Source organism: Bos mutus, chromosome 8, assembly GCF_027580195.1.
Source record: "Bos mutus isolate GX-2022 chromosome 8, NWIPB_WYAK_1.1, whole genome shotgun sequence".
NCBI classification, from domain to species: domain Eukaryota; kingdom Metazoa; phylum Chordata; class Mammalia; order Artiodactyla; family Bovidae; genus Bos; species Bos mutus.
The window spans coordinates 94,470,689-94,577,605 of NC_091624.1; the positions used below are offsets into that span (position 1 = coordinate 94,470,689).

The following is a 106,917-nucleotide window of genomic DNA, read 5'->3' on the forward strand; positions in this document are numbered from 1 at the left end:
TTGGGAAGATCCCCTGGAGAAGGAAAAGGCGATATTTACTCTAGAACTATTGCCTGGAAAATCCCATGGACAGAGGAGCCTTGTAGGCTACAGTCTATAGGGTCGCAAAGAGTCGGACACGACTGAGCGACTTCACTTTCACTTTACGCAAAGAGCGGAATGGAGAGCTTTTCTTGTATCTTACATCTTTTCAATTGCCTTCCACTCAAAATAAGCCTTTTACCAATGTGGCATACTTTGGGATGGCAAATTCTACTTCCCTTTACTGCTGCTAAGTCGCTTCAGTCGTGTCCGACTCTGTGTCCCAGGCTCCCCCGTCCCTGGGATTCTCCAGGCGAGAACACTGGAGTGGGTTGCCATTTCCTTCTCCAATGCGTGAAAGTGAAAAGTGAAGGTGAAGTCGCTCAGTCGTGTCCGACTCTTCGCGACCCCATGCACTGCAGCCCACCAGGCTCCTCTGTCCATGGGATTTTCCAGGCAAGAGTACTGGAGTGGGGTGCCATTGCCTTCTCCGACTTCCCTTTTCTGCAGTGACCCTAAAGACAACAAATGACTACTACAAATATGTTGATCTCAAGTGGAGTAATTACACGAAAATGTTTTACAAACTTCGAGAACTCAGTCACAGAACAGTATTTCATTTTGTATTGCACTGATTTAACCTACTTGAAAGCAGGCTGCTGCTGCTGCTGCTAAGTCGCTTCAGTCGTGTCCGACTCTGTGCGACCCCATAGACGGCAGCCCACCAGGCTCCCCCGTCCCTGGGATTCTCCAGGCAAGAACACTGGAGTGGGTTGCCATTTCCTTCTCCTTGAAAGCAGGCATACAACAGTAAACTGGACATAAAGAATATATGCAAGATGGAAACAATGTGAAAATGTTAAAAGTTTTTATATATATATTTATTTACACACACACACATATATATATACAGCTCCCATCACATTTAAGCTGACTATAGGAAAACTGGAAAAAAAAACTTAAAAGTTCCCTTTATTAGAGAAGTAGGATTTGAGATGACGTAGTCTCATTTTTAATTAAAAACATTGATATTAAAATAATTCTTTTAAGCCAATTCGCTGTAAATTCAGTCCTCACAGAATCACTCTGAAAGGAAGCCTAAAGGTATAAAGCCTTCAATGAAGTGAGAACATATGCTTCCAGAATCGCATCGGGACTTAATGCTGTATTTAATGTGTTGTGTTCCTTCCTTCTAATGAAAAGAAAACTACCGCTAATTAGAAGTAAAAAGACTACCACGAATGCTGCCTACCACGGAACAACTTGAAATAATTCTCATTAAAAAGTTTGACGTACTACAAGTGACGTTACACAGCGATATAATAAAACTCGCTGGAGTGAGTTCACCTCAGGTACACAATCAGAGAGATTATTCTGATTATAAAGAAAACGAGTTTCCAAATAAAACATTCATTCCTAGCCAAAATGCCGTTTCCTGTCTCTTCCAGAAAAGCTCTGAGGTATCGAGGGTACGAGTAGTCCAGTCGTCAAATATCGCGAGAACATTTCACTCTCGCTTCTCTCAGCTGAGGCCGAGGATTGGCCAATCAGATGGAGGTACCCCGCCCCCTGTTGCCGGGCGACGGAAAGGCTCGCGGCTACCAGAGATTAGGCTTTGAGGGCCTAGGAAAGGTGCACGTAGGTGAACCTGGCTTTTCCTGTTAGGGAGCGGGTTCGCGGGGCGACCGGTGGGCTACGCGGTGGTGGAGGGCTCGCAAGAAGTTCGAGTGCCCCTGGGTGGTGCGACCGCGCTCCTTTCGCACCCCTCAGCGCCGGCTGAGGTGAGAAATCCCCGGTCCCAACTTTCTCCTTGCCTCCCTTACTGGTTATCTTAGCTTGGGCGATGCTGATGCACTTCAAACAAAATAAACCCGGCTCTTAGGAGTTCTCCAGCCCGACGCCGAGCTAAGGAAGGCCCATTTTTAGTCCTGCAGAACATGAGAAGAGATTTTCTCACACAGTCCCCTAAGCAGACCTGCCAGGGGACCAGAGGGAACGACCCGAGCGCCTCAGAAAATTAACTGTGGGCTGAATTTTGCTCGAAGTAATAATAGCTGTCTGTCTGTTGGTCATAGCACAAGGGACTTAGCAACTTTCCGCTTCTTCAAATATATTAAAACGGTTGGTTTGGGGAGGATAATGATTGTGATAATAATTAGGAGCCAGGTATTTCAGTATCTGAAATCGTCACAAAGACTGCAAGCTGGAGCTCTCGCCATGCTATAGTAAGAAAACACGCCCTGAGGGTGTACGGCTGGTAACTGTCGGAGCTCCGTTAGTTTCCCTAATCTTTCTGGAACCTCTCTAGTTGTGTGAATAACCCCTTAGATTATGCGAATATTTGAAAGACTAACCCCGAAATTAGTGGCATGTTTGTTACTAGTGCTTCTCCCTTGTATTTTACCCCATGGAACTGATCAAATGTTAACTAAAAATTTTCCCCCGCTGTAATAAAACAGTGGCAAAGAAAATCAGGTGGAATTCTATGTATTGTCCATTTTCTTAAAGTTTTCAGGAAAGCTAGAGTAACCCCAACTATTTTTCCTGAATAAAGGAAGGTTTATTGTCTTAACTTTCTCTGAGAGGAAACCGTTTTTTTCCCCCTTGCCACTGCCTTAGTTCCAACACCAGGGATGGAACTGGCGGCCCCTGTAGTGGAAACACAGAGAGTTAACCACTGGACTGCCAGGGAAGTCCCTGGGAGAAACTGTCTGGACTATAGACCTTGTCTGCCTTTGAAAAAGTCATTTTATAAAACTTACTTTTCCATTTGAAATAATAGTAATAATTCTGTTACTTTGTCCGAAGAGTTCAAAATGGCCAGAAAATAGAACCACGGAGCTAGTTGGAATGGGAAGATTCTAAGTCTGCTGTGAACATATTAAATGTAAAGTAATAATGGGATATCTGAATAGAAATCCACCTTCCCCCCCCAATAGTTGAAAGCTCAGAATTGATGTCCAGTTTTAAGGACAGAACTGGAGATACTGATTTATCAGTCATCAGCCTAGTTAGAGTTATATGAAAACAAAATATTACAGAGAGGAGAGAAACAATTCCAGGATTGATCATGAATAATGCCAAGGAAACCCAGAGAAGAAGTACTGGGCAGGGGCTATAGAAATTGAGAAGCCGTTTTGGTTCAAGAAGTGATTTATTTTCTTTTTGATAATTTAGTAAATGTTTGTAGCTGGTTTTTTTAGCTGGCAATGCCTTCATGTGGGAGGAAATTCAGAAGGTACAAAATAAAACAAAGGTTTTGCCTGGCACTGAGATTAATGCTGGGGATATAAAGATGAATAAGATCCAGCTCTTGCCTTCAAGGTGGAAAAGTATTTAAGCAGATTGGTGTGATAGGTCCTGGGATAGATATGTATACTGATGCGTAGTAGCAGTTCAGACAGACCTGTAAATTCAAATAGAAGAAGGTAGGGTGGTTATGAACTGGTGGTTGATGGATTCCTAGGGAGAATAACAGGCAAGATGTGTGTTATGCAAGGGACTAGTCAGGAGGCCAATATAATAATCGACTTGAGTCCATGAGGCTCTAAACAGTATAATAGCAATGGAGAGGAAGTTATATTTTAAACATTTAGAAATAAAAGTAGGATTATGTGATTAACCATGGGAAATGAGGGAGAGGGGGAAATCAAGGACTAAATTTCTGGCTTGTGTGATTAGGAGGTACACCAGGAGGAAGAGTAAATTCAGGAGAGATGACAGTGAGTTTACATTTTCATTTATTTTGAAATGTTGACACTATATTGAAGTGAAAATGGCAAGTAATTATTTGGATATAAACACCTCAGAGGGAGTGTGAGGAGTCAGGACTGGAGATTCAGTATTGTGAGTCATCAGCTTATTAATTGCTCAAACCCTGAGTATAGATGAGGTGGATCAATGAGAGGGTAGAGAGGAAAAAGAAAAATAGACTGGTTCATATCTTGAGAAATACTACAATAGAGGCAGGTAGAATAAAATGAAGGAGACTGAAAGAGGAGAAACAGAAGAGGGGAGTATCACAGAGATGGTTGCAATATTTTAGAATTTGCCTGTGTAGAAAAAGAATATATAGGACAGAATTAAAGGTGGTTTCAGAATCAAGAAATTAGTTTTTAGGGTTAGGAAAGAATGGAACATGACACCAGACTCAAAGAAAGGAGAAAGTTTAAAGACATAGTCAATCAGTTCAGTTGCTCAAAGAGCCCGACTCTTTGTGATCCCATGGACTGCAGCACGCCAGTTTCCCCTGTCCATCACCAACTCTTGGAGCTTGCTCAAACTCAAGTCCATTGAGTCGGTGATGCCATCCAACCATCTCTTCCTCTGTTGTCCCCTTCTCAGGAGCTGGATAATGCTCCGAAGGAGCTTGGAGCAGGGGTTAGGGAGAAGGAGTTTGGCAAGGAGAGGGAAGCTAATGTCCCAGAGGTGTGGGATTAAGAGGATAAATCAGAATAGAGAATGATCTTGAATGAGAGAAGTCATGGCTATTGAGATTGGAAGGCAGCACTGATATAGGTAAGTTGATTTGCTCCAAATATGATGGATTTCACATCTTAATTTTCTTAATTACGAAATTGAGTTATCTGCTGAAAGAGGCAGGAGTAGAAAAGTTGTTAAGAATTGGAATCATCAAGGACAGTAGCTTATCAAGGATAAATAAAATAATTTCAGAGATATGAAGATCCATCTAAACTTGGTGACTATGACTTTGCAGTTCTCCATTATATACAGCTGTGAGATTTCCATCAGCGGTGTTCAGCAGTCCAGGTTGAATGTAGAGAATAGTTTCTGATTTGTGAAATGGGTTGAAGAAGTGTTCAAGGATGCAAATTAGTTGATGGTGCTCATGAAACAGTAATTTAATGTTGAGAAGGAAAGGAATTCTTGAAAATGACCATCATGGTCACTAATGTCTTCTTCAATGGGGATTTCTATGGACATTTCAGTGTTCATCTTACTTGAATTCCCAGAAGAAAATGTCATGGCTGACCATTCTTGCCTTCTCTTGGCATCTCTGACACACTCCTGGCTTTTCTGTTAGCTTTCTGAGTCTTTGTTTTCCGTCTCTTATACAAGCTTTCCCTCTTCTGTGCAACCTGTATATATTTACATTCCTCAGGCCAGAGTCTTGGGTACTCTTTTTCTCCATATTCTTTCTCTAGTTCAGAATCTTTAAAACTTTTGAACATTACCCATAATAGGACATATATCTTACGTTATAGACCCGTGTACACATATGTGTAAATTTACACAAATATAACAGAAACAAATATTTAATGAAACAGTACCCTTTCTATGTGCAGTGAAACCTCTTACATCTTCTGTTCTATTTCATATTTAACCCATATTGGTCATAACCCTCTAAATTGTTTTTATAAGATACTAATAGATTATGACCATAATTTTAAAATGCTATTTTAAATAGTCAAAATTTTAAATGATATTTTATTCTGCTGAATACAAGAGAGGGCTGATAAACTAGGAGAGAATGAATGAAGGCAATAGTTTAAGGGGAGGTGTTCAGTTCAGTCGCTCAGTCGTGTCTGACTCTTTGCGACCCCATGAACTGCAGCACGCCAGGCCTCCCTGTCCATTACCAACTGCTGGAGTCTAACCAAACCCATGTCCATTGAGTCGGTGATGCCACCCAACCATCTCATCCTCTGTCGTCCCCTTCTCTTCCTGCCCTCATCTTTCCCAGCATCAGGGTCTTTTGTGAGAATAAAGGTGAGAAAAAGGTAGAAGGAGAGGAAATTAAGGCCAGAGAATAAAGTATTTCATTAAGGTATTTGAGATGAAGCAATTCCAGATGATGATAAGCTCCAGCTCTGGCCGTGGCCAGGAATTAGAATTGAAATGGTTGCTGAAATTTGGGTCATGGAACTGTGAAGCAAGAATGTTACATATTGAATCCAATATCCATATGGAAATCATCCAGGTTGTTGGTGGTACTTGAATGGAGAAACTGAATAAGATATACAAGACTTTAGTAAATATGGGGGAGAGATTAGGTGGCTCCTATATAAAAGCAACCAGGAAAGATCCAAGGCAATGTAGTTGCATTACTTGGTCCTCAACGGAAGAGAATCCTGTTGTTTATTACTTTTTTTAAACTTTGAAGGATGATGTTTGCCAATTACACTGTGGAGCAAGGAGAGTGCCATGTATTCATTCTTTGCCTTGGACAAGAAACTAAGATAGCCTTCACTACCAAAAGTTTTTTCAGAAGACAGGATCCTATTAAGTTGACGAGTACAAGGAAGTATTTATAACAGGGTTGAGAATGTAAGGGAATTTACTATAGACTAGAAAGCACAGATAAAAATAGTCAGAGAAGAAAGATACTGGTTTTGCAAGGAGAGAGAAAACTTAACTAGAGTATGAGTGAGAGCCCAGGAGAGAAAGGTAAGTAGAGGGACTTGCAGTTTGATAAGATGATAGGGAAATGAGGAGGGCATGTTATAATAAATGATTCCATGGTTCTGAATGGAACAGTTCTGTCAAAACTGAACAAAATTAAAGCAGGCTTAACCTTGTACATAGTGGTACCTACAATAGCAATTTGCAAGAAAAGTCACAGTGGATTAAATGTTTGAAAGGATATGTGGTTCACTCCTGTCTTGCTATAGGAGGTATCAAAGGAGAATTAAATTATTCTTGTTTCCAGTGGTTAAACTGAGCAAATAATGGCCAGTAATCACAAACCTTCAGCAGTTCGCCCTGTTTCTCGAGGTGGGATTGGATTGACAGGAAGGCCTCCTTCTGGAATACGACCCCCATCAGGAAATATTCGAGTGGCAACTGGTGTAAGTTTAAAACAAATTGTTGAACTATTATTTGTATATCCTGGTAGAATTTGAAAAGCCTGTCTATAATAAATAGAGATTCTTTGTTTTTCTTTATGCTATAAGCATACTATTATATGTCTGGTGTTTTTTTTTTTAAACATCTAGAAGTATAAAGAGCTTCCCTGGTAGCTCAGTTGGTAAAGAATCTGCCTGCAATGCAGAAGACCCTGGTTCGATTCCTGGGTTGGGAAGATCCACTGGAGAAGGGATAGGCTACCCCCTCCAGTATTCTTGGGATTCCCTGGTAGATCAGCTGGTAAAGAACCCACCTGCAATATGGGAGACCTGGGTTCAACCCCTGGGTTGGGAAGATCCCCTGGAGAAGGGAAAGACTACCCACTCCAGTATTCTGGCCTGGAGAATACCATAGACTGTATAGTCCATGGTGTTGTAAAGAGTTAGACACGATTGTATCAATGTTAAGAGACGATGCGTACTCATACTCATACTCATACTGAAATTTATTTTAAAGCTACACCAATTTAGGGGCATACCGTATTGGTGCCAAAACCAAGTGAAATGGAATAGACCAGAAATGGAATTAGGCAAGTAAGAATTTAATTAGTGAAGAAGGTTGCATTTCAAATTAGTAGGAAAGCATGGAATATTCGGTACTGCTGAATAATTGGTAAACCATTTGTTTTAATAAACCAGTTTCCTCCCTCACACAGAATCCTAGATATTTTCAAAATTTTATACTAAAAAATGAAATTTAAATGTATTAGCAGAAAATGTAGACAAGTATATTGTATAAACTCACGATCTCCCGAAGTTTGCTCAAGTTCATGTCCATTGACTGGTGATACCATCCAGCTACCTCCTCTTCTCCCTCTGCCCTCACTCTTACTCAGCATCAGACATTTTTCAATTAGTTGGTCTTTCACATCAGATGACCAAAATATTGGAGCTTCAGCTTCACCATTAGTCCTGTTGTTAAATAAGGACAAATATATGGACATTTTGTTCCTTTACAGATTGGAAGTGGTATAAATATGTCTAACACATAGGATACATTTTAAAGAAAAATATTACTTATCATTAATTTTAGATATTTTATTTACTATTTTAAACATTTTAAAATGTAAGGAAAATTTTACATATTATATAGAATATTAGTTTTATTTTTGATATTCTTTTTATAGTGTTAATATTAAAGGCACAGTATTTCTCTATTTTATTGAAACTGAATCTTGTCATTTAGATGCCACCTGGAACAGCAAGACCAGGCTCTCGTGGTGGTCCCATAGGGACAGGAGGAGTTCTGTCTTCTCAAATCAAAGTTGCTGATCGTCCTGTAACACAGCAAGGTTTGAGTGGGATGAAAACTGGTATGAAAGGTAACTATTTTAAGAAGATGAACATATTTTGTATAAGAAGTATTATAGTATATCAGTGCTACGTCACTTCAGTCATGTCTGACTCTGCAACCACATGGACTGTAGCCCGCCAGGTTCTTCTGTCCATGGGATTTTCCAGGCAAGAGTACTGGAGTGGCTTGCCCTTCCCTTCTCCAGGGAATCTTCCTGACCCTAGATGTTAGAGATGGAACCCTCATTTCTTAACATCCTGTGTTGGCAGACAGGTTCTTTACCACTAGCGCCACCTGGGAGCTATTACAGTGTATTGCTAAATCAGAATTACGCAGTGAAAGAGGCTGTTTTACTCAGTTCTTACTCCTTGATTCAACAATTTTGAGGGTTAAGTAAGAGAATGAATGTGAGAATTCATTGTGAACTAGGGAGTTATATACATGTATTAGCTATTTTAGTCATTTTTCTGGTGAACTTTCCTATAACTTAAAAATGGAAGTATAGTTGATTTACAGTATTATGTTAGTTTCAGGTGTACAGAACAGTGATTCAGTTATATATACATATACATGTATATATTTCTTTTCAAATTATTTTCCCTTTTGGTTATTATAAAATATTGAGTATAGTTTTCTATGCTATAGAGTAAGTAGGTCCTTATTGGTACTATAATTTCTTTGAAGAAATTTGAAATAATTTGAAGGAAAACTCAGAAATGAAAATTAGATTTCTAGTACTATATAGAAATATTCTAAAATAGTTTTTCTTGGTTTCCATATCAAATGACTATGGTAGGTATTTGTATATTTATGAGAAGTGAGACCAGAAGTGTTACTTTTGGTAATAATTTTTATTCCATTATGATGCTTAAGTAAGGAAGTGGGGCTAACATATAGATTTTATACTACATCTCTCCTTATGTCTCTATGTGTTTAGAAATGCATAATAATAATAACACTATATGTTTTGATTCAAAAAGTTGTCTATTATATATATATATAAATCAAAACATAGGGAACTGTTTCATATTGAGTTTTTAAATTTTCTGTATATGTTCAAATTACTTATCAGGGATGAACATACTAGTACAAAATTAATTATAAGATGATATACCGACTTCTATAATATAATATATCCTACCTTTCAGCAAATTTAATTTTCTTACTTATGATACAACTTATTTCACTAAATATTGAAAACCAGTCGGTTATTGGACTTCCCTAGTGGTTCAGTAGTTAAGACTCTGCACTTCTGATGCAGGGGCCACAGTATTTGATCCCTGGTTGAATAGGATCCCATGTGCCATGCAGGGTGGCCAAAGGATGAAAAAAAATCAGTTGTTTAGAAATGCTTGCTTAATAATTATCAATGCTGTGGAGGAAAATGACTCAAAATTTTGTAGTTATTTAGTCTTTAAAACTGTATTCACAGAATCGTTTATGTGTTTACTATTTCTTATTTAAAAACCTTAAGGGCAGAAACCTTAAGGGTGCAATTCTAAGAGAACTCATCAAATTTTATTACTGTATTAATTTCTCCTTTAAAACAGAACCAGTATTTTTAATTATTTAATAATTAAATATTATTTAATTATTTAAGATTAAATAAGATTCTTATTTAAAAAGAACCAGTATTGTTTAAATAATAACCGGTATTATTTAATATTTAATACTTAAGTATTAAGTATTATTTCGGAGAAGGCAATGGCACCCCACTCCAGTACTCTTGCCTGGAAAATCCCATGGACGGAGGAGCCTGGTAGGCTGTGGTCCATGGGGTCACGAAGAGTCAGACACTTACTGAGCAACTTCACTTTCACTTTTCACTTTCCTGCATTGAGAAGGAAATGGCAACCCACTCCAGTGTTCTTGCCTGGAGAATCCCAGGGATGGCAGAGCCTGGTGGGCTGCCATCTACGGGGTCGCACAGAGTTGGACATGACTGAAGCGACTTAGCAGCAGCAGCAGCAAATATTATTTAATAATTTAAGTATTATTTAAGAAAAGAGTCATTTTCTACAAATATAGTTCAAAACCTTATATGAAAAGTTCTGTTACCAGCATGTACCACTATCTGCTGTGACTTTTGCTGTTACCTGTTCCAGTGCCTCATTTCCCATTCTAGTGAGACATTCTCTCCCTCTTTTCAGCATGGATTTCAGTCAATATTTCCTAGGCTTTTCTCTCATGCCATGCAGGGCACTTCACCTCTCTCAAGGTTTGGGACATTTAACCTATGAATGCTTTTTTAGTCCTACTGAAATGAAATGTAAGATTGTGTTCCTAAAAAGTCTCTGACAAATTATATAAAATCATAATCTCTTGCCTACATTGAGAAATTTATAGTCTAAACCTATGCTGTCCATTGTGATAGCCAATAGCTATTTGTATTTTAATATAAATTATTTGTATTTTTACAAACACGAATATTTGTGATTATTTAAATTAATTAAAATTAGTTAAAATAAAAGTATTTTACCAGTTCAGTTGCTTAGTTGTGTCTGACTCTTTGCGACCCCATGAACCGCAGCACGCCAGGCCTCCCTGTCCATCACCAACTCCCAGAGTTCACCGAAACCCATGTCCGTTGTGTCGGTGATGCCATCCAACCATCTCATCCTCTCTTGTCCCCTTCTCATCCTGCCCTAAATCTTTCCCAGCATCAGGGTCTTTTCAAATGAGTCAGCTGTCTGCATCGAGTGGTCTAAGTATTGGAGTTTCAGCTTCAATATCAGTCCCTCCAATGAACACCCAGGACTGATCTCCTTTAGGATGGACTAGTTGGATCTCCTTGCAGTCTAAGGGACTCTCAAGAGTCTTCTCCAACACCGCAGTACAAAAGCATCAATTCTTCGGCACTCAGCTTTCTTTATAGTCCAACTCTCATATCCATACAAGACTACTGGAAAAATCATAGCTTTCACCAGATGGACGTTTGTTGACAAAGTAATGTCTCTGCTTTTTAATATGCTGTCTAGGTTGGTCATAACTTTCCTTCCAAGGAGCAAGCGTCTTTGAATTTCATGGCTGAAATCACCATCCACAGTGATTTTGGAGCCCAAAAAAAGAAAGTCAGCCACTGTTTCCACTGTTACCCCATCTATTTGCTCTGAAGTGATGGGACCAGATGCCATGATCTTAGTTTTCTGAATGTTGAGTTTTAAGCCAACTTTTTCATTCTCTTCTTTCACTTTCATCAAGAGGCTCTTTAGTTCTTCACTTTCTGCCATAAGGGTGGTGTCATCTGCATATCTGAGGTTATTGATATTTCTCCCGGCAATCTTGATTCCAGCTTGTGCTTCATCCAGTCCAGCATTTCTCATGATGTACTCTGCATATAAGTTAAATAAGCAGGGTGACAATATACAGCCTTGACCTACTCCTTTTCCCGATTTGGAACCAGTCTGTTGTTCCACGTCCAGTTCTAACTGTTGCTTCCTGACCTGTATACAGATTTCTGAAGAGGCAGGTCAGGTGGTCTGGTATTCCCATCTCTTTCAGAATTTTCCAGAGTTTATTGTGATTCACCCAGTCAAAGGCTTTGGCATAGTCAATAAAGCAGAAATAGAGGTTTTTCTGGAACTCTCTTGCTTTTTCCATGATCCAGCGGACGTTGGCAATTTGATCTCTGGTTCCTCTGCCTTCTCTAAAACCAGCTTGAACATCTGGAAGTTCACGGTTCACATATTGCTGAAACTGGGCTTGGAGAATTTTGAGCATTACTTTACTAGCGTGTGAGATGAGTGCAATTGTGCGGTAATTCTTTGGCATTGCCTTTCTTTGGGATTGGAATGAAAACTGACCTTTTCCAGTCCCATGGCCACTGCTGAGTTTTCCAAATTTGCTGACATATTGAGTGCAGCACTTTCACAGCATCATCTTTTAGAATTTGAAATAGCTCAACTGGAATTCCATCTTCTCCACTAGCTTTGTTCATAGTGCTTCCTAAGGCCCACCTGACTTCACATTCCAGGATGTCCAGCTCTAGGTGAGTGTGAGTGATCACACCTTCATGATTATCTGGGTCATGAAGATCTTTTTTGTCCAGTTCTGTGTATTCTTGCCACCTCTTCTTAGGTCCATACCGTTTCTGTCCCTTATTAAGCCCATCTTTGCATGAAATGTTCCCTTGGTATCTCTCATTTTCTTGAAGAGATCTCTAATCTTTCCTATTCTATTGTTTTCCTCTATTTCTTTGCATTGATTGCTGAGGAAGGCTTTCTTATTTCTTCTTGCTATTCTTTGGAACTCTGCATTCAGATGCTTATATCTTTCCTTTTCTCTTTGCTTCTCTTCTTTTCACATACCACCAGCCATGTTTCACATGGTCAGTATTCCCATGTAGCTACTTTATTGGACAATGCTGCTATAGAATATTTCCATCGTTGCACAACATTCTCTTGGTTAGTCCTGTTCTAGACCCCGTTAGTCCCAGTTTCCATTCAGTCACCCTAACCAGTAGAGTCCAGTGTTTTTGTTGGTTGTTTTTGAATCCACTCTAACAGCCCAACGTCTAGTCCCATCTTTGTCATCTTAATTCAGGCTTCCATTACGTCATGATGCTAAGATATTAGTTCTCTTTTCTATTTCATTGCTTCTTTCAGATTTTTAGACTTACTGGGACGTTTGTAAGAGCTATTAGAAAATTACTGAGTGTAATTCTGATTGTGCTTTGGATTTGCTAATGTGGTGACATTTTCAAACTGAACACTAATACCTAAAAATTTTTTTTAGGTCCCCAGAGGCAAATTTTAGACAAATCTTACTATCTTGGACTTCTTCGGTATGTTATATACTTTTTTTTTTTCCTATGAATGATCGTGAAGTTTTAACTATAGTACTTACTGAGATAATTAGATATGTTAATTCTTAAGATTATTTTGTATTTTGACATAATTTATGGTTAATTTGGCTCTAAATAGATGTCGTCACAAATGGTGGTGGTATAGTTAGGCTGAGATTTTAAATTTTATGTATTAGAATGGATGTGAGCTATATATTTCCAGTTCACTGTTTTTCATCTAATGAGAAGAATATTTTATGCTTCTTTCACTAAGTATTCTGAAATTATTCATAGATATGTGTGTGAATGATAAAATGTATATGCATGTCTGCTAAATTGCTTTAGTCATGTGCGACTCTGCAATCCCTTGGACTGTATGTAGCCCACCAGGCTCCTCTGTCCGTGGGACTCTCCTGGTGAGAATACTGGAGTGGGTTGCCATTTCCTTCTCCATAAAATACATATACTTATTTATAATAATTACTGCAGAGTTTTACATAAGTATATATTTAGTCAGTTGCTATAACTGTGGCCTATTTAATTCATAAGTTTGTTATATATCTCTTAAGTATGCAGCTCTAAATTAAGAACTCTTTTCTCTCTCTACCTACTTTTTTCTCTGCTCAGATGCCCTGCTAGCCTATCTCCATTTTTCCATTTTACTGTATTTTCTGGTTGGTTCATCCTCTGTGTCTTCTTTCCCTCTTACTTGCATTCTATTTAATGCATCCTTCTATTGTATCCTGAAATCTCTGTTTTCTTTCTTTTAGTCCTTCTTAATTCTTTTGCTGTTCAGTTACTTGAATCCTTTTGATCCTCAAATTCCTAGAAGTTAGTAAGAGAAGGGAAGGTTTTCTCCCATCTGTCCTCAAAGCTGATGTCAGTAAGAATGAGAGTGAGGCCATCGGTTTTGATATCTAGTCACTTTTTAATCAAAAGAAGGAAAGGTGATAGAGCCATTTCTCACCATCACATTGCCTCTCTTCTCCAAGATTTGTGCTTCTGTACTGAAAATTACAATTACCTACTTATGTCAAGTGAGTGAAGAACAGTGGTTCTCAACTGGCAGTGATTTTGCCCCCTCAAGGAATATTTGGCAATTTTTAGACTCATTTTTTGTTGTCATAACTGGATTTGGGTGATGTGTCGTTGGCATCCACGCCAGAGAGACGGTTAAGCATCTTACAGTGCACAGACAGTATTGTTTTAAGTATTATTCAAAGACCTAAAATGTCCATAGTGCTGCTCTTGAAAAACTCTATTCTAGAGGGTAGCAAGAACTGTGAGAGTGACAGGCATTTACTTCTGTCTATAGATTGTGCCAGTTTGTCCAGGTTCCCATTCTAATACTGTTTCATCTTTTTTAATGAGTAGAGAACTTTTATCAATTTCTCAGTTGGAGTATACCACTGTAATCAAATAAGCTGCTTAAATTGTTTTTCTTTTTGTAGTGAAATTTCACAAAACCATTTATATTGTTACACATTTATGAAAAATTTATTTTGTTTAACTAGAGAGACTGTTTTCTGAATTGGAAGCATTACTAATTTCTTTATTTCTTTCCATTAGAAGTAAAATAAGTGAACTCACAACAGAAATCAATAAACTTCAGAAAGAAATAGAAATGTACAATCAAGAGAATTCAGTGTATTTGTCATATGAAAAGAGGTGAGTAATTTTGCAGTTAAAGTATGCAAGGTATATTTTTATTATGAGTAACATTTGATATAATATGTTTCAGAATTTTAGTACTAAATTTGTAGTTAAACATAATATTCATAATGCTCATCTGCCTATTTATGTATTTATGAATGTATTTTATATTTACAGAGCTGAGACTTTAGCTGTTGAAATAAAAGAGTTTCAAGGACAACTAGCAGACTACAACATGGTATTTGGTCTTTTCTGAGAGAATTTCTTTTGAATATTTTCATTGCTTTTTACCACTTTAGAAAATGCTATAACATGTTAATGTTAAATACCAAATAATGCATGAATACATACATAGTGAGAAAGATTGAAACCATAGCAAGTGTAAGGATTAAAGTATATATTTGCTTTCTCCCTACTTTCCCTCCCAAGAAATATTTTGCCTTTACAGATTAATAGGTATTCTTCCAGCCTTTAAAAGAAAAACACTTAAAAATATAGAACATGCATACTTTTTTTCCCTAACAATTTTAAAATAATATTTTTTGGAGTATATAAAATGTATTGAGTACTAGCAATGTCACTGCTTTAAAAATACTTTTATCTTTCTACAGAGTGTTGTCATCATGATGTTTTAAAAATTTACTTAGTACCAAACTTGCCTTTATCCTTCCATTTCATTCAAAATACAGTGTTTGTCTTCTGTCACAATAAGGCATCTAATATAATCACAGTTTTGCTTCCTAATGTGGACTTCCAGAAGAAGCTTCCTAGTGTGGATTTCCAGAAGAAATGATCTTGTTTTCAGTGTTGATTACTGGCTCAGTCTTTGGAGTAGTCTTGGCCCCATGAAAATTTCTAATGTTTCAGAATTTTCTTTCTTCCTGCTCTGTGGGTACTTTAGGCAGCAGTGGTCTCTGAACTTACTGAAAACTTGTATCTCGCTTCTCCAATTTAAAAAGAGTGATATACAAAGTAAGAAACATGGCTCCATAATGATTAGGTACATTATAATAAACCTACTTGATGTTGTTATATTGTACTGATAAACAGAATTTCTGACTATATTAATAGTATATTTTCACACTATAATCCATACTGTTCTGTGCAACTTTTTTAGTAAATAATCTTCTAAATATGAGAAAAATAATTTTTTATAAAATACAAAAAGACAGATGAAAGGGATTTTTAGTTACATGAGAATAAATTATGCAAGTTACTTAATATAAAAATATTAATAGTATGTAAAATATGCTGTTTGTAGGTTTTTCTCTAATACAGAGAAAGCACTTAGTTAGCCAGTTATCTAACACAGAGTAAGGTGTCAGTAAATATTAGATCTTATTAGCATTATTATCCAAAAAGTTAAGGTCATGGCATCTGGTCCCATCACTTCATGGGAAATAGATGGAGAAGCAATGGAAATAGTGACAGACTTTATTTTTGGGGGCTCCAAAATCACTGCAGATGGTGACTGCAGCCATGAAATTAAAAGACACCTGCTCCTTGGAAGAAAAGCTATGACCAACCTAGACAGTGTATTAAAAAGCAGAGACATAACCTTGCCGACAAAGGTCCTTGTAGTCAAAGCTGTGGTTTTTCCAGTAGTCTTGTATGGATGTGAGAGTTGGAGCATAAAGAAGGTGGAGCACTGAAGAACTGATGCTTTTGAACTGTGGTGTTGGAGAAGACTCTTGAGAGTCCCTTGGATAGCAAGGAGATGAAACCAGTCAATTCTAAAGGAAATGAACTCTGAATATTCATTGGAAGGACTGATGCTAAAGCTGAAGCTCCAATACTTGGGCCAGCTGATGCAAAGACTGACTCATTGGAAAAGACCCTGATGCTGGGATAGATTGAAGGCAGGAGGAGAAAGGGATGACAGGATGAGATGGTTGCATGGCATCACCGACTCAATATACCTGAGGTGGAGCAAACTGTGGAAGATGGTAAATGCCAGGGAATCCTGGCATTCTGCAGTCCATGGTGTTGCAAAGAGTCAGACACAACTGAACAATAACAATAACAAGAGCACTTATCCATATCACAATTGAAAATGTTATATATAGTAATATATATTACATTAGGAAAGTTTAGTCTCTTAGAGTCAATTACATCCAGGTAGTTTGCTTTTAGTAGCCTTCCTGTTCAAATTCTGCTTGGACAACTTGCTAAATTTTCGTATCTGCAAAATGTAGATAATAATATCTACTTCATAGTGTACTTGTGATAATTAAGTGAAACAATACATATAATAAGCTCAAAACAAGGTTTGGCACAAGGTAAGTAGATAAATATATTTGCTGTTGCTGTCGCTGCCTAACTTTTTTTTTGCCTGACTTTTTGAAGTAGGCTTCTGTTTGAAGTGTTCTGTTTGTGCCTTGCCCTGTAGATTTTTTTTTCAATTTAATTTTTTATAATTTTTAAAAGATTAAATCATTTAACATTTTCAGTGGTGTAAATTTGTAAATCCATTAACATTTCTTCCCCCTGGGGAAAAAAAGGAGAAAGATCTTCCCCCAAATTTTGTCTTCTCAACATCCTTCTTTATAAGCTTAGACATCTCTTCAGAGAAGGCAAAGCTCTTTGAGGTGCTGTCTGCAGGAAAAATAGTTCTTTACTGCTTACTTTTCCTTCCTAAAAATGTAGTTTGTTGATTGCCCTAATGCATAGAATGTGCTTATTTAAGTAGCTCAATATTTGTTTTGTCTTGGAAGTAGTAATACTTAAATAACTATTTGTAAGATTGAATACCTGTATTATGGATTATAGAATTTATGAAGACTAATAGAATTTTCTTTTTGCACTTTTGTTTTTAGTTGGCAGATAAACTTAATACCAATACTGAAATGGAAGAAGTAATGAATGATTACAACATGGTAAGAAAATTTATAAGCAGTTGATCTACATAGCCTCTAAAATAAAGCATTTATATCTGGAAGTAACTTGATAAAACCTTATGTACCATGAAGATAGGTATTACTCTGATCCTAAATACTACTGTTATATTTGAGTTCCCTTAGTTGCTCTTTTAAAATTTCTTCCTGTTGGTTGACTCTCTCAAGTGGATGCTGTAGTGTCTTTCTACAAGGCTGTGTTCGAACTGGTCTCTCATTCAGTATTAGTTAGGGAGTCCCATCCATATATCCTTGTATATAAATTAGTTTGCAATCCTTCTGGTTTAATATTTGTGCACATGGAGCTGAGTACTCAGTGAAGAGTTGTATTAGAAAAGGAGAAAATGAATAATGGCCATATGATGCCAGACATAACAGTACTTTTGATTACTAAATGAGAAATTGTATTCAGTGTTCTTAATGAGTATTTGGTAGAAAATAATAAAATTATAATAGCTAGCTTAATTGATTATAAATATTTGGAAGAAAATAAAATTTATATAGTTTATTGTTTATTTATACAAAGACTATAAAAGTATAGGATTTATGAAATGACTCTTCTAAATTTTGGGGCTTCCCTGGTAGCTCAGCTGGTAAAGAACCCGCCGGCGATGTGGGAGAACTGGGTTCGATCCCTGGGTTGGGAAGATCCCCTGGAGGAGGGCATGGCAATCCACTCCAGTATTCTTCCCTGGCGAGTCCCCATGGACAGAGTAGCCTGGTGGGCTACAGTCCATGGGATCGCAGAGTTGGACACGACTGAGCAAATAAGTACAAAAGCAATAATAATGTAGTGAAGTTCTTAACTTCTTAACTTTAAAACACAGGAGAATTCTCAATTTAAAAACTGTATTTTTAATGCCAAATATAAACAGTGAAAACTTTGTGTTCTTATAGTTATGAGAAAGAAAGTGAAAGTGAAGTCGCTCAGTTGTGTCCGACTCTTTGCCACCCCATAGACTGTAGCCTACTAGGCTCCTCTGTCCATGGGGTTTTCCAGGCAATAGTACTGGAGTGGACTGCCATTTCCTTCTCCAGGGGGTCTTCCCAACCCAGGGCTTGAACCTGGGTCTCCTGCATTGTAGACAGACACTTTATCCAAAGTCTAGACTGACTATGCGCAGGTTGAGTCAAATAGGAGTACTCAGGTAAAATCCTGAATGATTTAAGAATAAAACTTGTGTTGGGTCTAGATTTGACATATTATACTAATCAACTATTGAACACATAATGAAATCTTGAAATTCTGTTTACATAAGTAAAGTTTACATTAGATTACTTAACAGGTCAGTAAACAATGAATATTTTTGGTGTGAGATTATAATGCCTGTGAAAAAGAGTGTTTCTTTGTATTTGGTGTTGGTAGTGGTTTGTTAAATAAAGCATATGCATTTTTTAAAACTTTGCCTGTGGCATTAGGATTATTTTTATAATCTCTAATTGATTTCATAATCAGAATGAGCTTTAAAGAGATAGTTTGGCTTAATGGTAATTTTTTATCACTAACTTTTCAGTTAACTCTTTTTTCAGCTTAAAGCTCAAAATGATCGAGAAACACAAAGTATGGATATTATATTCACCGAAAGACAAGCGTGAGTACAATCCATTTAGAAATCAAACAGATTTATAAGTGACCTGTATAGGTAGTTTAGCTTCTGAACCATTTATTTCTTTATAGTTTTGTTCATTGTTTTTCCCTGTTGCATTTTTAAATTTTAAAATGTTGAATATTTGCAATACAGACTACATTGTTAATGTATCTGTTGTCTTCATTTAGATAAAATTTCTACCTCTCTGAGTTTTAAATCTAAGGTGGATAAGAACATCTCTACCATTTGCAATTTTAACTTGAACTTCTTAACTAATTCAAATTATGAGATTTAAGCCCCAGTCTAATGAAATGCACTTTATTATTCCATGGGCTATTTATATTATTTTATTATTCACTTACTAATTGATAATTGTTATATTAGTAATCTACTTTATAGATGTAGGTTGTATGTGCATCTTTATAACCTGGTTAAAGACCAAATACCAGGTAACTTTTGTTTTTAAATCTTTTTTTTCAATAATTTTATTTATTTTTGGCTGTCCTGAGTCTTTGTTGCTGTGTGGACATTTGTCCAGTTGCAGCAAATGAGGGGTGCTCCCTAGTTGTGCTTCTCATGTGGTGGCTTCTCTTATTGGGGAACACAGGCTCTATGGCATGCAGGCTTCAGTAGTCGTGGCACTTGGGCTCAGTAATTGTTGCTCTTAGGTTCTAGAGCACAGGCTCAATAGTTGTGGTGCGTGGGCTTATTTGCTCTATGGCATGTGGGATCTTCGCAAATCAGAGATTGAACCCAGGTCTCCTGCATTGGCAGGCAGATTCTTTACTACTGAGCCACCCAGGAAGCTCCCAAGTAACTTTGACTTTGATGATAAGGTAAATGTGGCAGTGACAGTAATGCCTACAAAGATAGTGGAAGTTATAGTGACCTTAGTCCATTTGGGCCACTGTAACAAAATATCATAGACTTGGTAACTTATAAACAACAGGAATGTACTGCTCAGGGTTCTGAAGGCTGGGATGTCCAAGATCAAGGCAGCAGTATAGTCCTGTTATGGTGAAGGCCCTCTTACTGGTTCATACCTTCTTGTGATATCATCACATGGTAGACAGAGCTAGGAAGCTCTTTGGAATCTCTTATAAGGGGTACTTACTAATCCCATTCATGAGGACTATACCCTCATGACCTAATCACCTCCCAACCTTTACACCATTACCTTTGGTTCAACATATGAATCTTGGAGGGACACAAATATCCAGACATTATCAGTAGTTAACATAATTATTCTTTATTGACTTTTTGACTTTAAGTATTGTCTAAAGCAGCGCAAACAGAAGATGAGCTATTTTGTACAAACACTGTACACATTTTGTTCCATAAACTTATCAATATTAATTTCCTTGAGAGCAAGGATAATAATTAACCCAAATAACCAAAATTCTATAACATCAAAAATACTGTCATATTACCTCCGCATGTACAGTAAATACTTGATGAAAAATAGGATGTTAAAATATAAGGATGAATTATTTGAAAGGTAAAGGAAGGTAATTTTCTTTTCATTAAAAACAAAGAAATCTCTTTCCCCTATCATTTGCTGCTCCTATAAAGTGCTATCTTAAATTACAAATATACTGGAAGTCTCTTCCCTTTTATAAAGAAAATCCCATATTCGTGGTAACCAGACACATACTTGAAAACTTTCTTTTTGTTGCTCTGGTTTTAGACCAGTTAACAAATATTCATGATTTACTACATATAAAATACTTTCTTAGGTATCTAAAAAATAAGATATAATAAACTATAACCCACTGAGAACCTTATATAGTTTAGAACATTTCAGTTCAGTTCAGTCACTCAGTCATGTCCAACTCTTTGCAACCCCATGGAGTGCAGCACACTGGACCTCCCTGTCTATCACCAACTCCCGGAGCTTGCTCAAACTCATGTCCATCAAGTCGGTGATGCCATCCAACCCTCTCATGCTCTGTCGTCTCCTTCTCCTCCTGCCTTTAATCTTTCCCAGCATCAGGGTCTTTTCCAGTGAGTCAGTTCTTCACATCAGGTGGCCAAAGTATTGAAGCTTCAACTCCAAGAAAGCATTAGAGCATTTAGTCCTCATTTATTTTTTCATTTATCTACAAACCTATGTAATGCACCTGTCAGATTTGTAAATGTTATATGTATGTGTTTTATAGATATTTTATCCAAAAAGATAACTCACAGATTATAAATTTAATGATGATGTAGGTTTCTATGTCTATTTGGTTCATTGATTAAGGAAAATGTTCTTAAAATATGGTACTTTGTCCTGAAAATGTTAGCAGTTTCAAAACTTAATATCTATTGTAACTAAGGCTGAGTGAGATAGGGTCCCCTGACCCTTTAAGAGGAATTTTAAATTAAAGACAAATTATTTTTGTAAAGTTTATTTTTATATGTACCAGGAGGATAGATTTATTTCATGTGTTCAATCAGATGGCCAACATTTTAATAATGCAAGAATTTACCTTATGTTATCCTATACATTTAAAGGGAGCAGGAAATGCCATACTTTGAGAAAGCAGGTATAAAAAAACCTATGTTTTCTTTCTCTTCTCTTTTAGTACCACCATTTACTGTGGCATGAGACCATATGTTTTATTATGGAACACCTACTTATGAAGTGGTTATAGTATATAGACTCAATATGTTACTATGGTATCTGGCTTTAATTCAGTTTCACACACCTACTTGACCTGATTTTCTTCCATTTCTAATGTCTATACTTTTCTGGTTTGGTATTAGCCAAAATCATTTATCCCTTAAAAATATACATAATTATAATTTTAAACCCATTTATTTTTCTTTGTTTAATCAGTTATCTATTGAATACCCAATATTTAATTATGAGTCTTTTGAATATAAGAGATTTGATGTAGTCTTTGATATTTTTCATAGTTATATTTCATTTTTACTATATTTATAAAATATGAACATTTGCCTCTTTAATTAGGAAATGATATTTGGTAAAATGATAGGTTAGTAGAAAAAAATGCCTTATGTTTATATAGTTATCTCACTCTTATAATTGAGATTTAAAATTATAACATTTATATAATTTATGTTATCTATTAGGAAATACTACACATAAAGCATTTGTATCCTTTATTGAAAACATGTTCCTATAAATACAAGCAAATATGCATTATAAATGATTCAGTTATTTTATTTCACAGAGTGTATCATCCTAAACAATTTTTATTTTCCTCAGTACACATTTGAACTGAATTTACTATTTATATAACCTTAAAAATGACTGTTAGAAAATAATGTACATCTACATTATTTTTAGTCTCTTTTTTCTAAGGAACTATCAGTTATACACAGTTTAGAAACTTTACGTTACAGAGAAATTTGAACATACACAAAAATAAAATAACATACTCCTAAGCACCCATCTCCATCAACTTTTATCCAGCCCTGCTCCATGTACACCACTGGATGCTGTTCTCTTGTATAATGAAGAAACTCTAAAACACCATATTATTTAATCCGTAAATATATTTGTGTTTTAGAAATTTTTTTCTAATATATATAGATAAATAGTGTATATTAAATTGTTCCACATATGAAAAGTAAAAATGATGGATTTTTTTTTACAGTTTTTAGTGCCACTATTTACATTAACTTGTTAAAATTATAATTATAGCCAATTGATGATAAAGAATTAGCAAATAATTCACTTTAGACTTTTCTTGTAATAGTTTCAAAGCCAGTGTTCTTTGGACCATTATTGTGCTATGACCTGTTAGTAGCCATGCATCAAAGAAAAGGTTTTGTTGTCAAGAAATTTGGCAAATTCTTAATACTATGCTCTTGAAGAGTAGAAAGCAGTTTAGCTTAGTAAAGTCTTGGGTAGCAAAGTCCTTTCTTACCATAAGTCCTATAGTAAAGAAGCTTGTTTGACTTTGTTTAAACCCTGTATTTTCTCGTAATTCTATAATAGTTTCCACCTGCAATGCGGGAGACCTGGGATCAATCCCTGGGTTGGGAAGATCCCCTGGAGAAGGAACATCTACCCAGTCCGGTATTTTGGCCTGGAGAATTCCTTGGACAGCATAGTCCATGGGTTGCAAAGGGTTGGACACAACTGAGCGACTTTCACTTTGACCATGTATCTTTTAATCCTCCATCCTGTAAATCCTGTAATGTCTCTCCGGAAGTTAATGTTCTAGAAAACAAGTTTGGAAACATGGCTGGCTCTGCCTACAGCATCCCAAAGAACTAACCATAGGCTAACTGAAGATTCCTTAGCTCCAGAACAGAATCATTTGAATAAAAATGTCCCCCAAAGGAGCAGAATAGGTATTTTTTAAAACAAGATGCATAGATAATTTCCACTTTGGAAGTTACTATATTATTCAGTTGTGACATTAATTTTGATGACAGTCTTTCTTCATAACTGAAATCGAGAGATTGTGCCTGACGTTATGCCTGTGCTTTAAATTGCTGCTAAATTTTCAGAAATTTGTTGTGCCAATTCAGGAAGCATTTAAAAAGATTTAAAAAGCATTTTCCAATTTCATGAATTCATTCTATGGGCATAAAATCAATCTTAGTGTGTTGTCAGTTTAAACTATCTCTGTTTTTCACTTCAACTCATGATAAAATTCCAAAAGTTTTATTTCTTTACTGATTCCAATCAGTAAAACTTTAATAGGTGTTACATCAAATATCTGGCTAATACGAAAATCTGTTCACTTTAATTAAAGAATAATGTAGATTTGTTTCCTACTATTATTTTGGGTCTCATATATACTGCTGAGAATAGTAATGCTAGTATTTTAACTGTTAGGTATCAAGGAGTGGCAGTTACTGTATTTGGACCTACTTGCACAAAGCCAATGAGAAGAGTGTAATTTTATGATATTTATGTGTTGCAATTAATATGATGGTCTACTGGCCATAGTTCAGTATATCATTGATCAAAATTTCCATGCGTAAAATGTGAGTGAGCTGGTAACATTTTTTTAAAAATCAAATATTGAAAGAAATTAATTTTCTTCACGTGATTCGTGAGTATCTATATATTTGTCTTCAATAAACCCATCATCATCTACCACAAATGAATGTAGTTGATCAAATATTACTGTAGTTTCTTCAGAGTTTGTGTCTGGTATCTGTGAAGGAGAACTTGGATTTCCAGTAAAACTATCTTCATAGGTTTCTGCTTCATGCTCTTCCAGACGATGATGATTATAACTAAGCAGAAAATTATACCATACTGGACATTTGATAGCAATTGAAATGAGTAGTGAAGTCATCACTACAGCGACAACAACACCGACAAGAAAAGCCCAGCTTTTTCCATGAGATTCATGTTCTTAAATGGAATAACGAGAAAGAAAGGGTAGGAGAGGAATTTTGTTAAATTGACAAAAATAAAATAATCATAATTACATGTCCTAATAACTCCCCAATATTGGTATTAGAAATAAATATCCATAATCTATAAGCAAAAGTTACTAAAAGTGCAGTAAATAAAGATATTTCATATTGTGGTGCAAGAATACCTTTTTTCAAAATAACTACCTATCTTTGCATTGTTTATCCATTCGCTCAGAAACATTATTGATTTATACCTGTTAAGTATTGTGACTTAACTAGTTAATACCAAGGCTCAGAGAAGTAAAATAATTTGCATAATGGCATTTGACTAATAACTAGCAGAGCCTACTTAAGAAACCCAATATTTTGTTAATCATTTCTTGAGTGGAGGAATTGTTCTTTTACACTGTTTCAAGAAATTTAAAATGCAGAAAAATGAGAACTATCTCAGTTTATTTAGTATGCTATCCTCAGCAATATTAATATTCAAAACAAATTACCTGAATTTCTTGTCAAGTTGTTCAGAGAGTTATTAAATGTTGAATTGCTAATGGACTGAAAAGGAATGTGAAGGTCTTCAGTTATAGATGAAGGAAATTTTGAGTAGCATTCAGCCTTGTAAGGTACTGTTTTGATATTGTAGCACTTCAGGATATCTGGATAGCTACACATGGTGATGCTCTCATTTTCTAGTAAAATAGAAAAAAATAAGATTTATTATGGAAAATAAGATTATTATGGTTAATAAATTATTATGGTTAACAACATCTTATAATTTTTTATCTGGAACTTTTTTGACATATCTATCTGTGATTAAAGGTGTAAGAAAGAAGCTAATTATATTTGTCTAGCAACAAAATGTGGAGAAGGCAATGGCCACCCACTTCAGTACTCTTGCCTGGAAAATCCCATGGACAGAGGAGCCTGGTAGGCTGCAGTCCATCGGGTCCCGAAGAGTCAGACAACTGAGCGACTTCACTTTCACTTTTCACTTTCATTTTTCACTTTCATACATTGTAGAAGGAAATGGCAACCCACTCCAGTGTTCTTGCCTAGAGAATCCCAGGGACGGGGGAGCCTGGTGGGCTGCCGTCTATGGGGTCACACAGAGTTGGACATGACTGAAGTGACTTAGCAGCAGCGGCAGCAGCAGCAACAACAAAATGAAGAAAGATGCCTATTTCTGTTTATTAAGTTATTTTATAAATACAGTTTAAGTTTAGTTCTTGTGTATTGTTCAGTTTGTCTGTGTTAGTAAAGATGTTATGATTTAGATTGTGGTAAACATCTGGACCATGGTATATAGTTTAGAAAATAGGGTACCTACTTCCACCTACTCTCTGACAGGATATCCTTAGAAAAGAAGTACTTTTAAAAATGACAATAGTTAGGACATGGAAACAACCTAGATGTCCATTGGCAGATGAATGGATAAAGAAATTGTGAGATATATATCTATATATATAGATATATAGATATATATAATGGAATATTACTCAGCCATAAAAAGGAATGCATTTGAGTCAGTTCTAGTGAGGTGGATGAACCTAGAGCTTATTATACAGAGTGAAGTAAGTCAGAAAGAGGAAAATAAATTTCGCATATTAACGCATATATACAGAATGTAGAAAAATGGTATTTTCAGGGTAGGAATAGAGACGTAGACATAGAGAACAGACTTTAGACATAGCAGGGGAAGGAGAGTGTGGGACAAATCGAGAGAGTGGCACTGACATATATTCACCACCATGTGTAAAATAGATAGCCAGTGGGAAGCTGCTGTATGGGCACAGGGAGCTCAACCTGGTGCTCTGTGACAGCCTAGAGGGGTGGAATGGAATGGGGGTAGGGGGAGGTTCAGGAGGGAGGGGACGTATGTGTATTTGTGGATGATTCACCCTGTTGTATGGCAGAAGCCAACACAATATTGTAAAGCAATTATCCTCCAATTAAAAATAAATTTTTAAAAAACAGTAAAAGAAAATAAGTCTTATGTGTTGAAAGTGCAAACAGTATACAGAGTGACAGTTTCATCTTACATATGTAGAACATTCAAGCTTCTTCTCTTATTTCTTTTTTTCTCGAGAGGCAGAGGGAGAGCTTGTATTCAGCAACTACTTTTCAGTGTTTTCTCCTGTTTCCATTAAACAGGAATAGTTTCCTTTGCTTTAAGACATGAAATGAGAAACACTTCTAGGGTGGCACAAGCCAAAATCAATCATTTTGGTTTTGACTAATTTAAATTATAAATGCTTACCTAGTGTCACATTCGATGTCTTCAACCAGTTTTGCAAATTCAGTAGACTACAGGAACAGTTCCATGGATTTCCATACAAAATTATGAATTCCAGATGAAACAGTTGTGGTACATCAAAATAGCTTATCAAATTGCCGTGCAAATTCAATAGTATCAGGTTTTTAAGAGGCAAAAATGTTTTAGGATTCAGTTGAACTATTTTGTTTTGGCAGAGATATAACTTTTTCAGTTTATGTAATCCTGTAAAGGCACTCTGTTGAATTGTGTGGATGGAATTTCTACAGATATTTAAAATTTCTAGATTGGACAGATTACTGAAACTATTATTAAATAGGTTAGTGACTTTGTTCTCAACCAAATAGAGCTCACTGAGTAAAAAATATGTCTGTAGAACTCTTGTGTCTGTAATATTTAGAGTAATTTGATTATAACTGAGGTCAAGTATAGTAACATTTTTACTGATATTTGCTGGAATCAAAGAATAATTCTTTGCAGTAGAATTACATTTGACTTCCTAAAAAAGAGAAAATTTGAAATGCATTAATAAGGAAAAATATTGACAAAATTTCCCAAATTTTCATATCTAGGCATTTAGACATAGGAAGGAAATTCTTTTAGGAAAAAAGTTTACTATCTAATCCTTTGATGTTAAAATATGTAAAAAGGTAAAGCAAATACTCCTTTTTAAAATTGGGATGGAGTGTTGAAGATTAAGGAAATTTTGAAGTCATACAGGTATCTTCCAACAGTTAGTAAATAATTATTATTGAAAGAATATTGATATATTACCATTTATATATGTGGAAATAAATGGTAAATAATTCTGTTAATTTATTTAGTATTTTAGTATGCAAGATGGATGTTTATAATGAGAAAATAATGTAAAAATATGTAATTTTAAAAAATCAGAGCTACCAACATTATATCTAAGATTATTAAATAATTAAAAAACAACATTTGGTATCTAACTCTATAGGGTTAACAGCTCAAACTTTGGTGTTTTAAAGGAAAATATCTTGTAATAGAAATTGAGCCATGTGTTAAAGTCAGCCGACAAGAAGTGTGTCGCCTATGTGGATATAGATCCAAAGAAATAGTTCTTGTTTCAACTGTTTTTGCAGTTGAAATGTCCCCTAATAGTAATAATCATAATCATAATGTAACAACAATAATTTCCCTCATAAATATGTTTTTTACAAAAGTTTTCTACATTTTAAAGTGTTTTTATGTCTTAACTAATCTCTGATCTTATAGTGAAATTTTATGTATTTCTTGCTTTTAAAGAACTTAGTTTTTTATAAAAAGAAGACTGCTTTTGTCCACTTACAATCTGGCTCAGAGATCACATGTTTTGAATATACCCTACTAACTAAAGAGTTCATTTTGATAGTTTGATTTTTTTTGGTTATATTGCCTTCAATATTTTACTGTTTAAATTTACCCAAAATATACCTTTGAAAATATTTTCACTGCTTTAATTGTAAAAACTTACTGTTTTAGAAGTCTGGCTTTTGTCTGATAATAATAGCATGGAGAGCAGCCAAAACAAGATTGTGATGCTCATGGTTTTCATACTGCTAACCTGATAGAAAAGAGAGTGTTTACATCTTGTTAGGAGACTAGAACATTAGTCTTTTGAGGACATTTTGATTTCCTTTTTACTCCTTTTAAGTCTTTTTTTCTTAAAATATGTAAAATAGGAAACAAGGAAAGATCCCTTCACCCTCCCTGCACTCTGATCTTAGAAACTGAAATGCTCCTGGGGAGAATGAAAGAGTAATTTTCAGGATATCTTTTTAGTTCCTAGATCTATTGAAAGGAACTTTAAAACAATTGAGGTGGTTGTGCATTTTAAAATTTTTATATATATATGCACAAAAGAAAGTCTAGAAGGATATATATACTTATGTATGTATATATTAATACATCTTTAAATATATACTCATATTGCTACTTCTTCACTTTTCGACTTTAGGCATTATCTATTGATATTATCCTTTGACTTAACATTTTGGAAGATGAGAGTCCTCAGCTTGCTTTCCAATAGCTCACTACTTTCATCTTCAGTGCATCAAATATATATCTACTGTCTCTTCACTTTCCTTATCTTCAATGCATCAAATATATATCCAGTGTCTCTTCACTGTCCAAACATAGTCAATTGTCATTTTGGTTGGACGACGGAAGCGACTTAGCAGCAGCAGCAGCAGTTTATGTAACTCAGTTTATACTTCAAGAATGTATAAAACTGTCAAAGACTGAGCCCTGTTAACAGGATTATTATTCTGTTCCTGCATACTTTTTTATCTAGTTACTTGTGTTTGTTTTCTTTTCCTGTGCTTAGGGTTTTTTCACCCTTTAATTTATACACAAACACTCTTAGCAAATCTCTCAATAGTTTACGTATATTAGATATTTTAATCTATTTCATTTGCTTGAAAAAGTCTCTCCTAGATCCTGCTGCCATGCTCTGATATGGATAAGCTGATCATTAGGCTCTCTATGGAATTATTGACCTCCACTCTCCTTCCATCCTCATTGTAGAGATTCTCTTTTGCCCTTGTTACTGGATTCCTGTTTTCTAGAATGCCTTGTTTTGGATTACTGCCATGGAGTTTCCTTCCTGAAAAGGTCCTTAAGAGGAAATACTTTTTAGACCTTGAAAGATATTTTGGCTAGAAATTTTAAGTAGGATTTCTTAGAATTCTAAGTAGGAAATGATTTTCCCTCAAATGGTTGATGGCATTGCCCCGTTGTCTTCGGATTTCTAGTACAGTCATCCCTTGGTATCTGCAGGGGATTGGTTTCTAGAAGCCCCTGCAGATACCAAATCTGTAGATGTTCGAGTTCCTTATATAAAATGGTGTAATGTAATGAATATACATTACAAAGGGCCTGATTTTGTATTCACAGGTTTTACTTCTGTGGATTCAACCAACCATGACTGTCTTACTGTTAAGAAATGAGATGCTATGCCATTCTAATTCTTTATCCTTTTACGTAACTTGCCAGTTCTTAACCCCAAAGCTTTTTTTCTGAAGTATGTTGCTGAACAATATTATAGAAGTTAGAGGTATATTGTATAGTGATTCAGAATTTTTAAAGACTATACTGCATTGATAGTTATTATTAAAATATTGGCTGTATTCTCTGTGCTGTACAATATAGCGTTAATGTGGCTATTCTGAAATTTCATGATCCTTTGTGAGAGTCTATTTTGTGAAAGTCTATGTAATAGGTACTTGGTGGGTGGTTTCAATCGGAAAACAGTGGGAATCTTTCTGAATTATTTCATTGATGATATTGATAATTTTACCTCCCTTTCTAGAACTCCTTTAATTCTAAAAGGAATTGGATCTCCTTGTATGATTTTCTAATCTTTTATGTGTACTTGTCTGCATTTCATCTCTGTGTGTTTTTGCTCTGCTTTCTGAAACTTTATCTTCAAACTCTTCTATTAAAGTTTACTTTTTCCTGTTATCTTCTTAATTCTCAGAGCTATTTTTAATTCTCTGAAAATTTCTTTTGTAGTATTCTGGCATATGAATATATTTTCTTATTTCTTCTTGTTGTATCCCTTGTTTGTTTGTTTTTTTTTTCCCTTGAAAAGCCTTTGTGTCTTCAGGTCACGTTTTCCAGTTTCTTTTAATAAGTATCCTTTATATTAGAGGATTTCTTTTAAACTTCCCATATCTGTTAATATTTGGTTTCAGTTCAGTTCAGTAACTCAGTCGTGTCTGACTCTTTGTGACCCATGAATTGCAGCATGCCAGGCCTCCCTGTCCATCACCAACTCCCAGAGTTCACACAGACTCACGTCCATCAAGTCGGTGATGCCATCCAGCCATCTCATCCTCTGTCATCCCCTTTTCCTCCTGCCCCTGATCCCTCCCAGCATCAGTCTTTTCCAATGAGTCAACTCTTCTCATGAGGTGGCCAAAGTATTGGAGTTTCAGCTTTAGCATCAGTCCTTTCAAAGAACACCCAGGACTGATCTCCTTTAGGATGGACTGGCTGGATCTCCTTGCAGTCCAAGGGACTCTCAAGAGTCTTCTCCAACACCACAATTCAAAAGCATCAATTCTTCGGCACTCAGCTTTCTTCACAGTCCAACTTTCACATCCATACACGACCACTGGAAAAACCATAGCCTTGACTAGACGGACCTTTGTTAGCAAAGTAATGTCTCTGCTTTTGAATATGCTATCTAGGTTGGTCATAACTTTCCTTCCAAGGAGTAAGCGTCTTTGAATTTCATGGCTGCAGTCACCATCTGCAGTGATTTTGGAGCCCAGAAAAATAAAGTCTGACACTGTTTCCCCATCTATTTCCCATGAAGTGGTGGGACCGGATGCCATGATCTTCGTTTTCTGAATGTTGAGCTTTAAGCCAACTTTTCCACTTTCCTCTTTCACTTTCATCAAGAAGCTTTTTAGTTCCTCTTCACTTTCTGCCATAAGGGTGATGTCATCTTCATATCTGAGGTTATTGATATTTCTCCTGGCAATCTTGATTCCAGCTTGTGCTTCTTCCAGCCCAGCGTTTCTCATGATGTACTCTGCATATAACTTCAATAAGCAGGTGACAATATACAGCCTTGATGTACTCCTTTTCCTATTTGGAACCAGTCTGTTGTTCCATGTCCAGTTCTAACTGTTGCTTCCTGACCTGCATATAGGTTTCTCAAGAGGCAGGTCAGGTAGTCTGGTATTCCCATCTCTTTCAGAATTTTCCACAATTTATTGTGATCCACACAGTCAAAGGCTTTGGCATAGTCAATAAAGCAGAAATAGAGGTTTCTGTGGAACTCTCTTGCTTTTTCTATGATCCAGTGGATGTTGGCAATTTGATCTCTGGTTCCTCTGCCTAATACTTGGTTTAGGACTTACATTATACGAATGGAAAATGAAAAAACTGATTGGAAACTGCATTTGTGTGGTTTTTTTTTTTTTTTTTAATATTTTCTTGATGTATGGACCATTTTAAAAGTCTTATTGGATTTGTTACAGTATTGCTCCTGTTTTATGTTTTGGTTCTTTGGCCCCCTGACCAGGGATTGAACAGTGTGCCCCCTGGAGAATTCCCAGCTCTTACACAACTTTAGACTTTACTATACAGTGACCTTAATAGGCTTTTTCTTGGGGAATCCCTAACGTCATTATCTTTAGATTGTTCCTTTTGGGCTGCTTAGATTCTTCAAAATGACTTTTCTGATCTACTGCCTGAAAAGGTGACACAAAGTGGCCAGCATTCTGAGAGGTGACTGGTGAAAAAGTTGGGTTTAGCTCAGTAATTAGTATTTAATGTTATTTTCCCCGCTTTTGACATAATATCCCTGCAGTCACTTGTGCCCAGATTCCATTAGTTTTATTCTCCACAGAGTAAAAAAAAAAACACCTCATTTTTCTGCTTAGGTAGGAGGGGAACTTTACCTGACTGGGCAGTGTCCGGGAGAAAGACTTTGAGCTGTTTCAGCCTCTCCTTTTCTACTTCCAGAATACCTGGTGCTGCCAATCTCTGAGCCGTCTAGGGGTTCTGCAGTATAAAACAAGTAGCTTCTCAGCTTTCCCCACTGCTGGCTTCAGAAAATTTTGGTTTCCTAGTTGGTTTCCACTTAACTTTTAGCTTTCTAGTTTCTAGATTTTATTTCTGTTTCCTCTTCTATTCATTTTGTCATTATAAGTTTCTGTACTTCATATTACCTTTTATTTTCATTTTATTAGGTTTTTGAACAGGAGTTAATGTTAGTGGGTACATTCAACATGCCCTAACTAGAAATTGTCATTTATTTCAGTAATTCTTCTCACTAAATACTTTCCATTTAGTCATTTTATTCATGACCTTAATGTTTCTTATTTTTATCTGTTTTCTTAAAATCAGTGTTAGAAGCTGCTGCATAAAGCAACTATACGCCAATAAAAATTAATTTTAAAATTATCTATTAGTTAATTTGAAAAAGAAACTGCTGCAAATGAGCTGTTTGAAAGGATATGAATATGTTATGTTATTATCATCCTTAGTGATTTTTAAAAATTTAGTCTTTTGAACCTTCTTATAGCACTTACTATAATTAGTTGCTTATGATTTTTTAGGGCAGTTTATTCCTTCAGAACAGGGAGTAAGAAACTACTCAGTTAACAAGATTCATTTCAAGTTACTAAAGTGTGTTGCCGTGTTAGCAATGAGGAATTTATTGTTATGTCAATACTGGTCTATTCTAATTAACTTCCTCATTGCCTTCAGTTTGATGATCTGTTTATGTTTATTCCCTTTCCAATTTCTTTCTTTCCACGGCTAAGTTAAAATTGTAAGGGAAAGCCACTGTTCTCCTAGATTTTGCAATTTGAATGTAGATCATAATAGCATCCCTTTTAGAGCCAGAAATGATTTCAAGCTATCACTTATGCCAGACCACTGCCCACAAAAGGGGATTCCTGAATCATGTATAAAAGGTTAAGTGCCCATGTTTAGCGATCTCTTGGAGTAAGTGTGCAACCTCCAATGGTTGTTTTGGTATTTCTCAATGGTGTAGTGAAATTCTTAGTGATGTTTTTGTAGGATGCCCATGTGAGTAATATAGAGGTAAGGGAGAAGTTCCGGGTTCTTTTTTTTAAGAGATAAATAGGATAATGATGAATAAAGGAAGCAGATAATCTATAAAGAAAAGGGTTGACATGAAATAGAAGCAGCTAGAAGAGGTAATGGAGGTCAGGTAGGATTGTGAGACTGTGGAAATGGAGACTGAGGATTGTCATGTATTTATTATGTTTATCAGCTACTTTATACTATCATGCTAAAGTGGATAAAATCATAAGGGTTAGAAAAGGAATCTTTTACCATGTTTCATCTCACCTCTTTCCGAGCCAAACCTAGACATTTTGATTAGACTGTAAGGTGCTAATTAAAATCACCAAGTGAACCATTTCTCATTTACTCTTAATTTGCAAGCACCACTATAATGATGCATATTATTAAGTGTGTCAGATTAACTTGGCTCTGAATTTTAATTTATTTGACACTGAACTCCATTTACGTAAGTTCTCCTTTCCAGGGGGTTATTCACATAGCAAGGTGATATTTTGCAAAGTTGTGAGCACTGGTTAAACATCATGAGTCCTGTATTCAATTACCCATATCTTGTCTGTTTACAAGCTTAAGCAATTCTTTATGTAATAAAAAATCCCATAAAACACAAAAAAAAAAAAAAAGGAATCTTTTTAAATTTATATTTGATAAATTTTAGAGTTAGAAAAGACATATACTCAGAGCTTAAGGTAGATTTTGTTCAAGAAAACAGTCAACAAATCTAAAGCATTAGTAGGTCTAAAGCTATGAAATGCATTGATTGAGCCACACGGGCCATGGGGCTTTTCTTTTATTTGTACATCTTTTGAGAGGGAAAAGACTGATAAAGGGAGTTGGTGTTGACTGTCACAACACTACACAGACAAATCCTTAGACAGAAACATTTGCCAACAAATCCTTAAACAGACACAGTGGCTATCTTGAAGAAATCAAATTGATGAAATAAATAGCTGATAGCAGAAATTATTCTTGAGTCAGTTTACCCTGTTTAAAAAGTTGATTTAAAAGGAAACAGTTATTATTGCCTTTTTCTCCCTTTAAATTTTTTTCTCAATTTGAAATTTATTTTGAAATGATATTTTGGTTTGAGTTAAGTGATTAAAAAATAGAGAACAAATGGAATATCAGGTTTTTAAAAAATTGTTTTACAAGATTAAATATTCTTTTATATAGCCTATTCCCTAATTATAGGAAAAGAGACTTACACAAAAGGAAATGGTAGATATTGAGAAAGAAACAATGTTCTTCTTAGCACAGTTTCAGGTGTGAATTTCTGAGTTTTTGGTCATGTACTTTATATGGCTGTTATATACTGTGAAATAAAAAGATACCACTGTTATTTTGGCTTGGTTAAATAAAGTGTGTATACTGTAATACAGTTTTTCCATTAAATATTTTAGATATTTATACCAGAGTTCAATGTATTTATAGTAAGGTATTAAGAACTTTTCTCTTATAATTTCATAGAACTAACTTTCTTTTTATTTTTTTCAAATTTAAAAAGTTTTATAATGGAAAATTTCAAGGAAAAAACCTCTCAGGAAAAGAATCATCACCCAGTTTTAACAATTATCACCTATAATCCAGTCTTTTTTCATGTTACAAATTTGTTTTTAGGTTAATGTCACTTCCGATTGCTCTGTGATTAATATATTTCAAAATTAAAAGATCTTATAAGCTTGATTGGCTAAATGAAATCTTCCTCCCCCCAAATTACTTTGCTTTACGTTATTACTCTATTTGGAAAAGGTGTTTTGGCCATGTCCAGGTTTGTATTTCTAAGATAGCTGTCATGAAAACACAATTATATTTTCTGCTCTTTCATCACTTATTAAAGACAAAGATTTTTATATAGACTTAAGTGTAAATATGATTTTAAAAAATTCAACAACAATCACCAAACCTATAAATATATAGGATCTTACCTTTCCTTTTTTCTTTTGTCTCTGGGACTGGTGTGTAAGGAATCTGCTGTCTTTCTTCTACACCATTAAAAAAAAAAGCTATGTCATGTGATTTGTTTCACTTTGTCTTAACCTTTGTACTCACTGAACAGGTGAAAAAAAAACAAACTAGACTTCCTTAGCAAAAGATTGACTCGAAGAATAATTTCTTAAAGTCATCTTTGACTTTTTTAGTATAACAAGTAAGGTGGCTTTAGCTTAATCTTTGTGTTTCTTAATTTCTCTTAAGAAATTTAAATATTAACAAATTTACCTTGTCCGTTAAAGTATGTAATATTAAAAATGCATAATTTGAAAGATGCATTGCTAAAGTGATTTAAATGTTAGTCCTAAAGGTATTTTATATTTTGAAAGACTCAAGTTGAAAAGATCCCACTAAGTTTTGTATTCCGGTGAGTTTCACCTTTGTTGTTTACTCATTTTATAACACCATCATTGGTGGTTTTACTGCCAAGTTATAACAGGAGCAGACTGCTCAAAGCATCAGAAGACCCGCCCCTTGGCCATCGTGTGGCCCTCAAAGAATCAGTTACCTTCCTTGTGCTTCCTTGTGTAACTTCTGTGTAAAATGGAATACTTTTCCATTTTACATCTAATTGTAGTAGATAGATCAGGTAAAAACATAGTTAAAATTCATTGTTGGTAATAAATAATCATGGGGTTCAGAATGAGTTAGTTCTAACAGATTTAACTCAGTATCCCTAATGTGTGAAACAAAGAGATTGAAGTAGATGTTGTTTTATGTTTGAAATATCTATGAGTGCATATAACCATGTAAATTGTAGCAGCAGCAGACACATTTATTATGCTATAGTAATTGAGGTTCAAAGTGAAGACTTTACTTCTGTTTAACAACGAGACAAAAATAAATAGAAATTCCTTGGTGGGTTTAATTTTCTTCATCTGTTACTGTTTTGGGAACTTCATTTAATACCAGTTAACTTTTGATTCCTTTTATCTGAAGCACATAGAGTTTCCAAGAAAACAACTCTCTGAATATGGTTTGCCACATTTTCCATATTTATGGAGCAATACTTTGGGAAAAATAACAATTCTGATTCAACCCTTTGCTTAAATTCGTAACCTTTTTGAGCTGCAAAAGTACTTAGTAGTTCTTATATTCCTGTACAGTTTTTTAATGTTAAAAAGTTAGGTACACTTTAAAAGAAAATAGCCTATTACAGTAGAAAAATAGAAAATTGCTGATTGGTAACCTTCTTATGAAAATTAAATTGTCCCAATTGGCATAAAATCTCTGGGAATCTATCAGTACCCAAACGTCTAAGCCCTTTATGGGCCTTTGATTTATTAATGATATAATTTCTAATTTGTAACCATTTTAAACAGTTTTAAAAAGAGATGTCATCATTTGGTTTGTTCTTTTCTTTTGAAAATAGAAAAAAAAATAAATAGAAATTGCAGGTTGTCTGTTTCGTTATATTTATCTTTTATTTGGTTATTATGAGATTCTGTCTATAGGAAAATTTCTGAGTTTAGATTATTTTATTATGGTAGTAGGGTATGAGAGTGTAAAGTGTGTGGAGGATAGATATTTGGATCTGTGAGACTTACCTAGTGATTGTGAAAACTGTTAAAGTTGGTATCTGTATTTGAAAGAGATTGAATAGAATAATTATATTTTAAACTTAAAGTAGAAATTTGTGATATTGAAACAGAATTTAATTTTCAAGCAAGATTCAAGATTCAAATTCAAAATTTCTTTTTATATGTAATCTTGAAGTATTTAGATGATAACTATCATCCTACCTCTATTTTTTTCAGAATTTTTCTCTACCCTTTGTATAATTGATCTTGCATAGGTAGTAAGTGCACATCACTGGTACTTTTTGTGATTATTTGATAAAGATGGTTATTGTTTGTAATTAATATCATACTGCTGCTGCTGCTGCTGAGTCGCTTCAGTCGTGTCCGACTCTGTGCGACCCCTGAGACGGCAGCCCACCAGACTCCCTGTCCCTGGGATTCTCCAGGCAAGAACACTGGAGTGGGTACTACTTATATAATTAGACTTGTAATGTTCCTATTATATTCTCAAGGAAATTAGCTAATTATTTTACAGTGCTAAAGAACAGTTGATAATTTAGAAATATCAATTTTAATTAAAGCAGTAAAGAAGTTAAAGAAAATATATTAATTTAAAGCTATGAACTTTAAAATCAGATTGGACTGTTGATTTTCTTACTCTGCAGTGTAATCAGAGCTGTGTTACTTTAAATGATTTGGTAAACCGTACAAGATTTCCAAGATATCAAAGAATTCTATAGCAAAAAGATACTTGAAAACCACTGTTTTAAAATTTAACTTTCTTGTTAATCTTGAGGATATGATAAGAAGTACAAATGCATTCTGATCTATATAAGACTTTAAGGATTTTCTGTGATAAACTTTGTATTTTCTTACAAGAAAGTAAAGTGGAGAATAAGAAAATAGAAGGATTTGGGGATGAGAAGAGATGGATGCTAAAAAAGTCTGTGTTGATGGGGCAAATTTCTGTGTTCAGGTAGCTCAGTGATAAAGAGTCTGCCTGTAGTACAGGGGAGACGGGTTCAATCCTTGGGTTGAGAAGATCCCCTGAGGAAGAAAATGGCAATCCTGGTATTCTTGTCTGGGAAATCCCTTGGACAGAGGAGTCTGTCAGGCTGCAGTCCATGGCATTGCAGAAGAGTCAGACACAACTATGCAACTGAACACCAGCATAAGGAGTTATCACAAACTGCGGTTGAATAACTTATAAGTATCCTATGTACTTGAGACTGAGTAAAGTTAATTGATTTTCTCTTCATTATAGTAAGAGGAATATTGCATACTTTTGATTTCAGGAAGGAAAAACAAATTAGAAGTGTAGAAGAAGAAATTGAACAGGAAAAACAAGCAGCAGAGGGTATTATCAAAAATATGTCTCCTGAAAAACAAGTCAAGTATATAGAAATGAAAACCACAAATGAGAAATTATTACAGGTAATACTAGCTACTACTCTATGCTGGACTACAGCAATCTTACTACTAAAAATATGTTCTGAAAGTGGGCAGGATTGGCATCCCCTGAGAGCTTGACTAGACCTACTGATCAGAGTCTTCATTTTAACAAGATGATTCATACAAACCTTTAAATTTTGAAAAAACTCATCTAGAAAACTTTTTTTTCTTATGTTGTACAGTGACGTAACTTTTACTATATTATTCAGTTCTGTGCATCATTCATTTTTGCAGGTCATAAAGATATCAATACATGAAGCGCTTGTTTTTTAATGAGCTTTTAATGAAAACATTAAAAGGCCATATACAACAGAGCCATATGGATATTTACTTTCTTTCCTTTTCTTTCTTCCTAATAAACACCTTTTACTTGCTGTGTCCTCAGTTTGAACAGCTGTTGTCCCCTAATATGGTAAGCAATTTGAATGACTGCTGAGGGGTTATTGAGACTGCTCTCAGCATTCAGTCATAATGGTGACTCAGGTTTGCAAGGTATTATTGCCCTTTCATGCCCAGATTTTCTTTAAGCAAGCAATTAAAAGAGAATTAGTCCCCACAAATATCAATGAATGTAGTTTTAGTTTCTCAGATAATTCTTTATTGACAATTTAATATAATTTTTTATTTCAGAAACAATTTATGAAACATGATAAAACATTGATGAAAGAGTGTTATAAAAATGCTGAAATACTATCAAAATATAGCTAATATTGCACAGGGGTTTTTGAATGGGTCTAGTTGGCCCTTGAACAACTTGGATGTTAGGAACAGCAACCCCTGTGCAGTTTAAAACCTGTGTATAACTTACAGTTTGCCCTCAGTGTCTGAGGTTTCGCATCCACAGATTCAACCACCTTTGGACTGAGTAGTACATATTTCTTGAAAAAAAATCTGTATGTCATTGCACCCATGCAGTTCAAACCTGTTATGTTCAAGAGTCAATGGTAAACAGTTGAAGGGTCTTATCCCTAAGAGTGTGTTATGTAAATTGCTATAGGTCTTAGCCTGAAGAGAAAATGGTCAAAAAATATGGAAACATGGTTAAAAAGTCAAATAAAAATTATAGCTTTAAACAGTAACATCATTAATTTAAAGTCTTCTGATATTTGATATTCTCCAAACACAGTGATGATTCACTGAAAAGTTCTGGCTCCCTTTTAACAATTCATGAAGTATTTAAAAGGTAGATCATGGTAAGATTTTTAATAATGATGAAATAAATTGGCAAAATAGAAATAATGTTAATAAATTCTAGTCAAATTATAAGATATGGGTTGAAAATGTTTACAAAAGTTACTTCAACACATATATTTGAAATGTTGATAAATAAATTATTCTTATGTAATTTGCATATATATTTGCTTTTTTCCCTTCTTCTTAGGAATTAGATACACTTCAGCAACAGCTAGATTCACTGAATATGAAAAAAGAGAGCTTGGAATCTGTAAGTATAAAAAATAGTAAAAAAATAGATTCAGTGGGCATGGAAGCCCACTCCAGTGTTTTTGCCTGGAGAACCCATGGACAGAGGAGGCTGGCAGGCTGCAGTCCAAAGGGTCTCAAAAAGTCGGGACGTGACTGAAGCGACTTGGCACATCATGGCAGATTCAGTTATTGAGTACCTACCTGTACAAAAATCAGGGTGCCTGCTGAGGCACACAAAATCTAATGGTAATTTTAAAACATGTGAACAAGAGACTAAAAACAAATGAAAAAGGGGAGGTCAGTTCGTTAAAGATGTAAAAGCTCGCATTTGCTTTATTATTTATGTAAAGCATTTTGAGGGCTTCCCTGGTGGCTCAGAGGTTAAAGCGTCTGCCTGGAATGCAGGAGACCTGGGTTTGATCCCTGGGTCGGGAAGATTCCCCCGGAGAAGGAAATGGCAACCTACTCCAGTACTCTTGCCTGGAGAATCCCATGGATGGAGGAGCCTGGTAGGCTACAGTCCATGGGGTCGCAAAGAGTCAGACACGACTGAGCGAAAAGCATTTTAAAATTCACAAAACATATTTGTTATAAAATATTAAATAAGATGAATGTAAAGATCCCTGTTTCTTTTCTCTCTTTCTAGACAGTTGCTCTTACATTTGCTGAGTGCTTATTATGTGCTTTTTTGAGCTCTTCATATGTGTCACCAGCATTGTTATTTTACCTTCACAACAGTCCTCTAATCCTATCTTTGTTTTACTGTTGACAAAAACCTCAAGTCGAATGTACAGTGGATATACTGTCTGCAGCTTTTGTTTTTTTTTAATATAACGTTCTCTCTCAAATGTCTGTTCATGTCAACTCTTAAGATATCTCCCTCATTATTTGAAATTACTGCACTATACTACATTGCATGATTATATATAGCACAGCCTTGTAGATGACTAGGCTTTTCATAGTTTTTTTTAAGATTATGAAACAATGTTGTAGTAAAAATATACATTTTTGCTGAGTTACTATGAGTGTATCTTAAGATAAATTTCCCACATTGGGTAAAAAGTTACAAACTTCTAAAATGTTGTGACATTGCCAAATTGCCTTCCGAAAAGCTTGTTTCATTTTATACTCCTAATCCCAATGTATGAAAGTGTGCATTTCCCCATATATTCATTAATAGCATGCATTATCAATCCATCGTTTGCCTCCTTTGTCAAAAATAAGGTATCCATAAGTGCATGGGTTTATTTCTGGGCTCTCTTGTTCCATTGGTCTATGTTTCTGTTTTTGTGCCAGTATCATACTGTCTTGATGACTGTAGGTTTGTAGTATAATCTGAAGTCAGGAAGGTTGATTCCTCCAGCTCCATTCTTCTTTCTCAAGACTGCTTTGGCCATTTGGGGTTGTGTTTCCATATGAAATGTGAAATTTTTTGTTCTAGTTCTGTAAAGATGCCATTGGTAATTTGATAGGGATTGCATTGAATCTGTAGACTGCATTTGGTAGTATAGTCATTTTCACAATATTGATTCTTCCTACCCAGGAACATGGAATATCTCTCCACCTGTTTATGTTGTCTTTGATTTCTTTCACCAGTGTCTTATAATTTTCTATATACAGTTATATAGGTTTATTCCTAGATATTTTATATGTTTTTGTTGCAGTAATGAATTCCTTAATTTTTATTTCTGATTTTTCATTGTTAGTATACAGGAATGCAAGTGATTTCTGTGTATTGATTTTGTATCCTGTGACTTTGCTAAATTCACTGGTTAGCTCTAGTAATTTTCTGATAGTATCTTTAGGGTTTTCTATGTATAGTATAATGTCATCTGCAAAAAGGGAGAGCTTTACTTCTTTCTGATCTGGATTCCTTGTATTTCTTTTTTGAAATAAATTTTTTATGTCACTCTTTTTGGCATTAGTACATATATGCCTAAAACTACATGAATGTAAAGAAATGTTACAATATTCTCAAATGAAGAAAAGGTAAATCCCAACTCTGTTTAACCTTAGCTGGATTCCTTTGTGAATTTTTTGGTAGGAGGGTGGACTTGTTCTTTAAAACAACATTATGTCAAATATCAGTCAACAAATATTTAATATCTGCTGTATGCTCACTACTGTGCTAAGTATTATTGATTCAGTTCACAGGTGTGTGAAAAAAATCAGGTGAAGGATCAACATGAGCTTGAGTCTTCAGGAATGGTTTTATCAAGATGAAATTTGAACATGTCTATAAGTGGTTAAGTAAAATGGAAGGGGAAGATACTGTGAAGAGGGATATCTCAAAATGTCTGCATTTTTTTCTGTTGATGTTTTATTATCATGACTTTTCACCTGAAGCTAATATATTGTTGGTACAAAAGTAATTGTGGCTTTGAATTGTTGAAATTTGCCATTTGATATTGGAGAAGGAAATTGGCAACCCACTCCAGTGTTCTTTCCTGGAGAATCCCAGGGACTGGGGAGCCTGGTGGGCTGCCGTCTTACGGGGTTGCACAGAGTCAGACACGACTGACGTGACTTAGCAGCAGCAGCAGCCATTTGATATTGTAATACATTCTTAAATAAATATGGTTCTGTTATACATCATTTTAATGCATATTTCTCACTTCATGTTTTCTTGCTAGTGACTTATTACTTGCTATTTATTTATATTTATTTTAGAATATAGAAATGATGTTAGACAAAAAGCAAATTGGAGCAATTTTTTTTATTTGAGGATTTTTTTTTATTCGACTTCAAAATGGGTCATAAAGCAGCAGACACAACTCACAACATGAGCACTGCATTTGGCCCAGGAATTGCTAACAGACATACAGCGCAGTGGTGATTCAAGAAGTTTTGCAAAGAAGATGAGAGCCTTGAAGATGAGGAGTGCAGTGGCCAGCCATCGGAAATTGACAAAAACCAATTGAGATCTATCATCATAGCTGATCCTCTTACATCTACACAAGAAATTGCCTAAGAACTCAGCATCAACCATTCTACAGTCATTCAGCATTTGAAGCAAATTGGAAAGGTGAAAAAGCTCGATAGATGGGTGCCTTGTGAACTGACCGAAAAGCAAAAAAATCATCATCCTGAAGTGTTGTCTTCTCTTATTCTATGGAACAACAATGAACTATGTCTCAATTGGATTGTGACATGCAATGAAAAGTGAGTTTTATGTGACAACTGGTGACAACCAGTTCAGTGATGGGACTGAGAAGAAGCTTCAAAGCACTTCCCCAAACCAAACTTATACCATAAAAAGGTCTTAGTCACTGTTTGGTGGTCTGCAGCCCATCTGATCCTCTACAGCTTTCTGAATCCAGAAAGAATTCAACAGAAATGGCCCAATTCTTTGCCACGATAATGCCCGACCCCATGTTACACAAGCAATGCTTCAAAAGTTGAAAAATTTGGGTTATGTAGTTTTGCGTCATGCACCATATTCACCTGACCTTTCACCAACCAATTACCAGTTCTTCAAGCATTTCAACAACTTTTTGCAGGGAAGTGCTTCCACAACCAGCAGGAGGCAGAAAATGCTTTCCAAGAGCTAGTCGAATCCTGAAGCACGGATTTTTATGCTACAGGAATAAACAAACATTTCTTGTTAGCAAAAATGTGTTGTTGCTATTTTCATTAATAAAGATGTGTTTGAGCTTAGTTATAATGATTTAAAATTCATGGTCCAAAACCACAGTTACTTTTGTACCAACCTAATACTTACACTGTGTATATAACCCTTTGCCTGTGGACTTTCAGACATTTCCTCTTGTTCACTTTTTCCCTTTTATATTATTTTTTCTCTTTGGCTTTCAAAAAGGAGGAGCTCTTCCCTCTTAAAAATCTTATTAATGCTGTGGGCCTGCTTTCAGATATCAGCATTAACTTTTATTTTTGTTAACTTAGAAAAATTCTTTAGATCTCAGATAATCAATTTTCACATCTGTAAAACAGAATTAATGGTACTGTCTTACAGAGTTGCTTTGAGTGTTAAAAGAATATGAAGTATAAAGTCTATACTTTATATATAAGTATATATACTTATAAAGTATATATGTATAAGGTATATAAAGAATTTGAAGTATAGTGCCTGGCAGAGAATACATGCTCAATAAATAGTAGCTTCAAATGTCATTTTCATCATTATAATCACCACTAACACCCCTAGCTCTTTTTATTTTCTTTTGAAATTATGCTATCCCTTATTTTCTCTTTGTGAACAGTAGAACAGTGGGGAATACATGGTAATTTTACTACTCATTTCTACTAGTTTCCTAGTGCTGCTGTAATAAAGTTTTACAAACTGAGTGACATAAAACAACAGAGGAAATATTCTAATACTTCTGGAGGCTAAAGGTCTTAAAGTATCAGCAGAGACTTGTTTCCTCTGGAACACTAGGTAGAATCCTTCCTTGCCTATTCTTAGCTTCTGGTACTGGCTGTCAGTCCTTGGTATTTGCTCCTTAACTTGTATCTGTATCACTCTGTTCGCCGGTGTCATCAAATGGCATTCTCATGTATCTCTGTGTGTGTGTGTGTATGTATGTATCTCTGTTTTTATCCTCATGTATCTCTGTTTTTATCTTTTCCAATAAAGACAGTAGTTATACTGGATTAAGATTCACCTTAATGAGCTCAAGATATCAGAACTTAATTAAATCTGCACAGACTGCATTTCAAATTAGGTCACGTTCACAGGTGCTGGAGATTAGGACTTCAACGTATATTTTGGGGGGATATAATTCAACCCATAACATTGTAGGAAAACATATATATGATCTATTTAGGGGAAAATATCTTCCTTCTAGAGATCAGTTCTTTGGCCTTTGGATTAGGTTTTGTGGTTCAAGTTATACATAGATCATTTTGTTTTCTTTATTATCTTCCCTCTGGTAGAGATGTCTGTATCTTTGTTTAGGTCTTATATTTAGAAACTAAAATAAACTAAAGCTACCACCTTCTTGTGAATCTTAGACTGAATCGCTTACAAACGTATATAGGGATTTATTTTTATTCTTCAGTGTTTAGAATTTGTAGCGTTCTTGAGTATTATAGATATTTGATATCTCTATTTAAAAAAGCTCGTAGTTTAAATTTGTCCTTAGTTATAAACTGGAAACTATTTGAATAGTTTTTGATAAAACTAAAATTATTTTTTTAATTCTCTTTAGGAAATCGCACACTCCCAGGTAAAACAGGAGGCTGTATTGTTACATGAAAAACTTTATGAGTTGGAGTCCCATCGAGATCAGATGATTGCAGAAGACAAAAATATGGGATCTCCAATGGAAGAAAGAGAGAGATTACTCAAGCAGGTAGAAAAAACAAACATACTTATTTTAAAATGTCAGGATTTGGTAAATGTATACATTTGTTTTATTTAAGGCATATGCATTGAACAGAAAGCCAATAAGCTTATTTAAAAAACAAAAGGGTGAAAAGCAAACTCCACCTAAATTAATATGAACTGCTTGACCAAGAAAATCCAGATAAAAGTCATTTCTCACATAAAAACTTTTTATTTTTTTTACTTAAATTCTAATTTTGTATGGTCTTCATGCATATTTGATCATTTTTTAATGTTTTGGTTCCTTACAAGAAAAACTCTTCTTATTGGTCAGTAAATAATTAGACAATCTTACAGAAAATGTATTCCATTATTTGCTTTAGGCCTCATATTTGGAAAGTTAAGTGCCCCAAGGCTGATGACTTTGTGTGGTTATTTCTATCAGTGCCTGGATGAAAGTGAATGGATTTAAAATGTCCTGTGAGATCACAGTATGTCAGCATGTTGTATCACATCTGTTCAGTAGTTTTCTCACTGCGCCAAGGCTGGCTTTAATTTAGCCTATTATTTATCCTGAGACACCCTAAAACACCCTAAACATACAGCCCTTAGGAGCCTATATATTTGGGAAACAGCTCTAGTGAATAACCTGTAAATGGGACTCCTTTGTGGTCTTAGATTGAATCCAATGGGTTTGTAAGAACAGTAAGGATCACCTCAAGCTTCCCAGGTGGCATTAGTGGAAAAGAACTGGCCTGCCAGTGTAGGAGACACAAGAGGCGCAGGTTCAATCCCTGGGTTGGGAAGATTCCCTGGAAGAAGGCATGGCAACCCTCTCCATATTCTTGCTTGGAGAATCCCATGGACAGGGGAGCTTGGTGGGCTAAGTACATAGGGTCACAAAGAGTCAGACTCAAATGAAGCAACTTAGCACACACAGGAGCTATTTAGGTATTAGAATCATTCCATAAAGGTATTATAATCTAGAATCTCTGAAACTCCTTGGAAAGAGATCATTGAAGGGGACTAAAGAGTGATCCTGGGATAGAATTGCTAAATAAAATATAGAAGATTAAGTTAAATTTGAATTTCAGATAAGCAATGAATAATCTTTCAGAATAAATATATACATAAAGATGATAGATCAGATCAGATTAGTCGCTCAGTCGTGTCCGACTCTTTGCGACCCCATGAATCGCAGCACGCCAGGCCTCCCTGTCCATCACCAACTCCCAGAGTTCACTCAGACTCATGTCCATCGAGTCAGTGATGCCATCCAGCCATGTCATCCTCTGTCGTCCCCTTCTCCTCTTGCCCCCAATCCCTCCCAGCATCAGAGTCTTTTCCAATGAGTCAACTCTTCGCATGAGGTGGCCAAAGTACTGGAGTTTCAGCTTTAGCATCATTCCTTCCAAAGAAATCCCAGGGCTGATCTCCTTCAGAATGGACTGGTTGGATCTCCTTGCAGTCCAAGGGACTCTCCAGAGTCTTCTCCAACACCACAGTTCAAAAGCATCAATTCTTCAGCGCTCAGCCTTCTTCACAGTCCGACTCTCACATCCGTACATGACCACAGGAAAAACCATAGCCTTGACTAGACGAACCTTTGTTGGCAAAGTAATGTCTCTGCTTTTGAATATGCTGTCTAGGTTGGCTGTAACTTTCCTTCCAAGGAGTAAGCGTCTTTTAATTTCATGGCTGCAGTCACCATCTGTAGTGATTTTGGAGCCCAGAAAAATAAAGTATGACACTGTTTCCACTGTTTCCCCATCTATTTCCCATGAAGTGGTGGGACCGGATGCCATGATCTTCATTTTCTGAATGTTGAGCTTTAAGCCAACTTTTTCACTCTCCTCTTTCACTTTCATCAAGAGGCTTTTGAGTTCCTCTTCACTTTCTGCCGTAAGGGTGGTGTCATCAGCATATGTGAGGTTATTGATATTTCTCCCGGCAATCTGGATTCCAGCCTGTGTTTCTTCCAGTCCAGCGTTTCTCATGATGTACTCTGCGTATAAGTTAAATAAACAGGGTGACAATATACAGCCTTGACATACCACAAAAGTTACTCATTGTTTTTCTGAAATTGAAATGTAATGGGGATTGCTAAATCTGGCAACTCTACTTTGTGTGTAGGTTGGGAGTAGGTAATAGGGGGAGCAGGGGTAGGGAGACAGTCTCAAACATCCTAGATATTTATTTAAACTGATTCGGTCCTGAAAATGTGTTAATCTCATTGTGCTTTGTTGGATATATCAGTCACCACTCTTTCTTTGAGGAGGAAAGAAAAATCTGTGACTAGTTCCCCAGTGATGTTCCTTTTAACTTAAAAGGTTGAATTTTAAGAAATAAGTTAAAAGAAAGAGACTAGATTTGACATTTTAGTACATGCCTTTAGAAGGAAAATCTCTTTAAGATGGCCTAACAATGAACAGTTCTTTAAATTCTGTTTTCTCTTTGTACATTTATAGGTTAAAGAAGATAATCAGGAAATAGCCAGCATGGAGCGACAGTAAGTACATTTATATTAGGACATTTTACATTCATTTCTCATCTTTTAAATTGTGTAAGTGTATAAGAGATGCATATTGTTAGTCCTTTTTTTCAGTGGTTCATAGTGACAATGCAGCTTTCAGTTTTATTTATAGCTTTAAATAATTCTTTGAATGTTTAGTTAGGAGCCATTATGTAGTATAATTACTTTTTTAAAACAGCCTTATTGTGATGTAATACATACTATACAATTCACATATTTAAAGTGTACAACTTAGAGGTTTTTAGTATATTCACAGAATTGTGTAACCACCACCTCAGTCAATTTTCAAACACTTCAGTCACCCCACTAACAACCCATATCCCATCACATCTCTCATCCCCAATTCCCAGCCCTAGGCAACCACTCTGCTTTATGTCTCTATAGGTTAGCCTGTTCTGGACATTTCATATAAATGAAAGCATACAATGTATAGTCCTATGTGGCTGGATTCTTACACTTAGCATAATGTTTCCCTTATGGTTGGGGACACTGAGTGTACCAGTGCAAGTGCATGGGACCTTTTGAAGGAGGTCACCATTATCTTCATTACCTCCACCATAGTTTGGCCTCAGGTCAAATAACATGGAGGAAACACAGCCCCGCCCTTCAACAGAAAATTGGATTAACGATTTACTGAACATGGCCCCACCATCAGAATAAGACCCAGTTTCCCCCTCAGTCTCTCCCATAAGCTTCCATAAACTTCTTATCCTTCTCCATCAGAGGGCAGAAAACCACAATCACAGAAAACTATCCAATCTGAACACCACACCCTTGTCTAACTTAATGAAACTATGAGCCATGCCATGTAGGGCCACCTAGAATGGATGGGTCATGGTGGAGAGTTCTGACAAAATGTGGTCCACTGGAGAAGGGAATGGCAAACCCTTCAGTGAACCTTGAGAACCTCATGAATAGTATGAAAAGGCAAAAAGATAAGACACTGAAAGATGAACCCCCCCAGGTTGGTAGGTGCCCAGTATGCTACTAGAGATCAGTGGAGAAATAACTCCAGAAAGAATGGAGAGATGGAGACAAAGCAAAAACAACACCCAGTTGTGGATGTAAAGTGATGGAGGTAAAGTCTGATGCCATAAAGAGCAATATTGCATAAGAACCTAGAATGTTAGGTCCATGAATCAAGGCAAATTGGAAGTGGTCAAATAGGAGATGGCAAGAGTGAACATCGACATTTTAGGAATCAGCGAACTAAAATGGACTGAAATGGGTGAATTTGACTCAGATGACCATTATATGTACTACTGTGGGCAAGAATTTCTTAGAAGAAATGGAGTAGCCATCATAGTCAACAAAAGAGTTTGAAATGTAGTACTTGGATGTAATCTCAAAAACGACAGAATAATCTCTGTTCGTTTCCAAGGCAAACCATTCGGTATCACAGTAATCCAAGTCTATGCCCTGACCAATATTGCTGAAGAAGCTGAAGTTGAATGGTTATGAAGACCTACAAGACCTTCTAGCACTCACACCCAAAAAAGATGTCCTTTTCATTATAGGGGACTGGAATGCAAAAGTAGGCAGTCAGGAAATACCTTGAGTAACAGGCAGATTTCGGCTTGGAGTACACAGTGAAGCAGGGCAAAGGCTAATAGAATTTTGCCAAGAGAATGCACTGGTCATAGCAAATACCCTCCTCCAACAGAAGGGAAGACTCTACACATGGACGTCACCAGATGGTCAATACCGAAATCAGATTGATTATATTCTTTGCAGCCAAAGATAGAGAAGCTCTATGCAGTCAGCAAAAACAAGAGGAGTTGACTGTGGCTCAGAGCATGAACTCTTTAAGCCAAATTCAGACTTAAATTGAAGAAAGTAGGGAAAACCACTAGACCATTCAGGTATGACCTAAATCAAATCCCTTATGATTATACAGTGGCAGTGACAAATAGATTCAAGGTATTAGATCTGATAGACAGAATGCCTGAAGAACTATGGATGGAGGTTCTTGACGTTGTACAGCAGGCAGTGATCAAGACCATCCCCAAGAAAAAGAAATGGAAAAAGGCAAAATGGTTGTCTGAGGAGGCCTTACAAATAGCTATGAAAAGAAGAGAAGCGAAAGGCAAAGGAGAAAAGATATACCCATTTGAATGCAGACTTCCAAAGAATTGCAAGGAGAGATAAGAAAGCCTTCCTCAATGATCAGTGCAAAGAAATAGAGGAAAACAATAGAATGGGAAAGACTAGAGATCTCTTCAAGAAAATTAGAGATACCAAGGGAACATTTCATGCAAAGATGGGCACAATAAAGGACAGAAATGGTATGGACCTAACATAAGCAGAAGATATTAAGAAGAGGTGGCAAGAATACACAGAAGAACTATACAAGAAAGATCTTCATGACCCAGATAATCATGATGGTGTGATCACTCATCTAGAGCCAGACATCCTGGAATGCCAAGTCAAGTGGGTCTTAGGAAGCATCACTAAGAACAAAGCTAGTGGAGGTGATGGAATTCCAGTTGAGCTGTTTTCAAATCCTAAAAGATGAAGCTGTGAAAGTGCTGCACTCAATATGTCAGCAAATTTGGAAAACTCAGCAGTGGCCACAGGACTGGAAAAGGTCGGTTTTCCTTCCAATCCCAAAGAAAGGCAATGCCAAAGAATGCTCAAAGTACCACACAGTTGCCCTCATCTCACACGCTAGCAAAGTAATGCTCAAAATTCTCCAAGCCAGGCTTCAACAGTATGTGAACCATGAACTTCCAGATGTTCAAGCTTGTTTTCAAAAAGGCAGAGAGGAACCAGAGACCAAGTGGCCAACATTTGTTGGATTGTGGAAAAAGCAAGAGAGTTCCAGAAAAACATCTATTTCAGTTTTACTGACAATGTCAAAGCCTTTGATTGTGTGGATCACAATAAACTGTGGAAAATTCTTCAAGAGGTGAGAATGCCAGACCACCTGACCTGCCTCCTGAGAAATCTGTATTCAGGACAAGAGGCAACAGTTAGAACTGGACGTGGAACAACAGACTGGTTCCAAATCAGGAAAGGAGTACATCAAGGCTGTATATTGTCAGCCTGCTTATTTAACTTATATGCAGAATACATCATGAGAAATGTTGGGCTTGATGAAGCATAAGCTGGAATCAAGATTGCCGGGAGAAATATCAATAACCTCAGATATGCAGATGACACCACCCTTAGAGCCTCATGAGGAAAGTGAAATAGGAGAGTGAAAAAGTTGGCTTAAAGCTCATCATTCAGAAACTAAGATCATGGCATCTGGTCCCACGGCAAATAGATGGAGAAACAGTAGAAACAGTGACAGACTTTATTTTTTGGGCTCCAAAATCACTGCAGATGGTGACTGCAGCCATGAAATTAAAAGACAGTTATGACCAACCTAGAAAGGAAGAAAAAGAAAGACAGTGACGTCACTCTGTAGTGTCCGACTCTGCAACCCCGTGGACTGTAGCCTACCAGGCTCCTCCGTCCATGGATTCTCCAGGCAAGAATACTGGAGTGGGTTGCCATTTCCTTCTCCAGGGGATCTTCCCAACCCAGGGATCGAACTCACGTCTCCCACACTGCAGGCAGATGCTTTACCTTCTGAGCCACCAAGAGAGCCCTATGACCAATCTAGACAGCATATAAAAAGCAGAGACATTACTTTGCTAACAAAGGTCAGTCTAGTCAAAGCTATGGTTTTTCCAGTAGTCATGTATGGATGTGAGAGTTGGATTATAAAGAAAGCTGAGCAGCAAAGAATTGTTGCTTTTGAACAGTGGTGTTGGAGAAGACTCTTGAGAGTCCCTTGGACAGCAAGGAGATCCAACCAGTCCATCTTAAAGGAAATCAGTCTGGAATATTCATTGGAAGGACTGAAACTGAAGCTGAAACTCCCAGTACTTTGGCCACCTTATGTGAAGAACTGACTCATTTGAAAAGACCCTGATACTGAGAAAGATTGAGGGTGGGAAGAGAAGGGATTGACAGCGGATGAGATGGGTTGGATGGCATCACCGACTCAATGGACATGAGTTTGGGTAAACTCTGGGAGTTGGTGATGGACAGGGAGGCCTGGTGTGCTGTAGTCCATGGGGTCACAAAGAATCAGACATGACTGAGTGACTGGACTGAACTGAATGTTTCCAAGGTTCATCTATGTTGTAGCATGTATCAGTATTTCATTTCTTTTTATTGCCAAATAATATCCCATTGCATGGATAGACCGTATTTATTTATCCATTCATTAATTGATAGACATTTGGATTGTTTCTGTTTTTTGGCTATAATGGATTATGCTGGTATGAAGATTCATGTACAAATTTTTGTGTGGACATATATTTTTGCTTCTCTTGTATATTTACCAAGACTGGAATTTACCTGGGAGTGCTGATTCACACAATAACTCTATATTTAACTTTTTTGAGGAGGTTCCAGACTATTTTCCAATGCTGCTAAACCATTTTACATTTTCACCAGCAGTGACTAAGTATTCCAGTTTCTCCATGACTTTATCAACACTTGTTAATTACCTTTTTTTTTATTATAACCATTATAGTGTGTGTGAAGTGGTATCTCATTGATTTGCATTTTCCTGATGACTAATGAATGATGTTGAACCTTTTTTCATGCACTTATTCGTCATATGTATATATTCTTTGGAAAAATACTGTTCACATTCTTTGCCCATTTTTTTCCATTCAGTTTTATAAATTTTATTCGTGTTTTGGCTGTGTTGGGTCTTCCTTACAGTGCATGGGCTCTTTGTTGCTATATGCTGGCTTTCTCTAGTTGTGGAGAGGGAGCCAGTCTCTAGGTGCAGCGCGTGGGCTTCTCCTTACAGTGACTTCTCTTGCTGTGGAGCACAGTCTCTAGGGTGTGGAAGCTCGGTAGTTGTGGCTCATGGACTTAGTTGCCCCATGGCGTGTGGGATCTTAGTTCCCAGACTGGGGATTGAACCCATGTCCCCAGCACTGGCAGGTAAATTCTTAACCACTGGGCCACCAGGGAAGTCCTCCCAATTTTAAATTGAATTATTAATTTATTTTTGACTGTGCCACGCAGGATCTTAGTTCCCTGACCAAGGATTGAACTGGAGTCCCTTCCATTGAAAGTGCAGAGTCTTAACCACTGGACTGTCAAAGAAGTCCATTTATTGTCTTATTACTGAATTGTAAGAGTTCTTTATATATGCTAAATAGATTCTCTCATTAGGTAAATGACTTGCAAAATTTTTCTTCCATTATGTGGGTATTCTTTTTACTTTATGGTGTTCGTTGAAACACAGAAATTTTAAATTTTGATGATATCTGGTTTGTTTTCTTCTGTTGCTTGTGCTTTTGGTGTCAAGAAACCAGTGCCTAATTCAAGTTCACAAAGACTTATGCTTATGTTTTACTTTTATTTAACTGTTTTATAGTGCAGTTCTTATGTTTAGATCTGTGATCCATTAACTTATGTGAATGGTATGAGGTAGGAGTCCAATTGTATTCTTTTCCTTGTGCATTTCCAGCTGTCCCAGTACCATTTGTTGAAATATTCTTTCAACAAATGTTGTTTGATGTTCTTCCTCTGTTAAACTGTTTTGGTACCTTTGTCAAAAATCAGTGTATATAGATACAGTCCTTTTTCTAGACTCAAAACAATTCTATTCCATGGCTATATGTGTCTTTTCTTATTCCAGTACCATACTGTCTTGATTACTATTTGTTGTTATTATTCAGTCACTAATCATGTCCAACTCTTTACAACCCCATGGGCTGTAGTATGCCAGGCTCCCTGTCCTTCATTATCTCCTGGAATTTGCTCAAATTCATGTCCATTGAGTCGGGGATACTATATAACCATCTCATCCTCTGCTTCCTTTTTTCTCCTTATGCCTTCAATCTTTCTCAGCATCAGGGCCTTTTCCAGTGAGTCTGCTCTTCACATCAGGTGGCCAGAGTATTGGAGTTTCAGGTTCAGCATAATTTCTCCCAAAGAATATTCAGGATTGATTTCCCTTAGGGTTGACTGGTTGAATCTCCTTGCAGTCCGAGGGACTCCCAAGAGTCTTCTCTAGCACCAAATTCAAAAACATCAGTTCTTTGGTGCTCAACCTTTTTACCTTTTTTATGGTCCATGGTCCAACTCACATTTGTACTACTGGAAAAATCATAGCTTTGATTATATGAACCTTTGTCAGCGAAGTGACATCTCTGCTTTTTAATGTGCTGTCTAGGTTTGTCACAGCTTTCCTTCCAAGGAGTAAGCGTCTTTAAATTCTATGGCTGCAGTCACTGTCTGCAGTGATTTTGGAGCCCAGGGAAAGAAAATCTGACATTGCTTCCATTTTTTCCCCTTCTATTTGTCATAAAGTGATGGGAGCAGATGCTATGATCTTGGTTTTTTTCTAATGATTACTATAATTTTGTAATAAGTACAACTGCTTTTGTGAAAATTTTAACCCATATAATCTGGTCTCAATGGTAAATTTTCTGTTATTTTCCAACTTTTAAGACAAACTTTCTAACTTAGTTTAGCTAAAGATTTTTTTATTTTCTTAGTATGACAAGTAAAGTTCAAAAGAACTTTGGGGAAGTGTCTGCTGTTGAAGTCAGGCAAGCTGACATTCTCGGAATACACTTGTACTTTAAAGATGAATCACGAAAAAATATTTTTCTCTCAAAATTTATAGTTCTATTCTCAGAATAAAGCATATTTTTATCAATATTATTTCTGCAGATTAGAAAAGATTAAAGATTTTGTAACATCATCACTAAATGTTTTTATTGAATAGCAAAATCATCTGTCATAGATAAATAATATTTTCAACAGGTTAACAGATATAAAAGAAAAAATAAATCAATTTAATGAAGAAATTAGACAACTTGACATGGATTTAGAAGAACACCAAGGTAATTTTTTAATATTTTTATGATATATAATAATAGACTAAAAAATAGATACATAGCAATATTTATATAGTACTAGGGTCTCAGGGACTCTTTGCCTGGGGTTTATTATTTAATTCTTTGTGATATCACTAAGTTTAATTGCTAAAATACTAAACTACTACAATACTAAATATAGTTAGTATTGAATTAAAGCCAACTAAAAGCTGTATGTAACTTAAAATGGTTGTATAGAAAAGGGAACTCTCTAACACTGTTGGTGGGAATGCAAACTAGTACAGCCACTATGGAGAACAGTGTGGAGATGCCTTAAAAAACTGGAAATAGAACTGCCTTATGATCCAGCAATCCCACTGCTGGGCATATACACTGAGGAAACCAGAAGGGAAAGAGACATGTGTACCCCAATGTTCATTGCAGCACTGTTTATAATAGCCAGGATATGGAAGCAACCTAGATGCCCATCAGCAGATGAATGGATAAGAAAGCAGTGGTACATATACACAATGGAGTATTACTCAGCCATTAAAAAGAATACATTTGAATCAGTTCTAGTGATGGATGAAACTGGAACCTATTATACAGAGTGAAGTAAGCCAGAAAGAAAAACACCAGTACAGTATACTAACGCATATATATGGAATTTAGAAAGATGGTAACAATAACCCTGTGTACGAGACAGCAAAAGAGACACTGATGTATAGATCAGTCTTATGGACTCTGTGGGAGAGGGAGAGGGTGGGGAGATTTGGGAGAATGGCATTGAAACATGTATAATATCATGTATGAAACGAGTCGCCAGTCCAGGTTTGATGCACGATACTGGATGCTTGGGGCTGGTGCACTGGGACGACCCAGAGGGAGGGTATGGGGAGGGAGGAGGGAGGAGGGTTCAGGATGGGGAACACAGGTATACCTGTGGCGGATTCATTTCGATATTTGGCAAAACTAATACAATATTGTAAAGTTTAAAAATAAAATAAAATTAAAAAAAAAAGAAAAACATAAAAAAAAGAAAAAAAAATAAGAATTTATTTTGTTTTGCCAAGAAGTTCTTTTTTAATCAAGTAAAATGGGTTAAAGTTGCTCACAGATTTCTAAGTTATACTTCTTTTCATGGGCAATGTGGTAGAGTTGCAGAGGAGTGAGGATCAAGTCATAAATGTCACAAAAGGTCAGGAAGTTATTCCCCAGAGGGCCCAGTAATGAGGTAGCAAATATTGATTATCGAGTTCTCTGTCACCTTCCCCTAGCAGTGGCATTTGAAGAGCCAAGGAAGAACCAGAGCTCTGGGGGTGGAAACGCTGTGGTGTGGATGTGGGAGCTGCAGTGTGTGTGTGTTTGGGGGAGACTTTGGGCGTTACAGATTTCTAACCAGCTTCTCTCTAATAAAGGGGGAATGTGGGTTACTATGGCACTTTAATCACATATTAACTGCAAACCAGTTAGTATGTTAATTGGATTATCAACACTTGACTATATATTCTTAAAGTTAGGTATGGTATTGTAAATAATATACCTAGTATAGCAGAACAGATTAAGAAGAAGTGGCAAAAATACACAGAACAACTATACAAAAAGGTCTTAATGACCTGGATAAACATGATGATGTGGTCACTCACCTAGAACCAGACATCCTGGAGTGTGAAGTCAAGTGGGCCTTCAAAAGCATTACTATTAAAGTTACTGGAAGTGATGGAATTCCAGTTGAGCTATTTAAAATCCTAAAAGATGTTACTGTTAAAGTGAAAGTGAAAGTCGCTCAGTCATGTCTGACTCTTTGCAACCCCATGGACTACACAGTCCATGGACTTCTTCAGGCCAGAATACTGGAGTGGGTAGCCTTTCCCTTCTCCAGGGGATCTTCCCAACCCAGGGATCGAACCCAGGTCTCCCGCACTGCAGGCGGATTCTTTACCAGCTGAGCCATAAGGGAAGCCCGTTACTGTTAAAATGTTGCACTAAATATGTCAGCAAATTTGGAAAACTCAGAAGTGGCCACAGGACTGGAAAAGGTCAGTTTTCATTCCAGTCCCAAAGAAGGGCAGTGCCAAAGAATGTTAAACTATACAATTAAGCGTACAGTTAGGGCTTCCCTGATAACTCAGTTGGTAAAGAATCCTCTTGCAGTGCAGGAGACCCCAGTTGGATTCCTGGGGTCGGGAAGATCCACTGGAGAAGGGATAGGCTACCCACTCCAGTATTCTTGGGCTTCCCTTGTGTCTCAGCCAGTAAAGAATCCGCCTGCATTGTGGGAGACCTGGGTTTGATCCCTGGGGTTGAAAAGATCCCCTGGAGAAGGGAAAGGCTGCCCACTCCAGATTTCTGGTCCGGAGAATTCCATGGGCTGTATATGTATAGTCCATGGAGTCGCAAAAAGTCAGACACGATTGAGTGACTTCACTTTGACTTTCACATTTTGTGCTCATTTCACGTGCTAGCAAGGTTATGCTCAAACCTTCAAGGTAGACTTCAGTAGTACATGAACTGAGCCTCCAGATGTACAAGCTGGGTTTAGAAAAAGCAGAGGAACCAGAGATCAAATGGCCAACATTGTTTGGATCATAGAAAAAGGGAGGGAATTCCAGAAAAGCATCTACTTCTGCTTTATTGACTATGCTAAAGCCTTTGACACTGTGGATCACAACAAATTGTGGAAAATTCTTCTTTTGCAAAGAGCAGAAAAAATCTTGATGCTGAGAAAGTAAGAGGAGAAAGAGGGGATGCAAGGATGCTCCTTCATCCTTTGGAGGAGCAAAACATGAGACGGTTAGATAGCATCACTGACTCAGTGGACATGAATCTGAGCAAACTCCTCCTCCTGCCATGCTGCAGTTCATGGAGTCTCAGAGTCGGACAGGACTTAGCGACTTTACAACAACAATAATGGCTGAAGAAACGTAGCAGGGGAAAAGGGTGTACTTTTGCTAAATTTTTTATTTCAATTTTAATGCAGTCTGTTAGTTTTATTTGTACTTCTTCTTGACTTATGAGTAATAGTGTTAGCTACTATTGATTACTTATCTGGACTGGTTAGTTTGTGATCTTTACAGAAACCCTTTGAAGCCTCGTTAACCTCTTTTATACTTGTTGAAGCTCAGAGAAGTTACTCATATTTTCACAACTAATAACAGGTAGAGTCTAGATATAAACCAAGTTCTCTTTGACCCCAAAGTCTTAGTTTTATTGCCCAAACCTGATCTTGGCTTTCTGATATGAAGTGCTATATTTGTGAAATGAAAATATTCTTTTGAAATGCTTACAGTCCTACTTACATGTGGCTACATGGCTTCCCTGGTGGCTCAAAGGTGAAAGCGTGTGCCTGCAGTGTGGGAGACCCGGGTCCTATCCCTGGATTGGGAAGATCCCCTGGAGAAGGCAATGGCAACCCACTCCAGTATTCTTGCCTGGAGAATCCCATGGATGGAGGAGCCTGGTAGGTTACAGTCCACAGGGTCGCAAAGAGTCAGACACGACTGAGTGACTTCACTTTCATTTTCTCATGTCAATGGGATCTCTAAAAACAGACAAACTTTAAGCCCTGATTATTAGGAAAGTAAACTTATCTAAGCTTTCATTTTCTCATTTGCAAAATAAATATAATGGTCCTACCTCACTAAGATTTATGAATATTAAATGGTACACATGGTAAGGTAGGTTCATTAAGGTCATGTTATTTTCTTTATTAAATTATTTTATTGCTTTTAATTTATATAGATCTAGTATTGCAGATTTCTGAGAAATCTGAAAATGTTCTTGATTTCAGATACTTTATAGGATACATTTTAAATAATATTCCACATTCTAAATTTAAATTTATTAATTGCTAGTTCTAAAAGTTCCTCTGTTCTTCTTCAGGGGATCTTCCCAACCCACAGATTGAACCAGGTCTCCTGCATTGCAGGCAGACTCTTATACCATCTGAACCACCAGGGAATCCCAGTTCTAAAATAAATAGAATGCTTTAAATTGTAGCTTCCTTTCTCCTTTTCGTTTTCGAACATTCTTTTTCAAAAATTCTTTGTCCTTTCTTCCCGTGCTATGGCTTGCACTATCCAGTTCACCAACCAGGGATCGAACCTGTCCCCCTTGCGGTGGAAGCACAGAGCCCTAACCACTGGACCACCAGGGAATTCCCTGTCCTTTTTGATTAATGTAGAAAGATGCAATCTATAATAGTTACGAAAAAAAAGTAGCAAAAAAGTATATATACATATGCTTTTTAATTTTGTACACACATACACACACATGTCTGGGTGTGTGCTCATTTGCTCAGTCATGTCCAACTCTTTGCAACCTCGCGGACTATAGTCAGCCAGGCTTCTTTTTCCATGGAATTTTCCAGGCAAGAATCCTGGAATTGGTTGCCATTTCCTACTATAGGAAATCTTCCTGACCCAGGGATGAAACCTGTGTTTCTGGTGTCTCCTAAATTGGCAGGTGGACTCTTTACCACTGTGCCACCTGGGAAGCCCATATTTATATATGTAAATATAAGAATATATGTGATATATAAGTATTATGTGTTCATATATATCTCTCAATGGATTAGTTTTCTGTTCTTCTACTACCCTATGATCATCCTGAATATTGTGAACAGCATAGGGATTTTTCTTAGTTAAGGATCTCATTATTTCTTGCCTGAACTACTGCACTAGTCTACTAACTGGTCTCCCCACCTCCATTCTTGCTCCCTCTCAGATTCATCCACCACAGTATGCCGACTGACTTATGTGAAATGCGATTTTCTGTCATTCTCCTACTTAACAGTGGTTCTCAATGACCTACAAGATAAAATTTAAGAATCTTTGTATGGCATTCTAGTTCTTCCATAATCTGGCCTGTTCATCGTCAATCTCTTTTTCTATCCCTCGTTATCTCTATGCTTACATTCTAATAATAACAGTAATCTATTATACCAGTGGTACCTCACACCTCACCCCCTTTACCATATATCAAAGGATTGTTTCACGTTCAATCCTTTGTTCCTATTATTTATTCCCTTATCTTGAATGTTCTTTTCCCTGTTATTTATCTCCCTAACTTCTCATCTTTTAAGATCTAGCTCACGTATCCTTTCATGTCCAACATAATTAACCCTGACTTTCCTCCCTGACCTATTTCTGGGCTGGGCTAAGGGAATGACCCCCTCTGTTATCAGAGCAGATGGCTGGCATAAATGCATTGACCACAAGACTACCACTTTCTACTTAGATGTTTGTCTTTCTCTTAGGCTGTGTGTCCTCCAGGACAGGGACTGTGTCTTGTTTCCTCTTTCATCAACATAGTGCCTGGGAAAATAAGCATTCAATAAATCTTTATGGAATGAATCAAACAGGCCTTATTTTATTTAAATATTTTAAAATGATTATTAATTTTTGGCCACACCTTGCAGCTTGTAGGATTTTACTTGCCCAACCAAGGATTGAACCCCAGCCTGCCACAGTGAGAGCACAGAGTCCTAACCACTGGACCATGAGGGAATTTCCAGTCCTGTATTTTAGAAGGGAAAGATCTGTAGAGTCAATTAAAGGTGATAATTGGCCTCTAATCACTTCTTTGGGCCCTGCAGTTCTCTTTTAAGAAGTTAATCTTTTTTTCCTTCTGCGCTGGGTCTTCGTTACTGTGTGTGGGCTCTCTGTAATTGCAGCAAGTGGGGGCCACTCTCTCGTTGTGGCATGGGCCTTCTCATTGCAGTGGCTTTTCTTTTTGTGGGGTGTGAGCTCTGGGCCACTCTCTCATTGTGGCATGGGCCTTCTCATTGCGGTGGCTTTTCTTTTTGTGGGGTGTGGCTCTGGGTACGAGAGTTTATGTAGTTGTGATGCACAGGCTCAGTTGCTCTGCAGCATATGGCATCTTCCCAGATCAGGGATCGAACCTATGTCCCCTGCTTTGGCAGGTAGATTTTTAACCACTGGACCACCAGGGAAGTCTGGCCCTCTAGTTTTTAAGATATACAAATATACTCATATGCAGAGAGAGCTTGATGAATTAGCAACAGTTTTATTACCTTCTAGAGGATTCCTACCTTCGCAGTATATGATTTTCAATAAAGAGGTGGATTCTTTATTTTTCCAATAAAGAGGTGGATTCTATGTGTGCATTCTCAGGAGTCCCTTGACTTAAGATTGTGGATAATCTGCTTCTTAAAATGTGGAGGATTATCAGGTTGACTCTCTGGTCCATACTTATCTCTACCCCTGGCTTCATTCCTTCTGACCCATTTTATTAATTTCTTAGATGTTACCTGGTTTCTTCCATGTATGGCATCTGTATATAATCCAGCTTGGCTACCTTTTGCCTTGTAGGGGTTCTGGTTAAGATAGGATTTAAACCATAAATGTGTTTGTTCATGTCTGACCTTGTTAGTACTCCTCCAACCTTTTGATTTTCAAATAAACTTTTAAAAGTTTTGCATAATTTATTCTAAATTTAAAGGCATCTTTTGATATTGGTTTAGGTATAGTTACATTCTCTGCTAGGTATTAATGGTGGTACTGTAATCCAACAGCTTCATTAAATTCATCATATTTAGGCATTTTTTAAGTCCTTAAAGTTATAATTTGCTAAAAGTTACATTGCCAGACTGTTTGAGACCCTATGGACTGTAGCCCACCAGGCTCCTCTGTCCATGGGATTTTCCAGGCAAGTATACTGGAGTGGGTTGCCATGCCCTCCTCCAGGGGATCTTTATTATTATTGTTTCCTTTCCTATATTCCTCATTGCCAGGAGTTTGACCTTTAAAAATTCTTTTTACTGTCATTTTAGAGGAGTTTGGGGGTGGGGTGGGGCGAGGTGCACACTCAACCTTTATAGAAAAATTACAAGTTATAAATTTATCCAGAATTTCTGAAGAGTTTAATCATCTTGAATGTTCTTCATTTTACTGGTTTGTGGGTGTGTATGTTTTGCCTCAAATGACCATTCTCATGTGTTTTCATTAACTGTGCAATTATCAACCAGCATCTATAAGGATACCTACCCCTTCCTGCTTTTTAAAATTTTTCCTTAAACTAGTTCAAGTTATTTTAAAGACTCCAAATAACTTATTTTTTAACTGTATACTTTTTAAATACAAATCTGGTATATACTATCATAGGGAAAATTCAAGCAGTACCAAAGTGTATAAAGTAAAAAGGCATCTCCTTTCTCCTCATACTCATCCTTCATTGCTTTTCTCCTCATACTTGTACTTCAGAGGTAATCATTGTTTACAGCATAGCCTTTTAGACTTTTTTCTATACATAGCACACATATATATAATTGTATATATATATATATTTTATATATGTGTATATTTAATTAAGTGATACACTATAAAGTTCTTCTGAGCTTGAGGTTTTTAACTTTGTACTTACAAAAACTATTAGCTGTGGTCATGTTGATATGGTTTTTAAGTAACATTAGCTATATCCACATTGACGTTTGTTGTTGTTTAGTTGCTAAGTCATGTTCAGCTGTTTGCAACCCCGTGGTCTATGGCCCACCAGGCTCCTCTGTCCCTGGGATTTTCCAAGCAGAAGTACTAGAATGGGTTGTCATTTCCTTCTTCAGGCGATCTTCCCAACTCAGGGATTTAACCCAGGTCTCCTGCACTGGCCGGAGGATTCTTTACCACTGAGCCTCCAAGGAAGCCTCTACATTGATTGACATTAGGTTGTTTCTAATTTTTCACTACCAAGAATAATGCTGCAGTAAATAACCTTGAAAATTTCCCCTTGATACATACATGTTTGTTAATTTGTTTATTTCTGTAGACTAAATTTCTAGAAGTGAAATTTTGAATAGAATGTTATTTATGTATACAATTTTTATTATTTTTTAAAATTTCTTTCCAGAAAAGGTTGTACCATTTTATACAACTACAGTTCAGTTCAGTTCAGTCGCTCAGTCATGTCCGACTCTTTGTGACCCCGTGAATCGCAGCACGCCAGGCCTCCCTATCCATCACCAACTCCCGGAGTTCACTCAGACTCATGTCCATAGAGTCAGTGTGTAAAAGTGTTTCCTCACCAGTGCTAGTTATTAGTTTTTGTCAGTCAAGATAATACAGAGTTCTCTGACAATTCAGTGTTCTCCAAGGCCTGAATCTGTGTTACTATGATGATCCACAAGGTGGGGCTAATTTTCTGGACATCTACATACTCAGACTGGGCTTAAGGAACGCAGTTTACAAAGTACAGTCACATATCTCCCCAAGAAGGATTTTTGGACATCATCACTAACTATAAATTATTCCTTCAATTTGAGAGTATGGTATTTTCCCAGAGATTGATGAAACAAACTATCATGTGGTTATTAATAGAATATATCACAGACATCTAAATATCTAACAGCTCTAATGTGATAAATATATGTCATAATAAAAGGCTATAGGATCATAAGATTACTGTCTTAAGTTTCAAATGAATTCATTTCAGTTTATTCCATGATTTATATACTGCTTTCAAGAACAGTAAAAAAGACAACCATTAAATGTTTAGTGAGTGCCAAAAAAAAGAATAGTAAAAACATAGAATACAACCCTTTGGTTTGTCTGTAGGTTACTTCTTCCTACTCATAGTTCCACGGCCCAGGTTAGAAGCTTTTATTCTCTGATTTTGTCAGATAAAATAGAATTTATGAAGACAGAATAGTTTTGTTTTAGAGCACAGGTTCTACAACCAGAATGCCAGGATTCAAATCTGGGCTGTTCTGTTTTACTGGCTGATCTTAGCCATGCTACTTGACCTTTCTGTACCTTTGTTTCTTCGTCTTTAAAGGGAGATAATAATAGTACCTACCTTCCTCTTAGGGTTACTGTGAGGATTAAATGAACAGTTGTGTGAGTGTGTATGTGTATGACTCAGAATAGCATGCAGTTTTAAAATTGTGCATAAATGTTAGTTATTGGTTGTTAGTATTAATGCTATTCATTTATAAACTGAAACTTGAATAACTGTCATGGAGATTTTCTCAAAACATATTTGGAAAGAATTTTCCCCTTAGTATTTTCTCTGGAACATACAGGATAACATCTTCAGCTTACCATCTGGTATCTGAGATTTCAAATGACATCTTTATGCTGCTATTCTTTAGTTTCTCAATAAACATTCAGTGAAGAATGAGTCATTTCTTGGTGTTCAATTTGGAGACTGGTTAAACTATTCATTAGTATAGTGGTGTTATCTTCAGACCAGGCACATTAGCATCATCTGAAACTTGTTAGAAATGAAACTTCTTGGATTCTACCCCAAACCTACTGAACATGAAACCTTGAGAATACAGTTTAGCAGTTTGTTTCAACAAACCCTCCTGATGATTCTGATGCATGCTAAGGTTTGATAACCACTGCTTTAGGAAATAATTAAGAACTTAACATTGTATTTAGTATACATGCCAAGGATTACTCATTAGACCATATGATTTTGTTGACATTACTCTGTTGAAGAAACTTTTTAAAATGGTACTTTCTCTTTTCTTTAGAAAAGGTGAGACTTTAGGCAATAATTTAACTTTTACATATTTAGAGGATTTTTATTGTATATATTTTAAATGCCTCTAGTAGATAGAATTACCAGACTTGTCTGCATAGCTGTAAAGAAACTTTCTTGGCAAAATTTAAAACATTTTGTAGAGAATGTATGATTGATAAATTGGGTGAAGCTTGAAAGTGAAAGAAGAGAGTGAAAAAGTTGGCTTAAAGTTCAGTACTCAGAAAACTAAGATCATGGCATCCAGTCCCATCACTTGATGGCAAATAGATGGAGAAACAGTGGAAACAGTGACAGACTTTATTTTTTGGGGGCTCCAAAATCACTGCAGATGGTGACTGCATCCATGAAATTAAAAAAGACGCTTACTCCTTGGAAGGAAAGTTATGACCAACCCAGACAGCATGTTAAAAAGCAGAGACGTTACTTTGTCAACAAAGGTCTGTCTAGACAAGGCTATGGTTTTTTCCAGTAGTCATGTATGGATGTGAGAGTTGGACTATAAAAAAAAGCTGAGTACTGAAGAATTGATGCTTTTGAACTGTGGTGTTGGAGAAGACTCTTGAGAGTCCCTTGGACTGCAAGGAGATCCAGCCAGTCCATCCTAAAGGAAATCAGTCCTGCCTGAATGTTCATTGGAAAGACAGATGCTGAACCTGAAACTCAGTACTTTGGCCACCTGATGTGAAAAGCTGACTCATTTGAAAAGACCCTAATGCTGGGAAAGATGGAAGGTGGGAGTAGAAGGGACGAAAGAGGATGAGATGGTTGGATGGCATCACCGAATCAATGGACATGAGTTTGAGTAAACTCCGGGAGTTGGTGATGGAGAGGGAGGACTGGCGTGCTGCAGTCCATGGGGTCGCAAAGAGTTGACACGACTGAGTGACTGAACTGAACTGAACTGAAGCCAAAAGTTAGTTGAGAACATTAAACTTATATGTACTCATTTTAACCTACCAGTTTAGTAGTATTTGATATATTAGTTTCTTACTACTATAGTGATACACAAAAAGGTAAGAGATGATATAAAAAGTTGAAATTTAATAGGACTACAAAACTAATTAAAATTGAAGTAGGAGTTGGGGAGAAGGAAGTGCTATAGCTTACTAAAATATGTGAAAATGTTAAAGGGGATTTAGATAACAGCTCAATGTGAATTCATGTGATATAGCCTCCAGAACAGCTGGAATCCTAATCCTTTTGCATTAACAAAAGATGAATATGTAGACTATGAGAAGTGATAGTCTGTTTGGAATCCTGTTTTTGGCATCATACTTTAAAAGGAATAAAGGATTGGAATTCACTAAGAGTACAATGAACAGATGTTAAGGGGGCTGAAACCATGCCAAATAAGGAACACTTGATGGTACTGAATATCAATAGTACTGGGAGGTTTACCTTGCCTCAGAAGGATCCCAAGTGCTAGAAAGGAAAAAGTCCTTCCAGCAAAAGTCCTTCGGGGTTAATTTTTGCCCCTCGGCATTAATTTTATTTGCTCTCTGCTGCTTTTTCTCCTCTAAAATCAGTAAGTCTGCTGACTTGGGGGCCTTGTGGCCAGGGAGTCACTAGCACGTACCTTGTACACTGGAGAGAAGATTGGGGAGCTACGTATTCTGGAAAATGGTGATCAGATCACATCAAATACTCAGAGTTTGAAAGTAGCTGTGAAATAACCCTCATTTTATGAGCGTTTCCTTTCCATCTCCTTGGTCTCTTCATTAGACCCTTTTGCTGGCCTGCTTTTTTTACACCTCCAGTGTGACAGCCAATTAGCTTCCCTCGTCTATGATCTTGTTGTCTTCTATAATAAGAAACCTAAGGGCAGATACCTTTTTCCTGAGGTAAAACAAGCCCTGTGTTTTACCCTACTTTAGGATGACCCATGTCTATACATTGCCTCTCATGGAACGCTCAGATATTAATCCACCAACTGAGAAATTACAAAATAGAGGAGTTCACTAGGGATCTGATCTCTTTTCTTTTTAGCCGCAATGATATGGGGGAGGAGGTTTTCTGAAACTTGGGAATCTGCTAAGATATAGGGGTCTGTCTTACCTAATGCAGCTGACTAGCTGTATAGCTGGAGACATTGACCAGATATATCTTTCAGCTCCATGTTTTGGTAACTTGGAGCATGGGATTGAGTGGAGTAGCAGATAGGAATCTCCCAGGTTTCTGACTTGCATGATTATGATGGTGAAGGGCTTTCAAACATAGTAGCGAATACAGAGGGGTACAGACTTTGAGGGAGAAGACTGATGCATTTAACTATGGAATGGCTCAGGAGTAAAGAATTTGCCTGCCAATGCAGGAGCCACAGGAGACGTGGGTTCAATCCCTGAGTTGGAAAGGTCCCCTGGAGAAGGGCATCACACTCCAGTACTCTTGCTTGGAGAATCCCATGGACAGAGGAGCCTGGCGGGCTACAGTCCATAGCGTCGCAAAGAGTTGGACGTGACTGAAGTGACTAGCATGCATGCATACATGCTGTGTGTTAGGATGTCCTAAAACGTATCCACAAAAATATATCTAATAAATAATTGGATAAAACAATCTGAAAATTAGGAAAAAGACAAAGAGTTCTTCAACCACAAGAATGAGTGGGATTTCCGTGGATATAATGTAGCATTCAGTTCAGTTCAGTTGCTCAGTCATGTCCAACTCTTTGCAACCCCATGGACTGCCCCATGCCAGGCCTCCCTGTCTAACACCAACTCCCGGGGTTTACCCAAACTCATGTCCATTGAGTCAGTGATGCCATCCACCCATCTCATCCTCTGTTATCCCCTTCTCCACTTGCACTCAATCTTTCCCAGCATCAGGGTCTTTTCAAATGAGTCAGCTCTTCACATCAGGTGGCCAAAGTATTGGAGTTTCAGCTTTAGTATCAATGTTTCCAATGAATATCAGGACTAATCTCCTTTAGGATGGACTGGTTGGATTTCCTTGCAGTCCAAAGGACTCTCAAGAGTCTTCTCCAACATCACAATTCAAAAGCATCAATTCTTTGGCTCTCAGCTTTTATTATAGTCCAACTCTCACATCCATACATGACTACTGGAAAAACCATAGCTTTGACCAAATGGACCTTTGTTGGCAAAGTAATGTCTCTGCTTTTTAATATGCTGTCTAGGTTGGTCGTAACTTTTCTTCCAAGGAGCAAGTGTCTTTTAATTTCATGGCTGCAGTCACCATCTGCAGTGATTTTGGAGCCCCCAAAAATAAAGTCTGTCACTGTTTCCACTGTTTCTCTGTCTATTTGCCATGAAGTGATGGGGCCAGATGCCATGATGTTAGTTTTCTGAATGTTGAGTTTTAAGCCAACTTTTTCACTCTCCTCTTTCACTTTCATCAAGAGGCTCTTTAGTTCTTCTTCACTTTCTGCCATAAGGGTGGTGTCATCTGCATATCTGAGGTTATTGATACTTCTCCCGGCAGTCTTGATTCCAGCTTGTGCTTCTTCCAGTCCAACATTTCTCATGATGTACTCTGCATATAAGTTAAATAAGCAGAGTGACAATATACAGCTTTGACGTACTCCTTTCCCGATTTGGAACCAGTCTGTTGTTCCATGTCTAGTTCTAACTGTTGCTTTTTGACCTGCATACAGATTTTTCAGGAGGCAGGTCAGGTGGTCTGGTATTCCCATCTCTTTCAGAATTTTCCACAGTTTGTTGTAAACCACATAGTCAAAGGCTTAGACATTGCCAATAAAGCAGAAATAGATGTTTTTCTGGAACTTTTGCTTTTTCAACGATCCAACGGATGATGGCCATTTGATCTCTGGTTCCTCTGCCTTTTCTAAAACAAGCTTGAACATCTGGAAGTTCACAGTTCATGTACTGTTGAAGCCTGCTTTGGAGAATTTTGAATATTTGCTGGCGTGTGAAATTAGGGCAGCTGTGGTACTTTGAGTGTTCTTTGGCATTGCCTTTCTTTGGAATTGGAATGAAAACTGACCTTTTCCAGTCCTGTGGCCATTCTGAGATTTCCAAATTTGCTGGCATACTGAGTGCAGCACTTTCACAGCATCATCTTTTAGGATTTGAAACAGCTCAACTGGAATTCCATCACCTCCACTAGCTTTGTTCTTAGTGATGCTTCCTAAGACCCACTTGACTTGGCATTCCAGGATGTCTGGCTCTAGATGAGTGATCACACCATCATGATTATCTGGGTCGTGAAGATCTTTTCTGTATAGTTCTTAATTCTTGCCACCTCTTCTTAATATCTTCTGCTTCTGTTAGGTACATACCATTTCTGTCCTTTATTGTGCCCATCTTTGCACAATATGTTCCTTTGGTATCTAATTTTCTTGAAGAGATCTCTAGTCTTTGCCATTCTATTGTTTTCCTCTATTTCTTTGCAATGATCACTGAAGAAGGCTTTCTTATCTCTCCTTGAGATTCTTTGAAGTCTGCATTCAAATGGGTTTATCTTTCCTTTTCTCCTATGTCTGTCACTTTGCTTCTTAAGCGAAAGGCAAAGGAGAAAAGGAAAGAATGTAACATTAGAAGTCAACTAAGAGAATAATCTGGAATTTAAATGAAGAAAGGGAAATCTGTGAAGAGAAGACAGAGAAGGAAAGATCTGAAAGTCAGAAAAACCAGAAAAGCCGCCTCTGCAAGCAGCAAAACACATGAGGAGGAAAGAATTGGAAGAAGGAAGGATGTATCAGTAGTATCGAATATTGCAGAGTGAAATAACTCAAAACTGCCCCTTGGATTTGATAATTAAGGAATCATGATCTTCCTGTGAACAACGTCACTGAAATGGCAGGAGGGTAAGCCTGATTATGTGTCTTGAGGTCTAATAGCAAGATGAGTCGCTCAGTCGTGTCCGACTCTTTGTGACCCCTTGGACTGCAGCCTATCAGGCTCCTCCGTCCATGGGATTTTCCAGACAAGAGTGCTGGAGTGGATTGCCATTTCCTTCTCCAGGGGATCTTACCAACCCAGGAATTGAACCCGGGTCTCCCGCATCGCGGGCAGATGCTTTACCTCTGAGCCACCAGGGAAGCCTGATGAGAAACAAACAAGCAAGATAAGAAACTGAAAACATCCTGTGTAGAAAATTCTCTTAAGTTTAGAAGAGGAAAGATAAAATGGTTATTAAATTCCTGTAAAGCCTACGATACAGGCCTTCTTTTTTAATCCCTTAATGCCTGACAGTCTCCCAAGAGGACTTCTGACACAGCCACACAAGGACTAAGAGTTTCTTAGAAACCTAGGCCATGACCGATTTAGCAAATACTAACTTTTCTGCTACTTCACACATGTTATTTAACATTTGCGTGCATATCTGCTTCCTATGAGGATATTCCAGATCATGTATGGTATAAGAAGTTCATATTCTCTGTTTGTTTTTCATCCAAAAAACTAATGCTACAAATAACTGAATGGTAACATCATTATAAGACTAATCTTAATGCATCTACAATGTATTTTTTTAAAAATTTAATCATACACAAACTTTATTATTACAAGTTAAAAAAAAGATCCCTCCTGTTCCCCTTATCAAACTAATCATGCTGCATCAGTATGCTGAGACCATTGTTGTTCATCTGAACTGAGTAGTAGTTCACTAATGTTAATGCATTCAAAACCTTAGTCAGATTGAACCAAATGTTTCCCGTTGGTTCTGAGTATTCCCTGACTGGGAATTCATGACCTTTGGGTATTTACTATCCTTATTCAGTTGCTTTCAGCTTTTTACTATGAGTACTATTGTGGGCTTCTCTGCTAGCTAAGATGCCAAAGAATCTGCCTGCAATACAGGACACCTGGTTCAGTCCCTGGGTCAGGAAGATCCCCTGGAGAAGGGAAAACTACCTATCTACTCTAGTATTCTTGCCTGGAGAATTCATGAGCAGAGGAGCCTGGCAGGCTACAGTCCATGGGGTCACAAAGATTCAGACACGAGCGAGTGAGTAGCGCGTGCACACGCGCGCACACACACACACACACACACACACACTGTTGTGGGGGCCTTGGCAAGTTTTTTTTTTTTTTTTTTTTCTGTGTAAGGGCTATCCTTAATGAATTTGGGAAAACTGTTTTCAGACCTGAAAGCAGAAAAGCTGTCTGCCTACTTGGGTCTCTGACTTTGCCATCACCTTATAGATGGGCAGCTCACTTCCTACCCAAGCAAGTATACAAGTGGAAATTTATCGGTGCCATGTAATTAGGGGCTCTACTCTATCTACTTCACTCCCTAGCATTATTGCTCTTTTAGTTGGCACCTGGCAAAACGGTATACTTAATAGGAGGCTATATAGAACACAGGCTGACCAGTCAGTTTTTAGCCTCTAGTCTTTAACTGTTGACTCCCCCATTCTCTTCGAATCCTTCTTCTGAAAGTCGTTCTAAATGTCAGCTTCTTACCAGGAGCCCCCTTAGAAATCTCTTATTCTCTCCATCTTTGCTGGGCATCATCTTAGTAAAATTCCTTAGCTTTTCCAGAATGCTGAGAACCAAATGACTTTAATGAAGAAACTGAAGATTGGAGCAAGCACAAATCTATTCTATTTTCTCTACCTGGGATCCTGGGAGCACAGGACTGCAGCCATCTTACTAGTTGAAGAAAATGGCCCTGGGCCTCCAAATCTCAATTTTTGTTATACTAAAAATCCTGTTTTTCTAAAATAATCATGATCTAGTTTTACTAATGATCCCTTCATGCAGCTATAAAATGTCAAATTTTGTCCTTGTGTTTGGGTCTTGGATTTTTGCCCTTTTAATCATGTGTTTCACATATATTAAATACAACTTGTCTAGAATTACTTCAAGCAACTTCTTCCTCGACTTACTTTTTTCTTTCTTTAAGTAACTAATACGACAATGTCCTCAGTTGCCCAAGACAGAAACCTGGGAGTCATACTTGAGTTCTCCATCTCCAACCCTCACCACAATCAATTCACTCTAGCTCTTAAATGTCTCAAAAAAAAAAAAAAAAATCTCTACCTTATATCCTAATTGCCACTGGTCAGTCTTCATCTGTTAACTGGGTCATTGTGACAACCTCCTAACTGGTCTTACTGTCTCCAGTCTTTTATTCTCCTGATCAGAAATATTTTTCAGAAATGCAAATTGATAATTTTATTCCTCTTCTTAAAATTCTTCAATAGTCTTACCATTGTCCTTAGGAGAAAATCCAAACGTTTATAACATATTCCATGTAAGGTCTCTCATAACCTATCTCATCTTTTTTTTTTAATGGGAGTATAATTGCTTTACAATTTGTATTAGTTTCTCCTGTACAACAGTGTGAATCAGCTGTAAGTATACAAATATCCCCTCCCTCTTGAGCCTCCCTCTCAACCTCCCCCATGCCACCCCTCTTGGTCATCATAGAGCACCGAGCTGAGCTCTCCCCGTACTATGCAGCAGTTTCCCAATGGATATCTGTTTTACACATGGTGGTATATATATGTCAATGCTACTCTCTTAATTCATCCCACCCTCTCCTATCTCATTTTTGTACCACTTTTTCTCTTCATATTCTCTTTCAGTTCTTTGTGCTACCATATTCATCCTCACTTTCAAATTTCAGTACTTATAATGCTTTGATTTTGAACTTCTTCTATAATTTGACCCAGTAACTGCTATTCATCCTTTCTTTATAATGCACACATGTTAAATATTACTTCTTTAGAGAAAAATTTCCTGAATCCCCAAACTAGATTGTCTTTGCTGTGTACTGCTGTAATATCCTTTACTTTCATCTAATAGCACTTCAGTTCAGTTCAGTTCAGTTGCTCAGTTGTGTCCGACTCTTCGCAACCCCATGAACCGCAGCCAGGCCTCCTTGTCCATCACCAGCTCCTGGAGTTTACCCAAACTCATGTCCATCGAGTCAGTGATTCCATCCAGCCATCTCATCCTCTGTCATCCCCTTCTCCTCCTGCCCCAATCCCTCCCAGCATCAGAGTCTTTTCCAATGAGTCAACTCTTCGCATGAGGTGGCCAGCGTACTGGAGTTTCAGCTTTAGCATCATTCCTTCCAAAGAAATCCCAGGGCTGATCTCCTATAGAATGGACTGGTTGGATCTCCTTGCAGTCCAAGGGACTCTCAAGAGTCTTCTCCAACACCACAGTTCAAAAGCATCAATTCTTCGGCACTCAGCCTTCTTCACAGTCCAACTCTCACATCCATAAATTGTTAAATCCTTAGACTTTAAGTTCTGTGAGGACACTAACCCTGCTATTTTGTTTGCTGTTGTGAGCTATTCAGAGATGAGATGAACTTCTGTGGGAGTGTATATTTCCCATCACCAGTGTGTTCATGTGTAGGTTGAAATTGGAACTAAAATAGAGAACCTTTGGAGACCTTTTCAGTTCTTTCCACTAAGGAGATTGTTTTTTACCAAGTTGTCAAGCATATAAATATATAACTTTTAAAATAAAATCAATTTAAATCAATCTCACCTAATTGAACATTAATATTAAACTCTGAATATGTAATGACTAATAGCATATAGAGAACCTAAGAGATATTTCTAATTTTGAGTACTGTAACTGGAGTTTTTAATTAATGTTATTTTCTTTTATTGCTTGTAGGTGAAATGAATCAGAAGTACAAGGAGCTAAAAAAGAGGGAGGAAAATATGGACAGTAAGTGATAATCTTAGAGATGTGAAAATATATTCTCAGATAGTTGTTCATTTATACTAAATCAGAGATCTCACTTTGGGAAGATACAGTGACTAATAATAAGTGCAGAAGTGTGGACATTCAAAGCATTTGACTTGAAGTATTACTAAATATCTAATGTAGTTTAGGGATGGGTAGAGATTAGAGAAAGATTTTGTACATGTGTATACGTGTGTACGATTGTATGTTAGGGATACAAAAGCTAATATTTACGTTTATAGTCTGTATAGAGAGTCTATAGACCACTCGTTGATTGAACATTGGATGTTCTCTTTTACATGCTTTACCCTTAATATCTTTCACCTTTTTTACGCTTTTCATAATACCTAACTCGTTATGTATTAGCCCTCATCTCTGATTTTGTTTCTTGGTTCTGTCACTAACTGAAACTTCTGTTGTGGCTTCTCATTCACTTTTTTTTTTTTTTAATCTGAATTTTAACTTTGTAAATAGATGTTGACTTTAAGTTATGTTGTACATTCAAAAGTTTATAAAAATTTACTATATTAATGATTACTAGTCTCTTTTAAATTATCATTTTTCTAGAATTTGACATTTTTGTAAGTCTGATGTCAGTTGTTACCTTCATAGAAGCATGTTATAAATCAGTAACGGCCAACTCTGGTTTAGCAATATCCCAAGACTACTTTCGGAGAAGGCAGTGGCACCCCACTCCAGTACTCTTGCCTGGAAAATCCCATGGACGGAGGAGGCTGGTAGGCTGCAGTCCATGGGGTCGCAAAGAGTCGGACACAACTGAGCGACTTCACTTTCACTTCTCACTTTCATGCATTGGAGAAGGAGATGGCGACCCACTCAAGTGTTCTTGCCTGGAGAATCCCAGGGATGGGGGAGCCTGGTGGGCTGCCATCTATGGGGTCGCACAGAATCGGACACGACTGAAGCGACTTAGCAGCAGCAGCAGCAGTAGCAGCAAGACTACTTTAAAAATTTCAACAAGTACCAAAAACTACCTCAAAATTAATTTGTTGTTTCATGCAAATAGTAAAATTATTTTAAGTTAATTTTTGGAAGATCCATAGAAATATTTTAAGAATGTTAATAAGAGCAAATTATATACTAATTTTATATTAGAGAAGAAAAAGAATGATGTCTTAGAATATTTATTTATAATCTGAATAAATCACTAAACTTATTCAATTGAGACTATTTTGGCATTACAAGGAAAATGCTCAATTTTCAGGTAAAAAAGGTATAGTAGTATTTTCAGAAGTAAAGTTAGTGGCCAATTACAGATGTTAATAATTGTAGCTATATCAATGAGATACTAGTGTAAAACCATAGGAATTTTTCTCATCTCCATCTTATCAGCTGTTGCTTCTGAGCCTGCATTTATAAATATTTAGTGTATTTGTATTAAGATCATAATAGTTAAACTTTAAAAGATTGAAAGTATGTAGAAATGTTCTTATTGAGTAATTTAATTACCCTTGGGTTAAAAAATTAAAGTGATAGTTAAAAATTTGCTTTGAACTTCTAAAAAGTATTCCTCAGACCTACAAATCAGAGCTTATATAGTGTTTAGTTTTACCAACAGTAGCCTTTCATCATATTTTTCAATCGACAGCTTTTATTGAGACTTTTGAGGACACTAAGAACCAGGAACTGGAAAGGAAGGCACAGATAGAAGCCAGCATTGTTTCGCTTTTGGAGCACAGCAGTCGAGTAAGTGCCATGTGCCAGTCTTACTGTCCTCATTATTTTTACTGTGGTTACCTTAAAAATACAGCTCAAAAACCGCAAATGTTCACTATTACGTAAGAGCACAGGATACCTAATGAATATCTTGATTAATGTTTATTGAGCAGCTACTATTGTGTGGTACCATAGGAGAAAAAATACCTGATCTCTTTTCAATATTCTAAATCCAATTAGTTCCTATAATAGCATAGTTGAATCTTTCTACAGTGAAATAAAGCAAATATAAAAGAAACAATTCTGAATTTTAATTTAACCTCTCCTTACTGAGAAATCTGACTTTGAATATCATGTTTTCTTTTATAAAATATATATATGTAATGAATGATATATTTCAAAACATCCAGTCCTTTAGCAGCATTTTTAAGAGTTTTATTGGAAAGTTAAATTAATGGAATTTTTTCCACTTTTATGTCTCTGCAAATACAGAATATAAATCGTATGAAACAGATATCCTCTATCACCAATCAAGAGCTGAAAATGATGCAGGATGATCTCAATTTTAAATCTACTGAAATGCAGAAATCACAGAGTACGGCTAGGAATCTGACTTCAGGTGAGAAAACTGTAGCTTTTAATGTCCTTTTTTTCTGTAACAAATTGGAACTTTAAAAATCTGTTATTCTCCTTAATTTTTTTTAAAGACTGTGTATATAATTTATGATTGCCTATTGCTGCAGTCATTCATAGGCTCAGAATTTTGTGTGACTTTCATATCCACTTCATAGTAATTCATTGGCATATTCTCATTCATTTAACATTTATTGAATATTTGCTCTGTGCCTTTGCTATAATTTAGGTACACAGAGATTTTTAGGACTTGAAATGGCTCAGCTGGAATTCCTTCACCTCTACTAGCTTTGTTTGACTTCACACTCCAGGATGTCTGGCTCTAGGTGAGGGATAAGACCATCATGCTTATCTAGGTGAGCAAATTTGGAAAACTCAGCAGTGGCCTCAGGACTGGAAAAGGTCACTTTTCATTCCAATCCCAAAGAAGGGCAATGCCAAAAATATGTTCAAACTACTGCACAATTGCATTAATTCCCATGCCAGCAAGGTAATGCTTAAAATCCTTCAAGCTAGGCTTCAATAGTATGTGAACCGAGAACTTCCAGATGTTCAAGCTGGATTTAGAAAAGGCAGAGGAAGCAGAGATCAAATTGCCAACATCTGTTGGTTCAAATGCTGGAGACCCCAATTTGATTCCTGTCTCAGGAAGATCCCTGAAGAAGGAATAGGCTACCCACTCCATATGCATGGCCTTTTCTGGTCGCTCAGACGGTATAGCATCCACCTGCAATGTAGGAGACCTGGGTTCAATCCCTGGGTTGGGAAGATCCCCTAGAGGAGGGCATGGCAATCCATTCCAGTATTCTTGCCTGGAGAAGCCCCATGGACAGAGGAGCCTGGTGAGCTATGGTCCATGGAGTCACAAAGAGTCAGACACAACTGAATGACTAAGCACAGCACATCACAGAAAAACCAGGAGAATTCCAGAAAAACATCTACTTCAGCTTTATTGACTATGCTAAAGCCTTTGACTGTGTGAATCACAACAAAGTATGAAATATTCTAAAAGAAATGGGAATAAAAGAAATGGGAATACCAGACTACCTTACCTGCCTCCTGAGAAACCTGTCTGTAGGTCAAGAAGCAATAGTTAGAACTGGACATGGAGCAGCAGACTGGTTCTAAATTGGGAAGGAAGTATGTCAAGGCTGTATATTGTCACACTGCTTATTTAACAGTTATGCAGAGTATATCATGCAAAATGCCAGGCTGGATGAAGCACAAGCTGGAATCAAGATTGCCGGGAGAAATATCAATAATCTCAGATAGGCAGATGACACCACTCTAATGACAGAAAGCTAAGGGGAACTAAAGAACCTCTTGTTGAAAGTAAAAGAGGAGAGGGAAAAAGCTGGCTTAACACTCAACATTCAAAAAATGAAGATCATGGCATCTGGTCCCATCACTTCATGTCAAATAGATGGGGAAACAATGATAACAGTGATAGACTTTATTTTCTTGGGCTCTAAAATCACTGTGGATGGCAACTGCAATCAGGAGATTAAAAGACACGTGCTCCTTGGAAGAAAAGCTGTTGACTAACCCAGACAGAGTGTTAAAAAGCAGAGACTACTTTGCCAACTAAGGTCCATCTAGTCAAAGCTATCGCTTTTCCAGTAGTCATGTATGGATGTGAGAGCTGGACAGTAAAAAAGGCAGAGTGCCAAAGAATCAACGCCTTTGAACTGTAGTGCTGGAGAAGACTCTTATGAGTCCCTTGGACAACACGGAGATCAAATCAGTCAATCCTGAAGGAAATCAACCCTCAGTATTCACTGGAAGGACTGATGTTGAAGCTGAAGCTACAATTCTTTGGCCACCTGATGCGAAGACCCAACTTATTGGCAAATATCCTGATGCTGGGGTCGAAAGCAGGAGGAAAAGGGGATGACAGAGGATGAGATGGTTGGATGGTATCACCAACTCAATGGACATGAGTTTGAGCAAATTCCGGGAAGTAGTGAAGGACAGGGAAGTCTGGAATGCTGCAGTCCATGGGGTTGCAAAGAGTCAGACCCAACTGAGCAACTGAACAACAACAATTTTTTTTTTAATCCAGTCTATTTCTTCAAGAAATTTTTTAATCTGGTAGAATGAGAAATAATTGAAATATAATGAAACAGTACTATGATATAAGCATAAAGAGCAATGGAGGTACACAGGGCTCATATCCCCCTGGTCTTGGGTAATTAGGAGAGGTCCTGCAGGTGGCACTATTTTAATTATAATTAGTTTCAGTTATGACTAACATGAGATTAGAGCAGCACTGTCTGAAAGAAATGTAATGCTAGCCACATATATAATTTAAATTTCCTAGTAGCCACATTAAAAAAGTAAAAAAGAGGTGACTGTTAATAATATATTTTGTTTAACCCAGTGTAAAAAGCACATAAAATTTACCATCCTGTCTGTAAGTGTACAGTATAGTAAATTATCTGTACATTGTTATGTGACAGATATCTAGAACATATTCATCTTGCAAAAGTGGTATTTATACCCATTGAACAGCAGCTCCCCATTTTCTCCTCCTCCTGCGCCCCAGCTAACCATAGTCTACTTTCTGTTTGTGTTACAAGTGGTAACATGCATATTTGACTTTGTGTTACTGGTTTAGTTCATTTGTCATGTTTCTCAAAGTTCATCTGTGTTGTGACATGTGGCAGGATTTCCTTTTTTTGAAGGCTGAAAAATATTCTGTACTGTCGTAACTACCACATTTTCATTATTCATTCATTTGTTGACATTTAGGTTGTTTCTACCTGAAGGCTATTGTGAATCATACTTCAATGAACATGAGTGTACAAATATCTCTTCACAATCGTCTTTCAGCTGTTTTGGATGTATACAACTATGAATATTTTTACACCTTTATTTTCTTTTTTTCATAAGCTGAAGTATTTTATGTTTAATTATTTCATCTAAGAAACTTCTATTTTGTGTTTTAGGCCATAGTTTAAAATTTTTCATTATCTAGGGTCAGTATTAATTCAACAAGTTTTTGCCTCCTTTAAGCTATCTTTATATAAGAAACATACAGTTTTTAAAGAGTAAATATCAGAACTAGCAAATGAATTCAGTAATTATAACTTTGTATTCCTTTCATATTTTTATATTTTGTATTTACATTTCTTTTAAAAGCCTAGTTAATAAAAAAAATGAGAACTAGTTTCAGTGGAGATAAAAATCCAGTTTATTACTCTGATAAGGGTTTTACTGAAAATTTCCCTTTTAAAGCTTGAATTATCTGACCCCTACAATTAATTTCATTTTCTGTGCTCACTTTTTTTAAAAAACTTTTTATTTTGTATTGGGGTATAGCCAGTTAACAATGTTGTGATAGTTTCAGGTGAACAGAGAAGGAACTCAGCCATACAGATATGTGTATCCATTGTCCCCAAACTCCCCTCCCATCCAGGAGGGAGCAGAGTTCCATGTGCTATACAGTAGGTCCTTGTTGGTTATACATTCTAAATATTAATATAGCAGTATTGTACTCAGATGTTTTCAAGTGCTATTTTAACCCATGCATATACATTGTTTTTTTTATTGTTCCTTAACATCATCCCCAATAAGAAACTGCTATCTGGAGATCGCCATAAGAGGTTTAGAATATTATGATTCAGCTTTCAGAGATAATGAATTTTACATCCCCTTTTTGTGAACTGCCTTCCTTTGGCCCTTGAAGTTATAATTGGAACTCACCTAATCTTCTTGGTGTACTCTATGTTTCTTAATGGGGCAAATCACTCCCAAGGAGGAAAATTACTTCTTGGGAGGAAGGTAAAAAAAAATTTTAGACACTAATTATAATGGTTTGTGGCCCTCCAAAGGGTCATTGTACATAAACAGATATACATCTGTAATATAAAAACTTCATGGGAGGTGACTAGGAAAACAGTAGTCTACAAATGGCTCCTTTGGGGGACAACAATGAAAAAAAAAGATTAAGAAGCACTGATAAACTGCATGAGTGAAGAGGCAAGGAACCTGTCAGCAATAGTTTTTATTTATATTTTTGGAAAGGAAACGCCAGAGAATAAACAAATGCTCTGATGGCAGAATATTTCAGGAACATTTCCCCAGGTCAAAGTGGCTCCTTCTGAGATTTTGCTACTATGTACACACTGCTTGGTAAACTTTTCAACTTCATAGCATATCAGAAGGAACTAGTCTGCATCCTCTTCCTGTCTCTTCTCTTGGAGAAGGTTTTAGCTTTTCATGGGGACCTGCTGTTAAAGGAAGATAAACTTTATACCAACCAACCATTTTCTCCCTTTCTCTAGGAAAAGCAGTATATGTAGTTTTTAAGTGTATTTCCCTAATATATCTTTAAATTAGACTTGTAGTTAGATTTATATAGCTTTTTACTGAACAGTCAAAATATACAAACTAAGTACATTTCCTATTTGGAACATTGAAACACCATAAGCCTCAGTGACTTTGATTCAGTGCTTTGATTCTCATCTTAACTATTTCCATCCCTAGTAGAAATGTTAATCCAACAAAACGAAAGCCCTCTCAACAACACTTAAGTCCATGTGTATCTTATAAAATAACAAATGTCAATATTATTGAGCCTTTAGATTCTTTAAAGGGACAGAGGAAATGTTCACATTTAATTATACCAACTTAGGACAAATGTGATTGGTAACAACCTTCTTTCTAAAATCAATGTCTTCTGAAGCTTTTTTTTTTTTTTTACTGTTTGATATTTAATATCCTGTGTGATTTTGTCATAATAATAATCTATGAGTCACTCAATTCTTGAACATATTTTTATTATGATGTCACCTTCCAGGTATATTTTAATCTTTCTGATTTTTTAGATAGTAGAGAAAGGTTTAATAGCAGCTTTGTACTTAATTTTTCTATTAGGGAATCTGTATCAGATCAGATCAGATCAGATCAGTCGCTCAGTCGTGTCTGACTCTTTGCGACCCCATGAATCGCAGCACGCCAGGCCTCCTTGTCCATCACCAACTCCCGGAGTTCACTCAGACTCACGTCCGTTGAGTCAGTGATGCCATCCAGCCACCTCATCCTCTGTCGTCCCCTTCTCCTCCTGCCCCCAATCCCTCCCAGCATCAGAGCCTTTTCCAATGAGTCAACTCTTCGCATGAGGTGGCCAAAGTACTGGAGTTTCAGCTTTAGCATCATTCCTTCCAAAGAAATCCCAGGGCTGATCTCCTTCAGAATGGACTGGTTGGATCTCCTTGCAGTCCAAGGGACTCTCAAGAGTCTTCTCCAACACCACAGTTCAAAAGCATCAATTCTTCGGCGCTCAGCCTTCTTCACAGTCCAACTCTCACATCCATACATGACCATAGGAAAAACCATAGCCTTGACTAGACGGACCTTTGTTGGCAAAGTAATGTCTCTGAATCTGTATAGATAATAAAAATTAATTCCAAGTAAATTTTGATAAATCTTACATGAAAAAACCAACTTACTTACCCATTGCCTGCCCTGTATAAGAGAGACATCCTGGTAAGAAGTGCCAGAAATCTGTGTATAAATGCCAACCAGATACTTATCTGGCTACTGAAATGTATATGCATAGAGTAGACTTCATGTTACCTAAGGGAAAAGCAGAATTTGAAAGAACTGAATGCAGAGATTTCCGATGCTATGTACTCCAAAGGAGAAAAGTTTAGAGTTTTATTAATTTCGGCAAAGTTAATTGTTCATTTATAATATAAATCAACACTCTTCAAAGGAACAGAATATGGAGTCTCTAACATCATTTAAAATGTCCATTATACCATAAAAATTTAATAATGTAAAGAAAGAAGAAAATATAAGTCAAGAGAAAAATCAGTCACTATATACTGAACCTGAGATAATCCAGATATTAAAATGAAAAGGACTTTAAGAGTTATAAGCATATTTAAAGGCTTGAGGGAAATAAAATCATAATAAATGAACAGGTAGAGAATCCCACAAAGAAATGAAAATAACAAAAAAAGAACCAACTGAAAATTCTAGAGTTGAAAATACAACTAAAATGAAAAAAATCACTGATCATAACAGAAGATAGAAGACAATTGGGAAAAACAATCAGTGAACTGAAAAGATAAATAAATAGAAATTAACTAACCTGAAGAAGAAAAAAAAAAGAGTAGAGCCTTCATGATCTGTGGGACAATTTCAATCAGTCTAACTTACATGTAATTGGAGTCCCAAAAAGAAAAGAGGGACAGAGAATGGGAGAGAAAAGATAGTTGGAAAATGGCTGAAATTTTTCTGAATTTGATGAAAAAAATTGTACAGACCTAGGTCAAGAAGCAACAGTTAGAACTGGACATGGAACAACAGACTGGTTCCAAATAGGAAAAGGAGTACGTCAAGGCTGTATATTGTCACCCTGCTTATTTAACTTATATGCAGAGTACATCATGTGAAATGCTGGACTGGATGAAGCACAAGCTGGAATCAAGATTGCCGGGAGAAATATCAATAATCTCAGATATGCAGATGACACCACCCTTATGGCAGAAAGTGAAGAAGAACTAAAGAGCCTTTTGATGAAAGTGAAAGAGGAGAGTGAAAAAGTTAGCTTAAAACTCAACATTCAGAAAACTAAGATCATGGCATCTGGTCCCATCACTTCATGGCAAATAGATGGGGAAACAGTGGAAACAGTGGATGACTATTTTTGGGGGCTCCAAAATCACCGCAGATGGTTTTTGCAGCCATGAAATTAAAAGACGCTTACTCCTTGGAAGGAAAGTTATGACCAACCGAGACAGCAAATTAAAAAGCAGAGACATTACTTTGTCAGCAAAGGTCCATCTAGTCAAAGTATGGTTTTTCCAGTAGTCATGTATGGATGTGAGAGTTGGACTGTGAAGAAAGCTGAGTGCCGAAGAATTGATGCTTTTGAACTGTGGTGTTGGAGAAGACTCTTGAGAGTCCCTTGGACTGCAAGGAGATCCAACCAGTCCATCCTAAAGGAGAATAGTCCTGGGTGTTCATTGGAAGGACTGATGTTAAAGCTGAAAATCCAATACTTTGGCCACCTGATGCAAAGAGGTGACTCATTTGAAAAGACCCTGATGCTGGGAAAGATTGAGGGCAGGAGGAGAAGGGGACAACAGAGGATGAGATGGTTGGATGGCATCACTGACTCAATGAACATGAGTTCGGGTAAACTCCGGGAGTTGGTGATAGACAGGGAGGCCTGGTGTGCTGCGTTTCATGGGGTCGCAAAGAGTTGGACATGACTGACCAACTGAACTGAACTGAAGAAGCCCTTCAAACCCCAAACAGGTTAATATAAAAACTGCTCACCTAAGCACATCATCATGACTGCTGAAATGCAACAGTAAACAATAAAAGGAGCCAGAGAAAAATAATATGTATATACAGGGAATGATACATCCTAGTCATTATGAATTTTGTATTTTATTCTGAAATATGTTACTTTTAATATAAAAATCTTCTGTCCCTAAATATTATTTTTAGCAAGATGTTGTGTTCGGCTTTTGATATTCTGAAATAATCCCAAGGAAGGGCAGTGCCAAAGAATGTTCAAACTACTGCACAATTGCATTCATTTCATATGCTAGCAAAGTAATGCTCAAAATCATACAAGCTAGGCTTCAACAGTGCATGAACCAAGAATTACCAGATGTACAAGCTGGATTTAGAAAAGGCAGAGGAACCAGAGATCAAATTGCTTGAGTCATAGAAAAAGCAAGAGAATTATAGAAAAACATCTACTTCTACTTCATTCCATATGCTAAAGCCTTTGTGTGGATCACAACAAACTGGAAAATTCTTCAAGAAACGAGAATACCAGACCACCTTGCCTACTTCCTGAGAAACTGTATGCAGGTCAAGAGGCAGTATTTAGAACTAGACATGGAACAACTGACTGATTCCAAATTGGGAAAGGAGTTTGTCAAGACTGTATATTGTCATCCTGCTTATTTAACTTCTGTGCGGAGTACATCATGTGAAATGCCGGGCTGGATGAAGGACAAACTGGAATCAAGATTGCTGGGAGAAATATCAGTAACATCAAATATGCAGATGACACCACCCTTATGCAGAAAGTGAAGAGGAACTAAAGAGCCTCTTGATGAAGGTGAAAGAGGGGAGGGGAAAAGCTGGCTTAAAACTCAACATTCAAGAAACAGATCATGCCATTCAGTCTCATCACTTCATGTCAGATAGATGGGGAAACAATGGAAACAGTGACAGAGTATTTTCCTGGGCTCCAAAATCACTGCAGATGGTGACTCTAGCCATGAAATTAAACTTGCTCCTTGGAAGAAAAGCTATGACAAACCTATACTATAGTGTATTAAAAAGCAGAGACATTACTGACAAAGGTCCATCTAGTCAAAGCTATGGTTTTTCCAGTAGTCATGTATGGATGTAAGAGTTGGATCATAAAGAAGGTTGAGTGCCAAAGGATTGATGCTTTTGAGTTGTGGTGTTGGAGAAGACTCTTAAGAGTCCCTTGGCCTGCAAGGAGATGAAACCAGTAAAGGAAATTAGTCCTGAATATTCATTGGAATGACTGATGCTGAAGGTGAAGCTCCAATTCTTTGGCCACTTGATGTGAAGAGCTGACTCAATGGAAAAGACCCTGATGCTGGGAAAGATTGAAGGCAGGAGGAGAAGGGGATAACAGAAGATGAGATGGTTGGATGGCATCACTGACTCGATGGACATGAGTTTGGGTAAACTCCAGGAGTTGGTGATGGACAGGGAAGTCTGGCATACTATCAGTCCATGGGGCTGCAAAGAGTCGGACATGACTGAGCAACTGAACAACAATAGCTCTGAAATACCACTGTATTTTTGGGTGGAATGTATTCATATTCCTACTTGAAAATAGAGGAAAGGTGAACATAAACTATTCTATGAAACTGTATCACTGTATGCCTCTACAAATAAGTGACTACAGTATGTAGCAGATTATTCCCATGCCAGTCTCTGGCAATACAGGAGAGAGGAAACTGGCTAAGGGAGGTTTGAATTCAGATTTCTTCATCTTGATATACAGGACATACATTTCAGTTCCATTTTAGTATCTGTTTTTGACTTAGCTGGAATAAAATTTCCAGAACAATGTATGATGCCTGGGGAAAGAAGCCTGAAGTAGCAAATTGGTCAGGTATTACTGTTCTTCTTTCCTTAGCTCACTGTAGCTCATAGAGGCGTTTTGGGTCATAAAGTGATATTTGTTATCTTAAAAATGAATATTTCATAAAGATGATGATATCACTCAGCACCAAAGCTTGACTGGTTGTTGACCTTGGGCAGTTACCTTTCTAAGCTTTTTGTTGTTATTCAGTAGCTAACTCATGTCTGACTCTGCATCCCAATGGACTGTAGCATGCCAGGCTCCCCTGTCCTCCAATATCTCTAGGAATTTGCTCAAATTCATGTCCATTGATGGTGATGCTGTCTAATCATCTCATCCTCTACCTCCCCTTTCTCCTTTTACCTTCAGTAGTTTCCTTATATAGTAACATTTACCCCTTCCACCCTATCTCAGGGCTGTTAAGAAAAGTAAATCAGATATAAAGCAAGGTACGTTCCAGGTTCTCAGTAATATTGGTTTCCTTCTTTTCCCTTTAAAAAAGAGACTTTTAAAGCCAGCGTCACAAAGTTAAGTCTCTGAAATAGAGAAAGTAGGTATTATTAATATTTAATCCTACCAGAATAGAATTTTTTAAAATACTATTTTCTGGTTATAAATGTAATTCATAGTCATTATAGAGGATTTAGGAGAGATATAAGCAAGCATAAATAAAAATTAAAAATATAATCCTACTATCAGAAGTTTATTACTATTAAAATTTTGGTATTCTTTTAGTCTTTTTTCTGTATTTTATCACATCTTGGGGGGAAAAAACGTTTCCCAAGTATTCTCTGCCCAGCTATTCCTCTCTTTCAAAGGTTTCACAGCCAAATTTCTTAAAATCATCTCACTCTTGGTTCCATTTCTTTCTATAAAAATCTATTCTCAGGAGGTATATACCTAGGTTCTGCTGTTCAGTAAATGCAACACATATTTTGCTATCTTAAAAAAAAATCTCTAATATTCTGCACTACAGTCCACTCCTTTATTCTTGAAATGTTTTTTCCCCATTACTTCTGATTTTTCTTTTATTTCTTTGGTCACTTCTTATTCTATATGGATCCTTCAGGTTAATTTAGTCTTTAAAAATTTGGTATTTTTGTAAGTGCAGTCATGAATCCTTTTCTCTTGATGATTTCAACCACTCCTATAGCTTCAGGTGCCATGTCTGTGCTGATGGTTTTAGAAACTGTATCTTCTGATCTCACATTTTTCTCTGGGCTTTCAACCCATATTTCTCTATATGGGCATATTTACTTATCTTTATTTGGATGTTTTTGAGGTTTCTCAAACTAAACAAATCCTAAATCGCTTTCAATGTATCATCTCTCCCTCCTACAGACAAAAATTTTATCTCTTTCTGCCTACCCTCCCATACACTCATTTATTCAGTTTGGAAGTGGGATTCTGCACTGACTTCTTTCACTCAACCACTGTATTTGGTCGATTGCCTGTTTGTTAATCCCAAATCCCTCATGTTTCTTAGTCCCTCCAGATCTCTCCTGCTTTGTTTCTACAAGTATTTTTATCTGGCAGGAGACCCCTGGGTCCTGGGTCGGGAAGATCCCCTGGAGAAGGGTTAGGCTATCTACTCCAATATTTTTGGGTTTCCTTTGTGGCTCAGCTGATAAAGAATCCACCTGCAATGCAGGAGACCTGGGTTCGATCCTTGGGTTGGGAAGATCCTCTGGAGAAGGGAAAGGCTACCCACTCCAGTATTCTGGCCTGGAGAATTCCATGGACTGTATAGTCTATGGGGTTGCAAAGAGTTGGCCACGACTGAGTGACTTTCACTTTCATTTTCACTAATTGTATATTTTATCAAATATATGTATAGCATTCTTCCACTGAAGTGTAAGTTCTTTGTTCATTGCTGTATCCTCCATGCCTTTCTATTTGCCTGGCATATGAAAAAAAAATTCTCAGCAGTGTAAGATTTCTTGCCTAGATCACTGAATCAACTGGTCTTCTTAAACATAGTTATGCTGTTTCCATTCACTGTCCATGTGGCAACCAGAGTGAACTTTCTAAAATTTAAGCATGTCACTCTCTGATTTGAAACTCATTGATGACTTGCCATGGCCCTTAGCATAAAGTCCCAGTTCCCTATCTTGACTTAAGCCCTTTATGAACTTATCCTTCAACTTTTCCATTTTATCTCCTACCACCACCCATTTCAAACTGTGGGTTCCAGGCATACCAAACTTCTGTTATTTGCTTAGAAATACTGTGCTCTCTTACCTCTAGACATTTTTGCACATGGTGATTATTTTCTCTGGAAACTCACTTTTTCCTTTGTGTGGCTGATTCCTAATGCTTAAGGCAACAGTTAAAAGGCATAGCTTTAGAGAATTCTTTTGACCAATATCCTTTATCTTTTCATAGTAGAAGATATCCTGTATCCTGTAATCTTTTCATAGTAGTTTTCCAGTTTACTATAAATGCTTCTTTAATTTTTTGATTTAACCTCTAGAATATAGCTTCTTGAGTGAAAAGTGTCTCTGTTGATTTCCATCAGCACCTGGCACATAGTAAATGCTCAGTACTTTTGAAAGAAAGAAACACACACACCACATACCCATACACACACACAAATGTGCAGTCATCGTTATTCATGGATTCTGTATTTGTAAATTTGCTTTCTCACTAAAATTAATTTGTATTTCAAATTAATTTGTATTTCAAATTCATATTTGCAGTACTTTCATGGTCATTTGTGAACACATGCAGAGGTAAAAAATTTGAATGCTCAAGTTCTCAGTGGAGGTTGAATAAGGCAACACTATGCCTCTTGGTTTAGTTCACGAACTTACAAGCATTCTTTTCATGGTACATTATTTAATGTCACTTTTTAAAATGTCACATTTTTATGTATTTTTGTTCGTGCTTTTCCCATTGAAAATGGCCTCCAAGTATAGTGCTGAAGTGTTGACAAGTGTTTCTAAGCAGAAGGCTGTGATACGCCTTACAGTGAAAATATGTCTGTTAGAATAAGCTTTGTAGAGGCATAGTTCATGGTTGGCCTTTAGTTCAGTCTTAACAACTTAATAGTATATATTAAATAAAGTATATTTGAAGAGAAATATACATAAAGCAAAGTTATATATTAGTTTCTTGATAAAAATATTGTCAGAGGCTCACAGAAACTAACTCTGTATTTCCCATAGGGGTTAAATGCTTGCTAACTCAGTGTGTACAGTGATTTTACAGAATATAACTACCACACATAATGAGAACTGACTATATATGTAATTATAAAATTTTGCTCATAATGTTTCATAACTTGCTTTTTCCCCCACATAACTGTGTATGTATGTCATGCACATACTAAAAATAATGAATATTTATCTTATATGTTAATTATGAAGTAAGAAAAAGAACTATATGTGTTCTTATATGTTTATATGAGTATGGAGACAAATGTGATTAATACATATCAGGTTATGTTGGTTACCTAGAGGGTGAATAATTTTTTAAAAACTTATGTTGTCTTAATGGTTACAATGAACATGTTTCTGGTGCAGACACTCTTGTAAACCATGATGTTTAGTGATTTAACTTCCTTTTGTGAAAGAACTAAAGTTTCAACTAAGTATGGCCTTTGAATTTTCCTACATTTCAGACAGTCAGAGGCTACAGTTGGATCTACAAAAAATGGAGCTTCTAGAAAGTAAAATGACTGAGGAACAACAGTCTCTAAAAAATAAAATTAAGCAAATGATAACTGATCTAGAGACATATAATGATTTGGCAGCTTTAAAATCATCAGGTGAAGAAAAGAAAAAGGTAAATGGTAACAATGCTATGAAATTGTAATTCAAATTGTTTTTCTTGATTAAATTTAATAATATATGTTTTTAAAACTTCGTAAGTTTATTTTCAGTTGATTACTTGATATATAAGGAAAAAATAAAGATGTTTATATACAAAGTAGGAATTTAGAGTGAATTTCAAAACAAAAGACAAAAATTGAAAAGCAAGGGATAGAGTACTTCGACAAATATAATAATTGTGTCCTCAGTCATTACTGACTCTTTGAGACCCCATGGATTATAGACCAGCAGGCTCCTCTGTCTATGGAATTTTGTAAGTAAGAATACTGGAGCAGGTTGCCATTTCCTACTCCAGGGGATCTTCCCAACCCAGAGATCAAAGTTGCATCTCTTTCATCTCCTGCATTGGCAAGCAGGTTCTTTACCACTTCATTACCTGGGAAGCCCTTCAACAAATATAAACTTTGTTAAATGCAAATTTGATTATGATATTTCTCTACTTAAGACTTCTCAGTGGCTTTTCTTTGCCATTTACATTAACTTAAAGTAAACCTGGTGGAGTACAAACACATAAGTCAGCCCTAATAAGTTATTATTTATATTGTTAATGTTAATTTGGCTTATTATAGACTTCCCCAGTGACGCAGCAGTTAGAGAATCCACCGGCCAGGATCCACCAGACTCAGGTTTGATCCCTGGGTTGGAAAGATCCCCTGGAGAAGGAAGTGGAAACCCACTCCAGTATTCTTGCCTGGAAATCCCATGGACAGAAAAGCCTTGTGGGCAACAGTTTATGGGGTTGCAAGAGTGAACACAACTTAGAGACTAAACAACAACAACACAATTTAGCTTATTATAGTTAGAAGAATATTTTTACAAACAGGTTTTCTAGCCTTGGTAGGATTTTATTAGAATATTATTGAAATTATTTAAGTCAAATGCTATTTTAATTGATTTACTAGATACCTGCTAAAGCCTTTAATTTACTTCCATTTGGATCTATGTAGAAATTACATCAGGAGAAAACAGTATTATCAACTCGCAGAAATGCCTTTAAAAAAATAATGGAGAAACTAAACACAGAATGGGAGACACTAAAAACACAACTGCAAGAAAACGAGACACATTCTCAGGTAAAAAAGAAAAAAAAAGATTGAAATTCATTTCTATTTTTAGATTATCTGGCATGTTCTCTTAATCTGTATTTTCACCCGCAAAGCAACCCATTCCTTTTTTTTAATCTGCTTTGTTTACCTACCAGATTTTCTGGCTTTGAAGATAGCTAGATTGTATACAGTCTCCACTCAGAATGAGTTTACTCCTGCCTTCTCTAAACCTATATCGAAGGCCAGCTCTAGGCTTGGCACTATTCTGGGAACAGTCATTATGATAATAGCTTTTAAAAATATCAAAAGTAAAGTGTTTTTAATTCAGAAACATTGCTAATACATCAATGCCACAGATAATGAAGATGAGCCATAATGACTAGTATCCCACCACCCAGAAGAGGTGATTTTATGCATATGTGGATAGATATTTGTAGTCTATATGTATGTGGTATGAATATATTCACTTTATACATACACATAAGTATACATTATTTCTGTATATTTATAGAAATGGTACTATATTGTACCTATTATTTGGAAACTTGTTTTTCATCATTAACTATACTTTCCCTTGTCAGTAGATTTTTTTTTTTCAGTACGATTCTATACAATATTTATATGGATACAGCAAATTGCCGGAGAAGGCAATGGCACCCCACTCCAGTACTTCTTCCTGGAAAATCCCATGGACGGAGGAGCCTGGTGGGCTGCAGTCCTTGGGGTTGCTAGAATCGGACACGACTGAGCAACTTCACTTTCATTTTTCACTTTCATGCATTGGAGAAGGAAATGGCAACCCACTCCAGTGTTCTTGCCTGGAGAATCCCAAGAACAGGGGAGCCTGGTAGGCTGCTGTCTATGGGGTCGCACAGAGTCGGACACGACTGAAGCGACTTAGCAGCAGCATAGCAAATTGTTAGACATTTTGGTTATTTCTCATTTTAAAACTGTTCAAATAATGCTATGAAGAGCAGTCCTATTCTTGAAGTTCTTTATTTACATTTATGATGATTTACTCAGGATGCAAAGGCAAACCCCTTTTCCATATCACTCATCCTACTGATAATTACCTAAACAAGGTCTGAGGTCTTCTAGATTGAAGGGCAGAAGCCTTGTCTCTGTCACTCACTTTCTCCCCAGCACTGTGTTAGTGGTTGGCATATGATAAGTGTTCAATAAGTATTTTTTGGTGGATTAAATGAAGCATGCGTGTCATATACAAAATCAGTTATTATGGTCTGATAAAGGTTGGTCATTCTCACATCAAATTAGCCTATGTTAACAATTTGCAGCTATGATTTATTAATGCTAAATGCATTAAGTTTTTTCTTCACGTGGTGTCATGATCATGATAGACAGTCATCATTAACATTTTGGTATAATATCCTTGTAAACTTTTTTCCTTTGCAGTTCAGTTCAGTTCAGTTGCTCAGTGTCCGACTCTGCAACCCCATGAATCGTAGCACGCCAGGCCTCCCTGTCCATCACCAACTCCTGGAGTTTCCCTTTGTAGTTATACACCCTTAATTATATTGTTCTTACAAATAATGAAATCATTCTATGCATACAGTCTTTAAGCATTTATTTGCTTACTTATATGTTTTCAAGCTCTTTTTTTGATATTTTTAGGATGTCAGCTATTTCATTGTATGTATGTACCTTTTAAAAAAAGGTAAACTTTATTTTCTTCATAAAAGGGATGGACTCTCATCAGAGTTTGCCAAAAACTTAGAAGTCACTAATTTACATGTTTCAAATTTATTAGTCAATTACTCTGTCTCTGCTTCATAATATACAATCCTATTTATAGACTTGTAAATAGCAAATTTATCCTAGTCTGTTTAGAGTTGGAATGGATACTGGAGAAGAAAACCTAAGAAAAAGTTAATGAGGCCATTGTCTTATGGTTCATAGGAAAGAGCATTGATAATTCATATGGATTTTCAGCCCTCTTCTTTCACTGAATAGATGATTTAAAGAGAAAAACATTTAACAAACAGTTTCTTAGAGCCAGTCCGTGGCTACCTTGTTTATTCCCACATTAAGTGATTATCTTATTCTTAACCCCATTTACAGGAATTTGTAACATAAATCACAGTTTACAATGCTTCTCTGTATTATGGTTTGCCTTTTATGAATCCCAGTTGTTTGAATCAAATCCTGGCCTCCCTATTTTTTGAAGTTATTTTCTTGAAAACTGGCTTTGACATCTATAAATAACATGGCATAACAGACTTTTTTTGAGTGGTTATTTATTTGATATCATTTAAACATATTTATATTGGAACAAACTGCAAAGCTCCTAGAAGAAAACATAGGGAAAAAGCTCCTTGACGTTAGTCTTGGCAACAAGTTTTTATTATAACACCAAAAAGCACAAGCCACCAAGGCAAAAATAAATAAATGGTCCCCATCAGACTAAAAAGATTCTTCACAGCAAATGAAACAATCAAGAAAATGGAAAAGCAGTTTACAGTTTGGGAGAAAATATAAAGAACTCATGATAGACTTTTAAAATAAGTTGTAGGGAAAAAAAAGATGTGTGCTTCTTGACATCCTTGGAGGTTTAAAGGCAAGGTTTAAATATATCACTGAAATAAATAAATGTATAGAAGGAATTTGACCATATGACATAGAGTTGCTTTTATACCAATATTCATGTAGCACTTAAGAGGTTTGCTACATAATAAGAAGCCCACCCCTTTGTATGAAACAAAGGGAAAATTTGGTACTTGACTTTGCAAAAGGTTATTTGAGATTTATTGTCAAAAAGTGCTGACTACTTCCTTAAGTCCATCTGAACTTCAAGGTTCTATCAGGGGAAGCTGGATCTGATTTCGTAGCATTAACTCACAGCACATACAGTTCATATAATTAGTTATGACTCATCCTAATATCTAGATTTATCTTTGGAGGAAACAATGGGATAGATGCTACACTGATACTGAACTTATGCCCTGAGAATAATTTTAACTTGAGTTTAGGAAGAAATATGAATGCTGTTTCAATTATCAGATTTTTTTAAATGATTATTACTTCTTGGAAATATCCAGGCAGAACATTATTTTAATGTTTCATTTTTCAGACTTTGCTTAGGAAAAAAACTATGTGCATCTTAAAAAGACCATAACCCAGAGTTACAAGGTTAATTAAATCAGAAAAACAATTTAATTCTATAACAGTAAAATTGTCTTTGGAGGAAGCAACCATCAATATAATATCCACATTAGCTTCCTGTTGATGCAGAAATTATTGTAAGAATGCCAGCTTTTTACCAGCCCTCTTATAATCTTTACACTGCAGCTCTGCTCTTATCACAGCTTGTGAAATTAGACAGGAAATTTAGCCCTGGAAATAAGGAAGTTTCTCCTATATAGCGCAACCTTTGACAGTGTTAGAATATGTAGTACTTTCATGGCATTAGACCTTCAGATTTCAAGGAGAGATTCTTATCATATCCCATTCTTCTTTTTAAACTTCTTTTAGGAAAGGGAAATATCATAAATTGTCTTTCAGTTGGTATGTTCATTGGTATAATAAATATGTTCCAATTAAAGTAAACAGAGTAAACTTGTTGAATTCAACATCCTATTTAGTATTATATTTACTGTTGTTTAACTTTTTCTAATTTCTTTTTTGTCTGTCGTGGCTTTATCTCAGTAAAATGCGGGAGTTGAAAAGATTTAAAATTGAGGGTTTTTTTCTTATATCTCAAAGGAGTATATAATTGTTTTGAATATGGGCACTGGTGAACATTTTTCTTTTGTGTTTTTAGCTTACAAATTTGGAGAGGAAGTGGCAACACCATGAGCAAAATAATTTTGTGATGAAAGAATGTATCCTTTAAAAAACTGCAAGTGAACTTGACTGAGGGATTTTTTTCTCTAGGAATTTCTTTAAAGACTGAAATAATATTCAGTTCAACATCAGATACCTAATATGTACAAAATACTGGCTAAACTATGTGGGAAATGAATAAGACTTAGTTTCCATTCTACAGTTGTGTGTGTGTGTGCGTGTGTGTGTGTATTAAAGTAACTAATAGAAAGCAGACCATACAAAGCCATAGTGTGGCATAGTGACTAAGTACTCATTTTAGAGTCAGGAAATCTAATTTTAAATATTGACTCTACTATGTATAGGTTATGGACTTTGAACAGTTTACTTAACTGTTCAAACTGCAATTTTATCATCTCAAATACAGCTAATATTTCCTTCTCATAGACTTGTTGGGAGAATTATATATAACCATATATATGTATATGTGTGTATGTATGGTCATTTTTTGTTATTTATAATGCTGTACCTTAGATATCTGGGAAGCAAAGGGAGGGATAACCAAGTGTACACATGAGAAATTTGACCTTCAATCTCATCTACCAAGATAGTACTTATGTCCCATCTTATTTCTATCAAGATAGTACTTACGTTCAGTCTTTTTGCTCATCTTTTTGTGTAATCATAGATGGAAGCAGCTACTGACAACAGGTATTGTGAGTGTAAGAAACGTTTCCCCAAATGTTGTCTCCTGGCCCCTTCTTTGACCTATTCAAGAGCAACTCTGATTAGAGAACTAGATTCTAACTCATTGGTTGCATAGGCTCTCTAGGATGCTACTGAACATCCTCTCAGGGCAGCGTGGACCCAGCTTCCCTCCAGATGAGATGCTAAAGGCTCTATTCCCAGTGGTTGTGCAGTTTATTTTAAAAGCAGATTTGTATTCACAATATGTTAAAGTCCAGAACTCTGGTTTTATCTGACATAAAGTAGATGATTTTGAAGCAGAGTGACGTCTAGAAACTTGCCTGAAATTCTGTGTGGTACTCTAAAGGATGTGGTTCTTCTGAACATTGAAGTGTTCTATCACCAGATAGAGATGAATAACATATTAACTCTAAAAATGTTTATATAGCATAGGTCAACTTTTTTGAAACAAGTTTGGCCTGGCCATTTAGGGTTAGACCTTTTAGGTTTAGGTTTGATGCTTAATCTGTTAAAATACTGTTTGTTTTTTAAAAACTATTCTAATTGTGCTTTTTTGTGCCATCTTCAGTTTTCAGTAAGAAAAATACTAGTGTAATTTGGGTCTTTTCTGCATCACAGAATTAGATTAATATTTGTATTGATATTGTTCCCTCTTAACTCATGTAATTAGTCATAGCAACCAAGAGTCAAGAGAGTGATTACCGGCCGATTATGAAGAATGTGTCCAAGCAGATTGCAGAGTATAATAAAAACATCGTGGATGCTCTGCATAGCATGAGCAGAAACTGAGTCTGAACCAACTGCAAGTCTCTATAGAAATGTTCTCTTGCTGCTAAACCTTGTACACGCCATTAAAAAATTGCTTACCCTTGACGAGTTTTACCTAAAAATTTTTGAAATAACTTTGAAGAATGATGCTTTAAATAGTATAATAGTTTAATAAATATCTTATGTATTAAAAAAGTATCATCTCCCTTTATATTTAGATTTCTTTTGTGTAGGTGATAAAAATGTCTCAAAGAACCAGGAGATAAAACAAACAAAAAGTGGCTGTTGTTATTCATTTAGTTGGTATAATCCATCTGTGGCAGCAAATGCTATCATCTTTTCATATGTCAAGCCTAGGAGGCATGCTTGGAGTATGATTCTGATTTAGCATTTATCAACCTTGCCAATTTTTGCTTCTAGAAATAAATAATAAGAATAGAAGGGAGGTATTTAGTTTTGAGTTTTACTTCTCAAGCAGGATATATTTGATGTTTTAAGGCATATGAAATCACAGGTAAATACGTAACATTTTTTATATGTCAGTTATTCCTTTGTGAAATTAAGACATTCTTTATTGGGGATTAATATTTTTACTCTTTGCATTAAAAAAATTCTTACATGTATTTGCTAGGAAAAGCATGAAATTTAAAATAAATGTTGTATTTACAGTGGACTCTTTTGGACTATGGCTGCTGCTGTTCATTTTTATTCTGGAGTATGCATTCACTCTTTAGTACTACAGGAGGACTTAAGTAGATTAATTTATAAGCATTGCCAACACATTTGAAAGGAAAAGGTGGAAGAGGTAGAAATGTATCATGTCAATCTGGGGAGACATTATGGAACTGAAGATGTATCCTCTTTTTTGGGAAGAATGAGTCACTTTTCCCAGAATAAAGTATTCTTTAAAACTATCCTTCCTTTGCTCTGATCTTGCATTCCTCAAGTTATTCTACTTCTCAGTTTTCATGAAACACAAGCATATTAGTTTCTTTTTTAAAAGGCTTTATTGAGATACAGTTTACATATGGTGAAAGTTCCCATGCATGTTCCTTACCTGAAGTAAATATTTATCATTAAATTATTCAATTTTAGTTCTGTGTGAGTTTAGGTAGAAGGGTGAAGCTTGTTGAATTTGATTAACTCGGGTACTAGTATGGCCGAAGATTCTGCACACTGATACATTCATTAAGGTGGCATTCATAAAATATGTTCCTTAGATCCTGAGTTCTTCAGGTTTCTAATAGGTGTTATACCATCAAAGGATTCATAGTCAAAGGAATTTGGGAAGCATTATTTTATTTTATTTTAAATTTTATTTTATTTTTAAACTTTACAATATTGTATTAGTTTTGCCAAATATCAAAATGAATCCGCCATAGGTATACCTGTGTTCCCCATCCTGAACCCTCCTCCCTCCTCTCTCCCCATACCCTCCCTCTGGGTCATCCCAGTGCACCAGCCCCAAGCATCCAGTATCGTGCATCGAACCTGGACTGGCGACTCGTTTCATACATGATATTATACATGTTTCAATGCCATTCTCCCAAATCTCCCCACCCTCTCCCTCTCCCACAGAGTCCATAAGACTGATCTATACATCAGTGTCTCTTTTGCTGTCTCGTACACAGGGTTATTGTTACCATCTTTCTAAATTCCATATATATGCGTTAGTATACTGTATTGGTGTTTTTCTTTCTGGCTTACTTCACTCTGTATAATAGGTTCCAGTTTCATCCATCTCATTAGAACTGATTCAAATGTATTCTTTTTAATGGCTGAGTAATACTCCATTGTGTATATGTACCACTGCTTTCTTATCCATTCATCTGCTGATGGGCATCTAGGTTGCTTCCATGTCCTGGCTATTATAAACAGTGCTGCGATGAACATTGGGGTACACGTGTCTCTTTCCCTTCTGGTTTCCTCAGTGTGTATGCCCAGCAGTGGGATTGCTGGATCATAAGGCAGTTCTATTTCCAGTTTTTTAAGGAATCTCCACACTGTTCTCCATAGTGGCTGTACTAGTTTGCATTCCCACCGACAGTGTAAGAGAGTTCCCTTTTCTCCACACCCTCTCCAGCATTTATTGCTTGTAGACTTTTGGATCGCAGCCATTCTGACTGGTATGAAATGGTACCTCATAGTGGTTTTGATTTGCATTTCTCTGATAATGAGTGATGTTGAGCGTCTTTTCATGTGTTTGTTAGCCATCTGTGGGGAAGCATTATTTTAAACAAAGGTAAATTATTCTCTTCTTGTCTGCTCAGAACCCTTAATATGCTAATGTGCAATAAGCTCAAGAAGAATATATACTATTAATATTACAGTTTTTTCTGAGTAGTGGGATTGTGGGTCTTTTCATCTTCATTGAACTTTCTGGTACTTTCTCAAAATTATCTGTGATGTACATATAATAGTTAGACATGCAATAAAAATTCAAATTAAAAACATATATACAGTTAATACTTTAACTTGTAGGAAGGACATATGATAGTTGAGACAGCTCTGCTGTAATCATTGAGCTAGAACTTAACCAGTCTTTACTCAGAAAGAAAATAGGAGGAAAATTGCCTCGTCATTATATATGTGTGTTTGTATTATAACATTGTGAAGTTTGGCAGAAAAAGATTGAAAATTTCTTGAAAAAAGCAAAATTCCCAACTTCCATTCTAAATTATTCATATATGATATTTGGGGAACATAATTAAGCAGGATTTCTTTAAACTAAAATGTGTTATCTGAGGGAAATTCTTACTAATGTCTCTTCCTTCCTCTCAGAGCTTTTCAACAAATCCAACAAGAATATTCTCTCTGCTAGGATAGACCTGGAGGCTACTATCTGCTTAAACCGGCTCTTCCTCAGGCAGTCACATTGCTCAGTGAGTTTCATTCCTGTTAAAATAACACCTTGTGAATTGTATGGAAAGAAGCTGCAGACTGAACAAACATGCTGAATAGTCTCACTAATGAAGATCAACATCGGAAAGTTAGCAAAATCTTTGTTTTTCCCACCATTATCTTTATCAGTAAATAAACATGAGTTCTTTATACTCTTTCACTAATGGGAGTCCCTGGTTTGGACCGTATTCTGGTTTCATGTTACAGCGTAAAATTCAGGCAGGGTAAGAGAATTAGAGCGTGGAGTCAGGCTGTTCACACTGGAGATGAAAGATCAGTTAAGAGAAGCTCCAGGGGTTCTTGCTGCCCAATTTCTCTGTAGTTGTTTCCTTTAGCTATTTGATTCCAGCATGAACAACCTTAATAAATAAGAACATTTATACTTGAAGTAAGAAGAAACTGACAGACTACTAGGGAACTGTGGTGATCTAATTTAAAATTAATGTATCTTTCATTTTTATCTACCTTTTAAAATAAAAGCAGGTTGTATCTTTAAATCGCAGATTCACAGTTTGAGAACTGAGATTGAGCATCTTTAAAAAGATAGCTTTTAATACAAAGGTAGAAAATTTAGGAAAGACAGATAAAATGAAGAAAATTACTTCTGATCACATTAGTCTTTTAAGATGTGCGTCTATATACATGTCATACATACCTATTTTTCATTATATATTTATATTTTTTTTTTAAATTAAGATCATACTGTTCTTAAACTTTTGCTGTTTATAGTTTTGCAAACATTTATTCATGTCATTATATACTCTTGTACAACAACATGTTAAATTGCTGTATATTATTTTATTTATAGGAATACTTTCTGAAAACAAACACCCATGTATTGAATGAGGTTAGTGGGGTGTGGTTAGGCGTAAGCTTTGAATTATGTAACTGAGTTTGAACCACAGCTCCACTGCTAACTTTTCATATGACCTAGGGAAGTTACTTAGTCTCTGAATTTCGTTTCTTCGTCTATAAAATGGAATAATAGTGCTTAACTCACAGGATTGGCTCAAAGAGTCAAAAGCAAAAGTCCAAGGCCTTTTGACACAAATTGCCCTCAGGAACATGACACGAATAGCAGTGTGCAGGAATGCTTGCTTGCCTGCACTCTCGCCATCATTGGCATTATCCACACTGACCGTGCACTACATATATTTGTTTTAGTTGTTTTAAGTAAACCAAACTGCCTTCATCACTATAACTAAGAATTTTCTTGTGTTTTAATTAGGAACACAATGCAGAATGTGTTTTCATGCTAAAAAATATAATTTAAAAAATTCTATTAAAATACTTACTATAACTTTGTAATAACAAAAGGTTAATTCAAGCTGAGCACCAAAGAACTGATGCTTTTGAACTGTGGTGTTGGAGAAGACTCTTGAGAGTCCCTTGGACTGCAAGGAGATCCAACCAGTCCATTCTGAAGGAGATCAGCCCTGGGATTTCTTTGGAAGGAATGATGCTAAAGCCGAAACTCCAGTACTTTGGCCACCTCATGCAAAGAGCTGACTCACTGGAAAAGACTCTGATGCTGGGAGGGATTGGGGGCAGGAGGAGAAAGGGACGACAGAGGATGAGATGGCTGGATGGCATCACCGACTCGATGGACGTGAGTTTGAGTGAACTCCGGGAGATGGTGATGGACAGGGAGGCCTGGCGTGCTGCGATTCATGGGGTCGCAAAGAGTCGGACACGACTGAGCAACTGAACTGAACTGAACTGAATTCTTACTGCTTATTTTTAGTAGATAATAGATTATATTTTGCTGCCTCAGTATCTTTCCTCATAACATATTGTAATGAATTACTGCTCTGAAACTAACTGTATAATCTCAAGGGACATAGGAATAACGTGTGTATAAATAGCCTAGTTGATAAATAGGCTGTTCTGCTTGGTCAACTTTATTCTCCTTCAAGTCAAGAGTGGTTACGCATAAAGAGAAGTTGTGTCATAGGAGGGAAAATAACACCCACTGGAGAGTCCAGTGTAGAAGAGAGTTTGGAGGAAGCATGAGTCAGAAAATTGAGTGATCTTCTACCTAAAAGAGGCTTAAATAACACTAGGTAAGCATTTCACAAGAAAAAATATAAAAACTAAAATGAGATTTTCAAAATTACTGTTTTATTTCAAAGTCTTTTTGTAAAACAGTATTTTTACCATGATAACAACATAGTGACACCATGAAAGAAAGCAAACTTAATTGATTAGAATTGTATTTGGTATAGATCAAGAAAGAACTACGACTAGCCAAACTGAAATATTAGCTCATTTCTGTGTTGTCACTTTCAACAGATAAATTCACCCTACTAAAGGAAGTCTTGATTAACATGAAGGTGAAACTGTTTGAAAGGCAGCTGTGCTCACCACTACACCACCAGTGCTGAAGGTGAAAGTATTTGCTGTCCATATTGTAGTCCATAAGCTCAACCTGAATTTTTTTATCAAAGTAAACTGTAGTTCATTTTTAAAAGCCTCTCTCAGTGTTTAAATTGCTTCTTGTTAAAATGAACTTTCCCTCAGTTTACTGGAGTGGGGGAGGGCCACCTTAGAGGCCAACCAGCACCACCCCACCCCCCCCAGCCAAGGACAAAGCAGGGGCTTTGTGTCTCAGGAGTAGGGGAAATGGTTAAGAAGCAGAGGAAGAGAAAATTGCTTTTCCAGCCTCTCTGACTTCCCATGTAGCCTACAGAGAAAAGCAAGCATCCCTTGGGAGGAAATAACAAAAGTGCCAAACAGTAGATGGATGGATGAAGCCTAAATCTCTGCAGTGTACTAGAGCTCTTGGCTTTAAATGTCACAAAAGCCCCGTGCCTTGCTCATGGTGGTTATCAGAAGGCCAAATGGACATTTACTGCCAGTTGGCCCTACCTTCCTGGAGACATCTAGCCTTGAACGTGTTCCTTGGCTCAGTTCCTCTTCCTGCTAGAAATATTTCAGAGTCAGAGAAGGGGCTCTGGTGAAGCTGTGAAAGTCCAGTTGCCTTCTTTCCTTTTTCTGTGGCACAATAGAGATAGCCAGTTAGACCATGAGAAGTATCCATAAGAGACCCTAAGAGACAGCTAATTGAAAGAACTACAGATAATAGGAGGCAAGCAAACTTATTACAAAACCTCTCACCACTGTATTATCTCCAAAATCCCCCTACTTCAGCCAAAAAAAAGATAAAACTCTTCCATAAAATAAACATTCAAAATTTCTGTGATCCAGTATCTTTTTCTTGACCACAGATTAGATTTCCAGGACAAGTTTTCCTTACCACATACTCTGATTTGTCAGACTGTTTATTTCTAAGAAACTTCATGACCTCAGTGTGCACTGCCATCCCCCTCCCTAAACAGTAACCTCAACAAGCCATATCTCTTACTTATCTTCAGTAAGTATTAAAGTATGACCTGATGAAAAGAATTTTTTAAAGAGTATGTTGGATTGATTGTCTGAAATTCCATACCAAGCTAATGTTTTGACATAGTGTGGTCACAGCCTCAGAAATGTAAACAGAAAGGACATTTCCAAATGAAGACTGAAAGGAGATTTAGCACGAACACATTGCACCTCAGTGAGGAAAACTCACTGGAATTTCAACTACCATGAGCGTCAGACCCCTCATCCTATCTTGTAATAATCCGACTTTATCCCTACTTTAAAAGGACGTGGGACTTTGAGTTTGAAGAAGCACCTATGCATCTCTCTCATGAGAATATGTCTTAGAAGCATAGTTTCTAAGTCTTTCTTTTCTTGAAGAAGGCCTCTCTCTTCCTAAGACTAGTTCCTATACTGCTGCCTTCTACTACTTCCTTCTGAATCTTCCTTAATTTTCTGTGTTTCATCCCCTTCTTCCTATGGCTTTAGCCTCTCCTCCATTGGATTTCATCCTGTCAATACAGAAACACATTGATTTTCCTCCCATTCTTTTCACATTCAGAACTCTTATCCAACATCTCATCCTCTGTCATTCCCTTCTCCTTCTGCCTTCAGTCTTTCCCAGCACCAGGGTCTTTTCTAAGGAATTGGCTCTTTGCATCAGGCGGCCAAAGTATTGGAGCTTCAGTTTCAGCAGTCTTGCTAGTGAATATTCAGGATTGATTCCCTTTAGGATTAACTGGTTTGATCTCCTTGAAATCAAAGAGACTCTCAAGAGTCTTCTCCAACACCACAGCTCAAAAGCATCAATTCTTTGGTGCTCTGCCTTCTTTGTGGTCCAACTCTGACTCATACATGAGTGAGAGTGAGTGAGGTCACTCAGTCGTGTCCGACTCTTTGTGACCCCATAGACTGTAGCCTACCAGGCTCCTCTGTCCATGGGATTTTCCAGGCAATAGTACTGGAGTGGATTGTCATTTCCTTCCATACATCCATACATGGCTACTGGAAAAACTAGCTTTGACTAGATGGACCTTTGTTGGCAAAGTAATGTTTCTGCTTTTTAATACTTTGTCTAGGTTTGTCGATAACTTTTCTTCCATGGAGCAAGGGTCTTTTAATTTCATGGCTGCAATCACCATCTGTGGTGATTTTAGAGCCCAAGAAAATAAAGTCTGTCACTGTTTCCATTGTTTTCCCATCTGTTTGCCATGGAGTGATGGGATCAGATGCCATGATCTTAGTTTTTTGAAAACTAAGATTCGATATATATTTTACACCTAAAGAAAATCTCAGTTCAGACTGGCCAAATTTCAAATGCTTAATAGCGCATGTGGATAGTGGCTACAAACTGCACAGCATAGATTTAGAATTTAGAACTTTTTATTTTGATTATAGGAAGGGGATGAGTCACAGGAGGAAGCCAAATGGCAGTTTTATAAAATAGAGGAAGACTGTCCCATAAGGCAAAAAAAAAATTCCTATGTGAGATTATAATCTAAAGTAGGATTTTTTGCACTTCCTTTGACTGCTCTGAAATTATTCTTGTTAGGGAGTTTGGGATGGACATGTATACACTGCTGTGTTTAAAATGGGTGATCAACAGGACCTGCTGTAGCGTGCATGAAGCTCTGCTCAGTGTTGTGTGCCAGCCTGGACAGAAGGGGAGTTCGGGGAAGATTGGGTGCGTGTGTATGCATGGCTGAGTCCCTTTGCTGCTCACCTGAAACCATCACAGCTTGTTAATTGGCTAGACCCCAATATAAAATCTGAAAAAGAAATAAATAAATTACTCTTACAGATATATTTCATTGAAACTTAACCTCAATTGGTCAAATGAAGAAAAAATACACATAGTAGTTAAAAATATTTATACATTTTCGTCTAAATGAAGCCTCTGAAAGAATCGGTCAGGCCAGATCTTCTGTAACTTCAGTAATTGATAATAGCAGAAGGTTTGTGAATTATACTTACTTTTAATAACTGTAGTATTGAAAAACAGTTTGCAGCCTGTATTCTATGGTATAAATATTTTATATGATGCCAGTGTCAATAATATTTTCCTCATTTATCTGTGTATCATCTAGATAGTAAACTCTAATTGCCAGAGTTGAAAAGCTTTGAATTACAGAGCTATTCTAAGAAAACCTCTAAACTGAGACCTTCTTTGGAAAAAATATCAGTGTAAGGGAAGCTTTTTCTAGTCTCTCATCCAATGCCCCAATTTCTCCCATCAAAGAACAGTATATCTAAAAGTCTATTTGACTAGTATACCTTTTATTTAAAATAATATTTATACTCAATAGGGATTTACTTTAACAACATGATTTTTTGACACCTAGCAAATTATCGAATATTGTTATTTAACAGTGTTTAAAATAGGCTGGGTCACACAAATGAGGTAACATTGCAGTCGGCTACCTGTTGAGCTCCACGTGAAGCTCTCCTTGGCCCCTTCCCAGCCGCACTCTGGCTCCCCAGGCCTTCCTCTCAGCCTCACAGATCTCTGGCACTAGTATCAGCAGAGGAAGGAGCAAGGATGAAGGCGAGTAGATTAAAACAATGGGGAAGGGAAGAAGACAGAGTAGGCAAAGTACCTTGTGACCTTAAAATAACGAGCCAGTTTTCCTGTGTGTCTGGTGAACTGTCTTTAAAGACAATTCCAAAAAAGAAACTATAAAAAATGTTTAGAATAAAAGCAACATCCTTCAGCTAAGAGCTTGCCCTACCAAGTTTGCTATTTTGAAGCTCAGCTCACATCTGAATTTAACTGAAAAGCAGGTTTCAGTACATTCAGAAGGTGAGGAATGGGGATAAGGTAAGGATTAGTCTTACTGTTTGAAAATCATTGTTTATAACTCATATTACCATCTTTTGAAATGATAAAAGAAGTAGTGGTCCCCCTGCTCCCATCTGTTATATAATCAGATCTTCTTGGTTGAGATGGAAATAAATTTCCAATTTTGTTTATTCCACATAAACTCTGCTATGTGCCTGTAGACTTCAAAATTTTTCAGTTTTTTACATTGAAACAACATAGTGAAGGAGCAAAGAGTGAAAGCATCAGTGGAAGATTCCCAAAATGGCTATGGTACACAGAATTTAAATGTTCACATCCTAATCCCTAGAAGCCGTGAGTTACTTGTTACCTTACTTGGCAAAAGAAACAATGCAATTGTGAGTAAGGATTGAGATGGGAAGATTATTCTGGATTATCTGGGTGAACTCAGTGAAATCACAAACTTCTCTTGAAAAAGGAGGCAAGAAGGTCCAAGCCAGAGAAATAAAACATGAGATTTAGAAGCAATTGATGTTCTTTGAAGATGGAGGAAGGAGCTGTGAGCCAAGAAATGCAGGCAGCCTCTAGAATCTGGGAAAGGAAAGGAAATAGAATCTCCCCAGGGCCTCCAGAAGGATTTTAGCCTAGACCCCTCAGACTTCTGACTTCCAGAACTGTAAGATAATAAATTTATGTTGCCTTAGGCCACTAATTTTGTGGTAATTTATTACAACCATTATTTATGCAGCATATGCCACAACCCCCTGCAATTACTTTCTCTCCAATTATAGTTTCCATCCTCATATTTATTTGTCATAATTTCATTGCCAGTAACAGGAACTGCTAATGGTATAAAGTCCATCATATGAGGAAAGCAAAACATATCTGTACATATAAAGACAACCATACCAGAAGGTAAGGCTGTCTGTTTCTGTTTATCACATTCATTCAACTAATAATTGAATAAAGAAGTGACCAAGACCAATAAAATTCCTCCCCAGACTGAACTTAAATCCTAATGGAAGAGTAAGCAGTGCAAGTTCATATGATGATAACTTTTCTTGGTAAATGTCAATACTGACTGATACCGGAAAATTAAACCAAGTGTCTTTTTGTAAACCCACTGCCAAATTCATGAAACCTTTATCACCATAAAATATGTTTTTCCTGAGGCATTCATGTAAAACTTCCAGGGGTTCTTCAGGACCTGACATCTCATTTATTTCATACCAGCTTTCTCAAATTTTATGGGATAATAATCACTTTCTAAAGTGATTAAAGGTACTCAAGTGAATATTATGGGCTTCCCTGGTAGCTCAGCTGGTAAAGAATCTGCTTGCAATGCAGGAGATCCTGGTTGATTCCTGGCTCAGGAAGATACCCTGGAGAAGGATACTCCAACATTTGGGGGCTTCCCTGGTGTCTCAGACAGTAAAGAATCTACCTGCAATGCGGGAGACTTGGGTTTGATCCCTGGGTTGTGAAGATTCCCAGGAAGAGGGCATGGCAACCCACTCTAGTATTCTGGCCTGGAGAATCCCATGGGCAGAGAAGCCTGCTGGGTTACAGCCCATGGGGTCACAGAGTCGGACATGACTGAGTGACTAAGCTCAAGTGAATGTTACAGCTTCTGTCCCTATGATCCACCTTGAGCCTAAACGCCATATTCTGACCAGCATCCCAGAATAACCCAGGACTTTTAAGACTGACATGGGCTCTCCAAAATGTCTGTATGAGAGGGTCTATTTTGTCATTGAAACTGTGGCTGAGACTTTTATTAAAGCTGTATTTCATTGGCAAGCACACTGTTCATTTGGGGAATAGTAATATAGATTCAGGGTAGAATTCAAAAGTTTCCTCTAAGATACTCATTGGCACTGCCACTACAAGACAGATAACTAAGAGAGTTGAAGATCTAGTCACTGCCATGGGCAACTTGGGAGACGGTCTGGTCCAGATGAAGGGAAGGTTGAGCTAACCAAGTTCTGTTTATGTGCTGCCATTGTATTCCTTGGGAGTAGAGCAACTCCCAACAAAATACAGAAGTATAATTTTCATATCTCTGTAACTGAAGAAATTAACCAATAACTGTCTCAAGTGACTATGAAAATGCAAGTGTTGTCCAACTCTTTGTGACCCCATGGACTGTAGCCTGCCAGGCTCCCCTGTCCATGGACTTCTCCAGGCAAGAATACTGGAGTAGGTAGCCATTCCCTTCTCCAGGGGATCTTCACAATCCAGGGATTGAACCTGGGTCTCTGGCATTGCAGGCAGATTTTTTACCATCTGAGCCAGTAGGGAAGTGACTCTAAATGATATTTAATGAAACTGCACAGGTATTTCATATTATCTATGTTTTTTCCCAACAAAATCAAACTCCAAGTATGAAGTAAGTTTATATGTAAAAACATTTAAAATAGAGACATCCTTCATTTCTTTCCCTTACCCCTTATATTCAACAGCAACTTCTAAAATTTTATCTCCAAAATATCACCTGTTTAGTCTATTTGCATTTTTAAATTATAATCCTAGTTCAAGCCACCATCATGTTTCACTTGGACCTTAAGTGATCTCTTGCTTCTCTATAATCCATTCTTTAAGCACAGCTATGGTAATAATACTTTTGATTTCATTGAAAAAATTAAAAATCAGTAAATATTAAATCAAAGAATTTTAACAACAAATACCAGTGTACCCACCACCAGGAATTAGTAAGTTATTAATATTTTATCTTTACAGATACGAATGACATTACAAATATGATAGAAATAGATATAATATGTATGGTGATGTTTTCTTTGTTTCTTTCTTCAGCCCTGTAGCCCAAAATCATTATCTTAAATTTAGTGCTTATCCTTCAAGGCTGTTTTTATACTCTTACTCCATATAAGTGTGTATAAACAAAATATAGAATTGTTTTGTGTGCTTAAGAAATCTACATAAATGCTATCATTCCACACCTTTTTCCAATCAAACATTACTTTTTAAAAAGCTATCCATGTTGATTCTTACAAATCTTATTTATTCATTTTAAGTGCTATTTACTTTATTCCAGTGTATGAAAAAACCACAACCTACTCTTTACTCTTTTGCTACCGACTGGTGTTCAGGTTGCTCTGTACTTTTCTCTATTATAATGCCCCAGCTAACACTCTGCCATGTGACACTTTATGCTCATGCTTACGACTTTAATTGACTAGGTATAGAATTGCTAGACTATAGGTTATCACATTTTCAGTTAGTTCTTTCTAAAGTGGTTGTGCTCATTTACAGTCCCACCAAGTCATCTCCTGGACTTGGTATTTTCAGACTTTAAATATTTTCAGATTGTTGTTTTAGTGGGATTTCCATGATAACTAGTGAGATCAAGTATCTTTTCACACAACTATTAGACATTAATTTTTCTTCTGCAAATTATCTGTTCATGTTCATTGTCTACTACTGTTTTGAATCCAAATTATTTACATCCCATAGTTTATTTACATCTATCTATCTATCTATATATTTCCCTAAAAACTTCTCTCAGGACATGCCTTATCTTTTCACTTTGTATAAGATGTTATTTGTCATTCAGAAATTTTATTTGAGGTAATAAGTTTAAAATACAAATTAGATCATAATCTTCCCCTCTGCTTAAAACCTCTAGTGACCTCCCTCTGCTAAACATTTTGCCTGGACACACAAATCAGTTTTTCAGGATCTTGGGGAAGCCTTTTCTGATCATTCAATTGAACTCCACCCCCCAACACTCTACTTATATTAGCCTGCTTTATTCTCTTAACAGCACTTACAATTTTATCTCTTTATGATATATTCTTAAGTATTTAATTCTCTGCCACCCCTACACCAACCCACCTAGAATTTGAGCTCCATAACAGAAGGG

The 106,917-nt window shown here is 36.6% G+C and overlaps 2 protein-coding genes across 4 annotated transcripts; one reads left to right on the forward strand and one right to left on the reverse strand.

The window, feature by feature from the left end:
• Nucleotides 1-1,589: 1,589 nt before the first annotated feature.
• Nucleotides 1,590-94,667, forward strand: IFT74 (intraflagellar transport 74). Of its 3 annotated transcripts, none has more exons than XM_005904804.3 (20): nt 1,590-1,802; nt 6,692-6,830; nt 8,074-8,209; nt 12,916-12,964; nt 14,534-14,632; nt 14,795-14,855; nt 17,434-17,493; nt 19,042-19,103; nt 38,078-38,216; nt 39,616-39,678; nt 44,828-44,971; nt 47,412-47,452; nt 54,266-54,345; nt 72,378-72,431; nt 74,059-74,156; nt 74,619-74,745; nt 87,482-87,645; nt 88,640-88,765; nt 92,517-92,577; nt 93,897-94,667. In XM_005904804.3, the coding sequence occupies exons 2-20, from the start codon at nt 6,711-6,713 to the stop codon at nt 94,013-94,015; spliced, it is 1,803 nt and encodes a 600-aa protein (XP_005904866.2). In that variant the 5' UTR covers nt 1,590-1,802; nt 6,692-6,710; the 3' UTR covers nt 94,016-94,667. The 3 variants fall into 3 exon arrangements, with proteins under 3 accessions (XP_005904866.2, XP_070232071.1, XP_070232072.1); XM_070375970.1 differs by lacking the exon at nt 1,590-1,802 and adding an exon at nt 4,416-4,539; XM_070375971.1 differs by lacking the exons at nt 1,590-1,802; nt 8,074-8,209 and having other exon boundaries at nt 6,694-6,830.
• Nucleotides 24,098-28,261, reverse strand: LRRC19 (leucine rich repeat containing 19). The gene is made up of 4 exons (XM_005904803.2): nt 28,181-28,261; nt 26,689-27,202; nt 24,932-25,120; nt 24,098-24,426 (listed from the first exon to the last, which is right to left on the reverse strand). Exons 1-4 carry the CDS (start codon nt 28,259-28,261, stop codon nt 24,098-24,100), a joined length of 1,113 nt encoding a protein of 370 aa, XP_005904865.2.
• Nucleotides 94,668-106,917: the final 12,250 nt, after the last annotated feature.

What these genes read in the sequence shown, in the direction of transcription:
- IFT74 (XM_005904804.3), top strand. Translation starts at nt 6,711, where the DNA reads ATGGCCAGTAATCACAAACCTTCAGCAGTTCGCCCTGTTTCTCGAGGT. An exon ending in AACTAGCAGACTACAACATG is followed by an intron (nt 14,856 to 17,433) that starts GTATTTGGTCTT and finishes TTTTGTTTTTAG; the next exon opens with TTGGCAGATAAACTTAATAC. An exon ending in AAAAAGAGAGCTTGGAATCT is followed by an intron (nt 39,679 to 44,827) that starts GTAAGTATAAAA and finishes AATTCTCTTTAG; the next exon opens with GAAATCGCACACTCCCAGGT.
- LRRC19 (XM_005904803.2), bottom strand. Translation starts at nt 28,261, where the DNA reads ATGAAAACCATGAGCATCACAATCTTGTTTTGGCTGCTCTCCATGCTA. An exon ending in AAAGCCAGACTTCTAAAACA is followed by an intron (nt 27,203 to 28,180) that starts GTAAGTTTTTAC and finishes TCTCTTTTTTAG; the next exon opens with GAAGTCAAATGTAATTCTAC. An exon ending in CAACTTGACAAGAAATTCAG is followed by an intron (nt 24,427 to 24,931) that starts GTAATTTGTTTT and finishes ATTCCATTTAAG; the next exon opens with AACATGAATCTCATGGAAAA.